Here is a 144,179-nt window from a genome sequence, read left to right on the forward strand (position 1 = left end):
GCGCTTGGAGCTTGACTCTGCGTCTGATTGCTTTACTCCTATGAGACGCTTATCAAAGATGGCTTGCTGCTCCCTCATTTCTCTTATCTCGGAAAGAGCTGCATTCATTTGGTCCTGGAGTGTGTCGGTGTGAAGTTGGGCCTTCTCCTGCAACCTATCCAGGCGACGGATATCGGTTGCGTTACTTTGTACCTCTACGTTGGCTTCGCGAATACGGTTCGCTTGGACTCCTAATTGGTAGGACTGGTTGGCTATTTTTCCCACCATGACTGGGAGAGCCCGGTCAGCTGAACTTCCACCACTGACGTCATAGAAGTCCCGACACATGCCGTAGGGAGGGAGCAATCCTTTCTGTTGACTCCAATGGTGAATGTGGCTTCCCCAGACGGGAGTTGGTCCCTGAAAACCTCTTCGAACCGCAGGAGGTCGGTCGGTTGGTGGATTGTTTACCTCTGGTTCTGAGTCTGTCCCATCAGAGCCCTCCTCTTCCTCCTCTTCCATGGGTTCCTCATCCTCTTCTGGGTCGTCTTCCACCTATCCTTCGTTGCCTTGATTGGGGTAGTAGGGGTCTCCGGGTAGATGGAATCCAGCCATTGAGTCTATACGAGAATAGGGTTAAAAACTTACTATAAACTAAAGCACATACTGAAGTATCAAAGTTTAAACTTATTGCATTCACCAAATACTCATATAGTATTCTAAATGTTATGTTTGATTCAAAAAGGTTTATGTTTGGTAAGTTTTAGACTTGTTGTGCACTGCAGCTATTCCTTGGCATACGTTAGTCGACTCTCGGATAAATATAGTTGATCAGGCTATATTCATCCCAGTTCCGATTACATATCCCAAGGCATACCTGTGGTGCACAACTTATCCATAATACTTCTATATTGTTTTCATTATGATACTGACCCTGATATATGATGTATGCATGTATACTTTATAAAAATTTCATTTTAAAAGTATAACTCTCAGTCAGAGTGTTTTTGTCCCGTTGTGTTTATAGTTGTATATCAAAAATAAATGTTTTTGATATACTTAGTTCACTATAAACAAAGCTCTAATACCAATCTGTCACACCCCCAAACCAGAACGACGGAAACATTCCGGGGCAGAGGACGTCATATTCAGTATCATAACAATTGAATAGTAAAGAAAGTACACACCACCATAACATATATATTTGAAAAGTTTACATGATTGTAAGTGTTACATGTTTATATATCAAATACAATATGGTGTTCCAAAAATATGTTACTAACGCCAGCGCGTTAGTCTTCAAAAGTAGTTGCTACCTGGCTTAGTGATTTCCTGAGAATACAAGTTATTTCAAAGAAAAAGTGTCAACATTTAAGTTGGTGAGTTCATAAGTATATATTTGTATGCCATTCGAAAGTTCATGTTCGTTTTCCAGAAAATCCGATATTTTCTCATAAAAGGAGTTATGAATCTTTGTTTGTATAGAATGAATGTATCGAACCAGGAAAAACCTATATTTTCCTAACAGTGAGGAGTAGTCTCAAATGTCCAAGATTATGATTTTGTAAGTAAATATGTCATACTTAAAATAATGATGCATAGTTTTATTAGTAAACAAAACTATAAGAAGTTTGTAATTTGGCGTAAAAGTAATTGTAATATTACTTTTCCTGCAAAAACATAAATACCATAATAATTGTCTATCCTGTGAGTTTTCATAACCGTACTATGATGGGTTTGCCTACGGCGACGTTCTTCAGGTGTTGAAGCGATATGATATTTGTCACCCCGCGGACTGTAGCTAACAGTCAGGGCGCGAGATCATCAGTCCCGTATAGATCTATACACACGTATCACGTTCTCACAACAGAGACTCTGGTTATAAAACAGGGCTTTCTAGTGGTACCTTGACAGGTATGGTGAAGACGATTGACTCACATATTCTCAATTAAGTCACGTATTTGGAAAAATATATGAATGATTTCTGAAATGATTACCCTTTCTACAGTGTTAACAAAGGCATAATAATGCGTTGCATTTTCTTATATAAACATGATGTTATAGTTTAAAAGGTTACTCTTGGTATGATGTAGTATGCAGATATATAAATAAAACATATTTCTATTTATAAAACATATTGTACCCCATGAGGGTAAAGTTGCGATGTATGATGTTTTGCATGATAATAATTTCATAAGATAGTTAAAACAACAGTATGAAAAGTATAGCAAAAGATTTGTGTTTCACACGAGTTTAACCGTGTGTTTACTTGTATTCCCCCCCCCCCCCCTTAAAAGTGTTTAAAAGCATTTTAAAAGCATTTGAAAACTTAGTGATAGGGGTATGAACTCACCTGATTGAAGTGGTGATTTGAAGAAGTTGAGACTAAAAACCGAGCAGAACTTCGACTAGAAAAGTTGATTTCTCGGGAATCTCAGGAATCTCAGGAGCGTAACACTTACTTTGAGACTTGGATGTGCAAACTGGGATGGCTTCAAGGGGTTAAACGCAGAGCATAAGCACGAGGAAGAGAGGAATTGAGCATTAAAACCGGAACCCCTTGGGTTCAATTTATAGGCTGAATTTGGGGTCTCACGTCGTGAGCATGGGCTTGCTCACGTCGTGAGTTTTGATCTTATCCACTTCCAAGGACGCGACGTCTGCTACCTGTTGGATATAGTGTCTAAGTCCATAACTTTATTTGGTATGTACTTGACCCGACCCGGCATGGTCCATTTGGGTTGCATGGCATTGCAATACTTGGATAGACTAAATGAGAGAATAAGGCACTTATGATTATTAATATATTATAAGTTCTAATATATTAATAATAGTATTATTTAATTAGTATTGATCAAGTATTAATCTAGGATTAATTTGGTGATCAAAGTGAGACTAATTAAATATATAGGGTTGATTATGACAATCATCAATTCTTTTATGGTGGATTAATGATCCATGGTTTATGGGTTATGGATGTAACCAAATGGAGCTCCATGGATAGTCCATGGGAGTTACAAATCCATGGGTCATGGGAAATCAAGAGTCATGACAATTAAGGGCATTCATGTGAAAACCCTAATTGTGACAACACTATAAAAGGAACCCTATGGCTAGCAAAATGGTGAGCTAGTTAACCTAGTGTTACTAGAGAGGGCATAACCGATTTTGAGTGCTAGAAGTATTCTCTCAAGTTATTCCAAGTCTTGTGGTGTTGTGTGAAGCATTTGAGGCACAACATTTGGGGTGCTAGGCTCACAAAGTCTTGAAGGAATCCAAGCAACAACAAGGTATGTATTTCTACTAGTTTTATGTTCTATGTAATCCCCATGCCATGCTAGTTAGGAAATAACATTGAAAAGAAATTTGCATGTATATAGAGAAAACATAGATTCAAGGTTATTAGGGTTGCATGTACACTTAGGAAGTGTTAGAATGCTCAAAACCCATCAGTGGTATCAAAGCCTAGGATTGTTTTCTGTATACTTGATGCAAAACTGCTTAAAAATCGAAAATTCTGCACTCTGACGACTGGACTCGCCGAGTCCATGGGGAGGACTCGCCGAGTCCATGAACAAATTCATCCTACTCGACGAGTAGAATAATGCACTCGACGAGTAGGAGCGTGCTGGGCAGTTTTTTCGAGTTTTGTTGCTGAAAATGGATTAAGATCATTATCCCAATCTGTTTTGGACTTGTAAAATCTGTTTTTCAAAATGATAATGATTATGTTAACCCATTTTACATGACTTTTATCAATTTTCAAGTATTGTATATGTTTACATGATTTTCTTGAAATTGCTTGACATGAATTTGTGTTCATATGAGTTTAGAAGATCATAGGAATTATGTGTAACCTCCATGTGTGTTTAATTCATGATCTTAATGGCTATGATGGTGTCCATAACTTGTCCTCAAGTTATGGATAACCAAAAGTCACTTCTTTTAATTATGATTAAAGAACTAAAGAGGTTTCATAAAATGAAGAGTCTTCATTTTTTATGAACCATTAAAACTCATAAGTTACAAATTAAAGAGATTGAAGAGACTTGGAATAGTTTCAAATCTTGCCCTCAAGTTTTGGAATTTGAAAAGTCTTACACTTTAATACTTTAATTCCAAATTAAACCTTAGATTTTTAAAAAGTTTAAAAATCAACACTTATACTATTATTATAATTTTATTATATAGATATGTATAAGAATATGTCATTCTTACCGTTAGTAGGCCTCATTCACGAAGTCGGTCTATAAGGGGGGTATAAGGTTGTTGCCTATAAAATGGTGACTTAATGGGTGTCCACTCTCACCCACCGCTTCCTTGATCGGTGGAGGGTCGTTAGCCGAACGGGTAGGATACGACTTTAAATACTCGTTAAAAGTATAATGAATTATAAACTAACTATACATTATAAATTCCCAATCTTAGTTACTTTAGGAAAATGTGAAATTGGTGCTAGCCCATAAAATTACACTTTGTACCTTACCAAGTCGTTAGTGGAGCATGTGTGGTTAACCGGCACACTAACATGGACTAGTAAGAGTGGCAAAGGGTAACTTGACCTTATTATAGATCGGTGGAGCGTGTGTGGTTAACCGGCACATCGATTAGGTAATATTGTTAAGGGTACCAAGTCAATTTGTATGGTTATTCACACCTTGTTTGTGATCCTCGGCATCCCAGTCACAAACTTGAGAGGGCACAATCGAGATTCAAACATGCCATTGAAAAGTTCAATGTATCTCAAAAGATCTAGGAGTTTCAAAACCAATAAAACCTAATAATAAAATATTTCGTTCTTATGGTGGAAATTGGTAAATCGTCATTTACCTACCTTCAAATATTTTATAGTATGGATTACGGCATCCCTCTTCCAACTATAAATAGTTTGTTGGATCCTAGCCTTAATATTTCATTTGGGTGAATTATTAAGGATTCCTAATCTAATGAAACTTGTCTTTCTTTCTTTTCAGATGTCTTCCAACAATGTTTCTGGCTCAAACCCAACAGGCTCCTTTTCCCTTATGAACTTGTGTGGTAAGGTCATCTTTGATGGATCCAATTTCAATGAGTGGATCAGAAACATCATAATGATTACCCGCTATGAGGACAAAGAATATGTCCTCGATAGGGAGCTTAAGGTTGTGAATGAAGCCACTGCTACTCCTGAAGAGTTTGCAGAGTTTGTTGCACATGAAAAGGATGCTACTAAAGTAGCATGCATCATGATGGCCACCATGACTCCTGAACTTCAAAAATCCTATGAAGATTTCTACCCCTATGAGATGCACCTGGATCTGATGGAAAGGTACCATCAGAGCGCGCGTCAGGAGAGGTATGAAATCATCTCCTCCATGATAACCGCAAGGATGAAGGATGGTGAACCCATCACCGGTCACTTGCAGAAGATGCAAAGGGTCGTTGACCGGTTGCTGAAGCTAAATGTTGACTTTCCTGAGGAAATGGCGATTGACATCATTCTCCATTCCTTACCTCCAAGTTATGATCAGTTTCATATGACTTATCATATGAACAAGGAGGAAGTCACACTTAGCAAACTTCAAGGACTCTTAAGGACAACTGAAAATGGCCTTAAGGGTAAAGCGGTTGCTACTTCTACTCCTTCAACAGCCCCTGTTCTGGCTATTGGGCAGGGAAAGGGTAAGAAGAGGAAAAGCCCTTCGAAGGGTACCAAGGGTAAGACTCTTGATGGTTCCTCTTCAAGTGGGACAAAGAAAGGTCCCATTACTCCTTCTTCAAACCCAAAGGAAGCACAGTGCTTCTATTGCCAGGATAAGGGACACTTCAAGCGAAGCTGCCCTAAATATCTACAAGATGTAAAGGATGGGAAGGTTAAACCCACCCATGTTGTAGACAATCTAGGAAATAATGTGTTGTATATTGATTCTTCAGATAGCTTGGATAAAGCATCCTTGTGGCATTGTCGTCTTGGACATGTTAACAAGAAGCGCATAGGCCAACTCCAAAAGGATGGAGTCTTGGAATCATTTGACCTCAAGTCAGATGATAGTTGCGAGTCTTGTTTACTTGGAAAAATGACAAAGTCACCCTTCACAGGTACTTGTGATAGGGGTGAAGGTTTGTTGGACCTTGTACACACGGATGTGTGTGGGCCCTTCAGAGTTGCTACAAGGGATGCTAATCGCTATTATGTGACTTTTACTGATGATTACAGTAGATATGGATATATTTACTTAATCAAGCATAAGTCAGAAACCTTTGAAAAGTTCAAAGAGTTTAAGCAGGAAGTGGAGAATCAATTGGGCAGGAACATCAAGATGCTCTGATCCGATCGAGGAGGAGAGTATCTTAGCATTGAGTTCCTTGACTATCGTAAGGAATGTGGGATTGTCTCACAATTGACACCTCCCAGAACACCACAGTTGAATGGTGTAGCTGAGAGGCGCAATCGAACCTTGTTGGATATGGTTCGTTCCATGATGAGTCGAGCTTCGTTACCAATCTCTTTCTGGGGGTATGCCTTAGAGACTGCCGCCCATATCCTTAATCTAGTCCCTACTAAAAAGGTTGCCAAAACACCTCACGAGATGTGGACTGGGAAAGTTCCCAATTTGGACCACATCAAGATTTGGGGTTGTGAATCTTTCGTGAGGCGTGAGACTCATGATAAGCTTGAACCTCGAAGTGAGAGGTGTATTTTCATCGGCTACCCACAGAGATCCTTTGGTTACCTCTTCTACAGACCCAGTGATAATGTGGTTTTTGTAGCAAGAAGAGGAGTCTTTCGTGAGAGAGAATTCATAAGCCAAGGGGACAGTGGGAGGCAAATTGACCTTGAAGAGCTTCAAGAGTCAAGTGGTGAAGGAACCTCAAATGCTATCGACCAACCTGAGGAGGAAACTCCTGTTGATCCGATAGATGAGTCTGTACCTCCAAGACGTTCCACTAGGGTGAGGAACACACCTGATTTTTATTATGGTTATCACATCACCACTGAAGGTGATACATTTATTAGTGATAGTACACTAATAGATTTGGATGAACCTAATAACTACAGGGAAGCCATGGCAGGCCCTGAGTCTGCTAAATAGAAGGAGGCTATGGACAGCGAGATTCAGTCCATGTATGACAATCAAGTTTGGAACTTGGTTGACAATGTGCCAGGTCGTAAGACAGTTGGGTGCAAATGGATCTTCAAGAAGAAGACCGACATGGATGGGAAGGTACACACTTATAAAGCGCGACTGGTTGCGAAGGGCTTTACTCAAACTCCGGGAGTTGACTATGATGAGACCTTCTCACCAGTAGCTAAGATTAAGTCTATTAGAGTATTGTTAGCCATAGCTGCATTTCATGATTATGAAATATGGCAAATGGATGTCAAAACCGCTTTCCTTAATGGAAAGTTGGCTGAGGATGTTTACATGGCTCAACCAGAGGGTTTTGTCGATACAAGATACCCTAATAGAGTGTGTAAGCTTGATAAATCCATTTATGGATTGAAACAAGCATCTCGCAGATGGAATCTTTGCTTTGATGAGAAAGTCAAAGAGTTTGGCTTTTCTAGGAGTGAGGATGAGTCTTGTGTGTATGTCAGGGCTAGTGGGAGCATAGTTAGCTTCTTGGTGTTGTATGTGGATGACATACTTCTCATAGGAAACGACGTCTCAACCTTGCAGGAGGTTAAGTCCTGGCTTGGGAAGTGTTTCGCTATGAAGGACCTTGGAGAAGCTGCCTATATCCTAGGGATAAGGATATTGAGAGATTGGAGTAAGAGACTAATTGGACTTAGTCAAAGTACTTATGTGGATAAGGTACTGAAGAGGTTCAGTATGCAAGATTCCAAGAAAGGAGAATTACCAATCCAGAGTAATGCCAAGCTGAGTAAGACTCAGAGTCCGAGTACAGAGGCTGAGATAGCTGAAATGAGTCATATACCATATGCTTCCGATGTGGGCTCGATCATGTATGCTATGACTTGTACTCACCCTGATGTGTCCTTTGCTTTGAGCATGGTCAGTAGATATCAAGGGAACCCTGGCAAGGCACACTGGACAGCGGTAAAGAACATTCTCAAGTATCTGCGGAGGACTAAGGATTGGGTCCTTACCCTCGGAGGCAGTGATGACTTGAGAGTGGAAGGATATAGCGATGCTAGCTTCCAGACTGATAGGGATAATTTCCGCTCTCAGTCAGGCTGGGTCTTTATCCTAAATGGAGGGGCAATTACTTGGAAAAGTTCCAAGTAGGAGACAGTAGCTGATTCTACTTGTGAATCAGAGTACATAGCAGCAAGTGAAGCAGCTAAGGAGGCGATATGGCTAAAGAACTTCATCGGAGACCTTGGATTTCTACCAGCTATAAAGGAGCCAATGGAAATTTTCTGTGACAATGAAAGTGCGGTTGCTTTGGCTAAGGAACCAAGAGATCACGGGAGATCTAGGCACATTGACAGAAAATACCATTTCATCAGACATCGAATAGAAGAAGGACTCCTCGTGGCTAAGAGGGTATCATCAAATGAGAACCCGGGAGATCCCCTCACGAAGGGACTGAGCAGGGTTAAGCATTTACAGCATGCGAGGCGCATTGGGCTGAGGGATGATATTAGTTTCAATAATTAGATTCCTGAAACTTGTAAAATGTAATTGACATTTGATGATAAATAAAAGTTGTTATTTATTTATGAGTAAGGTGTTACTATCTTGTGTTGATTGTTTACTATGTTTCAATTTTGCATGTTTTTACTTCCAGAATAATTATGTTATTATTCAAACCATCCACAGTCAGTCAAACTTTGGAAGTAAGTATTGATTTAAGACTGTCATGAATTTGGCTTGTATGATTTATCTAAAAGTGCTTTGGACAATGCAATGGTTGCTACAACATTCATGAGTACTCATAAGGGCTGAGTATTGGATCCAACCCACGCTCACTTGCATCACTTCATGGAATTTATCTCGAGTGATCGTGAGACGGTAATATCATATAAATCTTCAAACCTAGAGATATGAGTTGTTGACTATGAGTTGGTTATTCATTGATTGCACGAAAACGCATTGGTAACTCGATGTCATAAAACGTGCCTTTGTGAATAATTCAACAAGTAGTTAGTACAAGCATATCAGTCGAAGTTTATCTGTTCCTTCTAGAAATAGAAGCGATATCTGGGCCCCTCGATGATTTGGTTTTGACCTATGTACCGGGCCCGGTCAGAACCTAATTGATGTGTTCAATTTAGTTCTATGTTGAAATAAATCAGAGATCGAGAAACAAATGCTGGACAATAAGTAAGACCATGTTCCATGTGTTTGTCCGGCTGATGTCATGAGAACAGAGGATTATATGATCACTTATCTTAAATGGCGTATCATCATCATCTCAGTTCCGAGAGACTTTGAAAGAGCTACGATTGCTAGTCGGATTTTGAAGTCATATTTGCAAATATAGTTATTAGACTTATCCAAGTGGGAGACTGTTGGATATAGTGTCTAAGTCCATAACTTTATTTGGTATGTACTTGACCCGACCCGGCATGGTCCATTTGGGTTGCATGGCATTGCAATACTTGGATAGACTAAATGAGAGAATAAGGCACTTATGATTATTAATATATTATAAGTTCTAATATATTAATAATAGTATTATTTAATTAGTATTGATCAAGTATTAATCTAGGATTAATTTGGTGATCAAAGTGAGACTAATTAAATATATAGGGTTGATTATGACAATCATCAATTCTTTTATGGTGGATTAATGATCCATGGTTTATGGGTTATGGATGTAACCAAATGGAGCTCCATGGATAGTCCATGGGAGTTACAAATCCATGGGTCATGGGAAATCAAGAGTCATGACAATTAAGGGCATTCATGTGTAAACCCTAATTGTGACAACACTATAAAAGGAACCCTATGGCTAGCAAAATGGTGAGCTAGTTAACCTAGTGTTACTAGAGAGGGCATAATCGATTTTGAGTGCTAGAAGTATTCTCTCAAGTTATTCCAAGTCTTGTGGTGTTGTGTGAAGCATTTGAGGCACAACATTTGGGGTGCTAGGCTCACAAAGTCTTGAAGGAATCCAAGCAACAACAAGGTATGTATTTCTACTAGTTTTATGTTCTATGTAATCCCCATGCCATGCTAGTTAGGAAATAACATTGAAAAGAAATTTGCATGTATATAGAGAAAACATAGATTCAAGGTTATTAGGGTTGCATGTACACTTAGGAAGTGTTAGAATGCTCAAAACCCATCAGTGGTATCAAAGCCTAGGATTGTTTTCTGTATACTTGATGCAAAACTGCTTAAAAATCGAAAATTCTGCACTCTGACGACTGGACTCGCCGAGTCCATGGGGAGGACTCGCCGAGTCCATGAACAAATTCATCCTACTCGACGAGTAGAATAATGCACTCGACGAGTAGGAGCGTGCTGGGCAGTTTTTTCGAGTTTTGTTGCTGAAAATGGATTAAGATCATTATCCCAATCTGTTTTGGACTTGTAAAATCTGTTTTTCAAAATGATAATGATTATGTTAACCCATTTTACATGACTTTTATCAATTTTCAAGTATTGTATATGTTTACATGATTTTCTTGAAATTGCTTGACATGAATTTGTGTTCATATGAGTTTAGAAGATCATAGGAATTATGTGTAACCTCCATGTGTGTTTAATTCATGATCTTAATGGCTATGATGGTGTCCATAACTTGTCCTCAAGTTATGGATAACCAAAAGTCACTTCTTTTAATTATGATTAAAGAACTAAAGAGGTTTCATAAAATGAAGAGTCTTCATTTTTTATGAACCATTAAAACTCATAAGTTACAAATTGAAGAGATTGAAGAGACTTGGAATAGTTTCAAATCTTGCCCTCAAGTTTTGGAATTTGAAAAGTCTTACACTTTAATACTTTAATTCCAAATTAAACCTTAGATTTTTAAAAAGTTTAAAAATCAACACTTATACTATTATTATAATTTTATTATATAGATATGTATAAGAATATGTCATTCTTACCGTTAGTAGGCCTCATTCACGAAGTCGGTCTATAAGGGGGGTATAAGGTTGTTGCCTATAAAATGGTGACTTAATGGGTGTCCACTCTCACCCACCGCTTCCTTGATCGGTGGAGGGTCGTTAGCCGAACGGGTAGGATACGACTTTAAATACTCGTTAAAAGTATAATGAATTATAAAGTAACTATACATTATAAATTCCCAATCTTAGTTACTTTAGGAAAATGTGAAATTGGTGCTAGCCCATAAAATTACACTTTGTACCTTACCAAGTCGTTAGTGGAGCGTGTGTGGTTAACCGGCACACTAACATGGACTAGTAAGAGTGGCAAAGGGTAACTTGACCTTATTATAGATCGGTGGAGCGTGTGTGGTTAACCGGCACATCGATTAGGTAATATTGTTAAGGGTACCAAGTCAATTTGTATGGTTATTCACACCTTGTTTGTGATCCTCGGCATCCCAGTCACAAACTTGAGAGGGCACAATCGAGATTCAAACATGCCATTGAAAAGTTCAATGTATCTCAAAAGATCTAGGAGTTTCAAAACCAATAAAACCTAATAATAAAATATTTCGTTCTTATGGTGGAAATTGGTAAATCGTCATTTACCTACCTTCAAATATTTCATAGTATGGATTACGGCATCCCTCTTCCAACTATAAATAGTTTGTTGGATCCTAGCCTTAATATTTCATTTGGGTGAATTATTAAGGATTCCTAATCTAATGAAACTTGTCTTTCTTTCCTTTCAGATGTCTTCCAATAATGTTTCTGGCTCAAACCCAACAGGCTCCTTTTCCCTTATGAACTTGTGTGGTAAGGTCATCTTTGATGGATCCAATTTCAATGAGTGGATCAGAAACATCATAATGATTACCCGCTATGAGGACAAAGAATATGTCCTCGATAGGGAGCTTAAGGTTGTGAATGAAGCCACTGCTACTCCTGAAGAGTTTGCGGAGTTTGTTGCACATGAAAAGGATGCTACTAAAGTAGCATGCATCATGATGGCCACCATGACTCCTGAACTTCAAAAATCCAATGAAGATTTCTACCCCTATGAGATGCACCTGGATCTGATGGAAAGGTACCATCAGAGCGCGCATCAGGAGAGGTATGAAATCATCTCCTCCATGATAACCGCAAGGATGAAGGATGGTGAACCCATCACCGGTCACTTGCAGAAGATGCAAAGGGTCGTTGACCGGTTGCTGAAGCTAAATGTTGACTTTCCTGAGGAAATGGCGATTGACATCATTCTCCATTCCTTACCTCCAAGTTATGATCAGTTTCATATGACTTATCATATGAACAAGGAGGAAGTCACACTTAGCAAACTTCAAGGACTCTTAAGGACAACTGAAAATGGCCTTAAGGGTAAAGCGGTTGCTACTTCTACTCCTTCAACAGCCCCTGTTCTGGCTATTGGGCAGGGAAAGGGTAAGAAGAGGAAAAGCCCTTCGAAGGGTACCAAGGGTAAGACTCTTGATGGTTCCTCTTCAAGTGGGACAAAGAAAGGTCCCATTACTCCTTCTTCAAACCCAAAGGAAGCACAGTGCTTCTATTGCCAGGATAAGGGACACTTCAAGCGAAGCTGCCCTAAATATCTGCAAGATGTAAAGGATGGGAAGGTTAAACCCACCCATGTTGTAGACAATCTAGGAAATAATGTGTTGTATATTGATTCTTCAGATAGCTTGGATAAAGCATCCTTGTGGCATTGTCGTCTTGGACATGTTAACAAGAAGCGCATAGGCCAACTCCAAAAGGATGGAGTCTTGGAATCATTTGACCTCAAGTCAGATGATAGTTGCGAGTCTTGTTTACTTGGAAAAATGACAAAGTCACCCTTCACAGGTACTTGTGATAGGGGTGAAGGTTTGTTGGACCTTGTACACACGGATGTGTGTGGGCCCTTCAGAGTTGCTACAAGGGATGCTAATCGCTATTATGTGACTTTTACTGATGATTACAGTAGATATGGATATATTTACTTAATCAAGCATAAGTCAGAAACCTTTGAAAAGTTCAAAGAGTTTAAGCAGGAAGTGGAGAATTAATTGGGCAGGAACATCAAGATGCTCTGATCCGATCGAGGAGGAGAGTATCTTAGCATTGAGTTCCTTGACTATCTTAAGGAATGTGGGATTGTCTCACAATTGACACCTCCCAGAACACCACAGTTGAATGGTGTAGCTGAGAGGCGCAATCGAACCTTGTTGGATATGGTTCGTTCCATGATGAGTCGAGCTTCGTTACCAATCTCTTTCTGGGGGTATGCCTTAGAGACTGCCGCCCATATCCTTAATCTAGTCCCTACTAAAAAGGTTGCCAAAACACCTCACGAGATGTGGACTGGGAAAGTTCCCAATTTGGACCACATCAAGATTTGGGGTTGTGAATCTTTCGTGAGGCGTGAGACTCATGATAAGCTTGAACCTCGAAGTGAGAGGTGTATTTTCATCGGCTACCCACAGAGATCCTTTGGTTATCTCTTCTACAGACCCAGTGATAATGTGGTTTTTGTAGCAAGAAGAGGAGTCTTTCGTGAGAGAGAATTCATAAGCCAAGGGGACAGTGGGAGGCAAATTGACCTTGAAGAGCTTCAAGAGTCAAGTGGTGAAGGAACCTCAAATGCTATCGACCAACCTGAGGAGGAAACTCCTGTTGATCCGATAGATGAGTCTGTACCTCCAAGACGTTCCACTAGGGTGAGGAACACACCTGATTTTTATTATGGTTATCACATCACCACTGAAGGTGATACATTTATTAGTGATAGTACACTAATAGATTTGGATGAACCTAATAACTACAGGGAAGCCATGGCAGGCCCTGAGTCTGCTAAATAGAAGGAGGCTATGGACAGCGAGATTCAGTCCATGTATGACAATCAAGTTTGGAACTTGGTTGACAATGTGCCAGGTCGTAAGACAGTTGGGTGCAAATGGATCTTCAAGAAGAAGACCGACATGGATGGGAAGGTACACACTTATAAAGCGCGACTGGTTGCGAAGGGCTTTACTCAAACTCCGGGAGTTGACTATGATGAGACCTTCTCACCAGTAGCTAAGATTAAGTCTATTAGAGTATTGTTAGCCATAGCTGCATTTCATGATTATGAAATATGGCAAATGGATGTCAAAACCGCTTTCCTTAATGGAAAGTTGGCTGAGGATGTTTACATGGCTCAACCAGAGGGTTTTGTCGATACAAGATACCCTAATAGAGTGTGTAAGCTTGATAAATCCATTTATGGATTGAAACAAGCATCTCGCAGATGGAATCTTTGCTTTGATGAGAAAGTCAAAGAGTTTGGCTTTTCTAGGAGTGAGGATGAGTCTTGTGTGTATGTCAGGGCTAGTGGGAGCATAGTTAGCTTCTTGGTGTTGTATGTGGATGACATACTTCTCATAGGAAACGACGTCTCAACCTTGCAGGAGGTTAAGTCCTGGCTTGGGAAGTGTTTCGCTATGAAGGACCTTGGAGAAGCTGCCTATATCCTAGGGATAAGGATATTGAGAGATTGGAGTAAGAGACTAATTGGACTTAGTCAAAGTACTTATGTGGATAAGGTACTGAAGAGGTTCAGTATGCAAGATTCCAAGAAAGGAGAATTACCAATCCAGAGTAATGCCAAGCTGAGTAAGACTCAGAGTCCGAGTACAGAGGCTGAGATAGCTGAAATGAGTCATATACCATATGCTTCCGCTGTGGGCTCGATCATGTATGCTATGACTTGTACTCACCCTGATGTGGCCTTTACTTTGAGCATGGTCAGTAGATATCAAGGGAACCCTGGCAAGGCACACTGGACAGCGGTAAAGAACATTCTCAAGTATCTGCGGAGGACTAAGGATTGGGTCCTTACCCTCGGAGGCAGTGATGACTTGAGAGTGGAAGGATATAGCGATGCTAGCTTCCAGACTGATAGGGATAATTTCCGCTCTCAGTCAGGCTGGGTCTTTATCCTAAATGGAGGGGCAATTACTTGGAAAAGTTCCAAGCAGGAGACAGTAGCTGATTCTACTTGTGAATTAGAGTACATAGCAGCAAGTGAAGCAGCTAAGGAGGCGATATGGCTAAAGAACTTCATCGGAGACCTTGGAGTTGTACCAGCTATAAAGGAGCCAATGGAAATTTTATGTGACAATGAAAGTGCGGTTGCTTTGGCTAAGGAACCAAGAGATCACGGGAGATCTAGGCACATTGACAGAAAATACCATTTCATCAGACATCGAATAGAAGAAGGACTCCTCGTGGCTAAGAGGGTATCATCAAATGAGAACCCGGGAGATCCCCTCACGAAGGGACTGAGCAGGGTTAAGCATTTACAGCATGCGAGGCGCATTGGGCTGAGGGATGATATTAGTTTCAATAATTAGATTCCTGAAACTTGTAAAATGTAATTGACATTTGATGATAAATAAAAGTTGTTATTTATTTATGAGTAAGGTGTTACTATCTTGTGTTGATTGTTTACTATGTTTCAATTTTGCATGTTTTTACTTCCAGAATAATTATGTTATTATTCAAACCATCCACAGTCAGTCAAACTTTGGAAGTAAGTATTGATTTAAGACTGTCATGAATTTGGCTTGTATGATTTGTCTAAAAGTGCTTTGGACAATGCAATGGTTGCTACAACATTCATGAGTACTCATAAGGGCTGAGTATTGGATCCAACCCACGCTCTCTTGCATCACTTCATGGAATTTATCTCGAGTGATCGTGAGACGGTAATATCATATAAATCTTCAAACCTAGAGATATGAGTTGTTGACTATGAGTTGGTTATTCATTGATTGCACGAAAACGCATTGGTAACTCGATGTCATAAAACGTGCCTTTGTGAATAATTCAACAAGTAGTTAGTACAAGCATATCAGTCGAAGTTTATCTGTTCCTTCTAGAAATAGAAGCGATATCTGGGCCCCTCGATGATTTGGTTTTGACCTATGTACCGGGCCCGGTCAGAACCTAATTGATGTGTTCAATTTAGTTCTATGTTGAAACAAATCAGAGATCGAGAAACAAATGTTGGACAATAAGTAAGACCATGTTCCATGTGTTTGTCCGGCTGATGTCATGAGAACAGAGGATTATATGATCACTTATCTTAAATGGCGTATCATCATCATCTCAGTTCCGAGAGACTTTGAAAGAGCTACGATTGCTAGTCGGATTTTGAAGTCATATTTGCAAATATAGTTATTAGACTTATCCAAGTGGGAGACTGTTGGATATAGTGTCTAAGTCCATAACTTTATTTGGTATGTACTTGACCCGACCCGGCATGGTCCATTTGGGTTGCATGGCATTGCAATACTTGGATAGACTAAATGAGAGAATAAGGCACTTATGATTATTAATATATTATAAGTTCTAATATATTAATAATAGTATTATTTAATTAGTATTGATCAAGTATTAATCTAGGATTAATTTGGTGATCAAAGTGAGACTAATTAAATATATAGGGTTGATTATGACAATCATCAATTCTTTTATGGTGGATTAATGATCCATGGTTTATGGGTTATGGATGTAACCAAATGGAGCTCCAAGGATAGTCCATGGGAGTTACAAATCCATGGGTCATGGGAAATCAAGAGTCATGACAATTAAGGGCATTCATGTGTAAACCCTAATTGTGACAACACTATAAAAGGAACCCTATGGCTAGCAAAATGGTGAGCTAGTTAACCTAGTGTTACTAGAGAGGGCATAATCGATTTTGAGTGCTAGAAGTATTCTCTCAAGTTATTCCAAGTCTTGTGGTGTTGTGTGAAGCATTTGAGGCACAACATTTGGGGTGCTAGGCTCACAAAGTCTTGAAGGAATCCAAGCAACAACAAGGTATGTATTTCTACTAGTTTTATGTTCTATGTAATCCCCATGCCATGCTAGTTAGGAAATAACATTGAAAAGAAATTTGCATGTATATAGAGAAAACATAGATTCAAGGTTATTAGGGTTACATGTACACTTAGGAAGTGTTAGAATGCTCAAAACCCATCAGTGGTATCAAAGCCTAGGATTGTTTTCTGTATACTTGATGCAAAACTGCTTAAAAATCGAAAATTCTGCACTCTGACGACTGGACTCGCCGAGTCCATGGGGAGGACTCGCCGAGTCCATGACCAAATTCATCCTACTCGACGAGTAGAATAATGCACTCGACGAGTAGGAGCGTGCTGGGCAGTTTTTTCGAGTTTTGTTGCTGAAAATGGATTAAGATCATTATCCCAATCTGTTTTGGACTTGTAAAATCTGTTTTTCAAAATGATAATGATTATGTTAACCCATTTTACATGACTTTTATCAATTTTCAAGTATTGTACATGTTTACATGATTTTCTTGAAATTGCTTGACATAAATTTGTGTTCATATGAGTTTAGAAGATCATAGGAATTATGTGTAACCTCCATGTGTGTTTAATTCATGATCTTAATGGCTATGATGGTGTCCATAACTTGTCCTCAAGTTATGGATAACCAAAAGTCACTTCTTTTAATTATGATTAAAGAACTAAAGAGGTTTCATAAAATGAAGAGTCTTCATTTTTTATGAACCATTAAAACTCATAAGTTACAAATTGAAGAGATTGAAGAGACTTGGAATAGTTTCAAATCTTGCCCTCAAGTTTTGGAATTTGAAAAGTCTTACACTTTAATACTTTAATTCCAAATTAAACCTTAGATTTTTAAAAAGTTTAAAAATCAACACTTATACTATTATTATAATTTTATTATATAGATATGTATAAGAATATGTCATTCTTACCGTTAGTAGGCCTCATTCACGAAGTCGGTCTATAAGGGGGGTATAAGGTTGTTGCCTATAAAATGGTGACTTAATGGGTGTCCACTCTCACCCACCGCTTCCTTGATCGGTGGAGGGTCGTTAGCCGAACGGGTAGGATACGACTTTAAATACTCGTTAAAAGTATAATGAATTATAAAGTAACTATACATTATAAATTCCCAATCTTAGTTACTTTAGGAAAATGTGAAATTGGTGCTAGCCCATAAAATTACACTTTGTACCTTACCAAGTCGTTAGTGGAGCGTGTGTGGTTAACCGGCACACTAACATGGACTAGTAAGAGTGGCAAAGGGTAACTTGACCTTATTATAGATCGGTGGAGCGTGTGTGGTTAACCGGCACATCGATTAGGTAATATTGTTAAGGGTACCAAGTCAATTTGTATGGTTATTCACACCTTGTTTGTGATCCTCAGCATCCCAGTCACAAACTTGAGAGGGCACAATCGAGATTCAAACATGCCATTGAAAAGTTCAATGTATCTCAAAAGATCTAGGAGTTTCAAAACCAATAAAACCTAATAATAAAATATTTCGTTCTTATGGTGGAAATTGGTAAATCGTCATTTACCTACCTTCAAATATTTTATAGTATGGATTACGGCATCCCTCTTCCAACTATAAATAGTTTGTTGGATCCTAGCCTTAATATTTCATTTGGGTGAATTATTAAGGATTCCTAATCTAATGAAACTTGTCTTTCTTTCCTTTCAGATGTCTTCCAATAATGTTTCTGGCTCAAACCCAACAGGCTCCTTTTCCCTTATGAACTTGTGTGGTAAGGTCATCTTTGATGGATCCAATTTCAATGAGTGGATCAGAAACATCATAATGATTACCCGCTATGAGGACAAAGAATATGTCCTCGATAGGGAGCTTAAGGTTGTGAATGAAGCCACTGCTACTCCTGAAGAGTTTGCGGAGTTTGTTGCACATGAAAAGGATGCTACTAAAGTAGCATGCATCATGATGGCCACCATGACTCCTGAACTTCAAAAATCCAATGAAGATTTCTACCCCTATGAGATGCACCTGGATCTGATGGAAAGGTACCATCAGAGCGCGCGTCAGGAGAGGTATGAAATCATCTCCTCCATGATAACCGCAAGGATGAAGGATGGTGAACCCATCACCGGTCACTTGCAGAAGATGCAAAGGGTCGTTGACCGGTTGCTGAAGCTAAATGTTGACTTTCCTGAGGAAATGGCGATTGACATCATTCTCCATTCCTTACCTCCAAGTTATGATCAGTTTCATATGACTTATCATATGAACAAGGAGGAAGTCACACTTAGCAAACTTCAAGGACTCTTAAGGACAACTGAAAATGGCCTTAAGGGTAAAGCGGTTGCTACTTCTACTCCTTCAACAGCCCCTGTTCTGGCTATTGGGCAGGGAAAGGGTAAGAAGAGGAAAAGCCCTTCGAAGGGTACCAAGGGTAAGACTCTTGATGGTTCCTCTTCAAGTGGGACAAAGAAAGGTCCCATTACTCCTTCTTCAAACCCAAAGGAAGCACAGTGCTTCTATTGCCAGGATAAGGGACACTTCAAGCGAAGCTGCCCTAAATATCTGCAAGATGTAAAGGATGGGAAGGTTAAACCCACCCATGTTGTAGACAATCTAGGAAATAATGTGTTGTATATTGATTCTTCAGATAGCTTGGATAAAGCATCCTTGTGGCATTGTCGTCTTGGACATGTTAACAAGAAGCGCATAGGCCAACTCCAAAAGGATGGAGTCTTGGAATCATTTGACCTCAAGTCAGATGATAGTTGCGAGTCTTGTTTACTTGGAAAAATGACAAAGTCACCCTTCACAGGTACTTGTGATAGGGGTGAAGGTTTGTTGGACCTTGTACACACGGATGTGTGTGGGCCCTTCAGAGTTGCTACAAGGGATGCTAATCGCTATTATGTGACTTTTACTGATGATTACAGTAGATATGGATATATTTACTTAATCAAGCATAAGTCAGAAACCTTTGAAAAGTTCAAAGAGTTTAAGCAGGAAGTGGAGAATCAATTGGGCAGGAACATCAAGATGCTCTGATCCGATCGAGGAGGAGAGTATCTTAGCATTGAGTTCCTTGACTATCTTAAGGAATGTGGGATTGTCTCACAATTGACACCTCCCAGAACACCACAGTTGAATGGTGTAGCTGAGAGGCGCAATCGAACCTTGTTGGATATGGTTCGTTCCATGATGAGTCGAGCTTCGTTACCAATCTCTTTCTGGGGGTATGCCTTAGAGACTGCCGCCCATATCCTTAATCTAGTCCCTACTAAAAAGGTTGCCAAAACACCTCACGAGATGTGGACTGGGAAAGTTCCCAATTTGGACCACATCAAGATTTGGGGTTGTGAATCTTTCGTGAGGCGTGAGACTCATGATAAGCTTGAACCTCGAAGTGAGAGGTGTATTTTCATCGGCTACCCACAGAGATCCTTTGGTTACCTCTTCTACAGACCCAGTGATAATGTGGTTTTTGTAGCAAGAAGAGGAGTCTTTCGTGAGAGAGAATTCATAAGCCAAGGGGACAGTGGGAGGCAAATTGACCTTGAAGAGCTTCAAGAGTCAAGTGGTGAAGGAACCTCAAATGCTATCGACCAACCTGAGGAGGAAACTCCTGTTGATCCGATAGATGAGTCTGTACCTCCAAGATGTTCCACTAGGGTGAGGAACACACCTGATTTTTATTATAGTTATCACATCACCACTGAAGGTGATACATTTATTAGTGATAGTACACTAATAGATTTGGATGAACCTAATAACTACAGGGAAGCCATGGCAGGCCCTGAGTCTGCTAAATAGAAGGAGGCTATGGACAGCGAGATTCAGTCCATGTATGACAATCAAGTTTGGAACTTGGTTGACAATGTGCCAGGTCGTAAGACAGTTGGGTGCAAATGGATCTTCAAGAAGAAGACCGACATGGATGGGAAGGTACACACTTATAAAGCGCGACTGGTTGCGAAGGGCTTTACTCAAACTCCGGGAGTTGACTATGATGAGACCTTCTCACCAGTAGCTAAGATTAAGTCTATTAGAGTATTGTTAGCCATAGCTGCATTTCATGATTATGAAATATGGCAAATGGATGTCAAAACCGCTTTCCTTAATGGAAAGTTGGCTGAGGATGTTTACATGGCTCAACCAGAGGGTTTTGTCGATACAAGATACCCTAATAGAGTGTGTAAGCTTGATAAATCCATTTATGGATTGAAACAAGCATCTCGCAGATGGAATCTTTGCTTTGATGAGAAAGTCAAAGAGTTTGGCTTTTCTAGGAGTGAGGATGAGTCTTGTGTGTATGTCAGGGCTAGTGGGAGCATAGTTAGCTTCTTGGTGTTGTATGTGGATGACATACTTCTCATAGGAAACGACGTCTCAACCTTGCAGGAGGTTAAGTCCTGGCTTGGGAAGTGTTTCGCTATGAAGGACCTTGGAGAAGCTGCCTATATCCTAGGGATAAGGATATTGAGAGATTGGAGTAAGAGACTAATTGGACTTAGTCAAAGTACTTATGTGGATAAGGTACTGAAGAGGTTCAGTATGCAAGATTCCAAGAAAGGAGAATTACCAATCCAGAGTAATGCCAAGCTGAGTAAGACTCAGAGTCCGAGTACAGAGGCTGAGATAGCTGAAATGAGTCATATACCATATGCTTCCGATGTGGGCTCGATCATGTATGCTATGACTTGTACTCACCCTGATGTGTCCTTTGCTTTGAGCATGGTCAGTAGATATCAAGGGAACCCTGGCAAGGCACACTGGACAGCGGTAAAGAACATTCTCAAGTATCTGCGGAGGACTAAGGATTGGGTCCTTACCCTCGGAGGCAGTGATGACTTGAGAGTGGAAGGATATAGCGATGCTAGCTTCCAGACTGATAGGGATAATTTCCGCTCTCAGTCAGGCTGGGTCTTTATCCTAAATGGAGGGGCAATTACTTGGAAAAGTTCCAAGTAGGAGACAATAGCTGATTCTACTTGTGAATCAGAGTACATAGCAGCAAGTGAAGCAGCTAAGGAGGCGATATGGCTAAAGAACTTCATCGGAGACCTTGGATTTCTACCAGCTATAAAGGAGCCAATGGAAATTTTCTGTGACAATGAAAGTGCGGTTGCTTTGGCTAAGGAACCAAGAGATCACGGGAGATCTAGGCACATTGACAGAAAATACCATTTCATCAGACATCGAATAGAAGAAGGACTCCTCGTGGCTAAGAGGGTATCATCAAATGAGAACCCGGGAGATCCCCTCACGAAGGGACTGAGCAGGGTTAAGCATTTACAGCATGCGAGGCGCATTGGGCTGAGGGATGATATTAGTTTCAATAATTAGATTCCTGAAACTTGTAAAATGTAATTGACATTTGATGATAAATAAAAGTTGTTATTTATTTATGAGTAAGGTGTTACTATCTTGTGTTGATTGTTTACTATGTTTCAATTTTGCATGTTTTTACTTCCAGAATAATTATGTTATTATTCAAACCATCCACAGTCAGTCAAACTTTGGAAGTAAGTATTGATTTAAGACTGTCATGAATTTGGCTTGTATGATTTGTCTAAAAGTGCTTTGGACAATGCAATGGTTGCTACAACATTCATGAGTACTCATAAGGGCTGAATATTGGATCCAACCCACGCTCACTTGCATCACTTCATGGAATTTATCTCGAGTGATCGTGAGACGGTAATATCATATAAATCTTCAAACCTAGAGATATGAGTTGTTGACTATGAGTTGGTTATTCATTGATTGCACGAAAACGCATTGGTAACTCGATGTCATAAAACGTGCCTTTGTGAATAATTCAACAAGTAGTTAGTACAAGCATATCAGTCGAAGTTTATCTGTTCCTTCTAGAAATAGAAGCGATATCTGGGCCCCTCGATGATTTGGTTTTGACCTATGTACCGGGCCCAGTCAGAACCTAATTGATGTGTTCAATTTAGTTCTATGTTGAAACAAATCAGAGATCGAGAAACAAATGTTGGACAATAAGTAAGACCATGTTCCATGTGTTTGTCCGGCTGATGTCATGAGAACAGAGGATTATATGATCACTTATCTTAAATGGCGTATCATCATCATCTCAGTTCCGAGAGACTTTGAAAGAGCTACGATTGCTAGTCGGATTTTGAAGTCATATTTGCAAATATAGTTATTAGACTTATCCAAGTGGGAGACTGTTGGATATAGTGTCTAAGTCCATAACTTTATTTGGTATGTACTTGACCCGACCCGGCATGGTCCATTTGGGTTGCATGGCATTGCAATACTTGGATAGACTAAATGAGAGAATAAGGCACTTATGATTATTAATATATTATAAGTTCTAATATATTAATAATAGTATTATTTAATTAGTATTGATCAAGTATTAATCTAGGATTAATTTGGTGATCAAAGTGAGACTAATTAAATATATAGGGTTGATTATGACAATCATCAATTCTTTTATGGTGGATTAATGATCCATGGTTTATGGGTTATGGATGTAACCAAATGGAGCTCCATGGATAGTCCATGGGAGTTACAAATCCATGGGTCATGGGAAATCAAGAGTCATGACAATTAAGGGCATTCATGTGTAAACCCTAATTGTGACAACACTATAAAAGGAACCCTATGGCTAGCAAAATGGTGAGCTAGTTAACCTAGTGTTACTAGAGAGGGCATAATCGATTTTGAGTGCTAGAAGTATTCTCTCAAGTTATTCCAAGTCTTGTGGTGTTGTGTGAAGCATTTGAGGCACAACATTTGGGGTGCTAGGCTCACAAAGTCTTGAAGGAATCCAAGCAACAACAAGGTATGTATTTCTACTAGTTTTATGTTCTATGTAATCCCCATGCCATGCTAGTTAGGAAATAACATTGAAAAGAAATTTGCATGTATATAGAGAAAACATAGATTCAAGGTTATTAGGGTTGCATGTACACTTAGGAAGTGTTAGAATGCTCAAAACCCATCAGTGGTATCAAAGCCTAGGATTGTTTTCTGTATACTTGATGCAAAACTGCTTAAAAATCGAAAATTCTGCACTCTGACGACTGGACTCGCCGAGTCCATGGGGAGGACTCGCCGAGTCCATGAACAAATTCATCCTACTCGACGAGTAGAATAATGCACTCGACGAGTAGGAGCGTGCTGGGCAGTTTTTTCGAGTTTTGTTGCTGAAAATGGATTAAGATCATTATCCCAATCTGTTTTGGACTTGTAAAATCTGTTTTTCAAAATGATAATGATTATGTTAACCCATTTTACATGACTTTTATCAATTTTCAAGTATTGTATATGTTTACATGATTTTCTTGAAATTGCTTGACATGAATTTGTGTTCATATGAGTTTAGAAGATCATAGGAATTATGTGTAACCTCCATGTGTGTTTAATTCATGATCTTAATGGCTATGATGGTGTCCATAACTTGTCCTCAAGTTATGGATAACCAAAAGTCACTTCTTTTAATTATGATTAAAGAACTAAAGAGGTTTCATAAAATGAAGAGTCTTCATTTTTTATGAACCATTAAAACTCATAAGTTACAAATTGAAGAGATTGAAGAGACTTGGAATAGTTTCAAATCTTGCCCTCAAGTTTTGGAATTTGAAAAGTCTTACACTTTAATACTTTAATTCCAAATTAAACCTTAGATTTTTAAAAAGTTTAAAAATCAACACTTATACTATTATTATAATTTTATTATATAGATATGTATAAGAATATGTCATTCTTACCGTTAGTAGGCCTCATTCACGAAGTCGGTCTATAAGGGGGGTATAAGGTTGTTGCCTATAAAATGGTGACTTAATGGGTGTCCACTCTCACCCACCGCTTCCTTGATCGGTGGAGGGTCGTTAGCCGAACGGGTAGGATACGACTTTAAATACTCGTTAAAAGTATAATGAATTATAAAGTAACTATACATTATAAATTCCCAATCTTAGTTACTTTAGGAAAATGTGAAATTGGTGCTAGCCCATAAAATTACACTTTGTACCTTACCAAGTCGTTAGTGGAGCGTGTGTGGTTAACCGGCACACTAACATGGACTAGTAAGAGTGGCAAAGGGTAACTTGACCTTATTATAGATCGGTGGAGCGTGTGTGGTTAACCGGCACATCGATTAGGTAATATTGTTAAGGGTACCAAGTCAATTTGTATGGTTATTCACACCTTGTTTGTGATCCTCGGCATCCCAGTCACAAACTTGAGAGGGCACAATCGAGATTCAAACATGCCATTGAAAAGTTCAATGTATCTCAAAAGATCTAGGAGTTTCAAAACCAATAAAACCTAATAATAAAATATTTCGTTCTTATGGTGGAAATTGGTAAATCGTCATTTACCTACCTTCAAATATTTTATAGTATGGATTACGGCATCCCTCTTCCAACTATAAATAGTTTGTTGGATCCTAGCCTTAATATTTCATTTGGGTGAATTATTAAGGATTCCTAATCTAATGAAACTTGTCTTTCTTTCCTTTCAGATGTCTTCCAACAATGTTTCTGGCTCAAACCCAACAGGCTCCTTTTCCCTTATGAACTTGTGTGGTAAGGTCATCTTTGATGGATCCAATTTCAATGAGTGGATCAGAAACATCATAATGATTACCCGCTATGAGGACAAAGAATATGTCCTCGATAGGGAGCTTAAGGTTGTGAATGAAGCCACTGCTACTCCTGAAGAGTTTGCGGAGTTTGTTGGACATGAAAAGGATGCTACTAAAGTAGCATGCATCATGATGGCCACCATGACTCCTGAACTTCAAAAATCCAATGAAGATTTCTACCCCTATGAGATGCACCTGGATCTGATGGAAAGGTACCATCAGAGCGCGCGTCAGGAGAGGTATGAAATCATCTCCTCCATGATAACCGCAAGGATGAAGGATGGTGAACCCATCACCAGTCACTTGCAGAAGATGCAAAGGGTCGTTGACCGGTTGCTGAAGCTAAATGTTGACTTTCCTGAGGAAATGGCGATTGACATCATTCTCCATTCCTTACCTCCAAGTTATGATCAGTTTCATATGACTTATCATATGAACAAGGAGGAAGTCACACTTAGCAAACTTCAAGGACTCTTAAGGACAACTGAAAATGGCCTTAAGGGTAAAGCGGTTGCTACTTCTACTCCTTCAACAGCCCCTGTTCTGGCTATTGGGCAGGGAAAGGGTAAGAAGAGGAAAAGCCCTTCGAAGGGTACCAAGGGTAAGACTCTTGATGGTTCCTCTTCAAGTGGGACAAAGAAAGGTCCCATTACTCCTTCTTCAAACCCAAAGGAAGCACAGTGCTTCTATTGCCAGGATAAGGGACACTTCAAGCGAAGCTGCCCTAAATATCTACAAGATGTAAAGGATGGGAAGGTTAAACCCACCCATGTTGTAGACAATCTAGGAAATAATGTGTTGTATATTGATTCTTCAGATATCTTGGATAAAGCATCCTTGTGGCATTGTCGTCTTGGACATGTTAACAAGAAGCGCATAGGCCAACTCCAAAAGGATGGAGTCTTGGAATCATTTGACCTCAAGTCAGATGATAGTTGCGAGTCTTGTTTACTTGGAAAAATGACAAAGTCACCCTTCACAGGTACTTGTGATAGGGGTGAAGGTTTGTTGGACCTTGTACACACGGATGTGTGTGGGCCCTTCAGAGTTGCTACAAGGGATGCTAATCGCTATTATGTGACTTTTACTGATGATTACAGTAGATATGGATATATTTACTTAATCAAGCATAAGTCAGAAACCTTTGAAAAGTTCAAAGAGTTTAAGCAGGAAGTGGAGAATCAATTGGGCAGGAACATCAAGATGCTCTGATCCGATCGAGGAGGAGAGTATCTTAGCATTGAGTTCCTTGACTATCTTAAGGAATGTGGGATTGTCTCACAATTGACACCTCCCAGAACACCACAGTTGAATGGTGTAGCTGAGAGGCGCAATCGAACCTTGTTGGATATGGTTCGTTCCATGATGAGTCGAGCTTCGTTACCAATCTCTTTCTGGGGGTATGCCTTAGAGACTGCCGCCCATATCCTTAATCTAGTCCCTACTAAAAAGGTTGCCAAAACACCTCACGAGATGTGGACTGGGAAAGTTCCCAATTTGGACCACATCAAGATTTGGGGTTGTGAATCTTTCGTGAGGCGTGAGACTCATGATAAGCTTGAACCTCGAAGTGAGAGGTGTATTTTCATCGGCTACCCACAGAGATCCTTTGGTTACCTCTTCTACAGACCCAGTGATAATGTGGTTTTTGTAGCAAGAAGAGGAGTCTTTCGTGAGAGAGAATTCATAAGCCAAGGGGACAGTGGGAGGCAAATTGACCTTGAAGAGCTTCAAGAGTCAAGTGGTGAAGGAACCTCAAATGCTATCGACCAACCTGAGGAGGAAACTCCTGTTGATCCGATAGATGAGTCTGTACCTCCAAGACGTTCCACTAGGGTGAGGAACACACCTGATTTTTATTATGGTTATCACATCACCACTGAAGGTGATACATTTATTAGTGATAGTACACTAATAGATTTGGATGAACCTAATAACTACAGGGAAGCCATGGCAGGCCCTGAGTCTGCTAAATAGAAGGAGGCTATGGACAGCGAGATTCAGTCCATGTATGACAATCAAGTTTGGAACTTGGTTGACAATGTGCCAGGTCGTAAGACAGTTGGGTGCAAATGGATCTTCAAGAAGAAGACCGACATGGATGGGAAGGTACACACTTATAAAGCGCAACTGGTTACGAAGGGCTTTACTCAAACTCCGGGAGTTGACTATGATGAGACCTTCTCACCAGTAGCTAAGATTAAGTCTATTAGAGTATTGTTAGCCATAGCTGCATTTCATGATTATGAAATATGGCAAATGGATGTCAAAACCGCTTTCCTTAATGGAAAGTTGGCTGAGGATGTTTACATGGCTCAACCAGAGGGTTTTGTCGATACAAGATACCCTAATAGAGTGTGTAAGCTTGATAAATCCATTTATGGATTGAAACAAGCATCTCGCAGATGGAATCTTTGCTTTGATGAGAAAGTCAAAGAGTTTGGCTTTTCTAGGAGTGAGGATGAGTCTTGTGTGTATGTCAGGGCTAGTGGGAGCATAGTTAGCTTCTTGGTGTTGTATGTGGATGACATACTTCTCATAGGAAACGACGTCTCAACCTTGCAGGAGGTTAAGTCCTGGCTTGGGAAGTGTTTCGCTATGAAGGACCTTGGAGAAGCTGCCTATATCCTAGGGATAAGGATATTGAGATATAGGAGTAAGAGACTAATTGGACTTAGTCAAAGTACTTATGTGGATAAGGTACTGAAGAGGTTCAGTATGCAAGATTCCAAGAAAGGAGAATTACCAATCCAGAGTAATGCCAAGCTGAGTAAGACTCAGAGTCCGAGTACAGAGGCTGAGATAGCTGAAATGAGTCATATACCATATGCTTCCGCTGTGGGCTCGATCATGTATGCTATGACTTGTACTCACCCTGATGTGGCCTTTGCTTTGAGCATGGTCAGTAGATATCAAGGGAACCCTGGCAAGGCACACTGGACAGCGGTAAAGAACATTCTCAAGTATCTGCGGAGGACTAAGGATTGGGTCCTTACCCTCGGAGGCAGTGATGACTTGAGAGTGGAAGGATATAGCGATGCTAGCTTCCAGACTGATAGGGATAATTTCCGCTCTCAGTCAGGCTGGGTCTTTATCCTAAATGGAGGGGCAATTACTTGGAAAAGTTCCAAGCAGGAGACAGTAGCTGATTCTACTTGTGAATTAGAGTACATAGCAGCAAGTGAAGCAGCTAAGGAGGCGATATGGCTAAAGAACTTCATCGGAGACCTTGGAGTTGTACCAGCTATAAAGGAGCCAATGGAAATTTTATGTGACAATGAAAGTGCGGTTGCTTTGGCTAAGGAACCAAGAGATCACGGGAGATCTAGGCACATTGACAGAAAATACCATTTCATCAGACATCGAATAGAAGAAGGACTCCTCGTGGCTAAGAGGGTATCATCAAATGAGAACCCGGGAGATCCCCTCACGCAGGGTTAAGCATTTACAGCATGCGAGGCGCATTGGGCTGAGGGATGATATTAGTTTCAATAATTAGATTCCTGAAACTTGTAAAATGTAATTGACATTTGATGATAAATAAAAGTTGTTATTTATTTATGAGTAAGGTGTTACTATCTTGTGTTGATTGTTTACTATGTTTCAATTTTGCATGTTTTTACTTCCAGAATAATTATGTTATTATTCAAACCATCCACAGTCAGTCAAACTTTGGAAGTAAGTATTGATTTAAGACTGTCATGAATTTGGCTTGTATGATTTGTCTAAAAGTGCTTTGGACAATGCAATGGTTGCTACAACATTCATGAGTACTCATAAGGGCTGAGTATTGGATCCAACCCACGCTCACTTGCATCACTTCATGGAATTTATCTCGAGTGATCGTGAGACGGTAATATCATATAAATCTTCAAACCTAGAGATATGAGTTGTTGACTATGAGTTGGTTATTCATTGATTGCACGAAAACGCATTGGTAACTCGATGTCATAAAACGTGCCTTTGTGAATAATTCAACAAGTAGTTAGTACAAGCATATCAGTCGAAGTTTATCTGTTCCTTCTAGAAATAGAAGCGATATCTGGGCCCCTCGATGATTTGGTTTTGACCTATGTACCGGGCCCGGTCAGAACCTAATTGATGTGTTCAATTTAGTTCTATGTTGAAACAAATCAGAGATCGAGAAACAAATGTTGGACAATAAGTAAGACCATGTTCCATGTGTTTGTCCGGCTGATGTCATGAGAACAGAGGATTATATGATCACTTATCTTAAATGGCGTATCATCATCATCTCAGTTCCGAGAGACTTTGAAAGAGCTACGATTGCTAGTCGGATTTTGAAGTCATATTTGCAAATATAGTTATTAGACTTATCCAAGTGGGAGACTGTTGGATATAGTGTCTAAGTCCATAACTTTATTTGGTATGTACTTGACCCGACCCGGCATGGTCCATTTGGGTTGCATGGCATTGCAATACTTGGATAGACTAAATGAGAGAATAAGGCACTTATGATTATTAATATATTATAAGTTCTAATATATTAATAATAGTATTATTTAATTAGTATTGATCAAGTATTAATCTAGGATTAATTTGGTGATCAAAGTGAGACTAATTAAATATATAGGGTTGATTATGACAATCATCAATTCTTTTATGGTGGATTAATGATCCATGGTTTATGGGTTATGGATGTAACCAAATGGAGCTCCATGGATAGTCCATGGGAGTTACAAATCCATGGGTCATGGGAAATCAAGAGTCATGACAATTAAGGGCATTCATGTGTAAACCCTAATTGTGACAACACTATAAAAGGAACCCTATGGCTAGCAAAATGGTGAGCTAGTTAACCTAGTGTTACTAGAGAGGGCATAACCGATTTTGAGTGCTAGAAGTATTCTCTCAAGTTATTCCAAGTCTTGTGGTGTTGTGTGAAGCATTTGAGGCACAACATTTGGGGTGCTAGGCTCACAAAGTCTTGAAGGAATCCAAGCAACAACAAGGTATGTATTTCTACTAGTTTTATGTTCTATGTAATCCCCATGCCATGCTAGTTAGGAAATAACATTGAAAAGAAATTTGCATGTATATAGAGAAAACATAGATTCAAGGTTATTAGGGTTGCATGTACACTTAGGAAGTGTTAGAATGCTCAAAACCCATCACTACCAACTCTGGAACCCATCAATCACAGACTCACGTCGTGAGCTGCCTGACAGCCTCAGATTTTGTGTCCCGAACTTGTAAAATCCGTAACGTTCGCGTACGAGCTCCGATTTCTATGTTCTTTATATGCACACGTAGGCGAGATTATGCTCTACAACTTTCGTTTAGACTCCGTCGGCTAATTTTGAATTTATTTTTAATAATATATTTTTAACAGGCCGGGACTGGAAAAGTCCGTTAAAAATCCATAACTTCTTCATCCGACGTCCGATTTTGTCTGTCTTTTTACCGTTGTACTACTATTGTTGAGATCTTCGATTCTCGTCAAGGTTGCGTTGGTTAAAGTTGCTCGATCTCTATTTCGAGTTTTTATATGTCTACTGCTATGTCTAAAACTTCGAAAAATCATAACTTCCTCATACGAAGTCAGATTTGGGCGTTCTTTTTATGTACGTTTACGGTTTAATGATATCTACGACTTTCATTTAGATACCTAAGGCTGAAAAGTATTTTATTGAAATTTCGTATTTTACGCTTAACAGTATTTTGCCGGTTTTGTTGCGCATTTTTGATTGGTCATAACTTCTTCGTTATAACTCGGATTTTTGTGTTCTTTATATTTTTGAAAACCTTGATACGATATCTACCACTTAGTACATTCACATTGAGGTTTTCGAACATTTCATTTTTGGCGTCATTCCTATTATATTAAGATAGGTTACCAAACTCGACTTTGGATTGTTACATTGATTCGAAATATCGGGTTGTTACAACTACCATGTGGACCAATGGCCCATATGTCATCCATGGACACTATAAGCCATTACCATATGGACGAATGTCATCCATATGTCAACCATAGACACCATAAGCCACTACCATGTTGACCAATGGCCCATATGTCATCCATGGACACCATTGATGGGTTTTTGAGCATTCTAACACTTCCTAAGTGTACATGCAACCCTAATAACCTTGAATCTATGTTTTCTCTATATACATGCGAATTTCTTTTTCAAGGTTATTTCCTAACTAGCATGGCATGGGGATTACATAAAACATAAAACTAGTAGAAATACATACCTTGTTGTTGCTTGGATTCCTTCAAGACTTTGTGAGCCTAGCACCCCAAATGTTGTGCCTCAAATGCTTCACACAACACCACAAGACTTGGAATAACTTGAGAGAATACTTCTAGCACTCAAAATCGGTTATGCCCTCTCTAGTAACACTAGGTCATGATTTTGCTAGCCATAGGGTTCCTTTTATAATGTTGTCACAATTAGGGTTTACACATGAATGCCCTTAATTGTCATGACTCTTGATTTCTCATGACCCATGGGTTTGTAACTCCCATGGACTATCCATGGAGCTCCAAATGGTTACATTCATAACCCATAAACCATGGATCATTAATCCACCATAAAAGAATTGATTATTGTCATAATCAACCCTATATATTTAATTAGTCTCACTTTGATCACCAGATTAATACTAGATTAATACTTGATCAATACTAATTAAATAATACTATTATTAATATATTAGAACTTATAATATATTAATAATCATAAGTGCCTTATTCTCTCATTTAGTCTATCCAAGTATTGCAATGCCATGCAACCCAAATGGACCATGCCAGGTCGGGTCAAGTACATACCAAATAAAGTTATGGACTTAGACACTATATCCAACAGTCTCCCACTTGGATAAGTCTAATAACTATATTTGCAAATATGACTTCAAAATCCGACTACCAATCGTAGCTCTTTCAAAGTCTCTCGGAACTGAGATGATGATGATACGCCATTTAAGATAAGTGATCATATAATCCTCTGTTCTCATGATATCAGCCGGACAAATACATGGAACATGGTCTTACTTATTGTCCAGCATTTGTTTCTCGATCTCTGATTTGTTTCGACATAAAACTAAATTGAACACATCAATTAGGTTCTGACCGGGCCCGGTACATAGGTCAAAACCAAATCATCGAGGGGCCCAGATATCGCTTCTATTTCTAGAAGGAACAGATAAACTTCGACTGATATGCTTGTACTAACTACTTGTTGAATTATTCACAAAGGCACGTTTTATGACATCGAGTTACCAATGCGTTTTCGTGCAATCAATGAATAACCAACTCATAGTCAACAACTCATATCTCTAGGTTTGAAGATTTATATGATATTATCGTCTCACGATCACTCGAGATAAATTCCATGAAGTGATGCAAGTGAGCGTGGGTTGGATCCAATACTCAGCCCTTATGAGTACTCATGAATGTTGTAGCAACCATTGCATTGTCCAAAGCACTTTCAGACAAATCATACAAGCCAAATTCATGACAGTCTTAAATCAATACTTACTTCCAAAGTTTGACTGACTGTGGATGGTTTGAATAATAACATAATTATTCTGGAAGTAAAAACATGCAAAATAGAAACATAGTAAACAATCAACACAAGAGAGTAACACCTTACTCATAAATAAATAACAACTTTTATTTATCATCAAATGTCAATTACATTTTACAAGTTTCAGGAATCTAATTATTGAAACTAATATCATCCTTCAGCCCAATGCGCCTCGCATGCTGTAAATGCTTAACCCTGCTCAGTCCCTTCGTGAGGGGATCTGCCGGGTTCTCATCTGATGATACCCTCTTAGCCACGAGGAGTCCTTCTTCTATTCGATGTCTGATGAAATGGTATTTTCTGTCAATGTGCCTAGATCTCCTGTGATCTCTCGGTTCCTTAGCCAAAGCAACCGCACTTTCGCTGTCACAGAAAATTTCCATTGGCTCCTTTATAGCTGGTACAACTCCAAGGTCTCCGATGAAGTTCTTTAGCCATATCGCCTCCTTAGCTGCTTCACTTGCTGCTATGTACTCTGATTCACAAGTAGAATCAGCTATTGTCTCCTGCTTGGAACTTTTCCAAGTAATTGCCCCTCCATTTAGGATAAAGACCCAGCCTGACTGAGAGCGGAAATTATCCCTATCAGTCTGGAAGCTAGCATCGCTATATCCTTCCACTCTCAAGTCATCACTGCCTCCGAGGGTAAGGACCCAATCCTTAGTCCTCCGCAGATACTTGAGAATGTTCTTTACCGCTGTCCAGTGTGCCTTGCCAGGGTTCCCTTGATATCTACTGACCATGCTCAAAGCAAAGGCCACATCAGGGCGAGTACAAGTCATAGCATACATGATCGAGCCCACAGCGGAAGCATATGGTATATGACTCATTTCAGCTGTCTCAGCCTCTGTACTCGGACTCTGAGTCTTACTCAGCTTGGCATTACTCTGGATTGGTAATTCTCCTTTCTTGGATTCTTGCATGCTGAACCTCTTCAGCACCTTATCCAAGTAAGTACTTTGACTAAGTCCAATTAGTCTCTTACTCCTATCTCTTAATATCCTTATCCCTAGGATATAGGTAGCTTCCCCAAGGTCCTTCATAGCGAAACACTTCCCAAGCCAGGACTTAACCTCCTGCAAGGTTAGGACGTCGTTTCCTATGAGAAGTATGTCATCCACATACAACACCAAGAAGCTAACTATGCTCCCATTAGCCCTGACATACACACAAGACTCATCCTCACTCCTAGAAAAGCCAAACTCTTTGACTTTCTCATCAAAGCAAAGATTCCATCTGCGAGATGCTTGTTTCAATCCATAAATGGATTTATCAAGCTTACACACTCTATTAGGGTATCTTGTATCGACAAAACCCTCTGGTTGAGCCATGTAAACATCCTCAGCCAACTTTCCATTAAGGAAAGCGGTTTTGACATCCATTTGCCATATTTCATAATCATGAAATGCAGCTATGGCTAACAATACTCTAATAGACTTAATCTTAGCTACTGGTGAGAACGTCTCATCATAGTTAACTCCCGGAGTTTGAGTAAAGCCCTTCGCAACCAGTCGCGCCTTGTAAGTATGTACCTTCCCATCCATGTCGGTCTTCTTCTTGAAGATCCATTTGCACCAAACTGTCTTACGACCTGGTACATTGTCAACCAAGTTCCAAACTTGATTGTCATACATGGACTGAATCTCGCTGTCCATAGCCTCCTTCCATTTAGCAGACTCAGGGCCTGCCATGGCTTCCCTGTAATTATTAGGTTCATCCAAATCTATTAGTGTACTATCACTAATAAATGTATCACCTTCAGTGGTGATGTGATAACCATAATAAAAATCAGGTGTGTTCCTCACCCTAGTGGAACGTCTTGGAGGTACAGACTCATCTATCATATCAACAGGAGTTTCCTCCTCAGGTTGGTTGATAGCATTTGAGGTTCCTTCACCACTTGACTCTTGAAGCTCTTTAAGGTCAATTTGCCTCCCACTGTCCCCTTGGCTTATGAATTCTCTCTCACGAAAGACTCCTCTTCTTGCTACAAAGACCACATTATCACTGGGTCTGTAGAAGAGGTAACCAAAGGATCTTTGTGGGTAGCCGATGAAAATACACCTCTCACTTCGAGGTTCAAGCTTATCATGAGTCTCACGCCTCATGAAAGCTTCACAACCCCAAATTTTGATGTGGTCCAAATTGGGAACTTTCCCAGTCCACATCTCGTGAGGTGTTTTGGCAACCTTTTTAGTAGGGACTAGATTAAGGATATGGGCGGCAGTCTCTAAGGCATACCCCCAGAAAGAGATTGGTAACGAAGCTCGACTCATCATGGAACGAACCATATCCAACAAGGTTCGATTGCGCCTCTCAGCTACACCATTCAACTGTGGTGTTCTGGGAGGTGTCAATTGTGAGACAATCCCACATTCCTTAAGATAGTCAAGGAACTCAATGCTAAGATACTCTCCTCCCCGATCGGATCGGAGCATCTTGATGTTCCTGCCCAATTGATTCTCCACTTCCTGCTTAAACTCTTTGAACTTTTCAAAGGTTTCTGACTTATGCTTGATTAAGTAAATATATCCATATCTACTGTAATAATCAGTGAAAGTCACATAATAGCGATTAGCATCCCTTGTAGCAACTCTGAAGGGCCCACACACATCCGTGTGTACAAGGTCCAACAAACCTTCACCCCTATCACAAGTACCTGTGAAGGGTGACTTTGTCATTTTTCCAAGTAAACAAGACTCGCAAATATCATCTGACTTGAGGTCAAATGATTCCAAGACTCCAGCCTTTTGGAGTTGGCCTATGCGCTTCTTGTTAACATGTCCAAGACGACAATGCCACAAGGATGCTTTATCCAAGCTATCTGAAGAATCAATATACAACACATTATTTCCTAGATTGTCTACAACATTCACGGCTTCATATATACCATCACAAGGTAATGCTTTAAAGTAAAATACATCATTGTAATAAACATTAATAGCACCATTTTTATTATCAAATGAAAATGAAAAACCTTGTTTGTACAAGCCATTAAAAGAAATAATATTTCTCGCCATTTCGGGCGAGTAACAACACTTATTCAAATCTAACATTAACCCATTATTAAGCACTATAGAATAAACTCCTATCTTGGTAACAGGTGATGCTTTCCTGTTGCCCATGACTAAGTTTATCTTCCCGTGCTCCACTTGCTCACTTCTTCTTAGTGCCTGCAAATCAGTACAAATGTGAATACCACAACATGTATCAAGCACCCAAGAATTAGCATTAGATGAGTTATTAGACAATATTGTGTAAATACCTGCATGGGTGGGTTTAACCTTCCCATCCTTTACATCTTGCAGATATTTAGGGCAGCTTCGCTTGAAGTGTCCCTTATCCTGGCAATAGAAGCACTGTGCTTCCTTTGGGTTTGAAGAAGGAGTAATGGGACCTTTCTTTGTCCCACTTGAAGAGGAACCATCAAGAGTCTTACCCTTGGTACCCTTCGAAGGGCTTTTCCTCTTCTTACCCTTTCCCTGCCCAATAGCCAGAATAGGGGCTGTTGAAGGAGTAGAAGTAACAACCGCTTTACCCTTAAGGCCATTTTCAGCTGTCCTTAAGAGTCCTTGAAGTTTGCTAAGTGTGACTTCCTCCTTGTTCATATGATAAGTCATACGAAACTGATCATAACTTAGAGGTAAGGAATGGAGAATGATGCCAATCGCCATTTCCTCAGGAAAGTCAACATTTAGCTTCAGCAACCGGTCAACGAACCTTTGCATCTTCTGCAAGTGACCGGTGATGGGTTCACCATCCTTCATCCTTGCGATTATCATGGAGGATATCATTTCATACCTCTCCTGACGCGCGCTCTGATGGTACCTTTCCATCAGATCCAGGTGCATCTCATAGGGGTAGAAATCTTCATAGGATTTTTGAAGTTCAGGAGTCATGGTGGCCATCATGATGCATGCTACTTTAGTAGCATCCTTTTCATGTGCAACAAACTCCGCAAACTCTTCAGGAGTAGCAGTGGCTTTACTCACAACCTTAAGCTCCCTATCGAGGACATATTCTTTGTCCTCATAGCGGGTAATCATTCTGATGTTTCTGATCCACTCATTGAAATTGGATCCATCAAAGATGACCTTACCACACAAGTTCATAAGGGAAAAGGAGCCTGTTGGGTTTGAGCCAGAAGCATTGTTGGAAGACATCTGAAAGGAAAGAAAGACAAGTTTCATTAGATTAGGAATCCTTAATAATTCACCCAAATGAAATATTAAGGCTAGGATCCAACAAACTATTTATAGTTGGAAGAGGGATGCCGTAATCCATACTATAAAATATTTGAAGGTAGGTAAATGACGATTTACCAATTTCCACCATAAGAACGAAATATTTTATTATTAGGTTTTATTGGTTTTGAAACTCCTAGATCTTTTGAGATACATTGAACTTTTCAATGGCATGTTTGAATCTCGATTGTGCCCTCTCAAGTTTGTGACTGGGATGCTGAGGATCACAAACAAGGTGTGAATAACCATACAAATTGACTTGGTACCCTCAACAATATTACCTAATCGATGTGCCGGTTAACCACACACGCTCCACCGATCTATAATAAAGTCAAGTTACCCTTTGCCACTCTTACTAGTCCATGTTAGTGTGACGGTTAACCACACACGCTCTACTAACGACTTGGTAAGGTACAAAGTGTAATTTTATGGGCTAGCACCAATTTCACATTTTCTTAAAGTAACTAAGATTGGGAATTTATAATGTATAGTTACTTTATAATTCATTATACTTTTAACGAGTATTTAAAGTCGTATCCTACCCGTTCGGCTAACAACCCTCCACCGATCAACGAAGCGGTGGGTGAGAGTGGACACCCTTTAAGTCACCATTTTATAGGCAACAACCTTATACCCCCCTTATAAACCGGCTTCGTGAATGAGGCCTACTAACGGTAAGAATGACATATTCTTATACATATCTATATAATAAAATTATAATAATAGTATAAGTGTTGATTTTTAAACTTTTTAAAAATCTAAGGTTTAATTTGGAATTAAAGTATTAGAGTGTAAGACTTTTCAAATTCCAAAACTTGAGGGTAAGAATTGAAACTATTCCAAGTCTCTTCAATTTGTAACTTATGAGTTTTAATGGTTCATAAAAATGAAGACTCTTCATGTTATGAAACTTCTTTAGTTCTTTAATCACAATTTAAAGAAGTGACACCATCATTGTCATTAAGATCATGAATTAAACATACATGGAGGTTACATATAATTCCTATGATCTTCTAAAAACTCATAAGAACACAAATTCATGTCAAGCAATTTCAAGAAATCATATAAACATATACAATACTTGAAAATTGATAAAAGCCATGTAAAATGGGTTAACATAATCATTATGATTTTGAAAAACAGATTTAACAAGTCCAAAACAGATTGGGATAATGATCTTAATCCATTTCCAGCAACAAAACTCGAAAAACTGCCCAGCACGCTCCTACTCGCCGAGTGCGTTATTCTACTCGGCGAGTAGAATGAATTTGTTCATGGACTCGGCGAGTCCTCCCCATGGACTCGGCGAGTCCAGTCGTCAGAGTGCAGAATTTTCGATTTTTTAAGCAGTTTTGCATCAAGTATACGGAAAACAATCCTAGGCTCTGACACCACTGATGGGTTTTTGAGCATTCTAACACTTCCTAAGTGTACATGCAACCCTAATAACCTTGAATCTATGTTTTCTCTATATACATGCAAATTTCTTTTTCAAGGTTATTTCCTAACTAGCATGGCATGGGGATTACATAAAACATAAAACTAGTAGAAATACATACCTTGTTGTTGCTTGGATTCCTTCAAGACTTTGTGAGCCTAGCACCCCAAATGTTGTGCCTCAAATGCTTCACACAACACCACAAGACTTGGAATAACTTGAGAGAATACTTCTAGCACTCAAAATCGGTTATGCCCTCTCTAGTAACACTAGGTCATGATTTTGCTAGCCATAGGGTTCCTTTTATAGTGTTGTCACAATTAGGGTTTACACATGAATGCCCTTAATTGTCATGACTCTTGATTTCTCATGACCCATGGGTTTGTAACTCCCATGGACTATCCATGGAGCTCCAAATGGTTACATCCATAACCCATAAACCATGGATCATTAATCCACCATAAAAGAATTGATGATTGTCATAATCAACCCTATATATTTAATTAGTCTCACTTTGATCACCAGATTAATACTAGATTAATACTTGATCAATACTAATTAAATAATACTATTATTAATATATTAGAACTTATAATATATTAATAATCATAAGTGTCTTATTCTCTCATTTAGTCTATCCAAGTATTGCAATGTCATGCAACCCAAATGGACCATGCCGGGTCGGGTCAAGTACATACCAAATAAAGTTATGGACTTAGACACTATATCCAACAACCATAAGCCACTACCATGTGGACCAATGGCCCATATGTCATCCATGGACACCATAAGCCACTACCATGTTGACCAATGGCCCATATGTCATCCATGGACACCATAAGCCACTACCATGTGGACCAATGGCCCATATGTCATCCATATGTCATCCATGGACACCATAAGCCACTACCATGTGGACTAATGGCCCAAATGTCATCCCTATGTCATCCATGGACACCATAAGCCACTACCATGTGGACCAACGGCCCATATGTCATCCATATGTCATCCATGGAAACCATAAGCCACTACCACGTGGACCAATGGCCCATATGTCATCCACGGACACCATAAGCCACTACCATGTGGACCAATGGCCCATATGTCATCCATATGTCATCCATGGACACCATTAGCCACTACCATGTGGACCAATGGCCAATATGTCATTCATAGACACCATAAGCCACTACCATGTTGACCAATGGCTCATATGTCATCCATGGACACCATAAGCCACTACCATGTGGACCAATGGCCCATATGTCATCCATGGACACCATAAGCCACTACCATGTGGACCAATGACCCATATGTTATCCATGGACACCATGGACACCATAAGCCACTACCATGTGGACCAATGGCCCATATGTCATCCATATGTCATCCATGGAAACCATAACCCACTACCACGTGGACCAATGGCCCATATGTCATCCATGGACACCATAAGCCACTACCATGTGGACCAATGGCCCATCTATCATCCATGGACACCATTAGCCACTACCACGTGGACCAATGGCCCATATGTCATCCATATGTCATCCATGGACACCATAAGCCACTACCATGTGGACCAATGGCCCATATGTCTTTCATATATCATCTATGGACACCATAAGCCCCTACCATGTGGACCAATGGCCCATATGTCATCCATGGACACCATAAGCCATTACCATGTGGACCAATGGCCCATATATCATCCAATGGCCAATATGTCATTCATAGACACCATAAGCCACTACCATGTTGACCAATGGCCCATATGTCATCCATGGACACCATAAGCCACTACCACGTGGACCAATGGCCCATATGTCATCCATATGTCATCCATGGACACCATAAGCCACTACCATGTGGACCAATGGCCCATATGTCTTTCATATATCATCCATGGACACCATAAGCCCCTACCATGTGGACAAATGGCCCATACGTCATCCATGGACACCATAAGCCATTACCATGTGTACCAATGGCCCATATGTCATCCATAGACACCATAAGCCACTATTATATTGACCAATGGCCCATATGTCATCCATGGACACCATAAGCCACTACCATGTGGACCAATGCCCATATGTCATGCATGCACACCATAAGCGAACTACCATATGGACCAATGGCCCATGTGTCATCCATGGACACCATAAGCCACTACCATGTTGACCAATGGCCCATATGTCATCCATGGACACCATAAGCCACTACCATGTGGACTAATTGTCCATATGTCATTCATATGTCATCCATGGACACCATAAGCCTCTACCATGTGGACCAATGGCCCATTTGTCATCCATGGACACCATAAGCCATTACCATGTGGACCAATGGCCCATATGTCATCCATGGACACCATAAGCCACTACCATGTGGACCAATGGCTATATGTCATCCATGGACACCATAAGCCACAATCATATTGACCAATGGCCCAAATGTCATCCATGGACACCATAAGCCACTACCATGTGAACCAATTACCATATGTCATGCATGCACACCATAAGCGCACTACCATGTGCACCAATGGCCCATGTGTCATCCATGGACACCATAAGCCACTACCATGTGAACCAATTCCCATATGTCATGCATGCACACCATAAGCGCACTACCATGTGGACCAATGGCCCATGTGTCATCCATGGACACCATAAGCCACTACCATGTTGAGAAATGGCCCATATGTCATCCATGGACACCATAAGCCACTACCATGTGGACTAATGGCCCATATCTTGTCCATATGTCATCCATGGACACCATAAGCCACTACCATGTGGACCAATGGCCCATATGTCATCCATGGACACCATAAGCCACTACCATGTTGACTAATGGCCTATATGTCATCCATGGACACCATAAGCCATTACCATGTGGACCAATGGCCCATATGTCATCCATATGTCATCCATGGACACCATAAGCCAGTACCATGTTGACCAATGGCCCATATGTCATCCATGGACACCATAAGCCAGTACCATGTTGACCAATGGCCCATATGTCATCCATGGACACCATAAGCCATTACCATGTGGACCAATGGCCCATATGTCATCCATATGTCAACCATGGACACCATAAGCCACTACCATGTTGACCAATGGCCCATATGTCATCCATGGACACCATAAGCCACTACCATGTGGACCAATGGCCCATATGTCATCCATGGACACCATAAGCCACTACCATGTGGACCAATGGCCAATATGTCATCCATAGACACCATAAGCCACTACCATGTTGACCAATGGCCCATATGTCATCCATGGACACCATAAGCCATTACCATGTGGACCAATGGCCCATATGTCATCCATGGACACCATAAGCCACTACCATGTTGACCAATGGCCCATATGTCATCCATGGACACCATAAGCCACTACCATGTGGACCAATGGCCCATATGTCATCCATGGACACCATAAGCCACTACCATGTGGACCAATGGCCCATATGTCATCCATGGACACCATAAGCCATTACCATGTGGACCAATGGCCCATATGTCATCCATAGACACCATAAGCAACTATTATATTGACCAATGGCCCATATGTCATCCAAGGACACCATAAGCCACTACCATGTGGACCAATGGCCCATATGTCATCCATATGTCATCCATGGACACCATTAGCCACTACCATGTGGACCAATGGCCAATATGTCATCCATAGACACCATAAGCCACTACCATGTTGACCAATGGCCCATATGTCATCCATGGACACCATAAGGCACTACCATGTGGACCAATGGCCCATATGTCATCCATGGACACCATAAGCCACTACCATGTGGACCAATGGCCCATACGTTATCCATGGACACCATGGACACCATAAGCCACTACCATTTTGACCAATGGCCCATATGTCATCCATATGTCATCCATATGTCATCCATGGAAACCATAAGCCACTACCACGTGGACCAATGGCCCATATGTCATCCATGGACACCATAAGCCACTACCATGTGGACCAATGGCCCATATGTCATCCATATGTCATCCATAGACACCATAAGCGACTACCATGTTGACCAATGGCCCATATGTCATCCATGGAGACCATAAGCCACTACCATGTGGACCAATGGCCCATATGTCATCCATATGTCATCCATGGACACCATAAGCCACTACCATGTGGACCAATGGCCCATATGTCTTTCATATGTCATCCATGGACACCATAAGCCCCTACCATGTGGACCAATGCCCCATATGTCATCCATGGACACCATAAGCCATTACCATGTGTACCAATGGCCCATATATCATCCATAGACACCATAAAGCACTATTATATTGACCAATGGCCCATATGTCATCCATGGACACCATAAGCCACTACCATGTGGACTAATGCCCATATGTCATGCATGCACACCATAAGCGCACTACCATGTGGACCAATGGCCCATGTGTCATCCATGGACACCATAAGCCACTACCATCTTGACCAATGGCCCATATGTCATCCATAGACACCATAAGCCACTACCATGTGGACCAATGGCCCATATGTCATTCATATGTCATCCATGGACACCATAAGCCTCTACCATGTGGACCAATGGACCATATGTCATCCATGGACACCATAAGCCATTACCATGTGGACCAATGGCCCATATGTCATCCATGGACACCATAAGCCATTACCATGTGGACCAATGGCCATATGCCATCCATGGACACCATAAGCCACAATCATATTGACCAATGGCCCATATGTCATCCATGGACACCATAAGCCACTACCATGTGAACCAATTCCCATATGTCATGCATGCACACCATAAGCGCACTACCATGTGGACCAATGGCCCATGTGTCATCCATGGACACCATAAGCCACTACCATGTTGAGCAACGGCCCATATGCCATCCATGGACACCATAAGCCACTACCATGTGGACTAATGGCCCATATGTCGTCCATATGTCATCCATGGACACCATAAGCCACTACCATGTGGACCAATGGCCCATATGCCATCCATGGACACCATAAGCCACTACCATGTTGACTAATGGCCTAGATGTCATCCATGGACACCATAAGCCATTACCATGTGGACCAATGGCCCATATGTCATCTATATGTCATCCATGGACACCATAAGCCATTACCATGTGGACCAATGGCCCATATGTCATCCATGGACACCATAAGCCACTACCATGTTGACCAATGGCCTATATGTCGTCCATGGACACCACAAGCCACTACCATGTGGACCAATGGCCCATATGTCATTTATATGTCATCCATGGACACCATCAGCCTCTACCATGTGGACCAATGGCCCATATGTCATCCATGCACACCATAAGCCATTACCATGTGGACCAATGGCCCATATGTCATCCATGGACACCATAGGCCACAATCATATTGACCAATGGCACATATGTCATCCATGGACACCATAAGCCAGTACCATGTGAACCAATTCCCAAATGTCATGCATGCACACCATAAGCGCACTACCACGTGGAGCAATGGCCCATGTGTCGTCCATGGACACCATAAGCCACTACCATGTTGAGAAATGGCCCATATGTCGTCCATGGACACCATAAGCCACTACCATGTGGACTAATGGCCCGTATGTCGTCCATATGTCATCCATGGACACCATAAGCCACTACCATGTGGACCAATGGCCCATATGTCATCCATGGACACCATAAGCCACTACCATGTTGACTAATGGCCTATATGTCATCCATTGACACCATAAGCCATTACCATGTGGACCAATGGCCCATATGTAAACTATATGTCATCCATGGACACCATAAGCCACTACCATGTTGACCAATGGCCCATATGTCATCCATGGACACCGTAAGCCAGTACCATGTTGACCAATGGCCCATATGTCATCCATTGACACCATAAGCCAGTACCATGTTGACCAATGGCCCATATGTCATCCATGGACACCATAAGCCATTACCATGTGGACCAATGGCCCATATGTCATCCATATGTCAACCATGGACACCATAAGCCACTACCATGTTGACCAATGGCCCATATGTCATCCATGGACACCATAAGCCACTACCATGTGGACCAATGGCCCATATGTCATCCATGGACACCATAAGCCACTACCATGTGGAGCAATGGCCAATATGTCATCCATAGACACCATAAGCCACTACCATGTTGAACAATGGCCCATATGTCATCCATGGACACAATAAGCCATTACCATGTGGACCAATGGCCCATATGTCGTCCATGCACACCATAAGCCATTACCATGTGGACCAATGGCCCATATGTCATCCATGGACACCATAAGCCACAATCATATTGACCAATGGCACATATGTCATCCATGGACACCATAAGCCACTACCATGTGAACCAATTCCCATATGTCATGCATGCACACCATAAGCGCACTACCATGTGGACCAATGGCCCATGTGTCATCCATGGACACCATAAGCCACTACCATGTTGAGAAATGGCCCATATGTCATCCATGGACACCATAAGCCACTACCATGTGGACTAATGGCCCATATGTCGTCCATATGTCATCCATGGACACCATAAGCCACTACCATGTGGACCAATGGCCCATATGTCATCAATGGATACCATAAGCCACTACCATGTGGACCAACGGCCCATATGTCATCCATATGTCATCCATGGAAACCATAAGCCACTACCACGTGGACCAATGGCCCATATGTCATCCACGGACACCATAAGCCACTACCATGTGGACCAATGGCCCATATGTCATCCATATGTCATCCATGGACACCATTAGCCACTACCATGTGGACCAATGGCCAATATGTCATTCATAGACACCATAAGCCACTACCATGTTGACCAATGGCTCATATGTCATCCATGGACACCATAAGCCACTACCATGTGGACCAATGGCCCATATGTCATCCATGGACACCATAAGCCACTACCATGTGGACCAATGACCCATATGTTATCCATGGACACCATGGACACCATAAGCCACTACCATGTGGACCAATGGCCCATATGTCATCCATATGTCATCCATGGAAACCATAACCCACTACCACGTGGACCAATGGCCCATATGTCATCCATGGACACCATAAGCCACTACCATGTGGACCAATGGCCCATCTATCATCCATGGACACCATTAGCCACTACCACGTGGACCAATGGCCCATATGTCATCCATATGTCATCCATGGACACCATAAGCCACTACCATGTGGACCAATGGCCCATATGTCTTTCATATATCATCTATGGACACCATAAGCCCCTACCATGTGGACCAATGGCCCATATGTCATCCATGGACACCATAAGCCATTACCATGTGGACCAATGGCCCATATATCATCCAATGGCCAATATGTCATTCATAGACACCATAAGCCACTACCATGTTGACCAATGGCCCATATGTCATCCATGGACACCATAAGCCACTACCACGTGGACCAATGGCCCATATGTCATCCATATGTCATCCATGGACACCATAAGCCACTACCATGTGGACCAATGGCCCATATGTCTTTCATATATCATCCATGGACACCATAAGCCCCTACCATGTGGACAAATGGCCCATACGTCATCCATGGACACCATAAGCCATTACCATGTGTACCAATGGCCCATATGTCATCCATAGACACCATAAGCCACTATTATATTGACCAATGGCCCATATGTCATCCATGGACACCATAAGCCACTACCATGTGGACCAATGCCCATATGTCATGCATGCACACCATAAGCGAACTACCATATGGACCAATGGCCCATGTGTCATCCATGGACACCATAAGCCACTACCATGTTGACCAATGGCCCATATGTCATCCATGGACACCATAAGCCACTACCATGTGGACTAATTGTCCATATGTCATTCATATGTCATCCATGGACACCATAAGCCTCTACCATGTGGACCAATGGCCCATTTGTCATCCATGGACACCATAAGCCATTACCATGTGGACCAATGGCCCATATGTCATCCATGGACACCATAAGCCACTACCATGTGGACCAATGGCTATATGTCATCCATGGACACCATAAGCCACAATCATATTGACCAATGGCCCAAATGTCATCCATGGACACCATAAGCCACTACCATGTGAACCAATTACCATATGTCATGCATGCACACCATAAGCGCACTACCATGTGCACCAATGGCCCATGTGTCATCCATGGACACCATAAGCCACTACCATGTGAACCAATTCCCATATGTCATGCATGCACACCATAAGCGCACTACCATGTGGACCAATGGCCCATGTGTCATCCATGGACACCATAAGCCACTACCATGTTGAGAAATGGCCCATATGTCATCCATGGACACCATAAGCCACTACCATGTGGACTAATGGCCCATATGTTGTCCATATGTCATCCATGGACACCATAAGCCACTACCATGTGGACCAATGGCCCATATGTCATCCATGGACACCATAAGCCACTACCATGTTGACTAATGGCCTATATGTCATCCATGGACACCATAAGCCATTACCATGTGGACCAATGGCCCATATGTCATCCATATGTCATCCATGGACACCATAAGCCAGTACCATGTTGACCAATGGCCCATATGTCATCCATGGACACCATAAGCCAGTACCATGTTGACCAATGGCCCATATGTCATCCATGGACACCATAAGCCATTACCATGTGGACCAATGGCCCATATGTCATCCATATGTCAACCATGGACACCATAAGCCACTACCATGTTGACCAATGGCCCATATGTCATCCATGGACACCATAAGCCACTACCATGTGGACCAATGGCCCATATGTCATCCATGGACACCATAAGCCACTACCATGTGGACCAATGGCCAATATGTCATCCATAGACACCATAAGCCACTACCATGTTGACCAATGGCCCATATGTCATCCATGGACACCATAAGCCATTACCATGTGGACCAATGGCCCATATGTCATCCATGGACACCATAAGCCACTACCATGTTGACCAATGGCCCATATGTCATCCATGGACACCATAAGCCACTACCATGTGGACCAATGGCCCATATGTCATCCATGGACACCATAAGCCACTACCATGTGGACCAATGGCCCATATGTCATCCATGGACACCATAAGCCATTACCATGTGGACCAATGGCCCATATGTCATCCATAGACACCATAAGCAACTATTATATTGACCAATGGCCCATATGTCATCCAAGGACACCATAAGCCACTACCATGTGGACCAATGGCCCATATGTCATCCATATGTCATCCATGGACACCATTAGCCACTACCATGTGGACCAATGGCCAATATGTCATCCATAGACACCATAAGCCACTACCATGTTGACCAATGGCCCATATGTCATCCATGGACACCATAAGGCACTACCATGTGGACCAATGGCCCATATGTCATCCATGGACACCATAAGCCACTACCATGTGGACCAATGGCCCATACGTTATCCATGGACACCATGGACACCATAAGCCACTACCATTTTGACCAATGGCCCATATGTCATCCATATGTCATCCATATGTCATCCATGGAAACCATAAGCCACTACCACGTGGACCAATGGCCCATATGTCATCCATGGACACCATAAGCCACTACCATGTGGACCAATGGCCCATATGTCATCCATATGTCATCCATAGACACCATAAGCGACTACCATGTTGACCAATGGCCCATATGTCATCCATGGAGACCATAAGCCACTACCATGTGGACCAATGGCCCATATGTCATCCATATGTCATCCATGGACACCATAAGCCACTACCATGTGGACCAATGGCCCATATGTCTTTCATATGTCATCCATGGACACCATAAGCCCCTACCATGTGGACCAATGGCCCATATGTCATCCATGGACACCATAAGCCATTACCATGTGTACCAATGGCCCATATATCATCCATAGACACCATAAAGCACTATTATATTGACCAATGGCCCATATGTCATCCATGGACACCATAAGCCACTACCATGTGGACTAATGCCCATATGTCATGCATGCACACCATAAGCGCACTACCATGTGGACCAATGGCCCATGTGTCATCCATGGACACCATAAGCCACTACCATCTTGACCAATGGCCCATATGTCATCCATAGACACCATAAGCCACTACCATGTGGACCAATGGCCCATATGTCATTCATATGTCATCCATGGACACCATAAGCCTCTACCATGTGGACCAATGGACCATATGTCATCCATGGACACCATAAGCCTTTACCATGTGGACCAATGGCCCATATGTCATCCATGGACACCATAAGCCATTACCATGTGGACCAATGGCCATATGCCATCCATGGACACCATAAGCCACAATCATATTGACCAATGGCCCATATGTCATCCATGGACACCATAAGCCACTACCATGTGAACCAATTCCCATATGTCATGCATGCACACCATAAGCGCACTACCATGTGGACCAATGGCCCATGTGTCATCCATGGACACCATAAGCCACTACCATGTTGAGCAACGGCCCATATGCCATCCATGGACACCATAAGCCACTACCATGTGGACTAATGGCCCATATGTCGTCCATATGTCATCCATGGACACCATAAGCCACTACCATGTGGACCAATGGCCCATATGCCATCCATGGACACCATAAGCCACTACCATGTTGACTAATGGCCTAGATGTCATCCATGGACACCATAAGCCATTACCATGTGGACCAATGGCCCATATGTCATCTATATGTCATCCATGGACACCATAAGCCATTACCATGTGGACCAATGGCCCATATGTCATCCATGGACACCATAAGCCACTACCATATTGACCAATGGCCTATATGTCGTCCATGGACACCACAAGCCACTACCATGTGGACCAATGGCCCATATGTCATTTATATGTCATCCATGGACACCATCAGCCTCTACCATGTGGACCAATGGCCCATATGTCATCCATGCACACCATAAGCCATTACCATGTGGACCAATGGCCCATATGTCATCCATGGACACCATAGGCCACAATCATATTGACCAACGGCACATATGTCATCCATGGACACCATAAGCCACTACCATGTGAACCAATTCCCATATGTCATGCATGCACACCATAAGCGCACTACCATGTGGAGCAATGGCCCATGTGTCATCCATGGACACCATAAGCCACTACCATGTTGAGAAATGGCCCATATGTCGTCCATGGACACCATAAGCCACTACCATGTGGACTAATGGCCCGTATGTCGTCCATATGTCATCCATGGACACCATAAGCCACTACCATGTGGACCAATGGCCCATATGTCATCCATGGACACCATAAGCCACTACCATGTTGACTAATGGCCTATATGTCATCCATTGACACCATAAGCCATTACCATGTGGACCAATGGCCCATATGTAAACTATATGTCATCCATGGACACCATAAGCCACTACCATGTTGACCAATGGCCCATATGTCATCCATGGACACCGTAAGCCAGTACCATGTTGACCAATGGCCCATATGTCATCCATTGACACCATAAGCCAGTACCATGTTGACCAATGGCCCATATGTCATCCATGGACACCATAAGCCATTACCATGTGGACCAATGGCCCATATGTCATCCATATGTCAACCATGGACACCATAAGCCACTACCATGTTGACCAATGGCCCATATGTCATCCATGGACACCATAAGCCACTACCATGTGGACCAATGGCCCATATGTCATCCATGGACACCATAAGCCACTACCATGTGGAGCAATGGCCAATATGTCATCCATAGACACCATAAGCCACTACCATGTTGAACAATGGCCCATATGTCATCCATGGACACAATAAGCCATTACCATGTGGACCAATGGCCCATATGTCGTCCATGCACACCATAAGCCATTACCATGTGGACCAATGGCCCATATGTCATCCATGGACACCATAAGCCACAATCATATGGACCAATGGCACATATGTCATCCATGGACACCATAAGCCACTACCATGTGAACCAATTCCCATATGTCATGCATGCACACCATAAGCGCACTACCATGTGGACCAATGGCCCATGTGTCATCCATGGACACCATAAGCCACTACCATGTTGAGAAATGGCCCATATGTCATCCATGGACACCATAAGCCACTACCATGTGGACTAATGGCCCATATGTCGTCCATATGTCATCCATGGACACCATAAGCCACTACCATGTGGACCAATGGCCCATATGTCATCTATGGACACCATAAGCCACTACCATGTTGACTAATGGCCTATATGTCATCCATGGACACCATAAGCCATTACCATGTGGACCAATGGCCCATATGTCATCCATATGTCATCCATGGACACCATAAGCCACTACCATATTGACCAATGTCCCATATGTCATCCATGGACACCATAAGCCAGTACCATGTTGACCAATGGCCCATATGTCATCCATGGACACCATAAGCCAGTACAATGTTGACCAATGGCCCATATGTCATCCATGGACACCATAAGCCATTACCATGTGGACCAATGGCCCATATGTCATCCATATGTCAACCATGGACACCATAAGCCACTACCATGTTGACCAATGGCCCATATGTCATCCATGGACACCATAAGCCACTACCATGTGGACCAATGGCCCATATGTCATCCATGGACACCATAAGCCACTACCATGTGGACCAATGGCCATAATGTCATCCATAGACACCATAAGCCACTACCATGTTGACCAATGGCCCATATGTCATCCATGGACACCATAAGCCATTACCATGTGGACCAATGGCCCATATGTCATCCATATGTCATCCATGGACACCATAAGCCACTACCATGTTGACCAATGGCCCATATGTCATCCATGGACACTATAAGCCACTACCATGTGGACCAATGGCCCATATGTCATTCATATGTCATCGATGGACACCATAAGCCACTACCATGTGGACCAATGGCCCATATGTCATCCATGGACACCATAAGCCATTACCATGTGGACCAATGGCCCATATGTCATCCATAGACACCATAAGCCACTATTATATTGACCAATGGCCCATATGTCATCCATGGACACCATAAGCCACTACCATGTGGACCAATGCCCATATGTCATGCATGCACACAATAAGCGCACTACCATGTGGACCAATGGCCCATGTGTCATCCATGGACACCATAAGCCACTACCATGTTGACCAATGGCCCATATGTCATCCATGAACACCATAAGCCACTACCATGTGGACCAATGGACCATATGTCATCCATATGTCATCCATGGACACCATAAGCCACTACCATGTGGACCAATGGCCAATATGTCATCCATGGACACCATAAGCCACTACCATGTTGACTAATGGCCCATATGTCATCCATGGACACCATAAGCCATTACCATGTAGACCAATGGCCCTGTCATCCATGGACACCATACGCCACTACCATGTTGACCAATGGCCCATATGTCATCCATGGACACCATAAGCCCGTACCACGTTGACCAATAGCCCATATGTCATCCATGGACACCATAAGCCATTACCATGTGGACCAATGGCCCATATGTCATCCATGGACACCATAAGCCACTACAATGTTGAGCAATGGCCCATATGTCATCCATGGACACCATAAGCCACTACCATGTGGATCAATGGCCCATATGTCATCCATGGACACCATAAGCCACTACCATGTTGACTAATGGCCTATATGTCATCCATGGACACCATAAGCCATTACCATGTGGACCAATGGCCCATATGTCATCCATATGCCATCCATGGACACCGTAAGCCACTACCATGTTGACCAATGGCCCATATGTCATTCATATGTCATCCATGGACACCAGAACCCTCTACCATGTGGACCAATGGCCCATATGTCATCCATGGACACCATAAGCCATTACCATGTGGACCAATGGCCCATATGTCATCCATGGACACCATAGGCCACAATCATATTGACCAATGGCCCATATGTCATCCATGGACACCATAAGCCTCTACCATGTGAACCAATTCCCATATGTCATGCATGCACACCATAAGCGCACTACCATGTGGACCAATGGCCCATGTGTCATCCATGGACACCATAAGCCACTACCATGTTGAGAAATGGCCCATATTTCGTCCATGGACACCATAAGCCACTACCATGTGGACTAATGGCCCATATGTCGTCCATATGTCATCCATGGACACCATAAGCCACTACCATGTGGACTAATGGCCTATATGTCATCCATGGACACCATAAGCCACTACCATATGGACTAATGGCCTATATGTCATCCATGGACACCATAAGCCATTACCATGTGGACCAATGGCCCATATGTCATCCATGGACACCATAAGCCACTACCATGTTGACCAATGGCCCATATGTCATCCATGGACACCATAAGCCAGTACCATGTTGACCAATGGCCCATATGTCATCCATGGACACCATAAGCCATTACCATGTGGACCAATGGCTCATATGTCATCCATATGTCAACCATGGACACCATAAGCCACTACCATGTTGACCAATGGCCCATATGTCATCCATGGACACCATAAGCCACTACCATGTGGACCAATGGCCCATATGTCATCCATATGTCATCCATGGACACCATAAGCCACTACCATGTGGACCAATGGCCAATATGTCATCCATAGACACCATAAGCCACTACCATGTTGACCAATGGCCCATATGTCATCCATGGACACCATAAGCCATTACCATGTGGACCAATGGCCCTGTCATCCATGGATACCATAAGCCACTACCATGTTGACTAATGGTCTATATGTCATCCATGGACACCATAAGCCATTACCATGTGGACCAATGGCATCCATATGTCATCCATGGACACCATAAGCCACTACCATGTTGACCAATGGCCCATATGTCATCCATGGACACCATAACCCACTACCATGTGGACCAATGGCCAATATGTCATCCATGGACACCATAAGCCACTACCATGTTGACTAATGGCCCATATGTCATCCATGGACACCATAAGCCACTACCATGTGGACTAATGGCCCATATGTCGTCTATATGTCATCCATGGACACCATAAGCCACTACCATGTGGACCAATGGCCCATATGTCATCTATGGACACCATAAGCCACTACCATGTTGACTAATGGCCTATATGTCATCCATGGACACCATAAGCCATTACCATGTGGACCAATGGCCCATATGTCATCCATATGTCATCCATGGACACCATAAGCCACTACCATATTGACCAATGTCCCATATGTCATCCATGGACACCATAAGCCAGTACCATGTTGACCAATGGCCCATATGTCATCCATGGACACCATAAGCCAGTACAATGTTGACCAATGGCCCATATGTCATCCATGGACACCATAAGCCATTACCATGTGGACCAATGGCCCATATGTCATCCATATGTCAACCATGGACACCATAAGCCACTACCATGTTGACCAATGGCCCATATGTCATCCATGGACACTATAAGCCACTACCATGTGGACCAATGGCCCATATGTCATCCATGGACACCATAAGCCACTACCATGTGGACCAATGGCCATAATGTCATCCATAGACACCATAAGCCACTACCATGTTGACCAATGGCCCATATGTCATCCATGGACACCATAAGCCATTACCATGTGGACCAATGGCCCATATGTCATCCATATGTCATCCATGGACACCATAAGCCACTACCATGTTGACCAATGGCCCATATGTCATCCATGGACACTATAAGCCACTACCATGTGGACCAATGGCCCATATGTCATTCATATGTCATCGATGGACACCATAAGCCACTACCATGTGGACCAATGGCCCATATGTCATCCATGGACACCATAAGCCATTACCATGTGGACCAATGGCCCATATGTCATCCATAGACACCATAAGCCACTATTATATTGACCAATGGCCCATATGTCATCCATGGACACCATAAGCCACTACCATGTGGACCAATGCCCATATGTCATGCATGCACACAATAAGCGCACTACCATGTGGACCAATGGCCCATGTGTCATCCATGGACACCATAAGCCACTACCATGTTGACCAATGGCCCATATGTCATCCATGAACACCATAAGCCACTACCATGTGGACCAATGGACCATATGTCATCCATATGTCATCCATGGACACCATAAGCCACTACCATGTGGACCAATGGCCAATATGTCATCCATGGACACCATAAGCCACTACCATGTTGACTAATGGCCCATATGTCATCCATGGACACCATAAGCCATTACCATGTAGACCAATGGCCCTGTCATCCATGGACACCATACGCCACTACCATGTTGACCAATGGCCCATATGTCATCCATGGACACCATAAGCCCGTACCACGTTGACCAATAGCCCATATGTCATCCATGGACACCATAAGCCATTACCATGTGGACCAATGGCCCATATGTCATCCATGGACACCATAAGCCACTACAATGTTGAGCAATGGCCCATATGTCATCCATGGACACCATAAGCCACTACCATGTGGATCAATGGCCCATATGTCATCCATGGACACCATAAGCCACTACCATGTTGACTAATGGCCTATATGTCATCCATGGACACCATAAGCCATTACCATGTGGACCAATGGCCCATATGTCATCCATATGCCATCCATGGACACCGTAAGCCACTACCATGTTGACCAATGGCCCATATGTCATTCATATGTCATCCATGGACACCAGAACCCTCTACCATGTGGACCAATGGCCCATATGTCATCCATGGACACCATAAGCCATTACCATGTGGACCAATGGCCCATATGTCATCCATGGACACCATAGGCCACAATCATATTGACCAATGGCCCATATGTCATCCATGGACACCATAAGCCTCTACCATGTGAACCAATTCCCATATGTCATGCATGCACACCATAAGCGCACTACCATGTGGACCAATGGCCCATGTGTCATCCATGGACACCATAAGCCACTACCATGTTGAGAAATGGCCCATATTTCGTCCATGGACACCATAAGCCACTACCATGTGGACTAATGGCCCATATGTCGTCCATATGTCATCCATGGACACCATAAGCCACTACCATGTGGACTAATGGCCTATATGTCATCCATGGACACCATAAGCCACTACCATATGGACTAATGGCCTATATGTCATCCATGGACACCATAAGCCATTACCATGTGGACCAATGGCCCATATGTCATCCATGGACACCATAAGCCACTACCATGTTGACCAATGGCCCATATGTCATCCATGGACACCATAAGCCAGTACCATGTTGACCAATGGCCCATATGTCATCCATGGACACCATAAGCCATTACCATGTGGACCAATGGCTCATATGTCATCCATATGTCAACCATGGACACCATAAGCCACTACCATGTTGACCAATGGCCCATATGTCATCCATGGACACCATAAGCCACTACCATGTGGACCAATGGCCCATATGTCATCCATATGTCATCCATGGACACCATAAGCCACTACCATGTGGACCAATGGCCAATATCTCATCCATAGACACCATAAGCCACTACCATGTTGACCAATGGCCCATATGTCATCCATGGACACCATAAGCCATTACCATGTGGACCAATGGCCCTGTCATCCATGGATACCATAAGCCACTACCATGTTGACTAATGGTCTATATGTCATCCATGGACACCATAAGCCATTACCATGTGGACCAATGGCATCCATATGTCATCCATGGACACCATAAGCCACTACCATGTTGACCAATGGCCCATATGTCATCCATGGACACCATAACCCACTACCATGTGGACCAATGGCCAATATGTCATCCATGGACACCATAAGCCACTACCATGTTGACTAATGGCCCATATGTCATCCATGGACACCATAAGCCATTACCATGTGGACCAATGGCCCTGTCATCCATGGACACCATAAGCCACTACCATGTTGACCAATGGCCCATATGTCATCCATGGACACCATAAGCCCGTACCACGTTGACGAATAGCCCATATCTCATCCATGGACACCATAAGCCATTACCATGTGGACCAATGGCCCATATGTCATCCATGAACACCATAAGCCACTACAATGTTGAGCAATGGCCCATATGTCATCCATGGACACAATAAGCCACTACCATGTGGACCAATGGCCCATATGTCATCCATGGACACCATAAGCCACTACCACGTTGACTAATGGCCTATATGTCATCCATGGACACCATAAGCCATTACCATGTGGACCAATGGCCCATATGTCATCCATATGTCATCCATGGACACCATAAGCCACTACCATGTTGACCAATGGCCCATATGTCATTCATATGTCATTCATGGACACCATAAGCCTCTACCATGTGGACCAAGGGCCCATATGTCATCCATGGACACCATAAGCCATTACCATGTGGACCAATGGTCCATATGTCATCCATGGACACCATAAGCCATAATCATATTGACCAATGGCCCATATGTCATCCATGGACACCATAAGCCACTACCATGTTAACCAATTCCCATATGTCTTGCATGCACACCATAAGCGCACTACCATGTGGACCAATGGCCCATGTGTCATCCATGGACACCATAAGCCGCTACCATGTTGAGAAATGGCCCATATGTCATCCATGGACACCATAAGCCACCACCATGTGGACTAATGGCCCATATGTCGTCCATATGTCATCCATGGACACCATAAGCCACTACCATGTGGACCAATGGCCAATATGTCATCCATGGACACCATAATCCACTACCATGTTGACTAATGACCTATATGTCATCCATGGACACCATAAGCCATTACCATGTGGCCCAATGGCCCATATGTCATCCATGTGTCATCCATGGACACCATAAGCCACTACCATGTTGACCAATGGCCCATATGTCATCCATGGACACCATAAGCCAGTACCATGTTGACCAATGGCCTATATGTCATCCATGGACACCATAAGCCATTACCATGTGGACCAATGGCCCATATGTCATCCATATATCAACCATGGACACCATAAGCCACTACCATGTTGACCAATGGCCCATATGTCATCCATGGACACCATAAGCCACTACCATGTGGACCAATGGCCCATATGTCATCCATATGTCATCCATGGACACCATAAGCCACTACCATGTGGACCAATGGCCAATATGTCATCCATAGACACAATAAGCCACTACCATGTTGACCAATGGCCCATATGTCATCCATGGTACCCTTAAGCCATTACCATATGGACCAATGGCCCATATGTCATCCATATGTCATCCATGGACACCATAAGCCACTACCATGTTGACCAATGGCCCATATGTCATCCATGGACACCATAAGCCACTACCATGTGGACCAATGGCCCATATGTCATTCATATGTCATCCATGGACAGCATAAGCCACTACCATGTGGACCAATGGCCCATATGTCATCCATGGACACCATAAGCCATTACAATGTGGACCAATGGCCCATATGTCATCTATAGACACCATAAGCCACTATTATATTGACCAATGGCCCATATGTCATCCATGGACACCATAAGCCACTACCATGTGGACCAATGCCCATATGTCACGCATGCACACCATAAGCGCACTACCATGTTGACAAATGGCTGATGTGTCATCCATGGACACCATAAGCCACTACCATGTTGACCAATGGCCCATATGTCATCCATGGACACCATAAGCCACTACCATGTGGACCGATGGACCATATGTCATCCATATGTCATCCATGGACACCATAAGCCACTACCATGTGGACCAATGGCCAATATGTCATCCATGGACACCATAAGCCACTACCATGTTGACTAATGGCCCATATGTCATCCATGGACACGATAAGGCATTACCATGTGGACCAATGGCCCTGTCATCCATGGGCACCATAAGCCACTACCATGTTGACCAATGGCCCATATGTCATCCATGGACACCATAAGCCCGTACCACGTTGACCAATAGCCCATATGTCATCCATGGACACCATAAGCCATTACCATGTGGACCAATGGCCCATATGTCATCCATATGTCATCCATGGACACCATAAGCCACTACCATGATGAGCAATGGCCCATATGTCATCCATGGACACCATAAGCCACTACCATGTTGACCAATGGCCCATATGTCATTCATATGTCATCCATGGACACCATAAGCCTCTACCATGTGGACCAATGGCCCATATGTCATCTATGGACACCATAAGCCATTACCATGTGGACCAATGGCCCATATGTCATCCATGGACACCATAAGCCACAATCATATTGACCAATGGCCCATATGTCATCCATGGACACCATAAGCCTCTACCATGTGAACCAATTCCCATATGTCATGCATGCACACCATTAACGCACTACCATGTGGACCAATGGCCCATGTGTCATCCATGGACACCATAAGCCACTACCATGTTGAGAAATGGCCCATATGTCGTCCATGGACACCATAAGCCACTACCATGTGGACTAATGGCCCATATGTCGTCCATATGTCATCCATGGACACCATAAGCCACTACCATGTGGACCAATGGCCCATATGTCATCCATGGACACCATAAGCCACTACCATATTGACTAATGGCCTATATGTCATCCATGGACACCATAAGCCATTACCATGTGGACCAATGGCCCATATGTCATCCATATGTCATCCATGGACACCATAAGCCACTACCATGTTGACCAATGGCCCATATGTCATCCATGGACACCATAAGCCAGTACCATGTGGACCAATGGCCCGTATGTCATCCATGGACACCATAAGCCACTACCATGTGGACCAATGGCCAATATGTCATCCATAGACACCATAAGCCACTACCATGTTGACCAATGGCCCATATGTCATCCATGGACACCATAAGCCATTACCATGTGGACCAATGGCCCTGTCATCCATGGACACCATAAGCCACTACCATGTTGACTAATGGTCTATATGTCATCCATGGACACCATAAACCATTACCATGTGGACCAATGGCATCCATATGTCATCCATGGACACCATAAGCCACTACCATGTTGACCAATGGCCCATATGTCATCCATGGACACCATAACCCACTACCATGTGGACCAATGGCCAATATGTCATCCATGGACACCATAAGCCACTACCATGTTGACTAATGACCCATATGTCATCCATGGACACCATAAGCCATTATCATGTGGACCAATGGCCCTGTCATCCATGGACACCATAAGCCACTACCATGTTGACCAATGGCCCATATGTCATCCATGGACACCATAAGCCCGTACCACGTTGACCAATAGCCCATATCTCATCCATGGACACCATAAGCCATTACCATGTAGACCAATGGCCCATATGTCATCCATGGACACCATAAGCCACTATAATGTTGAGCAATGGCCCATATGTCATCCATGGACACTATAAGCCACTACCATGTGGACCAATGGCCCATATGTCATTCATGGACACCATAAGCCACTACCATGTGGACCAATGGCCCATATGTCATCCATGGACACCATAAGCCACTACCACGTTGACTAATGGCCTATATGTCATCCATGGACACCATAAGCCATTACCATGTCGACCAATGGCCCATATGTCATCCATATGTCATCCATGGACACCATAAGCCACTACCATGTTGACCAATGGCCCATATGTCATTCATATGTCATCCATGGACACCATAAGCCTCTACCATGTGGACCAATGGCCCATATGTCATCCATGGACACCATAAGCCATTACCATGTGGACCAATGGCCCATAAGTCATCCATGGACACCATAAGCCATAATCATATTGACCAATGGCCCATATGTCATCCATGGACACCATAAGCCACTACCATGTTAACCAATTCCCATATGTCATGCATGCACACCATAAGCGCACTACCATGTGGACCAATGGCCCATGTGTCATCCATGGACACCATAAGCCACTACCATGTTGAGAAATGGCCCATATGTCATCCATGGACACCATAAGCCACCACCATGTGGACTAATGGCCCATATGTCGTCCATATGTCATCCATTGACACCATAAGCCACTACCATGTGGACCAATGGCCAATATGTCATCCATGGACACCATAAGCCACTACCATGTTGACTAATGGCCTATATGTCATCCATGGACACCATAAGCCACTACCATGTGGACCAATGGCCCATATGTCATCCATGTGTCATCCATGGATACCATAAGCCACTACCATGTTGACCAATGGCCCATATGTCATCCATGGACACCATAAGCCAGTACCATGTTGACCAATGGCCCATATGTCATCCATGGACACCATAAGCCATTACCATGTGGACCAATGGCCCATATGTCATCCATATGTCAACCATGGACACCATAAGCCACTACCATGTTGACCAATGGCCCATATGTCATCCATGGACACCATAAGCCACTACCATGTGGACCAATGGCCCATATGTCATCCATGGACAGCATAAGCCACTACCATGTGGACCAATAGCCCATATGTCATCCATGGACACCATAAGCCATTACCATGTGGACCAATGGCCCATCTGTCATCCATAGACACCATAAGCCACTATTATATTGACCAATGGCCCATATGTCATCCATGGACACCATAAGCCACTACCATGTGGACCAATGCCCATATGTCATGCATGCACACCATAAGCGCACTACCATGTGGAGCAATGGCCCATGTGTCATCCATGGACACCATAAGCCACTACCATGTTGAGAAATGGCCCATATGTCGTCCATGGACACCATAAGCCACTACCATGTGGACTAATGGCCCGTATGTCGTCCATATGTCATCCATGGACACCATAAGCCACTACCATGTGGACCAATGGCCCATATGTCATCCATGGACACCATAAGCCACTACCATGTTGACTAATGGCCTATATGTCATCCATTGACACCATAAGCCATTACCATGTGGACCAATGGCCCATATGTAAACTATATGTCATCCATAGACACCATAAGCCACTACCATGTTGACCAATGGCCCATATGTCATCCATGGACACCGTAAGCCAGTACCATGTTGACCAATGGCCCATATGTCATCCATTGACACCATAAGCCAGTACCATGTTGACCAATGGCCCATATGTCATCCATGGACACCATAAGCCATTACCATGTGGACCAATGGCCCATATGTCATCCATATGTCAACCATGGACACCATAAGCCACTACCATGTTGACCAATGGCCCATATGTCATCCATGGACACCATAAGCCACTACCATGTGGACCAATGGCCCATATGTCATCCATGGACACCATAAGCCACTACCATGTGGAGCAATGGCCAATATGTCATCCATAGACACCATAAGCTACTACCATGTTGAACAATGGCCCATATGTCATCCATGGACACAATAAGCCATTACCATGTGGACCAATGGCCCATATGTCGTCCATGCACACCATAAGCCATTACCATGTGGACCAATGGCCCATATGTCATCCATGGACACCATAAGCCACAATCATATTGACCAATGGCACATATGTCATCCATGGACACCATAAGCCACTACCATGTGAACCAATTCCCATATGTCATGCATGCACACCATAAGCGCACTACCATGTGGACCAATGGCCCATGTGTCATCCATGGACACCATAAGCCACTACCATGTTGAGAAATGGCCCATATGTCATCCATGGACACCATAAGCCACTACCATGTGGACTAATGGCCCATATGTCGTCCATATGTCATCCATGGACACCATAAGCCACTACCATGTGGACCAATGGCCCATATGTCATCTATGGACACCATAAGCCACTACCATGTTGACTAATGGCCTATATGTCATCCATGGACACCATAAGCCATTACCATGTGGACCAATGGCCCATATGTCATCCATATGTCATCCATGGACACCATAAGCCACTACCATATTGACCAATGTCCCATATGTCATCCATGGACACCATAAGCCAGTACCATGTTGACCAATGGCCCATATGTCATCCATGGACACCATAAGCCAGTACAATGTTGACCAATGGCCCATATGTCATCCATGGACACCATAAGCCATTACCATGTGGACCAATGGCCCATATGTCATCCATGGACACCATAAGCCACTACCATGTTGACCAATGGCCCATATGTCATCCATGGACACCATAAGCCACTACCATGTGGACCAATGGCCCATATGTCATCCATGGACACCATAAGCCACTACCATGTGGACCAATGGCCATAATGTCATCCATAGACACCATAAGCCACTACCATGTTGACCAATGGCCCATATGTCATCCATGGACACCATAAGCCATTACCATGTGGACCAATGGCCCATATGTCATCCATATGTCATCCATGGACACCATAAGCCACTACCATGTTGACCAATGGCCCATATGTCATCCATGGACACTATAAGCCACTACCATGTGGACCAATGGCCCATATGTCATTCATATGTCATCGATGGACACCATAAGCCACTACCATGTGGACCAATGGCCCATATGTCATCCATGGACACCATAAGCCATTACCATGTGGACCAATGGCCCATATGTCATCCATAGACACCATAAGCCACTATTATATTGACCAATGGCCCATATGTCATCCATGGACACCATAAGCCACTACCATGTGGACCAATGCCCATATGTCATGCATGCACACAATAAGCGCACTACCATGTGGACCAATGGCCCATGTGTCATCCATGGACACCATAAGCCACTACCATGTTGACCAATGGCCCATATGTCATCCATGAACACCATAAGCCACTACCATGTGGACCAATGGACCATATGTCATCCATATGTCATCCATGGACACCATAAGCCACTACCATGTAGACCAATGGCCAATATGTCATCCATGGACACCATAAGCCACTACCATGTTGACTAATGGCCCATATGTCATCCATGGACACCATAAGCCATTACCATGTGGACCAATGGCCCTGTCATCCATGGACACCATACGCCACTACCATGTTGACCAATGGCCCATATGTCATCCATGGACACCATAAGCCCGTACCACGTTGACCAATAGCCCATATGTCATCCATGGACACCATAAGCCATTACCATGTGGACCAATGGCCCATATGTCATCCATATGTCAACCATGGACACCATAAGCCACTACCATGTTGACCAATGGCCCATATGTCATCCATGGACACCATAAGCCACTACCATGTGGACCAATGGCCCATATGTCATCCATATGTCATCCATGGACACCATAAGCCACTACCATGTGGACCAACGGCCAATATGTCATCCATAGACACCATAAGCCACTACCATGTTGACCAATGGCCCATATGTCATCCATGGACACCATAAGCCATTACCATGTGGACCAATGGCCCTGTCATCCATGGATACCATAAGCCACTACCATGTTGACTAATGGTCTATATGTCATCCATGGACACCATAAGCCATTACCATGTGGACCAATGGCATCCATATGTCATCCATGGACACCATAAGCCACTACCATGTTGACCAATGGCCCATATGTCATCCATGGACACCATAACCCACTACCATGTGGACCAATGGCCAATATGTCATCCATGGACACCATAAGCCACTACCATGTTGACTAATGGCCCATATGTCATCCATGGACACCATAAGCCATTACCATGTGGACCAATGGCCCTGTCATCCATGGACACCATAAGCCACTACCATGTTGACCAATGGCCCATATGTCATCCATGGACACCATAAGCCCGTACCACGTTGACGAATAGCCCATATCTCATCCATGGACACCATAAGCCATTACCATGTGGACCAATGGCCCATATGTCATCCATGAACACCATAAGCCACTACAATGTTGAGCAATGGCCCATATGTCATCCATGGACACAATAAGCCACTACCATGTGGACCAATGGCCCATATGTCATCCATGGACACCATAAGCCACTACCACGTTGACTAATGGCCTATATGTCATCCATGGACACCATAAGCCATTACCATGTGGACCAATGGCCCATATGTCATCCATATGTCATCCATGGACACCATAAGCCACTACCATGTTGACCAATGGCCCATATGTCATTCATATGTCATCCATGGACACCATAAGCCTCTACCATGTGGACCAATGGCCCATATGTCATCCATGGACACCATAAGCCATTACCATGTGGACCAATGGTCCATATGTCATCCATGGACACCATAAGCCATAATCATATTGACCAATGGCCCATATGTCGTCCATGGACACCATAAGCCACTACCATGTTAACCAATTCCCATATGTCTTGCATGCACACCATAAGCGCACTACCATGTGGACCAATGGCCCATGTGTCATCCATGCACACCATAAGCCGCTACCATGTTGAGAAATGGCCCATATGTCATCCATGGACACCATAAGCCACCACCATGTGGACTAATGGCCCATATGTCGTTCATATGTCATCCATGGACACCATAAGCCACTACCATGTGGACCAATGGCCAATATGTCATCCATGGACACCATAATCCACTACCATGTTGACTAATGGCCTATATGTCATCCATGGACACCATAAGCCATTACCATGTGGCCCAATGGCCCATATGTCATCCATGTGTCATCCATGGACACCATAAGCCACTACCATGTTGACCAATGGCCCATATGTCATCCATGGACACCATAAGCCAGTACCATGTTGACCAATGGCCTATATGTCATCCATGGACACCATAAGCCATTACCATGTGGACCAATGGCCCATATGTCATCCATATATCAACCATGGACACCATAAGCCACTACCATGTTGACCAATGGCCCATATGTCATCCATGGACACCATAAGCCACTACCATGTGGACCAATGGCCCATATGTCATCCATATGTCATCCATGGACACCATAAGCCACTACCATGTGGACCAATGGCCAATATGTCATCCATAGACATAATAAGCCACTACCATGTTGACCAATGGCCCATATGTCATCCATGGTACCCTTAAGCCATTACCATATGGACCAATGGCCCATATGTCATCCATATGTCATCCATGGACACCATAAGCCACTACCATGTTGACCAATGGCCCATATGTCATCCATGGACACCATAAGCCACTACCATGTGGACCAATGGCCCATATGTCATTCATATGTCATCCATGGACAGCATAAGCCACTACCATGTGGATCAATGGCCCATATGTCATCCATGGACACCATAAGCCATTACAATGTGGACCAATGGCCCATATGTCATCTATAGACACCATAAGCCACTATTATATTGACCAATGGCCCATATGTCATACATGGACACCATAAGCCACTACCATGTGGACCAATGCCCATATGTCATGCATGCACACCATAAGCGCACTACCATGTTGACAAATGGCTGATGTGTCATCCATGGGCACCATAAGCCACTACCATGTTGACCAATGGCCCATATGTCATCCATGGACACCATAAGCCCGTACCACGTTGACCAATAGCCCATATGTCATCCATGGACACCATAAGCCATTACCATGTGGACCAATGGCCCATATGTCATCCATATGTCATCCATGGACACCATAAGCCACTACCATGATGAGCAATGGCCCATATGTCATCCATGGACACCATAAGCCACTACCATGTTGACCAATGGCCCATATGTCATTCATATGTCATCCATGGACACCATAAGCCTCTACCATGTGGACCAATGGCCCATATGTCATCTATGGACACCATAAGCCATTACCATGTGGACCAATGGCCCATATGTCATCCATGGACACCATAAGCCACAATCATATTGACCAATGGCCCATATGTCATCCATGGACACCATAAGCCTCTACCATGTGAACCAATTCCCATATGTCATGCATGCACACCATTAACGCACTACCATGTGGACCAATGGCCCATGTGTCATCCATGGACACCATAAGCCACTACCATGTTGAGGAATGGCCCATATGTCGTCCATGGACACCATAAGCCACTACCATGTGGACTAATGGCCCATATGTCGTCCATATGTCATCCATGGACACCATAAGCCACTACCATGTGGACCAATGGCTCATATGTCATCCATGGACACCATAAGCCACTACCATATTGACTAATGGCCTATATGTCATCCATGGACACCATAAGCCATTACCATGTGGACCAATGGCCCATATGTCATCCATATGTCATCCATGGACACCATAAGCCACTACCATGTTGACCAATGGCCCATATGTCATCCATGGACACCATAAGCCAGTACCATGTGGACCAATGGCCCATATGTCATCCATGGACACCATAAGCCACTACCATGTGGACCAATGGCCAATATGTCATCCATAGACACCATAAGCCACTACCATGTTGACCAATGGCCCATATGTCATCCATGGACACCATAAGCCATTACCATGTGGACCAATGGCCCTGTCATCCATGGACACCATAAGCCACTACCATGTTGACTAATGGTCTATATGTCATCCATGGACACCATAAGCCATTACCATGTGGACCAATGGCATCCATATGTCATCCATGGACACCATAAGCCACTACCATGTTGACCAATGGCCCATATGTCATCCATGGACACCATAACCCACTACCATGTGGACCAATGGCCAATATGTCATCCATGGACACCATAAGCCACTACCATGTTGACTAATGACCCATATGTCATCCATGGACACCATAAGCCATTATCATGTGGACCAATGGCCCTGTCATCCATGGACACCATAAGCCACTACCATGTTGACCAATGGCCCACATGTCATCCATGGACACCATAAGCCCGTACCACGTTGACCAATAGCCCATATCTCATCCATGGACACCATAAGCCATTACCATGTGGACCAATGGCCCATATGTTATCCATATGTCATCCATAGACACCATAAGCCACTACAATGTTGAGCAATAGCCCATATGTCATCCATGGACACTATAAGCCACTACCATGTGGACCAATGGCCCATATGTCATTCATGGACACCATAAGCCACTACCATGTGGACCAATGGCCCATATGTCATCCATGGACACCATAAGCCACTACCACGTTGACTAATGGCCTATATGTCATCCATGGACACCATAAGCCATTACCATGTCGACCAATGGCCCATATGTCATCCATATGTCATCCATGGACACCATAAGCCACTACCATGTTGACCAATGGCCCATATGTCATTCATATGTCATCCATGGACACCATAAGCCTCTACCATGTGGACCAATGGCCCATATGTCATCCATGGACACCATAAGCCATTACCATGTGGACCAATGGCCCATAAGTCATCCATGGACACCATAAGCCATAATCATATTGACCAATGGCCCATATGTCATCCATGGACACCATAAGCCACTACCATGTTAACCAATTCCCATATGTCATGCATGCATACCATAAGCGCACTACCATGTGGACCAATGGCCCATGTGTCATCCATGGACACCATAAGCCACTATCATGTTGAGAAATGGCCCATATGTCATCCATGGACACCATAAGCCACCACCATGTGGACTAATGGCCCATATGTCGTCCATATGTCATCCATTGACACCATAAGCCACTACCATGTGGACCAATGGCCAATATGTCATCCATGGACACCATAAGCCACTACCATGTTGACTAATGGCCTATATGTCATCCATGGACACCATAAGCCACTACCATGTGGACCAATGGCCCATATGTCATCCATGTGTCATCCATGGATACCATAAACCACTACCATGTTGACCAATGGCCCATATGTCATCCATGGACACCATAAGCCAGTACCATGTTGACCAATGGCCCATATGTCATCCATGGACACCATAAGCCATTACCATGTGGACCAATGGCCCATATGTCATCCATATGTCAACCATGGACACCATAAGCCACTACCATGTTGACCAATGGCCCATATGTCATCCATGGACACCATAAGCCACTACCATGTGGACCAATGGCCCATATGTCATCCATATGTCATCCATGGACACCATAAGCCACTACCATGTGGACCAATGGCCAATATGTCATCCATAGACACCATAAGCCACCACCATGTTGACCAATGGCTCATATGTCATCCATGGACACCATAAGCCATTACCATATGGACCAATGGCCCATATGTCTACCATATGTCATCCATGGACACCATAAGCCACTACCATGTTGACCAATGGCCCATATGTCATCCATGGACACCATAAGCCACTACCATGTGGACCAATGGCCCATATGTCATCCATGGACAGCATAAGCCACTACCATGTGGACCAATAGCCCATATGTCATCCATGGACACCATAAGCCATTACCATGTGGACCAATGGCCCATCTGTCATCCATAGACACCATAAGCCACTATTATATTGACCAATGGCCCATATGTCATCCATGGACACCATAAGCCACTACCATGTGGACCAATGCCCATATGTCATGCATGCACACCATATTGCACTACCATGTGGACAAATGGCCCATGTGTCATCCATGGACACCATAAGCCACTGCCATGTTGACCAATGGCCCATATGCCATCCATGGACACCATAAGCCACAACCATGTGGACCAATGGACCATATGTCATCCATGGACACCATAAGCCACTACCATGTGGACCAATGGCCAATATGTCATCCATGGACACCATAAGCCACTACCATGTTGACTAATGGCCCATATGTCATCCATGGACACGATAAGGTATTACCATGTGGACCAATGGCCCTGTCATCCATGGACACCATAAGCCACTACGATGTTGACCAATGGCCCATATGTCATGCATGGACACCATAAGCCATTACCATGTGGACCAATGGCCCATATGTCATCCATATGTCATCCATGGACACCATAAGCCACTACCATGATGAGCAATTGCCCATATGTCATCCATGGACACCATAAGCCACTACCATGTGGACCGATGGCCCATATGTCATCCATATGTCATCCATGGACACCATAAGCCACTACCATGTTGACTAATGGCCTATATGTCATCCGTGGACACCATAAGCCATTACCATGTGGACCAATGGCCCATATGTCATCCATATGTCATCTATGGACACCATAAGCCACTACCATGTTGACCAATGGCCCATATGTCATCCATGGACACCATAAGCCACTACCATGTGGACCAATGGCCCATATGTCATTCATATGTCATCCATGGACACCATAAGCCTCTACCATGTGGACCAATGGCCCATATGTCATCCATGGACACCATAAGCCATTACCATGTGGACCAATGGCCCATATGTCATCCATGGACACCATAAGCCACAATCATATTGACCAATGGCCCATATGTCATCCATGGACACCATAAGCCACTCCCATGTGAACCAATTCCCATATGTCATGCATGCATACCATAAGCGCACTACCATGTGGACTAATGGCCCATGTGTCATCCATGGACACCATAAGCCACTACCATGTTGAGCAATGGCACATATGTCATCCATGGACACCATAAGTCACTACCATGTGGACCAATGGCCCATATGTCATCCACGGACACCATAAGCCACTACCATGTGGACCAATGGCCCATATGTCATCCATGGACACCATAAGCCACTACCTTGTTGACTAATGGCCTATATGTCATCCTTGGACACCATAAGCCATTACCACGTGGACCAATGGCCCATATGTCATCCATGGACACCATAAGCCACTACCATGTTGACCAATGGCCAATATGTCATCCATGGACACCATAAGCCAGTACTATGTTGACCAATGGCCCATACGTCATCCATGGACACCATAAGCCATTACCATGTGGACTAATGTCCCATATGTCATCCATATGTCAACCATGGACACCATAAGCCACTACCATGTTGACCAATGGCCCATATGTCATCCATGGACACCATAAGCCACTACCATGTGGTCCAATGGCCAATATGTCATCCATAGACACCATAAGCCACTACCATGTTGACCAATGGCCCATATGTCATCCATGGACACCATAAGCCATTACCATGTGGACCAATGGCCCATATATCATGCATATGTCATCCATGGACACCATAAGCCACTACCATGTGGGCCAATGGCCCATATGTCATCCATGGACACCGTAAGCCATTACCATGTGGACCAACGGCCCATACGTAATACATAGACACCATAAGCCACTATTATATTAACCAATGGCTCATATGTCATCCATGGACAACATAAGCCACTACCATGTGGACCAATGCCCATATGTCATGCATGCACACCATAAGCGTACTACCATGTCGACCAATGGCCCATGTATCATCCATGGACACCATAAGCCACTACCATGTTGACCAATGGCCCATATGTCATCCATGGACACCATAAGCCACTACCATGTGGACCAATGGACCATATGTCATCCATATGTCATCCGTGGACACCATAAGCCACTACCATGTGGACCAATGGTCCATATGTCATCCATGGACACCATAAGCCACTACCATGTTGACTAATGACCCATATGTCATCCAAGGACACCATAAGCCGTTACCATGTGGACCAATGGCCCATATGTCATCCATGGACACCATAAGCCACTACCATGTTGACCAATGGCCCATATGTCATCCATGGACACCATAAGCCCGTACCATGTTGACCAATAGCCCATATGTCATCCATGGACACCATAAGCCATTACCATGTGGACCAATGGCCCATATGTCATCCATATGTCATGCATGGACACCATAAGCCACTACCATGTTGAGCAATGGCCCATTTGTCATCCATGGACACCATAAGCCACTACCATGTGAACCAATGGCCCATATGTCATCCATATGTCATCCATGGACACCATAAGCCACTACCATGTGGACCAATGGCCCATATGTCATCCATGGACACCATAACCCACTACCATGTTGACTAATGGCCTATATGTCATCCATGGACACCATAAGCCATTACCATGTGGACCAATGGCCCATATATCATCCATATGTTATCCATGGACACCATAAGCCACTACCATGTTGACCAATGACCCATATGTCATCCATGGACACCATAAGCCACTACCATATGGACCAATGGCCCATATGTGATTCATATGTCATCCATGGACACCATAGGCCTCTACCATGTGGACCAATGGCCCATATGTCATCCATGGACACCATAAGCCATTACCATGTGGACCAATGGCCCATATGTCATCCGTAGACACCATAATCCACAATCATATTGACCAATCGCACATATGTCATCCATGGACACCATAACCCACTACCATGTGAGCCAATTCCAATATGTCATGCATGCACACCATAAGCGCACTACCATGTGGACCAATGGCCCATGTGTCATCCATGGACACCATAAGCCACTACCATGTTGAGCAATGGCCCATATGTCATCCATGGACACCATAAGCCACTACCATGTGGACTAATGGCCCATATGTTGTCCATATGTCATCCATGCACACCATAAGCCACTACCATGTGGACCAATGGCCCATATGTCATCCATGGACACCATAAGCCACTACCATGTTGACTAATGGCCTATATGTCATCCATGGACACCATAATCCATTACCATGTGGACCAATGGGCCATATGTCATCCATATGTCATCCATGGACACCATAAGCCACTACCATGTTGACAAATGGCCCATATGTCATCCATAGACACCATAAGCCAGTACCATGTTGACCAATGGCCCATATGTCATCCATGGATACCATAAGCCATTACCATGTGGACCAATGGCCCATATGTCATCCATATGTCAACCATGGACACCATAAGCCACTACCATGTTGACCAACGGCCCATATGTCATCCATGGACACCATAAGCCACTACCATGTGGACCAATGGCCCATATGTCAGGCATATGTCATCCATGGACACCATAAGCCACTACCATGTGGACCAATGGCCAATATGTCATCCATAGACACCATAAGCAACTACCATGTTGACCAATGGCCCATATGTCATCCATGGACACCATAAGCCATTATCATGTGGACCAATGGCCCATATGTTATCCATGGACACCATAAGCCACTACCATGTTGACCAATGGCCCATATGTCATCCATGGACACCATAAGCCACTACCATGTGGACCAATGGCCCATATGTCATCCATGGGCAGCATAAGCCATTACTATGTGTACCAATGGCCCATATGTCATCCATAGACACCATAAGCCACTATTATATTGACCAATGGCCCATATGTCATCCATGGACACCATAAGCCACTACCATATGGACCATTGCCCATATCTCATGCATGCACACCATAAGCGCACTACTATGTGGACCAATGGCCCATGTGTCATCCATGGACACCATAAGCCACTACCATGTTGACCAATGGCCCATATGTCATTCATTTGTCATCCATGGACACCATAAGCCTCTACCATGCGGACCAATGGCCCATATGTCATCCATGGACACCATAAGCCATTACCATGTGGACCAATGACCCATATTTCATCCATGGACACCATAAGCCACAATCATATTGACCAATGGCCCATATGTCATCCATGGACACCATAAGTCACTACCATGTGAACCAATTCCCATATGTCATGCATGCACACCATAAGCGCACTACCATCTGGAGCAATGGCCCATGTGTCATCCCTAGACACCATAAGCCACTACCATGTTGAGCAATGGCCCATATGTCATCCATGGACACCATAAGCCACTACCATGTGGACTAATGGCCCATATATCGTCCCTATGTCATCCATGGACACCATAAGCCACTACCATGTGGACCAATGGCCCATATGTCATCCATGGACACCATAAGCCACTACCATATTGACTAATGGTCTATATGTCGTCCATGGACACCATAAGCCATTACCATGTGGACCAATGGCCCATATGTCATCCATATGTCATCCATGGACACCATAAGCCACTACCATGTTGACCAATGGCCCATAAGTCATCCATGGACACCATAAGCCAGTACCATGTTGACCAATGGACCATATGTCATCCATGGACACCATAAGCCATTACCATGTGGACCAATGGCCCATATGTCATCCATATGTCAACCATGGACACCATAAGCCACTACCATGTTGACCAATGGCCCATATGTCATCCATGGATACCATAAGCCACTACCATGTGGACCAATGGCCCATATGCCATCCATATGTCATCCATGGACACCATAAGCCACTACCATGTGGACCTATGGCCAATATGTCATCCATAGACACCATAAGCCACTACCATGTTGAATAATGGGCCATATGTCATCCATGGACGCCATAAGCCATTACCATGTGGACCAATGGCCCTGTCATCCATGGACACCATAAGCCACTACCATGTTGACTAATGGCCTATATGTCATCCATAGACACCATAAGCCATTACCCTGTGGACCAATGGCCCATATGTCATCCATATGTCATCCATGGACACCATAAGCCATTACCATATGGACCAATGGCCCATATGTCAACCATGGACACCATAAGCCACTACCATGTTGACCAATGGCCCATATGTCATCCATGGACACCATAAGCCACTACCATGTGGACCAATGGCCAATATGTCATCCATGGACACCATAAGCCACTACCATGTTGACTAATGGCCCATATGTCATCCATGGACACCATAAGCCATTACCCTGTGGACCAATGGCCCATAAGTCATCCATGGACACCATAAGCCAGTACCATGTTGACCAATGGACTATATGTCATCCATGGACACCATAAGCCATTACCATGTGGACCAATGGCCCATATGTCATCCATATGTCAACCATGGACACCATAAGCCACTACCATGTTGACCAATGGCCCATATGTCATCCATGGATACCATAAGCCACTACCATGTGGACCAATGGCCCATATGCCATCCATATGTCATCCATGGACACCATAAGCCACTACCATGTTGACCAATGGCCCATATGTCATCCATGGACACCATAAGCCCGTACCACGTTGACCAATAGCCCATATCTCATCCATGGACACCATAAGCCATTACCATGTGGACCAATGGCCAATATGTCATCCATGGACACCATAAGCCACTACAATGTTGAGCAATGGCCCATATGTCATCCATGGACACCATAAGCCACTACCATGTGGACCAATGGCCCATATGTCATCCATGGACACCATAAGCCACTACCATGTGGACCAATGGCCCATATGTCATTCATGGACACCATAAGCCACTACCATGTTGAGCAATGGCCCATATGTCATCCATGGACACCATAAGCCACTACCATGTGGACTAATGGCCCATATGTCGTCCATATGTCATCCATGGACACCATAAGCCACTACCATGTGGACCAATGGCCAATATGTCATCCATGGACACCATAAGCCACTACCATGTTGACTAATGGCCTATATGTCATCCATGGACACCATAATCCATTACCATGTGGACCAATGGCCCATATGTCATCCATATGTCATCCATGGACACCATAAGCCACTACCATGTTGACAAATGGCCCATATGTCATCTATGGACACCATAAGCCAGTACCATGTTGACCAATGGCCCATTTGTCATCCATGGACACCATAAGCCATTACCATGTGGACCAATGGCCCATATGTCATCCATATGTCAACCATGGACACCATAAGCCACTACCATGTTGACCAATGGCCCATATGTCATCCATGGACACCATAAGCCACTACCATGTGGACCAATGGCCCATATGTCATGCATATGTCATCCATGGACACCATAAGCCACTACCATGTGGACCAATGGCCAATATGTCATCCATAGACACCATAAGCAACTACCATGTTGACGAATGGCCCATATGTCATCCATGGACACCATAAGCCATTATCATGTGGACCAATGGCCAATATGTCATCCATGGACACCATAAGCCACTACCATGTTGACCAATGGCCCATATGTCATCCATGGACACCATAAGCCACTACCATGTGGACCAATGGCCCATATGTCTTTCATATGTCATCCATGGACACCATAAGCCACTACCATGTGGACCAATGGCCCATATGTCATCCATGGACACCATAAGCCATTACCATGTGTACCAATGGCCCATATGTCATCCATAGACACCATAAGCCACTATTATATTGACCAATGGCCCATATGTCATCCATGGACACCATAAGCCACTACCATATAGACCAATGCCCATATGTCATGCATGCACACCATAAGCGCACTACTATGTGGACCAATGGCCCATGTGTCATCCATGGACACCATAAGCCACTACCATGTTGACCAATGGCCCATATGTCATTCATTTGTCATCCATGGACACCATAAGCCTCTACCATGTGGACCAATGGCCCATATGTCTTCCATGGACACCATAAGCCATTACCATGTGGACCAATGACCTATATTTCATCCATGGACACCATAAGCCACAATCATATTGACCAATGGCCCATATGTCATCCATGGACACCATAAGCCACTACCATGTGAACCAATTCCCATATGTCATGCATGCACATCATAAGCGCACTACCATGTGGACCAATGGCCCATGTGTCATCCCTGGACACCATAAGCCACTACCATGTTGAGCAATGGCCCATATGTCATCCATGGACACCATAAGCCACTACCATGTGGACTAATGGCCCATATGTCGTCCATATGTCATCCATGGACACCATAAGCCACTACCATGTGGACCAATGGCCCATATGTCATCCATGGACACCATAAGCCATTACCATATTGACTAATGGTCTATATGTCATCCATGGACACCATAAGCCATTACCATGTGGACCAATGGCCCATATGTCATCCATATGTCATCCATGGACACCATAAGCCACTACCATGCTGACCAATGGCCCATATGTCATCCATGGACACCATAAGCCATTACCATGTTGACCAATGGCCCATATGTCATCCATGGACACCATAAGCCATTACCATGTGGACCAATGGCCCATATGTCATCCATATGTCAACCATGGACACCATAAGCCACTACCATGTTGACCAATGGCCCATATGTCATCCATGGACGCCATAAGCCACTACCATGTGGACCAATGGCCCATATGTCATCCATATGTCATCCATGGACACCATAAGCCACTACCATGTGGACCTATGGCCAATATGTCATCCATAGACACCATAAGCCACTACCATGTTGACCAATGGGCCATATGTCATCCATGGACACCATAAGCCATTACCATGTGGACCAATGGCCCTGTCATCCATGGACACCATAAGCCACTACCATGTTGACTAATGGCCTATATGTCATCCATAGACACCATAAGCCATTACCCTGTGGACCAATGGCCCATATGTCATCCATATGTCATCAATGGACACCATAAGCCATTACCATGTGGACCAATGGCCCATATGTCAACCATGGACACCATAAGCCACTACCATGTTGACCAATGGCCCATATGTCATCCATGGACACCATAAGCCACTACCATGTGGACCAATGGCCAATATGTCATCCATGGACACCATAAGCCACTACCATGTTGACTAATGGCCCATATGTCATCCATGGACACCATAAGCCATTACCATGTGGACCAATGGCCCTGTCATCCATGGACACCATAAGCCACTACCATGTTGACCAATGGCCCATATGTCATCCATGGACACCATAAGCCCGTACCACGTTGACCAATAGCCCATGTCTCATCCATGAACACCATAAGCCATTACCATGTGGACCAATGGCCCATATGTCATCCATGGACACCATAAGCCACTACAATGTTGAGCAATGGCCCATATGTCATCCATGGACACCATAAGCCACTACCATGTGGACCAATGGCCCATATGTCATCCATATGTCATCCATGGACACCATAAGCCACTACCATGTGGACCAATGGCCCATATGTCATCAATGGACACCATAAGCCACTACCATGTTGACTAATGGCCTATATGTCATCCATGGACAACATAAGCCATTACCATGTGGACCAATTGCCTATATGTCATCCATATGTCATCCATATGTCATCCATGGACACCATAAGCCACTACCATGTTGACCAATGGCCCATATGTCATTCATATGTCATCCATGGACACCATAAGCCTCTATTATGTGGACCAATGGCCCATATGTCATCCATGGACACCATAAGCCATTACCATGTGGACCAATGGCCCATATGTAATCCATGGACACCATAAGCCACAATCATATTGACCAATGGCCCATATGTCATCCATGGACACCATAAGCCACTACCATGTTAACCAATTCCCATATGTCATGCATGCACACCATAAGCGCACTACCATGTGGACCAATGGCCCATGTGTCATCCATGGACACCGTAAGCCACTACCATGTTGAGAAATGGCCCATATGTCATCCATGGACACCATAAGCCACTACCATGTGGACTAATGGCCCATATGTCGTCCATATGTCATCCATGGACACCATAAGCCACTACCATGTGGACCAATGGCCCATATGTCATCCATGGACACCATAAGCACTACCATGTTGACTGATGGCCTATATGTCATCCATGGACACCATAAGCCATTACCATGTGGACCAATGGCCCATATGTCATCCATATGTCATCCATGGACACCATAAGCCACTACCATGTTGACCAATGGCCCATATGTCATCCATGGACACCATAAGCTAGTACCATGTTGACCAATGGCCCATATGTCATCCATGGACACCAGAAGCCATTACCATGTGGACCAATGGCCCATATGTCATCCATATGTCAACCATGGACACCATAAGCCACTACCATGTTGACCAATGGCCCATATGTCATCCATGGACACCATAAGCCACTACCATGTGGACCAATGGCCCATATATCATCCATGGACACCATAAGCCACTACCATGTGGACAAATGGCCAATATGTCATCCATAGACACCATAAGCCACTACCATGTTGACCAATGGCCCATATGTCTACCATGGACACCATAACCCATTACCATGTGGACCAATGGCCCATATGTCATCCATATGTCATCCATGGCCACCATAAGCCACTACCATGTTGACCAATGGCCCATATGTCGTCCATGGACACCATAAGCCACTACCATGTGGACCAATGGCCCATATGTCATTCATATGTCATCCATGGACACCATAAGCCACTACCATATGGACCAATGACCCATATGTCATCCATGGACACCATAAGCCATTACCATGTGGACCAATGGCCCATATGTCATCTATAGACACCATAAGCCACTATTATATTGACCAATGGCCCATATGTCATCCATGGACACCATAAGCCACTACCATGTGGACCAATGCCCATATGTCATGCATGCACACCATAAGCGCACTACTATGTGGACAAATGGCCCATGTGTCATCCATGGACACCATAAGCTACTACCATGTTGACCAATGGCCCATATGTCATCCATGGACACCATAAGCCACTACCATGTGGACCAATGGACCATATGTCATCCATATGTCATCCATGGACACCATAAGCCACTACCATGTGGACCAATGGCCAATATGTCATCCATGGACACCATAAGCCACTACCATGTTGACTAATAGCCCATATGTCATCCATGGACACCATAATGCATTACCATGTGGACCAATGGCCCTGTCATCCATGGACACCATAAGCCACTACCATGTTGACCAATGGCCTATATGTCATCCATGGACACCATAAGCCCGTACCACGTTGACCAACAGCCCATATGTGATCCATGGACACCATAAGCCATTACCATGTGGACCAATGGCCCATATGTCATCCATATGTCATCCATGGACACCATAAGCCACTACCATGATGAGCAATGGCCCATATGTCATCCATGGACACCATAAGCCACTACCATGTGGACCAATGGCCCATATGTCATCCATATGTCATCCATGGACACCATAAGCCACTACCATGTTGACAAATGGCCCATACGTCATCCATGGACACCATAAGCCACTACCATGTGGACCAATGGCCCATATGTCATTCATATGTCATCCATGGACACCATAAGCCTCTACCATGTGGACCAATGGCCCATATGTCATCTATGGACACCATAAGCCATTACCATGTGGACCAATGGCCCATATTTCATCCATGGACACCATAAGCCACAATCATATTGACCAATGGCCCATATGTCATCCATGGACACCATAAGCCACTCACATGTGAACCAATTCCCATATGTCATTCATGCACACCATAAGCGCACTACCATGTGGACCAATGGCCCATGTGTCATCCATGGACACCATAAGCCACTACCATGTGGACCAATGGCCCATATGTCATCCATGTACACCATAAGCCACTACCATGTTGACTAATGGCCTATATGTCATCCATTGACACCATAAGTCATTACCACGTGGACCAATGGCCCATATGTCATCCATATGTCATCCATGGACACCATAAGCCATTACCATGTTGACCAATGGCCCATATGTCATCCATGGACACCATAAGCCAGTACTATGTTGACCATTGGCCCATATGCCATCCATGGACACCATAAGCCACTACCATGTTGACTAATGGCCTATATGTCATCCATGGACACCATAAACCATTACCATGTGGACCAATTGCCCATATGTCATCCATATGTCATCCATAGACACCATAAGCCACTACCATGTTGACCAATGGCCCATATGTCATTCATATGTCATCCATGGACACCATAAGCCTCTATTATGTGAACCAATGGCCCATATGTCATCCATGGACACCATAAGCCATTACCATGTGGACCAATGGCCCATATGTAATCCATGGACACCATAAGCCACAATCATATTGACCAATGGCCCATATGTCATCCATGGACACCATAAGCCACTACCATGTTAACCAATTCCCATATGTCATGCATGCACACCATAAGCGCACTACCATGTGGACCAATGGCCCATGTGTCATCCATGGACACCATAAGCCACTACCATGTTGAGAAATGGCCCATATGTCATCCATGGACACCATAAGCCACTACCATGTGGACTAATGGCCCATATGTCGTCCATATGTCATCCATGGACACCATAAGCCACTACCATGTGGACCAATGGTCCATATGTCATCCATGGACACCATAAGCTATTACCATGTGGACCAATGGCCCATATGTCATGCATGCACACCATAAGCGCACTACTATGTGGACAAATGGCCCATGTGTCATCCATGGACACCATAAGCTACTACCATGTTGACCAATGGCCCATATGTCATCCATGGACACCATAAGCCACTACCATGTGGACCAATGGACCATATGTCATCCATATGTCATCCATGGACACCATAAGCCACTACCATGTGGACCAATGGCCAATATGTCATCCATGGACACCATAAGCCACTACCATGTTGACTAATAGCCCATATGTCATCCATGGACACCATAAGGCATTACCATGTGGACCAATGGCCCTGTCATCCATGGACACCATAAGCCACTACCATGTTGACCAATGGCCCATATGTCATCCATGGACACCATAAGCCCGTACCACGTTGACCAATAGCCCATATGTCATCCATGGACACCATAAGCCATTACCATGTGGACCAATGGCCCATATGTCATCCATATGTCATCCATGGACACCATAAGCCACTACCATGTGGACCAATGGCCCATATGTCATCCATATGTCATCCATGGACACCATAAGCCACTACCATGTGGACCAATGGCCCATATGTCATCCATGGACACCACAAGCCACTACCATGTTGACTAATGGCCTATATGTCATCCATGGACACGATAAGCCGTTACCATGTGGACCAATGGCCCATATGTCATCCATATGTCATCCATGGACACCATAAGCCACTACCATGTTGACAAATGGCCCATACGTCATCCATGGACACCATAAGCCACTACCATGTGGACCAATGGCCCATATGTCATTCATATGTCATCCATGGACACCATAAGCCTCTACCATGTGGACGAATGGCCCATATGTCATCCATGGACACCATAAGCCATTACCATATGGACCAATGGCCCATATTTCATCCATGGAAACCATAAGCCACAATCATATTGACCAATGGCCCATATGTCATCCATGGACACCATAAGCCACTCCCATGTGAACCAATTCCCATATGTCATGCATGCACACCATAAGCGCACTACCATGTGGACCAATGGCCCATGTGTCATCCATGGACACCATAAGCCACTACCATGTTGAGCAATGGCACATATGTCATCCATGGACACCATAAGCCACTACCATGTGGACCAATGGCCTATATGTCGTCCATATGTCATCCATGGACACCATAAGCCACTACCATGTGGACCAATGGCCCATATGTCATCCATGTACACCATAAGCCACTACCATGTTGACTAATGGCCAATATGTCATCCATGGACACCATAAGCCATTACCACGTGGACCAATGGCCCATATGTCATCCATATGTCCTCCATGGACACCATAAGCCACTACCATGTGGACCAATGGCCCATATGTCATCCATGGACACCATAAGCCAGTACTATGTTGACCAATGGCCCATATGTCATCCATGGACACCATAAGCCATTTCCATGTGGACTAATGGCCCATATGACATCCATATGTCAACCATGGACACCATAAGCCACTACCATATTGACCAATGGCCCATATGTCATCCATGGACACCATAAGCCACTACCATGTGGACCAATGGCCAATATATCATCCATAGACACCATAAGCCACTACCATGTTGACCAATGGCCCATATGTCATCCGTGGACACCATAAGCCATTACCATGTGGACCAATGGCCCATATATCATCCATATGTCATCCATGGACACCATAAGCAACTACCATGTTGACCAATGGCCCATATGTCATCCATGGACACCATAAGCCACTACCATGTGGACCAATGGCCCATATGTCATTCATATGTCATCCATGGACACCATTAGCCACTACCATGTGGACTAATGGCCCATATGTCATCCATGGAGACCATAAGCCATTACCATGTGGACCAATGGCCTATATGTAATCCATAGACACCATAAGCCACTATTATATTGACCAATGGCCCATATGTCATCCATGGACACCATAAGCCACTACCATGTGGACCAATGCCCATATGTCACGCATGCACACCATTAGCGCACTACCATGTGGACCAATGGCCCATGTGCCATCCATGGACACCATAAGCCACTACCGTGTTGACCAATGGCCCATATGTCATCCATGGACACCATAAGCCACTACCATGTGGACCAATGGACCATATGTCATCCATATGTGATCCGTGGACACCATAAGCCACTACCATGTGGACTAATGGTCCATATGTCATCCATGGACACCATAAGCCACTACCATGTTGACTAATGACCCATATGTCATCCATGGACACCATAAGCCGTTACCATGTGGACTAATGGCCCATATGTCATCCATGGACACCATAAGCCACTACCATGTTGACCAATGGCCCATATGTCATCCATGGACACCATAAGCCCGTACCATGTTGACCAATAGCCCATATGTCATCCATGGACACCATAAGCCATTACCATGTGGACCAATGGCCCATATGTCATCCATATGTCATCCATGGACACCATAAGCCACTACCATGTTGAGCAATGGCCCATATGTCATCCATGGACACCATAAGCCACTACCATGTGGACCAATGGCCCATATGTCATCCATATGTCATCCATGGACACCATAAGCCACTACCATGTGGACCAATGGCCCATATGTCATCCATGGACACCATAAGCCACTACCATGTTGACTAATGGCCTATATGTCATCCATGGACACCATAAGCCATTATCATGTGGACCAATGGCCCATATGTCATCCATATGTCATCCATGGACACCATAAGCCACTACCATGTTGACCAATGGCCCATATGTCATCCATGGACACCATAAGCCACTACCATGTGGACCAATGGCCCAAATATCATCCATATGTCATCCATGGACACCATAAGCCACTACCATGTGGAAGAATGGCCCATATGTCATCCATGGACACCATAATCCACTACCATGTTGACTAATGGCCTATATGTCATCCATGGACACCATCAGCCATTACCATGTGGACCAATGGCCCATATGTCATCCATTTGTCATCCATGGACACCATAAGCCACTACCATGTTGACCAATGGCCCATATGTCATCCATGGACACCATAAGCCACTACCATGTGGACCAATGGCCCATATGTCATTCATATGTCATCCATGGACACCATAAGCCTCTACCATGTGGACCACTGGCCCATATGTCATCCATGGACACCATAAGCCATTACCATGTGGACCAATGGCCCATATGTCATCCGTAGACACCATAAGCCACAATCATATTGACCAATCGCCCATATGTCATCCATGGACACCATAAGCCACTACCATGTGAACCAATTCCAATATGTCATGCATGCACACCATAAGCGCACTGCCATGTGGACCAATGGCCCATGTGTCATCCATGGACACCATAAGCCACTACCATGTTGAGCAATGGCCCATATGTCATCCATGGACACCATAAGCTACTACCATGTGGACTAATGGCCCATATGTCGTCCATATGTCATCCATGGACACCATTAGCTACCATGTGGTCCAATGGCCCATATGTCATCCATATGTCAACCATGGACACCATAAGCCACTACCATGTTGACCAATGGCCCATATGTCATCCATGGACACCATAAGCCACTACCATGTGGACCAATGGCCCATATGTCATCCATATGTCATGCATGGACACCATAAGCCACTACCATGTGGACCAATGGCCAATATGTCATCCATAGACACCATAAGCCACTACCATGTTGACCAATGGCTCATATGTCATCCATGGACACCATAAGCCATTACCATATGGACCAATGGCCCATATGTCTACCATATGTCATCCATGGACACCATAAGCCACTACCATGTTGACCAATGGCCCATATGTCATCCATGGACACCATAAGCCACTACCATGTGCACCAATGGCCCATATGTCATCCATGGACAGCATAAGCCACTACCATGTGGACCAATAGCCCATATGTCATCCATGGACACCATAAGCCATTACCATGTGGACCAATGGCCTATATGTCATCCATGGACACCATAAGCCACTATTATATTGACCAATGGCCCATATGTCATCCATGGACACCATAAGCCACTACCATGTGGACCAATGCCCATATGTCATGCATGCACACCATAAGCGCACTACCATGTGGACAAATAGCCCATGTGTCATCCATGGACACCATAAGCCACTGCCATGTTGACCAATGGCCCATATGTCATCCATGGATACCATAAGCCACAACCATGTGGACCAATGGACCATATGTCATCCATATGTCATCCATGGACACCATAAGCCACTACCATGTGGACCAATGGCCAATATGTCATCCATGGACACCATAAGCCACTACCATGTTGACTAATGGCCCATATGTCATCCATGGACACGATAAGGTATTACCATGTGGACCAATGGCCCTGTCATCCATGGACACCATAAGCCACTATGATGTTGACCAATGGCCCATATGTCATGCATGGACACCATAAGCCATTACCATGTGGACCAATGGCCCATATGTCATCCATATGTCATCCATGGACACCATAAGCCACTACCATGATGAGCAATTGCTCATATGTCATCCATGGACACCATAAGCCACTACCATGTGGACCGATGGCCCATATTTCATCCATATGTCATCCATGGACACCATAAGCCACTACCATCTTGACTAATGGCCTATATGTCATCCGTGGACACCATAAGCCATTACCATGTGGACCAATGGCCCATATGTCATCCATATGTCATCTATGGACACCATAAGCCACTACCATGTTGACCAATGGCCCATATGTCATCCATGGACACCATAAGCCACTACCATGTGGACCAATGGCCCATATGTCATTCATATGTCATCCATGGACACCATAAGCCTCTACCATGTGGACCAATGGCCCATATATCATCCATGGACACCATAAGACATTACCATGTGGACCAATGGCCCATATGTCATCCATGGACACCATAAGCCACAATCATATTGACCAATGGCCCATATGTCATCCATGGACACCATAAGCCACTCCCATGTGAACCAATTCCCATATGTCATGCATGCACACCATAAGCGCACTACCACGTGGACCAATGGCCCATGTGTCATCCATGGACACCATAAGCCACTACCATGTTGAGCAATGGCACATATGTCATCCATGGACACCATAAGCCACTACCATGTGGACCAATGGCCCATATGTCATCCATATGTCATCCATGGACACCATAAGCCACTACCATGTGGACCAATGGCCCATATGTCATCTATGGACACCATAAGCCACTACCTTGTTGACTAATGGCCTATATGTCATCCTTGGACACCATAAGCCATTACCACGTGGACCAATGGCCCATATGTCATCCATGGACACCATAAGCCTCTACCATGTTGACCAATGGCCCATATGTCATCCATGGACACCATAAGCCAGTACTATGTTGACCAATGGCCCATACGTCATCCATGGACACCATAAGCCATTACCATGTGGACTAATGTCCCATATGTCATCCATATGTCAACCATGGACACCATAAGCCACTACCATGTTGACCAATGGCCCATATGTCATCCATGGACACCATAAGCCACTACCATGTGGTCCAATGGCCAATATGTCATCCATAGACACCATAAGCCACTACCATGTTGACCAAGGGCCCATATGTCATCCATGGACACCATAAGCCATTACCATGTGGACCAATGGCCCATATATCATGCATATGTCATCCATGGACACCATAAGCCACTACCATGTTGACCAATGGTCCATATGTCATCCATCGACACCATAAGCCACTACCATGTGGACCAATGGCCCATATGTCATTCATATGTCATCCATGGACACCATAAGCCACTACCATGTGGGCCAATGGCCCATATGTCATCCATGGACACCGTAAGCCATTACCATGTGGACCAACAGCCCATACGTAATCCATAGACACCATAAGCCACTATTATATTAACCAATGGCTCATATGTCATCCATGGACACCATAAGCCACTACCATGTGGACCAATGCCCATATGTCATGCATGCACACCATAAGCGTACTACCATGTCGACCAATGGCCCATGTGTCATCCATGGACACCATAAGCCACTACCATGTTGACCAATGGCCCATATCTCATCCATGGACACCATAAGCCACTACCATGTGGACCAATGGACCATATGTCATCCATATGTCATCCGTGGACACCATAAGCCACTACCATGTGGACCAATGGTCCATATGTCATCCATGGACACCATAAGCCACTACCATGTTGACTAATGACCCATATGTCATCCAAGGACACCATAAGCCGTTACCATGTGGACCAATGGCCCATATGTCATCCATGGACACCATAAGCCACTACCATGTTGACCAATGGCCCATATGTCATCCATGGACACCATAAGCCCGTACCATGTTGACCAATAGCCCATATGTCATCCATGGACACCATAAGCCATTACCATGTGGACCAATGGCCCATATGTCATCCATATGTCATGCATGGACAACATAAGCCACTACCATGTTGAGCAATGGCCTATTTGTCATCCATGGACACCATAAGCCACTACCATGTGAACCAATGGCCCATATGTCATCCATATGTCATCCATGGACACCATAAGCCACTACCATGTGGACCAATGGCCCATATGTCATCCATGGACACCATAACCCACTACCATGTTGACTAATGGCCTATATGTCATCCATGGACACCATAAGCCATTACCATGTGGACCAATGGCCCATATATCATCCATATGTTATCCATGGACACCATAAGCCACTACCATGTTGACCAATGACCCAGATGCCATCCATGGACACCATAAGCCACTACCATATGGACCAATGGCCCATATGTGATTCATATGTCATCCATGGACACCATAGGCCTCTACCATGTGGACCAATGGCCCATATGTCATCCATGGACACCATAAGCCATTACCATGTGGACCAATGGCCCATATGTCATCCGTGGACACCATAAGCCACAATCATATTGACCAATCGCACATATGTCATCCACGGACACCATAAGCCACTACCATGTGAGCCAATTCCAATATGTCATGCATGCACACCATAAGCGCACTACCATGTGGACCAATGGCCCATGTGTCATCCATGGACACCATAAGCCACTACCATGTTGAGCAATGGCCCATATGTCATCCATGGACACCATAAGCCACTACCATGTGGACTAATGGCCCATATGTTGTCCATATGTCATCCATGGACACCATAAGCCACTACCATGTGGACCAATGGCCCATATGTCATCCATGGACACCATAAGCCACTACCATGTTGACTAATGGCCTATATGTCATCCATGGACACCATAATCCATTACCATGTGGACCAATGGGCCATATGTCATCCATATGTCATCCATGGACACCATAAGCCACTACCATGTTGACAAATGGCCCATATGTCATCCATGGACACCATAAGCCAGTACCATGTTGACCAATGGCCCATATGTCATCCATGGATACCATAAGCCATTACCATGTGGACCAATGGCCCATATGTCATCCATATGTCAACCATGGACACCATAAGCCACTACCATGTTGACCAACGGCCCATATGTCATCCATGGACACCATAAGCCACTACCATGTGGACCAATGGCCCATATGTCAGGCATATGTCATCCATGGACACCATAAGCCACTACCATGTGGACCAATGGCCAATATGTCATCCATAGACACCATAAGCAACTACCATGTTGACCAATGGCCCATATGTCATCCATGGACACCATAAGCCATTATCATGTGGACCAATGGCCCATATGTTATCCATGGACACCATAAGCCACTACCATGTTGACCAATGGCCCATTTGTCATCCATGGACACCATAAGCCACTACCATGTGGACCAATGGCCCATATGTCATCCATGGACACCATAAGTCATTACCATGTGTACCAATGGCCCATATGTCATCCATAGACACCATAAGCCACTATTATATTGACCAATGGCCCATATGTCATCCATGGACACCATAAGCCACTACCATATGGACCATTGCCCATATCTCATGCATGCACACCATAAGCGCACTACTATGTGGACCAATGGCCCATGTGTCATCCATGGACACCATAAGCCACTACCATGTTGACCAATGGCCCATATGTCATTCATTTGTCATCCATGGACACCATAAGCCTCTACCATGTGGACCAATGGCCCATATGTCATCCATGGACACCATAAGCCATTACCATGTGGACCAATGACCCATATTTCATCCATGGACACCATAAGCCACAATCATATTGACCAGTGGCCCATATGTCATCCATGGACACCATAAGTCACTACCATGTGAACCAATTCCCATATGTCATGCATGCACACCATAAGCGCACTACCATGTGGACCAATGGCCCATGTGTCATCCCTGGACACCATAAGCCACTACCATGTTGAGCAATGGCCCATATGTCATCCATGGACACCATAAGCCACTACCATGTGGACTAATGGCCCATATGTCGTCCCTATGTCATCCATGGACACCATAAGCCACTACCATGTGGACCAATGGCCCATATGTCATCCATGGACACCATAAGCCACTACCATATTGACTAATGGTCTATATGTCGTCCATGGACACCATAAGCCATTACCATGTGGACCAATGGCCCATATGTCATCCATATGTCATCCATGGACACCATAAGCCACTACCATGTTGACCAATGGCCCATAAGTCATCCATGGACACCATAAGCCAGTACAATGTTGACCAATGGACCATATGTCATCCATGGACACCATAAGCCATTACCATGTGGACCAATGGCCCATATGTCATCCATATGTCAACCATGGACACCATAAGCCACTACCATGTTGGCCAATGGCCCATATGTCATCCATGGATACCATAAGCCACTACCATGTGGACCAATGGCCCATATGCCATCCATATGTCATCCATGGACACCATAAGCCACTACCATGTGGACCTATGGCCAATATGTCATCCATAGACACCATAAGCCACTACCATGTTGACCAATGGGCCATATGTCATCCATGGACACCATAAGCCATTACCATGTGGACCAATAGCCCTGTCATCCATGGACACCATAAGCCACTACCATGTTGACTAATGGCCTATATGTCATCCATAGACACCATAAGCCATTACCCTGTGGACCAATGGCCCATATGTCATCCATATGTCATCCATGGACACCATAAGCCATTACCATATGGACCAATGGCACATATGTCAACCATGGACACCATAAGCCACTACCATGTTGACCAATGGCCCATATGTCATCCATGGACACCATAAGCCACTACCATGTGGACCAATGGCCAATATGTCATCCATGGACACCATAAGCCACTACCATGTTGACTAATGGTCCATATGTCATCCATGGACACCATAAGCCATTACCATGTGGACCAATGGCCCATAAGTCATCCATGGACACCATAAGCCAGTACCATGTTGACCAATGGACCATATGTCATCCATGGACACCATAAGCCATTACCATGTGGACCAATGGCCCATATGTCATCCATATGTCAACCATGGACACCATAAGCCACTACCATGTTGACCAATGGCCCATATGTCATCCATGGATACCATAAGCCACTACCATGTGGACCAATGGCCCATATGCCATCCATATGTCATCCATGGACACCATAAGCCACTACCATGTTGACCAATGGCCCATATGTCATCCATGGACACCATAAGCCCGTACCACGTTGACCAATAGCCCATATCTCATCCATGGACACCATAAGCCATTACCATGTGGACCAATGGCCCATATGTCATCCATATGTCATCCATGGACACCATAAGCCACTACAATGTTAAGCAATGGCCCATATGTCATCCATGGACACCATAAGCCACTACCATGTGGACCAATGGCCCATATGTCATCCATGGACACCATAAGCCACTACCATGTGGACCAATGGCCCATATGTCATCCATGGACACCATAAGCCACTACCATGTTGAGCAATGGCCCATATGTCATCCATGGACACCATAAGCCACTACCATGTGGACTAATGGCCCATATGTCGTCCATATGTCATCCATGGACACCATAAGCCACTACCATGTGGACCAATGGCCCATATGTCATCCATGGACACCATAAGCCACTACCATGTTGACTAATGGCCTATATGTCATCCATGGACACCATAATCCATTACCATGTGGACCAATGGCCCATATGTCATCCATATGTCATCCATGGACACCATAAGCCACTACCATGTTGACAAATGGCCCATATGTCATCCATGGACACCATAAGCCAGTACCATGTTGACCAATGGCCCATTTGTCATCCATGGACACCATAAGCCATTACCATGTGGACCAATGGCCCATATGTCATCCATATGTCAACCATGGACACCATAAGCCACTACCATGTTGACCAATGGCCCATATGTCATCCATGGACACCATAAGCCACTACCATGTGGACCAATGGCCCATATGTCATGCATATGTCATCCATGGACACCATAAGCCACTACCATGTGGACCAATGGCCAATATGTCATCCATAGACACCATAAGCAACTACCATGTTGACCAATGGCCCATATGTCATCCATGGACACCATAAGCCATTATCATGTGGACCAATGGCCAATATGTCATCCATGGACACCATAAGCCACTACCATGTTGACCAATGGCCCATATGTCATCCATGGACACCATAAGCCACTACCATGTGGACCAATGGCCCATATGTCTTTCATATGTCATCCATGGACACCATAAGCCACTACCATGTGGACCAATGGCCCATATGTCATCCATGGACACCATAAGCCATTACCATGTGTATCAATGGCCCATATGTCATCCATAGACACCATAAGCCACTATTATATTGACCAATGGCCCATATGTCATCCATGGACACCATAAGCCACTACCATATGGACTAATGCCCATATGTCATGCATGCACACCATAAGCGCACTACTATGTGGACCAATGGCCCATGTGTCATCCATGGACACCATAAGCCACTACCATGTTGACCAATGGCCCATATGTCATTCATTTGTCATCCATGGACACCATAAGCCTCTACCATGTGGACCAATGGCCCATATGTCTTCCATGGACACCATAAGCCATTACCATGTGGACCAATGACCCATATTTCATCCATGGACACCATAAGCCACAATCATATTGACCAATGGCCCATATGTCATCCATGGACACCATAAGCCACTACCATGTGAACCAATTCCCATATGTCATGCATGCACACCATAAGCGCACTACCATGTGGACCAATGGCCCATGTGTCATCCCTGGACACCATAAGCCACTACCATGTTGAGCAATGGCCCATATGTCATCCATGGACACCATAAGCCACTACCATGTGGACTAATGGCCCATATGTCGTCCATATGTCATCCATGGACACCATAAGCCACTACCATGTGGACCAATGGCCCATATGTCATCCATGGACACCATAAGCCACTACCATATTGACTAATGGTCTATATGTCATCCATGGACACCATAAGCCATTACCATGTGGACCAATGGCCCATATGTCATCCATATGTCATCCATGGACACCATAAGCCACTACCATGCTGACCAATGGCCCATATGTCATCCATGGACACCATAAGCCATTACCATGTTGACCAATGGCCCATATGTCATCCATGGACACCATAAGCCATTACCATGTGAACCAATGGCCCATATGTCATCCATATGTCAACCATGGACACCATAAGCCACTACCATGTTGACCAATGGCCCATATGTCATCCATGGACGCCATAAGCCACTACCATGTGGACCAATGGCCCATATGTCATCCATATGTCATCCATGGACACCATAAGCCAATACCATGTGGACCTATGGCCAATATGTCATCCATAGACACCAGAAGCCACTACCATGTTGACCAATGGGCCATATGTCATCCATGGACACCATAAGCCATTACCATGTGGACCAATGGCCCTGTCATCCATGGACACCATAAGCCACTACCATGTTGACGAATGGCCTATATGTCATCCATAGACACCATAAGCCATTACCCTGTGGACCAATGGCCCATATGTCATCCATATGTCATCAATGGACACCATAAGCCATTACCATGTGGACCAATTGCCCATATGTCAACCATGGACACCATAAGCCACTACCATGTTGACCAATGGCCCATATGTCATCCATGGACACCATAAGCCCGTACCACGTTGACCAATAGCCCATGTCTAATCCATGGACACCATAAGCCATTACCATGTGGACCAATGGCCCATATGTCATCCATGGACACCATAAGCCACTACAATGTTGAGCAATGGCCCATATGTCATCCATGGACACCATAAGCCACTACCATGTGGACCAATGGCCCATATGTCATCCATATGTCATCCATGGACACCATAAGCCACTACCATGTGGACCAATGGCCCATATGTCATCAATGGACACCATAAGCCACTACCATGTTGACTAATGGCCTATATGTCATCCATGGACAACATAAGCCATTACCATGTGGACCAATTGCCTATATGTCATCCATATGTCATCCATGGACACCATAAGCCACTACCATGTTGACCAATGGCCCATATATCATTCATATGTCATCCATGGACACCATAAGCCTCTATTATGTGGACCAATGGCCCATATGTCATCCATGGACACCATAAGCCATTACCATGTGGACCAATGGCCCATATGTAATCCATGGACACCATAAGCCACAATCATATTGACCAATGACCCATATGTCATCCATGGACACCATAAGCCACTACCATGTTAACCAATTCCCATATGTCATGCATGCACACCATAAGCGCACTACCATGTGGACCAATGGCCCATGTGTCATCCATGGACACCGTAAGCCACTACCATGTTGAGAAATGGCCTATATGTCATCCATGGACACCATAAGCCACTACCATGTGGACTAATGGCCCATATGTCGTCCATATGTCATCCATGGACACCATAAGCCACTACCATGTGGACCAATGGCCCATATGTCATCCATGCACACCATAAGCACTACCATGTTGACTAATGGCCTATATGTCATCCACGGACACCATAAGCCATTACCATGTGGACCAATGGCCCATATGTCATCCATATGTCATCCATGGACACCATAAGCCACTACCATGTTGACCAATGGCCCATATGTCATCCATGGACACCATAAGCTAGTACCATGTTGACCAATGGCCCATATGTCATCCATGGACACCAGAAGCCATTACCATGTGGACCAATGGCCCATATGTCATCCATATGTCAACCATGGACACCATAAGCCACTACCATGTTGACCAATGGCCCATATGTCATCCATGGACACCATAAGCCACTACCATGTGGACCAATGGCCCATATGTCATCCATATGTCATCCATGGACACCATAAGCCACTACCATGTGGACAAATGGCCAATATGTCATCCATAGACACCATAAGCCACTACCATGTTGACCAATGGCCCATATGTCTACCATGGACACCATAAGCCATTACCATGTGGACCAATGGCCCATATGTCATCCATATGTCATCCATGGACACCATAAGCCACTACCATGTTGACCAATGGCCCATATGTCGTCCATGGACACCATAAGCCACTACCATGTGGACCAATGGCCCATATGTCATTCATATGTCATCCATGGACACCATAAGCCACTACCATGTGGACCAATGACCCATATGTCATCCATGGACACCATAAGCCATTACCATGTGGACCAATGGCCCATATGTCATCTATAGACACCATAAGCCACTATTATATTGACCAATGGCCCATATGTCATCCATGGACACCATAAGCCACTACCATGTGGACCAATGCCCATATGTCATGCATGCACACCATAAGCGCACTACTATGTGGACAAATGGCCCATGTGTCATCCATGGACACCATAAGTTACTACCATGTTGACCAATGGCCCATATGTCATCCATGGACACCATAAGCCACTACCATGTCGACCAATGGACCATATGTCATCCATATGTCATCCATGGACACCATAAGCCACTACCATGTGGACCAATGGCCAATATGTCATCCATGGACACCATAAGCCACTACCATGTTGACTAATAGTCCATATGTCATCCATGGACACCATAATGCATTACCATGTGGACCAATGGCCCTGTCATCCATGGACACCATAAGCCACTACCATGTTGACCAATGGCCTATATGTCATCCATGGACACCATAAGCCCGTACCACGTTGACCAACAGCCCATATGTCATCCATGGACACCATAAGCCATTACCATGTGGACCAATGGCCCATATGTCATCCATATGTCATCCATGGACACCATAAGCCACTACCATGATGAGCAATGGCCCATATGTCATCCATGGACACCATAAGCCACTACCATGTGGACCAATGGCCCATATGTCATCCATATGTCATCCATGGACACCATAAGCCACTACCATGTGGACCAATGGCCCATATGTCATCCATGGACACCATAAGCCACTACCATGTTGACTAATGGCCTATATGTCATCCATGGACACGATAAGCCATTACCATGTGGACCAATGGCCCATATGTCATCCATGGACACCATAAGCCACTACCATGTTGACAAATGGCCCATACGTCATCCATGGACACCATAAGCCACTACCATGTGGACCAATGGCCCATATGTCATTCATATGTCATCCATGGACACCATAAGCCTCTACCATGTGGACCAATGGCCCATATGTCATCTATGGACACCATAAGCCATTACCATGTGGACCAATGGCCCATATTTCATCCATGGACACCATAAGCCACAATCATATTGACCAATGGCCCATATGTCATCCATGGACACCATAAGCCACTCCCATGTGAACCAATTCCCATATGTCATGCATGCACACCATAAGCGCACTACCATGTAAACCAATGGCCCATGTGTCATCCATGGACACCATAAGCCACTACCATGTGGACCAATGGCCCATATGTCATCCATGTACACCATAAGCCACTACCATGTTGACTAATGGCCTATATGTCATCCATGGACACCATAAGTCATTACCACGTGGACCAATGGCCCATATGTCATCCATATGTCATCCATGGACACCATAAGCCACTACCATGTTGACCAATGGCCCATATGTCATCCATGGACACCATAAGCCAGTACTATGTTGACCAATGGCCCATATGTCATCCATGGACACCATAAGCCACTACCATGTTGACTAATGGCCTATATGTCATCCATGGACACCATAAACCATTACCATGTGGACCAATTGCCCATATGTCATCCATATGTCATCCATGGACACCATAAGCCACTACCATGTTGACCAATGGCCCATATGTCATTCATATGTCATCCATGGACACCATAAGCCTCTATTATGTGAACCAATGGCCCATATGTCATCCATGGACACCATAAGCCATTACCATGTGGACCAATGGCCCATATGTAATCCATGGACACCATAAGCCACAATCATATTGACCAATTGCCCATATGTCATCCATGGACACCATAAGCCACTACCATGTTAACCAATTCCCATATGTCATGCATGCACACCATAAGCGCACTACCATGTGGACCAATGGCCCATGTGTCATCCATGGACACCATAAGCCACTACCATGTTGAGAAATGGCCCATATGTCATCCATGGACACCATAAGCCACTACCATGTGGACTAATGGCCCATATGTCGTCCATATGTCATCCACGGACACCATAAGCCACTACCATGTGGACCAATGGCCCATATGTCATCAATGGACACCATAAGCCACTACCATGTTGACTAATGGCCTATATGTCATCCATGGACACCATAAGCCATTACCATGTGGACCAATGGCCCATATGTCATCCATATGTCATCCATGGACACCATAAGCCACTACCATGTTGACCAATGGCCCATATGTCGTCCATGGACACCATAAGCCACTACCATGTGGACCAATGGCCCATATGTCATTCATATGTCATCCATGGACACCATAAGCCACTACCATGTGGACCAATGACCCATATGTCATCCATGGACACCATAAGCCATTACCATGTGGACCAATGGCCCATATGTCATCTATAGACACCATAAGCCACTATTATATTGACCAATGGCCCATATGTCATCCATGGACACCATAAGCCACTACCATGTGGACCAATGCCCATATGTCATGCATGCACACCATAAGCGCACTACTATGTGGACAAATGGCCCATGTGTCATCCATGGACACCATAAGTTACTACCATGTTGACCAATGGCCCATATGTCATCCATGGACACCATAAGCCACTACCATGTGGACCAATGGACCATATGTCATCCATATGTCATCCATGGACACCATAAGCCACTACCATGTGGACCAATGGCCAATATGTCATCCATGGACACCATAAGCCACTACCATGTTGACTAATAGTCCATATGTCATCCATGGACACCATAATGCATTACCATGTGGACCAATGGCCCTGTCATCCATGGACACCATAAGCCACTACCATGTTGACCAATGGCCTATATGTCATCCATGGACACCATAAGCCCGTACCACGTTGACCAACAGCCCATATGTCATCCATGGACACCATAAGCCATTACCATGTGGACCAATGGCCCATATGTCATCCATATGTCATCCATGGACACCATAAGCCACTACCATGATGAGCAATGGCCCATATGTCATCCATGGACACCATAAGCCACTACCATGTGGACCAATGGCCCATATGTCATCCATATGTCATCCATGGACACCATAAGCCACTACCATGTGGACCAATGGCCCATATGTCATCCATGGACACCATAAGCCACTACCATGTTGACTAATGGCCTATATGTCATCCATGGACACGATAAGCCATTACCATGTGGACCAATGGCCCATATGTCATCCATGGACACCATAAGCCACTACCATGTTGACAAATGGCCCATACGTCATCCATGGACACCATAAGCCACTACCATGTGGACCAATGGCCCATATGTCATTCATATGTCATCCATGGACACCATAAGCCTCTACCATGTGGACCAATGGCTCATATGTCATCTATGGACACCATAAGCCATTACCATGTGGACCAATGGCCCATATTTCATCCATGGACACCATAAGCCACAATCATATTGACCAATGGCCCATATGTCATCCATGGACACCATAAGCCACTCCCATGTGAACCAATTCCCATATGTCATGCATGCACACCATAAGCGCACTACCATGTGGACCAATGGCCCATGTGTCATCCATGGACACCATAAGCCACTACCATGTGGACCAATGGCCCATATGTCATCCATGTACACCATAAGCCACTACCATGTTGACTAATGGCCTATATGTCATCCATGGACACCATAAGTCATTACCACGTGGACCAATGGCCCATATGTCATCCATATGTCATCCATGGACACCATAAGCCACTACCATGTTGACCAATGGCCCATATGTCATCCATGGACACCATAAGCCAGTACTATGTTGACCAATGGCCCATATGTCATCCATGGACACCATAAGCCACTACCATGTTGACTAATGGCCTATATGTCATCCATGGACACCATAAACCATTACCATGTGGACCAATTGCCCATATGTCATCCATATGTCATCCATGGACACCATAAGCCACTACCATGTTGACCAATGGCCCATATGTCATTCATATGTCATCCATGGACACCATAAGCCTCTATTATGTGAACCAATGGCCCATATGTCATCCATGGACACCATAAGCCATTACCATGTGGACCAATGGCCCATATGTAATCCATGGACACCATAAGCCACAATCATATTGACCAATTGCCCATATGTCATCCATGGACACCATAAGCCACTACCATGTTAACCAATTCCCATATGTCATGCATGCACACCATAAGCGCACTACCATGTGGACCAATGGCCCATGTGTCATCCATGGACACCATAAGCCACTACCATGTTGAGAAATGGCCCATATGTCATCCATGGACACCATAAGCCACTACCATGTGGACTAATGGCCCATATGTCGTCCATATGTCATCCACGGACACCATAAGCCACTACCATGTGGACCAATGGCCCATATGTCATCAATGGACACCATAAGCCACTACCATGTTGACTAATGGCCTATATGTCATCCATGGACACCATAAGCCATTACCATGTGGACCAATGGCCCATATGTCATCCATATGTCATCCATGGACACCATAAGCCACTACCATGTTGACCAATGGCCCATATGTCATCCATGGACACCATAAGCCAGTACCATGTTGACCAATGGCCCATATGTCATCCATGGACACCAGAAGCCATTACCATGTGGACCAATGGCCCATATGTCATCCATATGTCAACCATGGACACCATAAGCCACTACAATGTTGACCAATGGCCCATATGTCATCCATGGACACCATAAGCCACTACCATGTGGACCAATGGCCCATATGTCATCCATATGTCATCCATAGACACCATAAGCCACTACCATGTGGACAAATGGCCAATATGTCATCCATAGACACCATAAGCCACTACCATGTTGACCAATGGCCCATATGTCTACCATGGACACCATAAGCCATTACCATGTGGACCAATGGCCCATATGTCATCCATATGTCATCCATGGACACCATAAGCCACTACCATATTGACCAATGGCCCATATGTCGTCCATGGACACCATAAGCCACTACCATGTGGACCAATGGCCCATATGTCATTCATATGTCATCCATGGACACCATAAGCCACTACCATGTGGACCAATGACCCATATGTCATCCATGGACACCATAAGCCATTACCATGTGGACCAATGGCCCATATGTCATCTATAGACACCATAAGCCACTATTATATTGACCAATGGCCCATATGTCATCCATGGACACCATAAGCCACTACCATGTGGACCAATGCCCATATGTCATGCATGCACACCATAAGCGCACTACTATGTGGACAAATGGCCCATGTGTTATCCATAGACACCATAAGCTACTACCATGTTGACCAATGGCCCATATGTCATCCATGGACACCATAAGCCACTACCATGTGGACCAATGGACCATATGTCATCCATATGTCATCCATGGACACCATAAGCCACTACCATGTGGACGAATGGCCAATATGTCATCCATGGACACCATAAGCCACTACCATGTTGACTAATAGCCCATATGTCATCCATGGACACCATAAGGCATTACCATGTGGACCAATGGCCCTGTCATCCATGGACACCATAAGCCACTACCATGTTGACCAATGGCCCATATGTCATCCGTGGACACCATAAGCCCGTAGCACGTTGACTAATAGCCCATATGTCATCCATGGACACCATAAGCCATTACCATGTGGACCAATGGCCCATATGTCATCCATATGTCATCCATGGACACCATAAGCCACTACCATGTGGACCAATGGCCCATATGTCATCCATATGTCATCCATGGACACCATAAGCCGTTACCATGTGGACCAATGGCCCATATGTCATCCATATGTCATCCATGGACACCATAAGCCACTACCATGTTGACAAATGGCCCATACGTCATCCATGGACACCATAAGCCACTACCATGTGGACCAATGGCCCATATCTCATTCATATGTCATCCATGGACACCATAAGCCTCTACCACGTGGACGAATGGCCCATATGTCATCCATGGACACCATAAGCCATTACCATATGGACCAATGGCCCATATTTCATCCATGGACACCATACGCCACAATCATATTGACCAATGGCCCATATGTCATCCATGGACACCATAAGCGACTCCCATGTGAACCAATTCCCATATGTCATGCATGCACACCATAAGCGCACTACCATGTGGACCAATAGCCCATGTGTCATCCATGGACACCATAAGCCACTACCATGTTGAGCAATGGCATATATGTCATCCATGGACACCATAAGCCACTACCATGTGGACCAATGGCCCATATGTCGTCCATATGTCATCCATGGACACCATAAGCCACTACCATGTGGACCAATGGCCCATATGTCATCCATGTACACCATAAGCCACTACCATGTTGACTAATGGCCAATATATCATCCATGGACACCATAAGCCATTACCACGTGGACCAATGGCGCATATGTCATCCATGGACACCATAAGCCACTACCATGTTGTCCAATGGCCCATATGTCATCCATGGACACCATAAGCCAGTACTATGTTGACCAATGGCCCATATGTCATCCATGGACACCATAAGCCATTTCCATGTGGACTAATGGCACATATGTCATCCATATGTCAACCATGGACACCATAAGCCACTACCATGTTGACCAATGGCCCATATGTCATCCATGGACACCATAAGCCACTACCATGTGGACCAATGGCCCATATGTCATTCATATGTCATCCATGGACACCATAAGCCACTACCATGTGGACCAATGGCCCATATGTCATCCATGGACACCATAAGCCATCACCGTGTGGACCAATGGCCTATATGTAATCCATAGACACCATAAGCCACTATTATATTGACCAATGGCCCATATGTCATCCATGGACACCATAAGCCACTACCATGTGGACCAATGCCCATATGTCACGCATGCACACCATTAGCGCACTACCATGTGGACCAATGGCCCATGTGCCATCCATGGACACCATAAGCCACTACCGTGTTGACCAATGGCCCATATGTCATCCATGGACACCATAAGCCACTACCATGTGGACCAATGGACCATATGTCATCCATATGTGATCCGTGGACACCATAAGCCAGTACCATGTGGACTAATGGTCCATATGTCATCCATGGACACCATAAGCCACTACCATGTTGACTAATGACCCATATGTCATCCATGGACACCATAAGCCACTACCATGTGGACCAATGGCCCATATGTCATCCATGGACACCATAAGCCACTATCATGTTGACTAATGGCATATATGTCATCCATGGACACCATAAGCCATTACCATGTGGACCAATGGCCCATATGTCATCCATATGTCATCCATGGACACCATAAGCCAGTACCATGTTGACCAATGGCCCATATGTCATCCATAGACACCATAAGCCACTACCATGTGGACCAATGGCCCAAATGTCATCCATATGTCATCCATGGACACCATAAGCCACTACCATGTGGAAGAATGGCCCATATGTCATCCATGGACACCATAATCCACTACCATGTTGACTAATGGCCTATATGTCATCCAAGGACACCATAAGCCATTACCATGTGGACCAATGGCCCATATGTCATCCATTTGTCATCCATGGACACCATAAGCCACTACCATGTTGACCAATGGCCCATATGTCATCCATGGACACCATAAGCCACTACCATGTGGACCAATGGCCCATATGTCATCCATATGTCATCCATGGACACCATAAGCCACTACCATGTGGACCAATGGCCCATATGTCATCCATGTACACCATAAGCCACTACCATGTTAACTAATGGCCTATATGTCATCCATGGACACCATAAGCCATTACCACGTGGACCAATGGCCCATATGTCATCCATGGACACCATAAGCCACTACCATGTTGACCAATGGCCCATATGTCATCCATGGACACCATAAGCCAGTACTATGTTGACCAATGGCCCATATGTCATCCATGGACACCATAAGCCATTTCCATGTGGACTAATGGCCCATATGTCATCTATATGTCAACCATGGACACCATAAGCCACTACCATGTTGACCAATGGCCCATATGTCATCCATGGACACCATAAGCCACTACCATGTGGACCAATGGCCAATATATCATCCACAGACACCATAAGCCACTACCATGTTGACCAATGGCCCATATGTCATCCATGGACACCATAAGCCATTACCATGTGGACCAATGGCCCATATATCATCCATATGTCATCCATGGACACCATAAGCAACTACCATGTTGACCAATGGCCCATATGTCATCCATGGACACCATAAGCCACTACCATGTGGACCAATGGCCCATATGTCATTCATATGTCATCCATGGACACCATAAGCCACTACCATGTGGACCAATGGCCCATATGTCATCCATGGAGACCATAAGCCATTACCATGTGGACCAATGGCCTATATGTAATCCATAGACACCATAAGCCACTATTATATTGACCAATGGCCCATATGTCATCCATGGACACCATAAGCCACTACCATGTGGACCAATGCCCATATGTCACGCATGCACACCATTAGCGCACTACCATGTGGACCAATGGCCCATGTGCCATATGTCATCCATGTTGACCAATGGCCCATATCTCATCCATGGACACCATAAGCCACTACCATGTGGACCAATGGCCCATATGTCATCCATATGTGATCCGTGGACACCATAAGCCACTACCATGTGGACTAATGGTCCATATGTCATCCATGGACACCATAAGCCACTACCATGTTGACTAATGACCCATATGTCATCCATGGACACCATAAGCCGTTACCATGTGGACTAATGGCCCATATGTCATCCATGGACACCATAAGCCACTACCATGTTGACCAATGGCCCATATGTCATCCATGGACACCATAAGCCCGTACCATGTTGACCAATAGCCCATATGTCATCCATGGACACCATAAGCCATTACCATGTGGACCAATGGCCCATATGTCATCCATGGACACCATAAGCCACTACAATGTTGAGCAATGACCCATATGTCATCCATGGACACCATAAGCCACTACCATGTGGACCAATGGCCCATATGTCATCCATATGTCATCCATGGACACCATAAGCCACTACCATGTGGACCAATGGCCCATATGTCATCCATGGACACCATAAGCCACTACCATGTTGACTAATGGCCTATATGTCATCCATGGACACCATAAGCCATTACCATGTGGACCAATGGCCCATATGTCATCCATATGTCATCCATGGACACCATAAGCCACTACCATGTTGACCAATGGCCCATATGTCATCCATGGACACCATAAGCCACTACCATGTGGACCAATGGCCCAAATGTCATCCATATGTCATCCATGGACACCATAAGCCACTACCATGTGGAAGAATGGCCCATATGTCATCCATGGACACCATAATCCACTACCATGTTGACTAATGGCCTATATGTCATCCATGGACACCATAAGCCATTACCATGTGGACCAATGGCCCATATGTCATCCATTTGTCATCCATGGACACCATAAGCCACTACCATGTTGACCAATGGCCCATATGTCATCCATGGACACCATAAGCCACTACCATGTGGACCAATGGCCCATATGTCATTCATATGTCATCCATGGACCCCATAAGCCTCTACCATGTGGACCACTGGCCCATATGTCATCCATGGACACCATAAGCCATTACCATGTGGACCAATGGCCCATATGTCATCCGTAGACACCATAAGCCACAATCATATTGACCAATCGCCCATATGTCATCCATGGACACCATAAGCCACTACCATGTGAACCAATTCCAATATGTCATGCATGCACACCATAAGCGCACTACCATGTGGACCAATGGCCCATGTGTCATCCATGGACACCATAAGCCACTACCATGTTGAGCAATGGCCCATATGTCATCCATGGACACCATAAGCTACTACCATGTGGACTAATGGCCCATATGTCGTCCATATGTCATCCATGGACACCATTAGCTACCATGTGGACTAATGGCCCATATGTCATCCATGGACACCATAAGCCACTACCATGTTGACTAATGGCCTATATGTCATCCATGGACACCATAATCCATTACCACCTGGACCAATGGCCCATATGTCATCCATATGTCATCCATGGACACCATAAGCCACTACCATGTTGACAAATGGCCCATATGTCATCCATGGACACCATAAGCCACTTCCATGTTGACCAATGGCCCATATGTCATCCATGGACACCATAAGCCATTACCATGTGGACCAATGGCCCATATGTCATCCATATGTCAACCATGGACACCATAAGCCACTACCATGTTGACCAATGGCCCATATGTCATCCATGGACACCATAAGCCACTACAATGTGGACCAATGGCCCATATGTCATGCATATGTCATCCATGGACACCATAAGCCACTACCATGTGGACCAATGACCAATATGTCATCCATAGACACCATAAGCCACTACCATGTTGACCAATGGCCCATATGTCATCCATGGACACCATAAGCCATTACCATGTGGACCAATGGCCCATATGTCATCCATGGACACCATAAGCCACTACCATGTTGACCAATGGCCCATATGTCATCCATGGACACCATAAGCCACTACCATGTGGACCAATGGTCCATATGTCATCCATGGACACCATAAGCTATTACCATGTGGACCAATGGCCCATATGTCATCCATGGACACCATAAGCCACAATCACATTGACCAATGGCCCATATGTCATCCATGGACACCATAAGCCACTCCCATGTGAACCAATTCCCATATGTCATGCATGCACACCATAAGCGCACTACCATGTGGACCAATGGCCCATGTGTCATCCATGGACACCATAAGCCACTACCATGTTGAGCAATGGCACATATGTCATCCATGGACACCATAAGCCACTACCATGTGGACCTATGGCCCATATGTCGTCCATATGTCATCCATGGACACCATAAGCCACTACCATGTGGACCAATGGCCCATATATCATCCATGGACACCATAAGCCACTAGCATGTTGACTAATGGCCTATATGTCATCCATGGACACCATAACCCATTACCACGTGGACCAATGGCCCATATGTCATCCATATGTCATCCATGGACACCATAAGCCACTACCATGTAGACCATTGACCCATATGTCATCCATGGACACCATAAGCCAGTACTATGTTGACCAATGGATCATATGTCATCCATGGACACCATAAGCCATTACCATGTGGACTAATGGCCCATATGTCATCCATATGTCAACCATGGACACCATAAGCACCTACCATGTTGACCAATGGCGCATATGTCATCCATGGACACCATAAGCCACTACCATGTGGACCAATGGCCAATATGTCATCCATAGACACCATAAGCCACTACCATGTTGACTAATGGCCCATATGTCATCCATGGACACCATAAGCCATTACCATGTGGACCAATGGCCCATATATCATCCATATGTCATCCATGGACACCATAAGCCACTACCATGTTGACCAATGGCCCATATGTCATCCATGGACACCATAAGCCACTACCATGTGGACCAATGGCCCATATGTCATTCATATGTCATCCATGGACACCATAAGCCACTACCATGTGGACCAATGGCCCATATGTCATCCATGGACACCATAAGCCGTTACCATGTGGACCAACGGCCCATATGTAATCCATAGACACCATAAGCCACTATTATATTGACCAATGGCCCATATGTCATCCATGGACACCATAAGCCACCACCATGTGGACCAATGCCCATATGTCATGCATGCACACCATAAGCGCACTACCATGTGGACCAATGGCCCATGTGTCATCCATGGACACCATAAGCCACTACCATGTTGACCAATGGCCCATATGTCATCCATGGACACCATAAGCCACTACCATGTGGACCAATGGACCATATGTCATCCATATGTCATCCATGGACACCATAAGCCACTACCATTTTGAGCAATGGCCCATATGTTATCCATGGACACCATAAGCCACTACCATGTGGACCAATGGCCCATATGTCATCCATGGACACCATAAGCCACTACCATGTTGACTAATGGCCTATATGTCATCCATGGACACCATAAGCCATTACCATGTGGACCAATGGCCCATATGTCATCCATATGTCATCCATGGACACCATAAGCCACTACCATGTTTAGCAATGGCCCATATGTCATCCATGGACACCATAAGCCACTACCATGTGGACCAATGGCCCATATGTCATCCATATGTCATCCATGGACACCATAAGCCACTACCATGTGGACAAATGGCCAATATGTCATCCATAGACACCATAAGCCACTACCATGTTGACCAATGGCCCATATGTCATCCATGGACACCATAAGCCATTACCATGTGGACCAATGGCCCATATGTCATCCATGGACACCATAAGCCACTACCATGTTGACCAATGGCCCATATGTCATCCATGAACACCATAAGCCACTACCATGTTGACTAATGGCCTATATGTCATCCATGGACACCATAATCCATTACCATCTGGACCAATGGCCCATATGTCATCCATATGTCATCCATGGACACCATAAGCCACTACCATGTTGACAAATGGCCCATATGTCATCCATGGACACCATAAGCCACTACCATGTTGACCAATGGCCCATATGTCATCCATGGACACCATAAGCCATTACCATGTGGACCAATGGCCCATATGTCATCCATATGTCAACCATGGACACCATAAGCCACTACCATGTTGACCAATGGCCCATATGTCATCCATGGACACCATAAGCCACTATAATGTGGACCAATGGCCTATATGTCATGCATATGTCATCCATGGACACCATAAGCCACTACCATGTGGACCAATGACCAATATGTCATCCATAGACACCATAAGCCACTACCGTGTTGACCAATGGCCCATATGTCATCCATGGACACCATAAGCCATTACCATGTGGACCAATGGCCCATATGTCATCCATGGACACCATAAGCCACTACCATGTTGACCAATGGCCCATATGTCATCCATGGACACCATAAGCCACTACCATGTGGACCAATGGCCCCTATGTCATCCATGGACACCATAAGCTATTACCATGTGGACCAATGGCCCATATGTCATCCATGGACACCATAAGCCACAATCATATTGACCAATGGCCCATATGTCATCCATGGACACCATAAGCCACTCCCATGTGAACCAATTCCCATATGTCATGCATGCACACCATAAGCGCACTACCATGTGGACCAATGGCCCATATGTCATCCATGGACACCATAAGCCACTACCATGTTGAGCAATGGCACATATGTCATCCATGGACACCATAAGCCACTACCATGTGGACCAATGGCCCATATGTCGTCCATATGTCATCCATGGACACCATAAGCCACTACCATGTGGACCAATAGCCCATATGTCATCCATGGACACCATAAGCCACTAGCATGTTGACTAATGGTCTATATGTCATCCATGGACACCATAAGCCATTACCACGTGGACCAATGGCCCATATGTCATCCATGGACACCATAAGCCACTACCATGTTGACCAATGACCCATATGTCATCCATGGACACCATAAGCCAGTACTATGTTGACCAATGGATCATATGTCATCCATGGACACCATAAGCCATTACCATGTGGACTAATGGCCCATATGTCATCCATATGTCAACCATGGACACCATAAGCCACTACCATGTTGACCAATGGCGCATATGTCATCCATGGACACCATAAGCCACTACCATGTGGACCAATGGCCAATATGTCATCCATAGACACCATAAGCCACTACCATGTTGACCAATGGCCCATATGTCATCCATGGACACCATAAGCCATTACCATTTGGACCAATGGCCCATATATCATCCATATGTCATCCATGGACACCATAAGCCACTACCATGTTGACTAATGGCCCATATGTCATCCATGGACACCATAAGCCACTACCATGTGGACCAATGGCCCATATGTCATTCATATGTCATCCATGGACACCATAAGCCACTACGATGTGGACCAATGGCCCATATGTCATCCATGGACACCATAAGCCGTTACCATGTGGACCAATGGCCCATATGTCATCCATAGACACCATAAGCCACTATTATATTGACCAATGGCCCATATGTCATCCATGGACACCATAAGCCACTACCATGTGGACCAATGCCCATATGTCACGCATGCACACCATAAGCGCACTACCATGTGGACCAATGGCCCATGTGTCATCCATGGACACCATAAGCCACTACCATGTTGACCAATGGCCCATATGTCATCCATGGACACCATAAGCCACTACCATGTGGTCCAATGGCTCATATGTCATCCATGGACACCATAAGCCATTACCATGTGGACCAATGGCCCATATGTCATCCATATGTCAACCATGGACACCATAAGCCACTACCATGTTTACCAATGGCCCATATGTCATCCATGGACACCATAAGCCACTACCATGTGGACCAATGGCCCATATGTCATCCATATGTCATCCATGGACACCATAAGCCACTACCATGTAGACCAATGGCCAATATGTCATCCATAGACACCATAAGCCACTACCATGTTGACCAATGGCCCATATGTCATCCATGGACACCATAAGCCATTACCATGTGGACCAATGGCCCATATGTCATCCATATGTCATCCATGGACACCATAAGCCACTACCATGTTGACCAATGGCCCATATGTCATCCATGGACACCATAAGCCACTACCATGTGGTCCAATAGCCCATATGTCATTCATATGTCATCCATGGACACCATAAGCCACTACGATGTGGACTAATGGCCCATATGTCATCCATGGACACCATAAGCCATTACCATGTGGACCAATGGCCCATATGTCATCCATAGACACCATAAGCCACTATTATATTGACCAATGGCCCATATGTCATCCATGGACACCATAAGCCACTACCATGTGGACCAATGCCCATATGTCACGCATGCACACCATAAGCGCACTACCATGTAGACCAATGGCCCATGTGTCATCCATGGACACCATAAGCCACTACCATGTTAACCAATGGCACATATGTCATCCATGGACACCATAAGCCACTACCATGTGGACCAATGGACCATATGTCATCCATGGACACCATAAGCCACTACCATTTTGAGCAATGGCCCATATGTTATCCATGGACACCATAAGCCACTACCATGTGGACCAATGGCCCATATGTCATCCATGGACACCATAAGCCACTACCATGTTGACTAATGGCCTATATGTCATCCATGGACACCATAAGCCATTACCATGTGGACCAACGGCCCATATGTCATCCATATGTCTTCAATGGACACCATAAGCCACTACCATGTTGACCAATGGCCCATATGTCATCCATGGACACCATAAGCCAGTACCATGTTGACCAATGGCCCATATGTCATCCATGGACACCATAACCCATTACCATGTGGACCAATGGCCCATATGTCATCCATGGACACCATAAGCCACTACCATGTTGACCAATGGCCCATATGTCATCCATGGACACCATAAGCCACTACCATGTGGACCAATGGCCCATATGTCATTCATATATCATCCATGGACACCATAAGCCACTACCATGTGGACCAATGGCCCATATGTCATCCATGGACACCATAAGCCATTACCATGTGGACCAATGACCCATATGTCATTCATAGACACCATAAACCACTATTATATTGACCAATGGCCCATATGTCATCCATGGACACCATAAGCCACTACCATGTAGACTAATGCCCATATGTCATGCATGCACACCATAAGCGCACTACCATGTGGACCAATGGCCCATGTGTCATCCATGGACACCATAAGCCACTACCATGTTGACCAATGGCCCATATGTCATCCATGGACACCATAAGCCACTACCATGTGGACCAACAGACCACATGTCATCCATATGTCATCCATGGACACCATAAGCCACTACCATGTGGACCAATGGCCAATATATCATCCATGGACACCATAAGCCACTACCATGTTGACTAATGGCCCATATGTCATCGATGGACACCATAAGCCATTACCATGTGGACCAATGGCCCATATGTTATCCATATGTCATCCATGGACGCCATAAGCCACTACCATGTTGAGCAATGGCCCATATGTCATCCATGGACACCATAAGCCACTAGCATATGGACCAATGGCCCATATGTCATCCATATGTCATCCATGGACACCATAAGCCACTACCATGTGGACCAATGGCCCATATGTCATCCATGGACACCATAAGCCACTACCATGTTGACTAATGGCCTATATGTCATCCATGGACACCATAAGCCATTACCATGTGGACCAATGGCCCATATGTCATCCATATGTCATCCATGGACACCATAAGCCACTACCATGTTTAGCAATGGCCCATATGTCATCCATGGACACCATAAGCCACTACCATGTGGACCAATGGCCCATATGTCATCCATGGACACCATAAGCCATTACCATGTGGACCAATGGCCCATATGTCATCCATAGACACCATAAGCCACTATTATATTGACCAATGGCCCATATGTCATCCATGGACACCATAAGCCACTACCATGTGGACCAATGCCCATATGTCACGCATGCACACCATAAGCGCACTACCATGTAGACCAATGGCCCATGTGTCATCCATGGACACCATAAGCCACTACCATGTTGACCAATGGCACATATGTCATCCATGGACACCATAAGCCACTACCATGTGGACCAATGGACCATATGTCATCCATATGTCATCCATGGACACCATAAGCCACTACCATTTTGAGCAATGGCCCATATGTTATCCATGGACACCATAAGCCACTACCATGTGGACCAATGGCCCATATGTCATCCATGGACACCATAAGCCACTACCATGTTGACCAATGGCCCATATGTCATCCATGGACACCATAAGCCGGTACCATGTTGACCAATGGCCCATATGTCATCCATGGACACCATAACCATTACCATGTGGACCAATGGCCCATATGTCATCCATATGTCAACCATGGACACCATAAGCCACTACCATGTTGACCAATGGCCCAGATGTCATCCATAGACACCATAAGCCACTACCATGTGGACCAATGGCCCATATGTCATCCGTATGTCATCCATGGACACCATAAGCCACTACCATGTGGACCAATGGCCAATATGTCATCCATAGACACCATAAGCCACTACCATGTTGACCAATGGCCCATATGTCATCCATGGACACCATAAGCCATTACCATGTGGACCAATGGCCCATATGTCATCCATGGACACCATAAGCCACTACCATGTTGACCAATGGCCCATATGTCATCCATGGACACCATAAGCCACTACCATGTGGACCAATGGCCCATATGTCATTCATATATCATCCATGGACACCATAAGCCACTACCATGTGGACCAATGGCCCATATGTCATCCATGGACACCATAAGCCATTACCATGTGGACCAATGACCCATATGTCATCCATAGACACCATAAACCACTATTATATTGACCAATGGCCCATATGTCATCCATGGACACCATAAGCCACTACCATGTAGACTAATGCCCATATGTCATGCATGCACACCATAAGCGCACTACCATGTGGACCAATGGCCCATGTGTCATCCATGGACACCATAAGCCACTACCATGTTGACCAATGGCCCATATGTCATCCATGGACACCATAAGCCACTACCATGTGGACCAACAGACCACATGTCATCCATATGTCATCCATGGACACCATAAGCCACTACCATGTGGACCAATGGCCAATATATCATCCATGGACACCATAAGCCACTACCATGTTGACTAATGGCCCATATGTCATCCATGGACACCATAAGCCATTACCATGTGGACCAATGGCCCATATGTCATCCATATGTCATCCATGGACACCATAAGCCACTACCATGTTGAGCAATGGCCCATATGTCATCCATGGACACCATAAGCCACTACCATATGGACCAATGGCCCATATGTCATCCATGGACACCATAAGCCACTACCATGTGGACCAATGGCCCATATGTCATCCATGGACACCATAAGCCACTACCATGTTGACTAATGGCCTATATGTCATCCATGGACACCATAAGCCATTACCATGTGGACCAATGGCCCATATGTCATCCATATGTCATCCATGGACACCATAAGCCACTACCATGTTTAGCAATGGCCCATATGTCATCCATGGACACCATAAGCCACTACCATGTGGACCAATGGCCCATATGTCATCCATATGTCATCCATGGACACCATAAGCCACTACCATGTGGACCAATGGCCCATATGTCATCCATGGACACCATAAGCCACTACCATGTTGACTAATGGCCTATATGTCATCCATGGACACCATAAGCCATTACCATGTGGACCAATGGTCCATATGTCATCCATATGTCATCCATGGACACCATAAGCCACTACCATGTTGACCAATGGCCCATATGTCATCCATGGACACCATAAGCCACTACCATGTGGACCAATGGCCCAAATGCCATCCATATGTCATCCATGGACACCATAAGCCACTACCATGTGGAAGAATGGCCCATATGTCATCCATGGACACCATAATCCACTACCATGTTGACTAATGGCCTATATGTCATCCATGGACACCATAAGCCATTACCATGTGGACCAATGGCCCATATGTCATCCATTTGTCATCCATGGACACCATAAGCCACTACCATGTTGACCAATGGCCCATATGTCATCCATGGACACCATAAGCCACTACCATGTGGACCAATGGCCCATATGTCATTCATATGTCATCCATGGACACCATAAGCCTCTACAATGTGGACCACTGGCCCATATGTCATCCATGGACACCATAAGCCATTACCATGTGGACCAATGGCCCATATGTCATCCGTAGACACCATAAGCCACAATCATATTGACCAAATCGCCCATATGTCATCCATGGACACCATAAGCCACTACCATGTGAACCAATTCCAATATGTCATGCATGCACACCATAAGCGCACTACGATGTGGACCAATGGCCCATGTGTCATCCATGGACACCATAAGCCACTACCATGTTGAGCAATGGCCCATATGTCATCCATGGACACCATAAGCTACTACCATGTGGACTAATGGCCCATATGTCGTCCATATGTCATCCATGGACACCATTAGCCACTACCATGTGGACCAATGGCCCATATGTCATCCATGGACACCATAAGCCACTACCATGTTAACTAATGGCCTATATGTCATCCATGGACACCATAATCCATTACCATCTGGACCAATGGCCCATATGTCATCCATATGTCATCCATGGACACCATAAGCCACTACCATGTTGACAAATGGCCCATATGTCATCCTTGGACACCATAAGCCATTACCACGTGGACCAATGGCCCATATGTCATCCATATGTCATCCATGGACACCATACGCCACTATCATGTTGACCAATGGCCCATATGTCATCCATGGACACCATAAGCCACTACCATGTGGACCAATGGCCCATATGTCATTCATATATCATCCATGGACACCATAAGCCACTACCATGTGGACCAATGGCCCATATGTCATCCATGGACACCATAAGCCATTACCATGTGGACCAATGACCCATATGTCATCCATAGACACCATAAACCACTATTATATTGACCAATGGCCCATATGTCATCCATGGACACCATAAGCCACTACCATGTAGACTAATGCCCATATGTCATGCATGCACACCATAAGCGCACTACCATGTGGACCAATGGCCCATGTGTCATCCATGGACACCATAAGCCACTACCATGTTGACCAATGGCCCATATGTCATCCATGGACACCATAAGCCACTACCATGTGGACCAACAGACCACATGTCATCCATATGTCATCCATGGACACCATAAGCCACTACCATGTGGTCCAATGGCCAATATATCATCCATGGACACCATAAGCCACTACCATGTTGACTAATGGCCCATATGTCATCCATGGACACCATAAGCCATTACCATGTGGACCAATGGCCCATATGTCATCCATATGTCATCCATGGACACCATAAGCCACTACCATGTTGAGCAATGGCCCATATGTCATCCATGGACACCATAAGCCACTACCATATGGACCAATGGCCCATATGTCATCCATGGACACCATAAGCCACTACCATGTGGACCAATGGCCCATATGTCATCCATGGACACCATAAGCCACTACCATGTTGACTAATGGCCTATATGTCATCCATGGACACCATAAGGCATTACCATGTGGACCAATGGCCCATATGTCATCCATATGTCATCCATGGACACCATAAGCCACTACCATGTTTAGCAATGGCCCATATGTCATCCATGGACACCATAAGCCACTACCATGTGGACCAATGGCCCATATGTCATCCATATGTCATCCATGGACACCATAAGCCACTACCATGTGGACCAATGGCCCATATGTCATCCATGGACACCATAAGCCACTACCATGTTGACTAATGGCCTATATGTCATCCATGGACACCATAAGCCATTACCATGTGGACCAATGGTCCATATGTCATCCATATGTCATCCATGGACACCATAAGCCACTACCATGTTGACCAATGGCCCATATGTCATCCATGGACACCATAAGCCACTACCATGTGGACCAATGGCCCAAATGTCATCCATATGTCATCCATGGACACCATAAGCCACTACCATGTGGAAGAATGGCCCATATGTCATCCATGGACACCATAATCCACTACCATGTTGACTAATGGCCTATATGTCATCCATGGACACCATAAGCCATTACCATGTGGACCAATGGCCCATATGTCATCCATTTGTCATCCATGGACACCATAAGCCACTACCATGTTGACCAATGGCCCATATGTCATCCATGGACACCATAAGCCACTACCATGTGGACCAATGGCCCATATGTCATTCATATGTCATCCATGGACACCATAAGCCTCTACAATGTGGACCACTGGCCCATATGTCATCCATGGACACCATAAGCCATTACCATGTGGACCAATGGCCCATATGTCATCCGTAGACACCATAAGCCACAATCATATTGACCAAATCGCCCATATGTCATCCATGGACACCATAAGCCACTACCATGTGAACCAATTCCAATATGTCATGCATGCACACCATAAGCGCACTACCATGTGGACCAATGGCCCATGTGTCATCCATGGACACCATAAGCCACTACCATGTTGAGCAATGGCTCATATGTCATCCATGGACACCATAAGCTACTACCATGTGGACTAATGGCCCATATGTCGTCCATATGTCATCCATGGACACCATTAGCCACTACCATGTGGACCAATGGCCCATATGTCATCCATGGACACCATAAGCCACTACCATGTTGACTAATGGCCTATATGTCATCCATGGACACCATAATCCATTACCATCTGGACCAATGGCCCATATGTCATCCATATGTCATCCATGGACACCATAAGCCACTACCATGTTGACAAATGGCCCATATGTCATCCTTGGACACCATAAGCCATTACCACGTGGACCAATGGCCCATATGTCATCCATATGTCATCCATGGACACCATACGCCACTACCATGTTGACCAATGGCCCATATGTCATCCATGGACACCATAAGCCCGTACCACGTTGACCAATAGCCCATATGTCATCCATGGACACCATAAGCCATTACCAGGTGGACCAATGGCCCATATGTCATCCATATGTCATCCATGGACACCATAAGCCACTACCATGTGGACCAATGGCCCATATGTCATCCATATGTCATCCATGGACACCATAAGCCACTACCATGTGGACTAATGGCCCATATGTCATCCATGGACACCACAAGCCACTACCATGTTGACTAATGGCCTATATGTCATCCATGGACACGATAAGCCGTTACCATGTGGACCAATGGCCCATATGTCATCCATGGACACCATAAGCCACTACCATGTTGACAAATGGCCCATACGTCATCCATGGACACCATAAGCCACTACCATGTGGACCAATGGCCCATATGTCATTCATATGTCATCCATGGACACCATAAGCCTCTACCATGTGGACGAATGGCCCATATGTCATCCATGGACACCATAAGCCATTACCATATGGACCAATGGCCCATATGTCATCCATGGACACCATAAGCCACAATCATATTGACCAATGGCCCATATGTCATCCATGGACACCATAAGCCACTCCCATGTGAACCAATTCCCATATGTCATGCATGCACACCATAAGCGCACTACCATGTGGACCAATGGCCCATGTGTCATCCATGGACACCATAAGCCACTACCATGTTGATCAATGGCACATATGTCATCCATGGACACCATAAGCCACTACCATGTGGACCAATGGCCCATATGTCGTCCATATGTCATCCATGGACACCATAAGCCACTACCATGTGGACCAATGGCCCATATGTCATCCATGTACACCATAAGCCACTACCATGTTGACTAATGGCCAATCTGTCATCCATGGACACCATAAGCCATTACCACGTGGACCAATGGCACATATGTCATCTATATGTCATCCATGGACACCATAAGCCACTACCATGTTGACCAATGGCCCATATGTCATCCATGGAGACCATAAGCCAGTACTATGTTGACCAATGGCCCATATGTCATCCATGGACACCATAAGCCATTTCCATGTGGACTAATGGCCCATATGTCATCCATATGTCATCCATGGACACCATAAGCCACTACCATTTTGAGCAATGGCCCATATGTTATCCATGGACACCATAAGCCACTACCATGTGGACCAATGGCCCATATGTCATCCATGGACACCATAAGCCACTAGCATGTTGACTAATGGCCTATATGTCATCCATGGACACCATAAGCCATTACCATGTGGACCAACGGCCCATATGTCATCCATATGTCTTCAATGGACACCATAAGCCACTACCATGTTGACCAATGGCCCATATGTCATCCATGGACACCATAAGCCGGTACCATGTTGACCAATGGCCCATATGTCATCCATGGACACCATAACCATTACCATGTGGACCAATGGCCCATATGTCATCCATATGTCAACCATGGACACCATAAGCCACTACCATGTTGACCAATGGCCCAGATGTCATCCATAGACACCATAAGCCACTACCATGTGGACCAATGGCCCATATGTCATCCGTATGTCATCCATGGACACCATAAGCCACTACCATGTGGACCAATGGCCAATATGTCATCCATAGACACCATAAGCCACTACCATGTTGACCAATGGCCCATATGTCATCCATGGACACCATAAGCCATTACCATGTGGACCAATGGCCCATATGTCATCCATGGACACCATAAGCCACTACCATGTTGACCAATGGCCCATATGTCATCCATGGACACCATAAGCCACTACCATGTGGACCAATGGCCCATATGTCATTCATATATCATCCATGGACACCATAAGCCACTACCATGTGGACCAATGGCCCATATGTCATCCATGGACACCATAAGCCATTACCATGTGGACCAATGACCCATATGTCATCCATAGACACCATAAACCACTATTATATTGACCAATGGCCCATATGTCATCCATGGACACCATAAGCCACTACCATGTAGACTAATGCCCATATGTCATGCATGCACACCATAAGCGCACTACCATGTGGACCAATGGCCCATGTGTCATCCATGGACACCATAAGCCACTACCATGTTGACCAATGGCCCATATGTCATCCATGGACACCATAAGCCACTACCATGTGGACCAACAGACCACATGTCATCCATATGTCATCCATGGACACCATAAGCCACTACCATGTGGACCAATGGCCAATATATCATCCATGGACACCATAAGCCACTACCATGTTGACTAATGGCCCATATGTCATCCATGGACACCATAAGCCATTACCATGTGGACCAATGGCCCATATGTCATCCATATGTCATCCATGGACACCATAAGCCACTACCATGTTGAGTAATGGCCCATATGTCATCCATGGACACCATAAGCCACTACCATATGGACCAATGGCCCATATGTCATCCATGGACACCATAAGCCACTACCATGTGGACCAATGGCCCATATGTCATCCATGGACACCATAAGCCACTACCATGTTGACTAATGGCCTATATGTCATCCATGGACACCATAAGCCATTACCATGTGGACCAATGGCCCATATGTCATCCATATGTCATCCATGGACACCATAAGCCACTACCATGTTTAGCAATGGCCCATATGTCATCCATGGACACCATAAGCCACTACCATGTGGACCAATGGCCCATATGTCATCCATATGTCATCCATGGACACCATAAGCCACTACCATGTGGACCAATGGCCCATATGTCATCCATGGACACCATAAGCCACTACCATGTTGACTAATGGCCTATATGTCATCCATGGACACCATAAGCCATTACCATGTGGACCAATGGTCCATATGTCATCCATATGTCATCCATGGACACCATAAGCCACTACCATGTTGACCAATGGCCCATATGTCATCCATGGACACCATAAGCCACTACCATGTGGACCAATGGCCCAAATGTCATCCATATGTCATCCATGGACACCATAAGCCACTACCATGTGGAAGAATGGCCCATATGTCATCCATGGACACCATAATCCACTACCATGTTGACTAATGGCCTATATGTCATCCATGGACACCATAAGCCATTACCATGTGGACCAATGGCCCATATGTCATCCATTTGTCATCCATGGACACCATAAGCCACTACCATGTTGACCAATGGCCCATATGTCATCCATGGACACCATAAGCCACTACCATGTGGACCAATGGCCCATATGTCATTCATATGTCATCCATGGACACCATAAGCCTCTACAATGTGGACCACTGGCCCATATGTCATCCATGGACACCATAAGCCATTACCATGTGGACCAATGGCCCATATGTCATCCGTAGACACCATAAGCCACAATCATATTGACCAAATCGCCCATATGTCATCCATGGACACCATAAGCCACTACCATGTGAACCAATTCCAATATGTCATGCATGCACACCATAAGCGCACTACGATGTGGACCAATGGCCCATGTGTCATCCATGGACACCATAAGCCACTACCATGTTGAGCAATGGCCCATATGTCATCCATGGACACCATAAGCTACTACCATGTGGACTAATGGCCCATATGTCGTCCATATGTCATCCATGGACACCATTAGCCACTACCATGTGGACCAATGGCCCACATGTCATCCATGGACACCATTAGCCACTACCATGTTAACTAATGGCCTATATGTCATCCATGGACACCATAATCCATTACCATCTGGACCAATGGCCCATATGTCATCCATATGTCATCCATGGACACCATAAGCCACTACCATGTTGACAAATGGCCCATATGTCATCCTTGGACACCATAAGCCATTACCACGTGGACCAATGGCCCATATGTCATCCATATGTCATCCATGGACACCATACGCCACTACCATGTTGACCAATGGCCCATATGTCATCCATGGACACCATAAGCCACTACCATGTGGACCAATGGCCCATATGTCATTCATATATCATCCATGGACACCATAAGCCACTACCATGTGGACCAATGGCCCATATGTCATCCATGGACACCATAAGCCATTACCATGTGGACCAATGACCCATATGTCATCCATAGACACCATAAACCACTATTATATTGACCAATGGCCCATATGTCATCCATGGACACCATAAGCCACTACCATGTAGACTAATGCCCATATGTCATGCATGCACACCATAAGCGCACTACCATGTGGACCAATGGCCCATGTGTCATCCATGGACACCATAAGCCACTACCATGTTGACCAATGGCCCATATGTCATCCATGGACACCATAAGCCACTACCATGTGGACCAACAGACCACATGTCATCCATATGTCATCCATGGACACCATAAGCCACTACCATGTGGTCCAATGGCCAATATATCATCCATGGACACCATAAGCCACTACCATGTTGACTAATGGCCCATATGTCATCCATGGACACCATAAGCCATTACCATGTGGACCAATGGCCCATATGTCATCCATATGTCATCCATGGACACCATAAGCCACCACCATGTTGAGCAATGGCCCATATGTCATCCATGGACACCATAAGCCACTACCATATGGACCAATGGCCCATATGTCATCCATGGACACCATAAGCCACTACCATGTGGACCAATGGCCCATATGTCATCCATGGACACCATAAGCCACTACCATGTTGACTAATGGCCTATATGTCATCCATGGACACCATAAGGCATTACCATGTGGACCAATGGCCCATATGTCATCCATATGTCATCCATGGACACCATAAGCCACTACCATGTTTAGCAATGGCCCATATGTCATCCATGGACACCATAAGCCACTACCATGTGGACCAATGGCCCATATGTCATCCATATGTCATCCATGGACACCATAAGCCACTACCATGTGGACCAATGGCCCATATGTCATCCATGGACACCATAAGCCACTACCATGTTGACTAATGGCCTATATGTCATCCATGGACACCATAAGCCATTACCATGTGGACCAATGGTCCATATGTCATCCATATGTCATCCATGGACACCATAAGCCACTACCATGTTGACCAATGGCCCATATGTCATCCATGGACACCATAAGCCACTACCATGTGGACCAATGGCCCAAATGTCATCCATATGTCATCCATGGACACCATAAGCCACTACCATGTGGAAGAATGGCCCATATGTCATCCATGGACACCATAATCCACTACCATGTTGACTAATGGCCTATATGTCATCCATGGACACCATAAGCCATTACCATGTGGACCAATGGCCCATATGTCATCCATTTGTCATCCATGGACACCATAAGCCACTACCATGTTGACCAATGGCCCATATGTCATCCATGGACACCATAAGCCACTACCATGTGGACTAATGGCCCATATGTCATTCATATGTCATCCATGGACACCATAAGCCTCTACAATGTGGACCACTGGCCCATATGTCATCCATGGACACCATAAGCCATTACCATGTGGACCAATGGCCCATATGTCATCCGTAGACACCATAAGCCACAATCATATTGACCAAATCGCCCATATGTCATCCATGGACACCATAAGCCACTACCATGTGAACCAATTCCAATATGTCATGCATGCACACCATAAGCGCACTACCATGTGGACCAATGGCCCATGTGTCATCCATGGACACCATAAGCCACTACCATGTTGAGCAATGGCTCATATGTCATCCATGGACACCATAAGCTACTACCATGTGGACTAATGGCCCATATGTCGTCCATATGTCATCCATGGACACCATTAGCCACTACCATGTGGACCAATGGCCCATATGTCATCCATGGACACCATAAGCCACTACCATGTTGACTAATGGCCTATATGTCATCCATGGACACCATAATCCATTACCATCTGGACCAATGGCCCATATGTCATCCATATGTCATCCATGGACACCATAAGCCACTACCATGTTGACAAATGGCCCATATGTCATCCTTGGACACCATAAGCCATTACCACGTGGACCAATGGCCCATATGTCATCCATATGTCATCCATGGACACCATACGCCACTACCATGTTGACCAATGGCCCATATGTCATCCATGGACACCATAAGCCCGTACCACGTTGACCAATAGCCCATATGTCATCCATGGACACCATAAGCCATTACCAGGTGGACCAATGGCCCATATGTCATCCATATGTCATCCATGGACACCATAAGCCACTACCATGTGGACCAATGGCCCATATGTCATCCATATGTCATCCATGGACACCATAAGCCACTACCATGTGGACTAATGGCCCATATGTCATCCATGGACACCACAAGCCACTACCATGTTGACTAATGGCCTATATGTCATCCATGGACACGATAAGCCGTTACCATGTGGACCAATGGCCCATATGTCATCCATGGACACCATAAGCCACTACCATGTTGACAAATGGCCCATACGTCATCCATGGACACCATAAGCCACTACCATGTGGACCAATGGCCCATATGTCATTCATATGTCATCCATGGACACCATAAGCCTCTACCATGTGGACGAATGGCCCATATGTCATCCATGGACACCATAAGCCATTACCATATGGACCAATGGCCCATATGTCATCCATGGACACCATAAGCCACAATCATATTGACCAATGGCCCATATGTCATCCATGGACACCATAAGCCACTCCCATGTGAACCAATTCCCATATGTCATGCATGCACACCATAAGCGCACTACCATGTGGACCAATGGCCCATGTGTCATCCATGGACACCATAAGCCACTACCATGTTGATCAATGGCACATATGTCATCCATGGACACCATAAGCCACTACCATGTGGACCAATGGCCCATATGTCGTCCATATGTCATCCATGGACACCATAAGCCACTACCATGTGGACCAATGGCCCATATGTCATCCATGTACACCATAAGCCACTACCATGTTGACTAATGGCCAATCTGTCATCCATGGACACCATAAGCCATTACCACGTGGACCAATGGCACATATGTCATCTATATGTCATCCATGGACACCATAAGCCACTACCATGTTGACCAATGGCCCATATGTCATCCATGGACACCATAAGCCAGTACTATGTTGACCAATGGCCCATATGTCATCCATGGACACCATAAGCCATTTCCATGTGGACTAATGGCCCATATGTCACCCATATGTCAACCATGGACACCATAAGCCACTACCATGTTGACCAATGGCCCATATGTCATCCATGGACACCATAAGCCACTACCATGTGGACCAATGGCCAATATATCATCCATAGACACCATAAGCCAGTACCATGTTGACCAATGGCCCATATGTCATCCATGGACACCATAAGCCATTACCATGTGGACCAATGGCCCATATATCATCCATATGTCATCCATGGACACCATAAGCCACTACCATGTGGACCAATGGCCCATATGTCATTCATATGTCATCCATGGACACCATAAGCCACTACCATGTGGACCAATGGCCCATATGTCATCCAATGACACCATAAGCCATCACCATGTGGACCAATGGCCTATATGTAATCCATAGACACCATAAGCCACTATTATATTGACCAATGGCCCATATGTCATCCATGGACACCATAAGCCACTACCATGTGGACCAACGCCCATATGTCACGCATGCACACCATTAGCGCACTACCATGTGGACCAATGGCCCATGTGGCATCCATGGACACCATAAGCCACTACCGTGTTGACTAATAGCCCATATGTCATCCATGGACACCATAAGCCACTACCATGTGGACCAATGGACCATATGTCATCCATATGTGATCCGTGGACACCATAAGCCACTACCATGTGGACTAATGGTCCATATGTCATCCATGGACACCATAAGCCACTACCATGTTGACTAATGACCCATATGTCATCCATGGACACCATAAGCCGTTACCATATGGACTAATGGCCCATATGTCATCCATGGACACCATAAGCCACTACCATGTTGACCAATGGCCCATATGTCATCCATGGACACCATAAGCCCGTACCATGTTGACCAATAGCCCATATGTCATCCATGGACACCATAAGCCATTACCATGTGGACCAATGGCCCATATGTCATCCATGGACACCATAAGCCACTACCATGTTGAGCAATGGCCCATATGTCATCCATGGACACCATAAGCCACTACCATGTGGACCAATGGCCCATATGTCATCCATATGTCATCCATGGACACCATAAGCCACTACCATGTGGACCAATGGCCCATATGTCATCCATGGACACCATAAGCCACTATCATGTTGACTAATGGCCTATATGTCATCCATGGACACCATAAGCCATTACCATGTGGACCAATGGCCCATATGTCATCCATATGTCATCCATGGACACCATAAGCCACTACCATGTTGACCAATGGCCCATATGTCATCCATGGACACCATAAGCCACTACCATGTGGACCAATGGCCCAAATGTCATCTATATGTCATCCATGGACACCATAAGCCACTACCATGTGGAAGAATGGCCCATATGTCATCCATGGACACCATAATCCACTACCATGTTGACTAATGGCCTATATGTCATCCATGGACACCATAAGCCATTACCATGTGGATCAATGGCCCATATGTCATCCATTTGTCATCCATGGACACCATAAGCCACTATCATGTTGACCAATGGCCCATATGTCATCCATGGACACCATAAGCCACTACCATGTGGACCAATGGCCCATATGTCGTCCATATGTCATCCATGGACACCATAAGCCACTACCATGTGGACCAATGGCCCATATGTCATCCATGTACACCATAAGCCACTACCATGTTAACTAATGGCCTATATGTCATCCATGGACACCATAAGCCATTACCACGTGGACCAATGGCCCATATGTCATCCATATGTCATCCATGGACACCATAAGCCACTACCATGTTGACCAATGGCCCATATGTCATCCATGGACACCATAAGCCAGTACTATGTTGACCAATGGCCCATATGTCATCCATGGACACCATAAGCCATTTCCATGTGGACTAATGGCCCATATGTCATCCATATGTCAACCATGGACACCATAAGCCACTACCATGTTGACCAATGGCCCATATGTCATCAATGGACACCATAAGCCACTACCATGTGGACCAATGGCCAATATATCATCCATAGACACCATAAGCCACTACCATGTTGACCAATGGCCCATATGTCATCCATGGACACCATAAGCCATTACCATATGGACCAATGGCCCATATATCATCCATATGTCATCCATGGACACCATAAGCCACGACCATGTTGACCAATGGCCCATATGTCATCCATGGACACCATAAGCCACTACCATGTGGACCAATGGCCCATATGTCATCCATTGAGACCATAAGCCATTACCATGTGGACCAATGGCCTATATGTAATCCATAGACACCATAAGCCACTATTATATTGACCAATGGCCCATATGTCATCCATGGACACCATAAGCCACTACCATGTGGACCAATGCCCATATGTCACGCATGCACACCATTAGCGCACTACCATGTGGACCAATGGCCCATGTGCCATCCATGGACACCATAAGCCACTACCATGTTGACCAATGACCCATATGTCATCCATGGACACCATAAGCCACTACCATGTGGACCAATGGACCATATGTCATCTATATGTGATCCGTGGACACCATAAGCCACTACCATGTGGACTAATGGTCCATATGTCATCCATGGACACCATAAGCCACTACCATGTTGATTAATGACCCATATGTCATCCATGGACACCATAAGCCGTTACCATGTGGACTAATGGCCCATATGTCATCCATGGACACCATAAGCCACTACCATGTTGACCAATGGCCCATATGTCATCCATGGACACCATAAGCCCGTACCATGTTGACCAATAGCCCATATGTCATCCATGGACACCATAAGCCATTACCATGTGGACCAATGGCCCATATGTCATCCATATGTCATCCATGGACACCATAAGCCACTACCATGTTGAGCAATGGCCCATATGTCATCCATGGACACCATAAGCCACTACCATGTGGACCAATGGCCCATATGTCATCCATATGTCATCCATGGACACCATAAGCCACTACCATGTGGACCAATGGCCCATATGTCATCCATGGACACCATAAGCCACTACCATGTTGACTAATGGCCTATATGTCATCCATGGACACCATAAGCCATTACCATGTGGACCAATGGCCCATATGTCATCCATATGTCATCCATGGACACCATAAGCCACTACCATGTTGACCAATGGCCCATATGTAATCCATGGACACCATAAGCCACTACCATGTGGACCAATGGCCCAAATGTCATCCATATGTCATCCATGGACACCATAAGCCACTACCATGTGGAAGAATGGCCCATATGTCATCCATGGACACCATAATCCACTACCATGTTGACTAATGGCCTATATGTCATCCATGGACACCATAAGCCATTACCATGTGGACCAATGGCCTATATGTCATCCATTTGTCATCCATGGACACCATAAGCTACTACCATGTTGACCAATGGCCCATATGTCATCCATGGACACCATAAGCCACTACCATGTGGACCAATGGCCCATATGTCATTCATATGTCATCCATGGACACCATAAGCCTCTACCATGTGGACCACTGGCCCATATGTCATCCATGGACACCATAAGCCATTACCATGTGGACCAATGGCCCATATGTCATCCGTAGACACCATAAGCCACAATCATATTGACCAATCGCCCATATGTCATCCATGGACACCACAAGCCACTACCATGTGAACCAATTCCAATATGTCATGCATGCACACCATAAGCGCACTACCATGTGGACCAATGGCCCATGTATCATCCATGGACACCAGAAGCCACTACCATGTTGAGCAATGGCCCATATGTCATCCATAGACACCATAAGCTACTACCATGTGGACTAATGGCCCATATGTCGTCCATATGTCATCCATGGACACCATTAGCCACTACCATGTGGACCAATGGCCCATATGTCATCCATGGACACCATAAGCCACTACCATGTTGACTAATGGCCTATATATCATCCATGGACACCATAATCCATTACCATGTGGACCAATGGCCCATATGTCATCCATATGTCATCCATGGACACCATAAGCCACTACCATGTTGACAAATGGCCCATATGTCATCCATGGACACCATAAGCCACTACCATGTTGACCAATGGCCCATATGTCATCCATGGACACCATAAGCCATTACCATGTGGACCAATGGCCCATATGTCATCCATATGTCAACCATGGACACCATAAGCCACTACCATGTTGACCAATGGCCCATATGTCATCCATGGACACCATAAGCCACTACAATGTGGACCAATGGCCCATATGTCATGCATATGTCATCCATGGACACCATAAGCCACTACCATGTGGACCAATGACCAATATGTCATCCATAGACACCATAAGCCACTACCATGTTGACCAATGGCCCATATGTCATCCATGGACACCATAAGCCATTACCATGTGGACCAATGGCCCATATGTCATCCATGGACACCATAAGCCACTACCATGTTGACCAATGGCCCATATATCATCCATGGACACCATAAGCCACTACCATGTGGACCAATGGCCCATATGTCATCCATGGACACCATAAGCTATTACCATGTGGACCAATGGCCCATATGTCATGCATGGACACCATAAGCCACAATCATATTGACCAATGGCCCATATGTCATCCATGGACACCATAAGCCACTCCCATGTGAACCAATTCCCATATGTCATGCATGCACACCATAAGCGCACTACCATGTGGACCAATGGCCTATGTGTCATCCATGGACACCATAAGCCACTACCATGTTGAGCAATGGCACATATGTCATCCATGGACACCATAAGCCACTACCATGTGGACCAATGGCCCATATGTCGTCTATATGTCATCCATGGACACCATAAGCCACTACCATGTGGACCAATGGCCCATATGTCATCCATGGACACCATAAGCCACTAGCATGTTGACTAATGGCCTATATGTCATCCATGGACACCATAAGCCATTACCACGTGGACCAATGGCCCATATGTCATCCATGGACACCATAAGCCACTACCATGTTGACGAATGACCCATATGTCATCCATGGACACCATAAGCCAGTACTATGTTGACCAATGGATCATATGTCATCCATGGACACCATAAGCCATTACCATGTGGACTAATGGCCCATATGTCATCCATATGTCAACCATGGACACCATAAGCCACTACCATGTTGACCAATGGCGCATATGTCATCCATGGACACCATAAGCCACTACCATGTGGACCAATGGCCAATATGTCATCCATAGACACCATAAGCCACTACCATGTTGACCAATGGCCCATGTGTCATCCATGGACACCATAAGCCATTACCATGTGGACCAATGGCCCATATATCATCCATATGTCATCCATGGACACCATAAGCCACTACCATGTTGACCAATGGCCCATATGTCATCCATGGACACCATAAGCCACTACCATGTGGACCAATGGCCCATATGTCGTTCATACGTCATCCATGGACACCATAAGCCACTACCATGTGGACCAATGGCCCATATGTCATCCATGGACACCATAAGCCATTACCATGTGGACCAATGGCCCATATGTAATCCATAGACACCATAAGCCACTATTATACTGACCAATGGCCCATATGTCATCCATGGACACCATAAGCCACCACCATGTGGACCAATGCCCATATGTCATGCATGCACACCATAAGCGCACTACCATGTGGACCAATGGCCCATGTGTCATCCATGGACACCATAAGCCACTACCATGTTGACCAATGGCCCATATGTCATCCATGGACACCATAAGCCACTACCATGTGGACAAATGGCCCATATGTCATCCATGGACACCATAAGCCATTACCATGTGGACCAATGGCCCATATGTCATCCATATGTCAACCATGGACACCATAAGCCACTACCATGTTGACCAATGGCCCATATGTCATCCATGGACACCATAAGCCACTACCATGTGGACCAATGGCCCATATGTCATCCATATGTCATCCATGGACACCATAAGCCACTACCATGTAGACCAATGGCCAATATGTCATCCATAGACACCATAAGCCACTACCATGTTGACCAATGGCCCATATGTCATCCATGGACACCATAAGCCATTACCATGTGGACCAATGGCCCATATGTCATCCATATGTCATCCATGGACACCATAAGCCACTACCATGTTGACCAATGGCCCATATGTCATCCATGGACACCATAAGCCACTACTATGTGGACCAATGGCCCATATGTCATTCATATGTCATCCATGGACACCATAAGCCACTACGATGTGGACCAATGGCCCATATGTCATCCATGGACACCATAAGCCATTACCATGTGGACCAATGGCCCATATGTCATCCATAGACACCATAAGCCACTATTATATTGACCAATGGCCCATATGTCATCCATGGACACCATAAGCCACTACCATGTGGACCAATGCCCATATGTCACGCATGCACACCATAAGCGCACTACCATGTGGACCAATGGCCCATGTGTCATCCATGGACACCATAAGCCACTACCATGTTGACCAATGGCACATATGTCATCCATGAACACCATAAGCCACTACCATGTGGACCAATGGACCATATGTCATCCATATGGACACCATAAGCCACTACCATTTTGAGCAATGGCCCATATGTTATCCATGGACACCATAAGCCACTACCATGTGGACCAATGGCCCATATGTCATCCATGGACACCATAAGCCACTACCATGTTGACTAATGGCCTATATGTCATCCATGGACACCATAAGCCATTACCATGTGGACCAACGGCCCATATGTCATCCATATGTCTTCAATGGACACCATAAGCCACTACCATGTTGACCAATGGCCCATATGTCATCCATGGACACCATAAGCCACTACTATGTGGACCAATGGCCCATATGTCATTCATATGTCATCCATGGACACCATAAGCCACTACGATGTGGACCAATGGCCCATATGTCATCCATGGACACCATAAGCCATTACCATGTGGACCAATGGCCCATATGTCATCCATAGACACCATAAGCCACTATTATATTGACCAATGGCCCATATGTCATCCATGGACACCATAAGCCACTACCATGTGGACCAATGCCCATATGTCACGCATGCACACCATAAGCGCACTACCATGTGGACCAATGGCCCATATGTCATCCATATGTCATCCATGGACACCATAAGCCACTACCATGTAGACCAATGGCCAATATGTCATCCATAGACACCATAAGCCACTACCATGTTGACCAATGGCCCATATGTCATCCATGGACACCATAAGCCATTACCATGTGGACCAATGGCCCATATGTCATCCATATGTCATCCATGGACACCATAAGCCACTACCATGTTGACCAATGGCCCATATGTCATCCATGGACACCATAAGCCACTACTATGTGGACCAATGGCCCATATGTCATTCATATGTCATCCATGGACACCATAAGCCACTACGATGTGGACCAATGGCCCATATGTCATCCATGGACACCATAAGCCATTACCATGTGGACCAATGGCCCATATGTCATCCATAGACACCATAAGCCACTATTATATTGACCAATGGCCCATATGTCATCCATGGACACCATAAGCCACTACCATGTGGACCAATGCCCATATGTCACGCATGCACACCATAAGCGCACTACCATGTGGACCAATGGCCCATGTGTCATCCATGGACACCATAAGCCACTACCATGTTGACCAATGGCACATATGTCATCCATGAACACCATAAGCCACTACCATTTTGAGCAATGGCCCATATGTTATCCATGGACACCATAAGCCACTACCATGTGGACCAATGGCCCATATGTCATCCATGGACACCATAAGCCATTACCATGTGGACCAATGGCCCATATGTCATCCATATGTCAACCATGGACACCATAAGCCACTACCATGTTGACCAATGGCCCATATGTCATCCATGGACACCATAAGCCACTACCATGTGGACCAATGGCCCATATGTCATCTGTATGTCATCCATGGACACCATAAGCCACTACCATGTGGACCAATGGCCAATATGTCATCCATAGACACCATAAGCCACTACCATGTTGAGCAATGGCCCATATGTCATCCATGGACACCATAAACCATTACCATGTGGACCAATGGCCCATATGTCATCCATATGTCATCCATGGACACCATAAGCCACTACCATGTTGACCAATGGCCCATATGTCATCCATGGACACCATAAGCCACTACCATGTGGACCAATGGCCCATATGTCATTCATATATCATCCATGGACACCATAAGCCACTACCATGTGGACCAATGGCCCATATGTCATCCATGGACACCATAAGCCATTACCATGTGGACCAATGACCCATATGTCATCCATAGACACCATAAACCACTATTATATTGACCAATGGCCCATATGTCATCCATGGACACCATAAGCCACTACCATGTAGACTAATGCCCATATGTCATGCATGCACACCATAAGCGCACTATCATGTGGACCAATGGCCCATGTGTCATCCATGGACACCATAAGCCAATACCATGTTGACCAATGGCCCATATGTCATCCATGGACACCATAAGCCACTACCATGTGGACCAACGGACCACATGTCATCCATATGTCATCCATTGACACCATAAGCCACTACCATGTGGACCAATGGCCAATATATCATCCATGGACACCATAAGCGACTACCATGTTGACTAATGGCCTATATGTCATCCATGGACACCATAAGCCATTACCATGTGGACCAATGGCCCATATGTCATCCATGGACACCATAAGCCACTACCATGTTGAGCAATGGCCCATATGTCATCCATGGACACCATAAGCCACTACCATATGGACCAATGGCCCATATGTCATCCATATGTCATCCATGGACACCATAAGCCACTACCATGTGGACCAATGGCCCATATGTCGTCCATATGTCATCCATGGACACCATAAGCCACTACCATGTGGACCAATGGCCCATATGTCATCCATGGACACCATAAGCCACTAGCATGTTGACTAATGGCCTATATGTCATCCATGGACACCATAAGCCATTACCACGTGGACCAATGGCCCATATGTCATCCATGGACACCATAAGCCACTACCATGTTGACGAATGACCCATATGTCATCCATGGACACCATAAGCCAGTACTATGTTGACCAATGGATCATATGTCATCCATGGACACCATAAGCCATTACCATGTGGACTAATGGCCCATATGTCATCCATATGTCAACCATGGACACCATAAGCCACTACCATGTTGACCAATGGCGCATATGTCATCCATGGACACCATAAGCCACTACCATGTGGACCAATGGCCAATATGTCATCCATAGACACCATAAGCCACTACCATGTTGACCAATGGCCCATATGTCATCCATGGACACCATAAGCCATTACCATGTGGACCAATGGCCCATATATCATCCATATGTCATCCATGGACACCATAAGCCACTACCATGTTGACCAATGGCCCATATATCATCCATGGACACCATAAGCCACTACCATGTGGACCAATGGCCCATATGTTATTCATATGTCATCCATGGACACCATAAGCCACTACCATGTGGACCAATGGCCCATATGTCATCCATGGACACCATAAGCCATTACCATGTGGACCAATGGCCCATATGTAATCCATAGACACCATAAGCCACTATTATATTGACCAATGGCCCATATGTCATCCATGGACACCATAAGCCACCACCATGTGGACCAATGCCCATATGTCATGCATGCACACCATAAGCGCACTACCATGTGGACCAATGGCCCATGTGTCATCCATGGACACCATAAGCCACTACCATGTTGACCAATGGCCCATATGTCATCCATGGACACCATAAGCCACTACCATGTGCACCAATGGCCCATATGTCATCCATGGACACCATAAGCCATTACCATGTGGACCAATGGCCCATATGTCATCCATATGTCAACCATGGACACCATAAGCCACTACCATGTTGACCAATGGCCCATATGTCATCCATGGACACCATAAGCCACTACCATGTGGACCAATGGCCCATATGTCATCCATATGTCATCCATGGACACCATAAGCCACTACCATGTAGACCAATGGCCAATATGTCATCCATAGACACCATAAGCCACTACCATGTTGACCAATGGCCCATATGTCATCCATGGACACCATAAGCCATTACCATGTGGACCAATGGCCCATATGTCATCCATATGTCATCCATGGACACCATAAGCCACTACCATGTTGACCAATGGCCCATATGTCATCCATGGACACCATAAGCCACTACCATGTGGACCAATGGCCCATATGTCATTCATATGTCATCCATGGACACCATAAGCCACTACGATGTGGACCAATGGCCCATATGTCATCCATGGACACCATAAGCCATTACCATGTGGACCAATGACCCATATGTCATCCATAGACACCATAAGCCACTATTATATTGACCAATGGCCCATATGTCATCCATGGACACCATAAGCCACTACCATGTGGACCAATGCCCATATGTCACGCATGCACACCATATGCGCACTACCATGTGGACCAATGGCCCATGTGTCATCCATGGACACCATAAGCCACTACTATGTTGACCAATGGCACATATGTCATCCATGGACACCATAAGCCACTACCATGTGGACCAATGGACCATATGTCATCCATATGTCATCCATGGACACCATAAGCCACTACCATTTTGAGCAATGGCCCATATGTTATCCATGGACACCATAAGCCACTACCATGTGGACCAATGGCCCATATGTCATCCATGGACACCATAAGCCACTACCATGTTGACTAATGGCCTATATGTCATCCATGGGCACCATAAGCCATTACCATGTGGACCAACGGCCCATATGTCATCCATATGTCTTCAATGGACACCATAAGCCACTACCATGTTGACCAATGGCCCATATGTCATCCATGGACACCATAAGCCGGTACCATGTTGACCAATGGCCCATATGTCATCCATGGACACCATAAGCCATTACCATGTGGACCAATGGCCCATATGTCATCCATATGTCAACCATGGACACCATAAGCCACTACCATGTTGACCAATGGCCCATATGTCATCCATGGACACCATAAGCCACTACCATGTGGACCAATGGCCCATATGTCATCCGTATGTCATCCATGGACACCATAAGCCACTACCATGTGGACCAATGGCCAATATGTCATCCATAGACACCATAAGCCACTACCATGTTGACCAATGGCCCATATGTCATCCATGGACACCATAAACCATTACCATGTGGACCAATGGCCCATATGTCATCCATATGTCATCCATGGACACCATAAGCCACTACCATGTTGACCAATGGCCCATATGTCATCCATGGACACCATAAGCCACTACCATGTGGACCAATGGCCCATATGTCATTCATATATCATCCATGGACACCATAAGCCACTACCATGTGGACCAATGGCCCATATGTCATCCATGGACACCATAAGCCATTACCATGTGGACCAATGACCCATATGTCATCCATAGACACCATAAACCACTATTATATTGACCAATGGCCCATATGTCATCCATGGACACCATAAGCCACTACCATGTAGACTAATGCCCATATGTCATGCATGCACACCATAAGCGCACTACCATGTGGACCAATGGCCCATGTGTCATCCATGGACACCATAAGCCACTACCATGTTGACCAATGGCCCATATGTCATCCATGGACACCATAAGCCACTATCATGTGGACCAACGGACCACATGTCATCCATATGTCATCCATTGACACCATAAGCCACTACCATGTGGACCAATGGCCAATATATCATACATGGACACCATAAGCCACTACCATGTTGACTAATGGCCTATATGTCATCCATGGACACCATAAGCCATTACCATGTGGACCAATGGCCCATATGTCATCCATATGTCATCCATGGACACCATAAGCCACTACCATGTTGAGCAATGGCCCATATGTCATCCATGGACACCATAAGCCACTACCATATGGACCAATGGCCCATATGTCATCCATATGTCATCCATGGACACCATAAGCCACTACCATGTGGACCAATGGCCCATATGTCATCCATGGACACCATAAGCCACTATCATGTTGACTAATGGCCTATATGTCATCCATGGACACCATAAGCCATTACCATGTGGACCAATGGCCCATATGTCATCCATATGTCATCCATGGACACCATAAGCCACTACCATGTTGAGCAATGGCCCATATGTCATCCATGGACACCATAAGCCACTAACATGTGGACCAATGGCCCATATGTCATCCATATGTCATCCATGGACACCATAAGCCACTACCATGTGGACCAATGGCCCATATGTCATCCATGGACACCATAAGCCACTACCATGTTGACTAATGGCCTATATGTCATCCATGGACACCATAAGCCATTACCATGTGGACCAATGGCCCATATGTCATCCATATGTCATCCATGGACACCATAAGCCACTACCATGTTGACCAATGGCCCATATGTCATCCATGGACACCATAAGCCACTACCATGAGGACCAATGGCCCAAATGTCATCCATATGTCATCCATGGACACCATAAGCCACTACCATGTGGAAGAATGGCCCATATGTCATCCATGGACACCATAATCCACTACCATGTTGACTAATGGCCTATATGTCATCCATGGACACCATAAGCCATTACCATGAGGACCAATGGCCCATATGTCATCCATTTGTCATCCATGGACACCATAAGCCACTACCATGTTGACCAAAGGCCCATATGTCATCCATAGGCACCATAAGCCACTACCATGTGGACCAATGGCCCATATGTCATTCATATGTCATCCATGGACACCATAAGCCTCTACCATGTGGACCACTGGCCTATATGTCATCCATGGACACCATAAGCCATTACCATGTGGACCAATGGCCCATATGTCATCCGTAGACACCATAAGCCACAATCATATTGACCAATCGCCCATATGTCATCCATGGACACCATAAGCCACTACCATGTGAACCAATTCCAATATGTCATCCATGCACACCATAAGCGCACTACCATGTGGACCAATGGCCCATGTGTCATCCATGGACACCATAAGCCACTACCATGTTGAGCAATGGCCCATATGTCATCCATGGACACCATTAGCCACTACCATGTGGACCAATGGCCCATATGTCATTCATGGACACCATAAGCCACTACCATGTTGACTAATGGCCTATATGTCATCCATGGACACCATAATCCATTACCATCTGGACCAATGGCCCATATGTCATCCATATGTCATCTATGGACACCATAAGCCACTACCATGTTGACAAATGGCCCATATGTCATCCATGGACACCATAAGCCTCTACCATGTTGACCAATGGCCCATATGTCATCCATGGACACCATAAGCCATTACCATGTGGACCAATGGCCCATATGTCATCCATATGTCAACCATGGACACCATAAGCCACTACCATGTTGACCAATGGCCCATATGTCATCCATGGACACCATAAGCCACTACAATATGGACCAATGGCCCATATGTCATGTATATGTCATCCATGGACACCATAAGCCACTACCATGTGGACCAATGGCCAATATGTCATCCATAGACACCATAAGCCACTACCATGTTGACCAATGGCCCATATGTCATCGATGGACACCATAAGCCATTACCATGTGGACCAATGGCCCATATGTCATCCATGGACACCATAAGCCACTACCATGTTGACCAATGGCCCATATGTCATCCATGGACACCATAAGCCACTACCATATGGACCAATGGCCCATATGTCTTTCATATGTCATCCATGGACACCATAAACCACTACCATGTGGACCAAAGGCCCATATGTCATTCATATGTCATCCATGGACACCATAAGCCTCTACCAAGTGGACCAATGGCCCATATGTCATTAATGGACACCATAAGCTATTACCATGTGGACCAATGGCCCATATGTCATCCATGGACACCATAAGCCACAATCATATTGACCAATGGCCCATATGTCATCCATGGACACCATAAGCCACTCCCATGTGAACCAATTCCCATATGTCATGCATGCACTCCATAAGCGCACTACCATGTGGACCAATGGCCCATGTGTCATCCATGGACACCATAAGCCACTACCATGTTGAGCAATGGCACATATGTCATCCATGGACACCATAAGCCACTACCATGTGGACCAATGGCCCATATGTTGTCCATATGTCATCCATGGACACCATAAGCCACTACCATGTGGACCAATGGCCCATATGTCATCCATGGACACCATAAGCCACTACCATGTTGACTAATGGCCTATATGTCATCCATGGACACCATAAGCCATTACCACGTGGACCAATGGCCCATATGTCATCCATATGTCATCCATGGACACCATAAGCCACTACCATGTTGACCAATGGCCCATATGTCATCCATGGACACCATAAGCCAGTACTATGTTGACCAATGGATCATATGTCATCCATGGACACTATAAGCCATTACCATGTGGACTAATGGCCCATATGTCATCCATATGTCAACCATGGACACCATAAGCCACTACCATGTTGACCAATGGCCCATATGTCATCCATGGACACCATAAGCCACTACCATGTGGACCAATGGCCAATATGTCATCCATGGACACCATAAGCCACTACCATGTTGACCAATGGCCCATATGTCATCCATGGACACCATAAGCCATTACCATGTGGACCAATGGCCCATATATCATCCATATGTCATCCATGGACACCATAAGCCACTACCATGTTGACCAATGGCCCATATGTCATCCATGGACACCATAAGCCACTACCATGTGGACCAATGGCCCATATGTCATTCATATGTCATCCATGGACACCATAAGCCACTACCATGTGGACCAATGGCCCATATGTCATCCATGGACACCATAAGCCATTACCATGTGGACCAATGGCCCATATGTAATCCATAGACACCATAAGCCACTATTATATTGACCAATGGCCCATATGTCATCCATGGACACCATAAGCCACCACCGTGTGGACCAATGCCCATATGTCATGCATGCACACCATAAGCGCACTACCATGTGGACCAATGGCCCATGTGTCATCCATGGACACCATAAGCCACTACCATGTTGACCAATGGCCTATATGTCATCCATGGACACCATAAGCCACTACCATGTGGACCAATGGACCATATGTCATCCATATGTCATCCATGGACACCATAAGCCACTACCATGTGGACCAATGGTCCATATGTCATCCATGGACACCATAAGCGACTACCATGTTGACTAATGACCCATATGTCATCTATGGACACCATAAGCCGTTACCATGTGGAAAAATGGCCCATATGTCATCCATGGACACCATAAGCCACTACCATGTTGACCAATGGCCCATATGTCATCCATGGACACCATAAGCCCGTACCATGTTGACCAATAGACCATATGTCATCCATGGACACCATAAGCCATTACCATGTGGACCAATGGCCCATATGTCATCCATATGTCATCCATGGAAACCATAAGCCACTACCATGTTGAGAAATGGCCCATATGTCATCCATGGACACCATAAGCCACTACCATGTGGACCAATGGCCCATATGTCATCCATATGCCATCCATGAACACCATAAGCCACTACCATGCGGACCAATGGACCATATGTCATCCATGGACACCATAAGCCACTACCATGTTGACTAATGGCCTATATGTCATCCATGGACACCATAAGCCATTACCATGTGAAACAATGGCCCATATGTCATCCATATGTCATCCATGGACATGATAAGCCACTACCATGTTGACCAATGGCCCATATGTCATCCATGGACACCATAAGCCACTACCATGTGGACCAATGGCCCATATGTCATTCATATGTCATCCATGGACACCATAAGCCTCTACCATGTGGACCCATGGCCCATATGTCATCCATGGACACCATAAGCCATTACCATGTGGACCAATGGCCCATATGTCATCCGTGGACACCATAAGCCACAATTATATTGACCAATCGCCCATATGTCATCCATGGACACCATAAGCCACTACCATGTGAACCAATTCCAATATGTCATGCATGCACACCATAAGCGCACTACCATGTGGACCAATGGCCCATGTGTCATCCATGGACACCATAAGCCACTACCATGTTGAGCAATGGCCCATATGTCATCCATGGACACCATAAGACACTACCATGTGGACTAATGGGCCATATGTCGTCCATATGTCATCCTTGGACACCATAAGCAACTACCATGTGGACCAATGTCCCATATGTCATCCATGGACACCATAAGCCACTACCATGTTGACTAATGGCCTATATGTCATCCATGGACACCATAAGCCATTACCATGTGGACCAATGGCCCATATGTCATCTATATGTCATCCATGGACACCATAAGCCACTACCATGTTGACAAATGGCCCATATGTCATCCATGGACACCATAAGCCAGTACCATGTTGACCAATGGGCCATATGTCATCCATAGACACCATAAGCCATTACCATGTGGACCAATGGCCCATATGTCATCCATATGTCAACCATGGACACCATAAGCCACTACCATGTTGACCAATGACCCATATGTCATCCATGGACACCATAAGCCACTACCATGTGGACCAATGGCCCATATGTCATGCATATGTCATCCATGGACACCATAAGCCACTACCATGTGGACCAATGGCCAATGTGTCATCCATAGACACCATAAGCCACTACCATGTTGACCAATGGCCCATATGTCATCCATGGACACCATAAGCCATTACCATGTGGACCAATGGCCCATATGTCATCCATATGTCATCCATGGACAACATAAGCCACTACCATGTTGACCAATGGCCCATATGTCATCCATGGACACCATAAGCCACTACCATATGGACCAATGCCCATATGTCATGCATGCACACCATAAGCGCACTACCATGTGGACCAATGGCCCATGTGTCATCCATGGACACCATAAGCCACTACCATGTTGACCAATGGCCCATATGTCATCCATGGACACCATAAGCCACTACCATGTGGACCAATGGCCCATATGTCATTCATTTGTCATCCATGGACACCATAAGCCTCTACCATGTGGACCAATGGCCCATATGTCATCCATGGACACCATAAGCCATTACCATGTGGACCAATGACCCATATTTCATCCATGGACACCATAAGCCACAATCATATTGACCAATGGCCCATATGTCATCCATGGACACCATAAGCCACTACCATGTGAACCAATTCCCATATGTCATGCATGCACACCATAAGCGCACTACCATGTGGACCAATAGCCCATGTGTCATCCCTGGACACCATAAGCCACTACCATGTTGAGCAATGGCCCATATGTCACCCATGGACACCATAAGCCACTACCATGTGGACTAATGGCCCATATGTCGTCCATATGTCATCCATGGACACCATAAGCCACTACCATGTGGACCAATGGCCCATATGTCATCCATGGATACCATAAGCCACGACCATGTTGACTAATGGCCTATATGTCATCCATGGACACCATAAGCCATTACCATGTGGACCAATGGCCCATATGTCATCTATATGTCATCCATGGACACCATAAGCCGCTACCATGTTGAGCAATGGCCCATATGTCATCCATGGACACCATAAGCCACTACCATGTGGACCAATGGCCCAAATGTCATCCATGGACACCATAAGCCACTACCATGTGGAAGAATGGCCCATATGTCATCCATGGACACCATAATCCACTACCATGTTGACTAATGGCCTATATGTCATCCATGGACACCATAAGCCATTACCATGTGGACCAATGGCCCATATGTTGTCCATATGTCATCCATGGACACCATAAGCCACTACCATGTGGACCAATGGCCCATATGTCATCCATGGACACCATAAGCCACTACCATGTTGACTAATGGCCTATATGTCATCCATGGACACCATAAGCCATTACCACGTGGACCAATGGCCCATATGTCATCCATATGTCATCCATGGACACCATAAGCCACTACCATGTTGACCAATGGCCCATATGTCATCCATGGACACCATAAGCCAGTACTATGTTGACCAATGGATCATATGTCATCCATGGACACCATAAGCCATTACCATGTGGACTAATGGCCCATATGTCATCCATATGTCCACCATGGACACCATAGGCCACTACCATGTTGACCAATGGCCCATATGTCATCCATGGACACCATAAGCCACTACCATGTGGACCAAAGGCCAATATGTCATCCATAGACACCATAAGCCACTACCATGTTGACCAATGGCCCATATGTCATCCATGGACACCATAAGCCATTACCATGTGGACCAATGGCCCATATATCATCCATGGACACCATAAGCCACTACCATGTTGACCAATGGCCCATATGTCATCCATGGACACCATAAGCCACTACCATGTGGACCAATGGCCCATATGTCATCCATGGACACCATAAGCCATTACCATGTGGACCAATGGCCCATATGTAATCCATAGACACCATAAGCCACTATTATATTGACCAATGGCCCATATGTCATCCATGGACACCATAAGCCACCACCGTGTGGACCAATGCCCATATGTCATGCATGCACACCATAAGCGCACTACCATGTGGACCAATGGCCCATGTGTCATCCATGGACACCATAAGCCACTACCATGTTGACCAATGGCCCATATGTCATCCATGGACACCATATGCCACTACCATGTGGACCAATGGACCATATGTCATCCATATGTCATCCATGGACACCATAAGCCACTACCATGTGGACCAATGGTCCATATGTCATCCATGGACACCATAAGCGACTACCATGTTGACTAATGACCCATATGTCATCTATGGACACCATAAGCCGTTACTATGTGGACAAATGGCCCATATGTCATCCATGGACACCATAAGCCACTACCATGTTGACCAATGGCCCATATGTCATCCATGGACACCATAAGCCCATACCATGTTGACCAATAGACCATATGTCATCCATGGACACCATAAGCCATTACCATGTGGACCAATGGCCCATATGTCATCCATGGAAACCATAAGCCACTACCATGTTGAGCAATGGCCCATATGTCATCCATGGACACCATAAGCCACTACCATGTGGACCAATGGCCCATATGTCATCCATATGCCATCCATGAACACCATAAGCCACTACCATGCGGACCAATGGACCATATGTCATCCATGGACACCATAAGCCACTACCATGTTGACTAATGGCCTATATGTCATCCATGGACACCATAAGCCATTACCATGTGGAACAATGGCCCATATGTCATCCATATGTCATCCATGGACACCATAAGCCACTACCATGTTGACCAATGGCCCATATGTCATCCATGGACACCATAAGCCACTACCATGTGGACCAATGGCCCATATGTCATTCATATGTCATCCATGGACACCATAAGCCTCTACCATGTGGACCCATGGCCCATATGCCATCCATGGACACCATAAGCCATTAC

This window comes from Lactuca virosa, chromosome 7 (assembly GCF_052849685.1).
Source record: "Lactuca virosa cultivar CGN04683 chromosome 7, Lactuca_virosa_CGN04683_v6, whole genome shotgun sequence".
NCBI lineage: Eukaryota > Viridiplantae > Streptophyta > Magnoliopsida > Asterales > Asteraceae > Lactuca > Lactuca virosa.